The 144,179-nt window shown below is 48.6% G+C and overlaps 2 protein-coding genes across 3 annotated transcripts in view; both read right to left on the reverse strand.

Annotated features, from left to right (window-relative positions):
* Positions 1-52,422: 52,422 nt before the first annotated feature.
* On the reverse strand, positions 52,423-115,829 carry RGS9 (regulator of G protein signaling 9). Of its 2 annotated transcripts, XM_012747470.3 has the most exons (19): positions 115,605-115,829; positions 104,301-104,397; positions 100,288-100,338; positions 99,064-99,170; positions 98,699-98,750; positions 98,370-98,428; positions 97,485-97,561; positions 93,419-93,500; positions 86,179-86,241; positions 78,445-78,474; positions 77,525-77,586; positions 74,340-74,453; positions 71,603-71,718; positions 67,981-68,068; positions 65,955-66,093; positions 64,150-64,235; positions 61,776-61,893; positions 54,255-54,739; positions 52,424-52,930 (listed from the first exon to the last, which is right to left on the reverse strand). In XM_012747470.3, the coding sequence occupies exons 1-19, from the start codon at positions 115,659-115,661 to the stop codon at positions 52,780-52,782; spliced, it is 2,034 nt and encodes a 677-aa protein (XP_012602924.2). In that variant the 5' UTR covers positions 115,662-115,829; the 3' UTR covers positions 52,424-52,779. The 2 variants fall into 2 exon arrangements, with proteins under 2 accessions (XP_075850810.1, XP_012602924.2); XM_075994695.1 differs by lacking the exon at positions 64,150-64,235 and having other exon boundaries at positions 52,423-52,930.
* Positions 115,830-130,366: 14,537 nt separating this feature from the next.
* The window catches only part of LOC105861705 (uncharacterized), a 13,970-nt gene continuing 157 nt past the window's right edge, over positions 130,367-144,179 (reverse strand). Inside the window, exons 1-3 of the mRNA XM_075993981.1 lie at positions 144,039-144,179; positions 143,744-143,891; positions 130,367-130,811 (exon numbers count right to left, since the gene is read on the reverse strand). The exon at positions 144,039-144,179 is cut by the window's right edge and continues 157 nt beyond it. Coding sequence (XP_075850096.1) covers positions 130,619-130,811; positions 143,744-143,891; positions 144,039-144,179 — 482 coding nt within the window. The 3' untranslated portion in view covers positions 130,367-130,618. The remainder of the gene's footprint in view (positions 130,812-143,743; positions 143,892-144,038) is intronic.

Consider the following 144,179-nt stretch of genomic DNA (forward strand, 5'->3'; position numbering starts at 1 on the left):
GGTCCGGCCCCCTCCTCCGACACCTCCACCCCCCCCTCCAGCACCCCACACTCCACGCTGGCCCTGGCTCCTCGGGATTCAGTCAGAGCCTCCAACACATCTTTTATTAATATTAATTCTAAAAAAAATTTTTTCAGCGCTATTTACCATCTGTTTTTTCCCTTGGCTGAAAATAATTGGAGATGAAACGGCTGCTGCCTGGTCCCCCGCGCAGGCTCGGAAGGAGCGATGGCGGCAGACAGTGACTGCATTTCTTTTTCCCCAAGCAAAACGAGCTGGAGTGAGCTCTTCGTGCTGTGCTGCAGAAGTTGCACTAAATCAAGCGGGGCTCGAACCCCCGAGTTTCCTATCTGCTGCACGTTCAAAGTCCCGAGCATCTCGGGTGGAGAAAGCCTTCCTTCGTTGGGGTGGGGGTGTCTTTTATTTCTATTAGCCAAGTTCCCTAAGTTTCCTCTGTCCTAACAACATCTGGCACATTTGATGTTCCACTGAAGTTTGCACCATCTGTAAATATAAATAGCTAGGTCTTGATTCCATTAGAGGCCCGTGAATGGAACAAAAATATTCCAAACTGACTCTGCCACAAGTCCACGGGCCTGACGAGATTGGACTCCCGCTTTGCAGAAAGGAAGGATGTGCTTGGTGGTTCCTTCTTTCCCTTCCGGCAGAGCCAGACCTTTGAGCTTCCTGGCTGATGGGCTCTAAGCCTCCCTCGATCTCTTCAGAATCCTAGAAACGTATGTCACTCCTGGAAGGGACCACTTCCCCAGGAAGCAGCAGCCCGTAGATGGGGGTCCCTGGGGATTCTACAGCTCATGTCACTCAGGGGCACCAGTGGGCACTGAGCCAACATGATACTGAGCCCTCATGCTGCCAGCCTCGCCCAGCTCCTCTGTCCTGCGCCCACCAGGTGGCAGGGAGGGTCTGAGGCAGAGGGACCCGCCATCACTCCATGGGCTCAACTAAGGGTCGGGGGCTGGATTCAGTTCTTATAGGCGCTCACTGACTTTGCCTCCTTTCCACTGTACTCTTTCTCTCCTGCCTGGTCATTTTGTACCTACCCCTAGGTGTCTAGGCCGAGCTCATTTAATCTTCAGTCTCTCTCTCTACCCCCCTTCTCTCTCTCTCTCTCTCTCTCCCTTCCTTCAATCTCTCTCCAATCTCTCCCCTATCAATTTCCAAGAAAAAACTAGGATCCTTTTAACCTCGATGCTATGAACTGCATGTCTGTATACTCCCAAGATCCAGGTCGAAATTGTTGAAATCCTAACCCCCAAGGTGATATTAGTAGAAGGTGGAGCCTTCAGGAGGTGATGAGGTCAGGAGAGTAGAGCCCCCCAATGGGATTAGTACCTTCTTAAGAAGAGACCTGAGAGAGCTTGGTTCCTCTCTCTCTTTCCCATGGGAGAACACTGTGAGCAGGTGGCTGTCTGCAAACCAAGAAGAGAGTCCTCACCAGATATCAAATCTGTTGGCGCCTTGATCTTGGACTTTCCAGTCTCCAGAATTGTGAGAAATAAATGTCTGTTTAAGCTATCCAGTCTGTGGTATTTTTGTTACAGCAACCCAAACGAACTAAGGCACTAGGTCTCGTGCCCTCCTCTCAGCTTCAGGGAGAAACTGCTCTTTCTAAAGCTGCCTGAAGTTTGACCAAAGAATGGCCCTGAACTCTGTCTGTGCCCTCCCAGCTGAGCCCGGTCTCATAGCTAGTGTTTCCCGCTATCCACCAGAGCCCCAACGGCATCTGGACATGACTGAATTTTCTCTATAAACCTTAAGCTCATTAACCACTCTGCCTCCAATTCTTCACTGAGAGACTTTCCAAAATCTGGCACTATGGAAATTCACCTACACAACACAGTTATCTGTGAGTCTCTTGTCAGGCAGCATTAACACCAACTACCTTTCTGGAAGTATCTCTCTCAGAAAAACCATACTGTGGTGACACACACCAAAAGAGAATTTGCTAGAAAATAAGTTTGAGATACTAGATGTTATGGGCTCAATGTTGGCGACCCCCTCCACCACATCCATATGTTGAAGTTGTAATCCCCAGTGTGACTGTATTTGGAGATGGGGCCTCTAAGGAAGTAATTAAGGTTAAATGAGGTCACCAAGGCATGACTCTAATCCAATAAGATTAGTAGTGTGCTTATGAGAAGAGACACCAGAGTGTGTGCACGATCTCCCTCTCCCTCTCTCTCTCCCCCTCTCTCGTCACACACATATTAATTGAGGAAAGGTGATGTGAGGATACAGTGACAAAAGAACACAACCCAAGAGGACAGCCCTCACCAGACACCATCCCTGGTGGACCTTGATGTTGGATTTCCAGACTCCAGGACTATAAGAAAACAAATTTCTGCTGTCCAAGCCACCTGGTCTATTTCATCACGGCATCCGGCGCATACTAATACACTGTGTTACACCAAATGAACAGGTTTCAACACAGTCATTCATTCGTTCACTTGTTTGATCCATAAATATTTGCTGAGCTCCTACTGGAGTCCAGAGCTGGGCTGGGGACACTGTGGGGACAGCAGTCACCCTCTATTCATCTCCTACACTAATGTGCTTTGTGGTTCTCAAAGATGGGGGATGGGCCCCATTCTCATCTGACCACAGAACACTTTTGTTGAGGAGCAACAACATATCACAACTGATACTTTGAGAAACACTCAATAGTGCTGTGGTCCAATGGGGAGATGGATTCTTTAGGTTGTATTTTACCACAGCTATTATTTGGTTCCCCATAACTTGGCATTCATGCTGGGCACAGAGTGCCAGGCTGAACACCAGGAAGGTTGAACAGCAAACAGAAGGCAGTGAGTTGGGAGAAAACTGTGTGTTGGAGAGATGGAGAGAGCAGGAACCTCAGAATATGGTGGTCCTGAGTTTGAGACTTGGGTTGGCCACCACCGATTTGCGTGGCTTCTGGTTAGTCATTTGAACTCTCTGTGCTTCTGTTTCTTCCCATGTAAAATAAGAATAGTTTGAAATATTGTGAAGCCTTGACATAAAATAGATACAAATTTCTATGCACCCACAGTACCTGTCACAGGTGGTCACCATCATTGTGGGCTGCACAGACCATGCCCTGCATGCACAGAAATCAGAGAGCATTGCACCTGCCCTGGCCTAGAAACCTTGTACAAATCCCATGACCCCCTCCTGACACTACTTCCACATCCAGAAACCAGCTTCCTCCCAAGAAAGCCACATTCAGTGGTTCCTGGGTGCCTCTCGGAACTGTTCTCTCCTCCAAGTCCCATCTACCTTGACCCGGGGAGCTGAAGCTGGGCCCATGGTGTTTAATCCTCTATTTTTATTAATTTAGTGGTAACCAGGCCCCTGTGCTAAAGTAGAGGTCTAATTATGAAGGCCCAATTCCACATTTCCCCAGCATGATGACAGCCAGCAGGTTCCTCTTTGATCTGCAAGAATTTTCCTACAGTTCAAGACGGGCTGCATTTGTGTTTCCACACTCTGATCAGTTTTATTATCTCCTGCAGAGCCAGGTAAGCTTGCTCAGGCTTGCATTTTAACAGCACCTTGCCGGGCCCTTCTACCTATGCTTGTGTACCAGTCAACAGGTTGTCTGACCCCACGGTTGGCTTTGCTATTAAAGCTCTTTCCCAAAGTCTCCACATTAGGTGATAGAAAGGTCTGCCCTGGCCGAGATGCAGGATTGGAAACACAGCCTGTGTCAGTCAGGGTTTGACCTCTCAGGCCAGTGTTACCCGCCCTTTGTGTTTCTTCCTCTCCACTGTGTTCCTAAAGGGCATTGGAAGGTGCACCGGACTCAGAGTGACAAGAAAGGGATGTGACTCCATTGCTGCCACCAGCTCCCTGTATGACAGTGGGAAAGTGACTGGGACCCTCCAAGTCTCCATTTCCTCTTTTACAAAGGGAGTTACAACAGGGTATTTGAGGATTACCCAGTGCACCTGTTTTCAAGGGGCTGCATAGCAAAGCACCATTCAGACAGGGTGATTTAGACAACAGAAATGTATTGTCTCGCAGTCCTGGAGGCTGGAAGTCCAAGATCAAGGTGTCAGCAGGGTTGGTTTCCTCTGAGGCCTCTCTCCTAAGCTTAGCCAGCTGTCTTCTCCCTGTGCCTTCACATGGTCCTTCTTCCATGAGGGTACGTGTGTCACCATCTCCTTTTGTTATGAGGACACCAGTCATATTAGATTAGGACCCACCCTAATGACCCCATTTTAACTTAATTACCTCTTCAATGACTCTATCTCCAAATGTAGTCACAATCCGGGGTTCCAGAGGTCAGGACTTCAGGGTATGAATGGGGGGAGAGTGGCGCAATTCAGCTCGTAACACCCCATGTATTAATAACTCAGGGGAAGTGGCTACATCACATCGTGTAAGGTGAATTGTTGAAACCGAACACGGTGACAGCTCAAGTGCCTTTGGTCATTTAAAAGATGTCATTGTTGACCATCGTCTGCAGGTTTCATGCTGTGCGATGGGAGAGGAGGGTGGTCTTTTAGAGGACCCTTGTGAAGAGCATCTGCCGGTGGAGACACAGAGTGAAGCGACACGGGGCGGCCTAAGCTGGAGTCCCGGGACCACTCCATGGCGGAATGAACTCAGACAAGTCTCGCAAATTCTCTGTAGGGCCCCACCTTCTTCGTCTGAAAGGCAAGGACAATGGTCGCAGGACTGCAGAGATGACGAAATGAGATAACCATGCAACGAACCTAACAGCAAGCGAGAAGCGTAAGAAGCGCAGGATCGCGGTGAGCTGTCGGCTATCACTTCCGGGCTGTAGGTTATCACTTCCGGCTGTCAGTTATCACTTCCGGCTGACCCTGCGCACGAAGGCCGCGGATGGGCAGGAAAGCAGGGCTTACGTGCGGTTTGTGTGCTTCTTCTCTGAGTTTGGGTTATTCAGACTCTCCCTGGCTTTTTCCAGGAGAAATACTTCCAATTCCTTTAACCTTCCCTCACAGGGCCTCGTTTCCATCTCTTTGATCATGTCTGTGGCTCCTGCCCGGACACCCTCCAGCGTCTGCCGGCCGGTTCGGGAGGGGGTGACGCAGACTCGACTCAGCGATCTCATAAGGAGCTGACTAATGCGGGACCGAGAGGGGGATGACTTCGGGGCCGGCACGTCACGGGCCTTTTATGTGTGCGGAATCCAGGCAGCTTTGAAGGAGGCAGGCGAGGCGCTCCGCTGACTACCACCAGATGCCCCGGATTTTCCAGCACGAGCTTTTCGGAGAGGGTTCGGATTTCAAATGTTCTATTTGATTGTCCCCATAAACCAGTAAAATGTCCCAGAACTTCAAACTTTCCTGCCTCCACACTGCAGCCCCCAGAGTGCCTCTTACACTTGAACGTGACACCAGAATGTTCCCCTAGCCTGGCAGGGGACAGATGACATCCTGATGTGGTGAGGTCACACGACAGCAGTCCTAGAACGGAAAGGTTGTTCCGATTTCAGAGGGCCTTTCCTTTCGCAAACTGGAAGTCATACCTCATGTCAGACCACTTTGTTAGGATTTCACATTCTGAAAACAGGGTCCTGAGGATGATCTCACACCTTTGTCCTCAGCCTGGGGACTTTGACCCTGACCAGGTCTTTTTCTCCTAAACCCATGCCTGGTCCCCACCCTTAGCTCCGGTCCCCACCTGTACCTAGTAGGGCCTCACATGGTCGTTGCTGACTGATTGGAAGCTGCTCCTGTCTTCATCCTAAACATATGGTGGCTGCTTCTAGCCCTAAATATATCACCTTATAATTGCACTATTGGATTTCATCCGGTTTTTGTAGGGCCATGTTTCCAATTTGTCGTGGTTGTTTTGAATTTTATTCTCGGCTCTCTGAGAATAAGCCACCCCACCAAATTTAGCCTCATGTGAAGATCTGATGAACACAAGCCCCATCCTTTTGTTTTTAAGTCATTAGTAAAGACATGCCCGGCAACTCATCCCCAGAGGAGTGGCATTCTTTCAAGTAAATGCCTCAACACAGATTGTGAAATAAAGAGTCATTTTTATTGGGGGTCCTAACATAGAGGTTCATTCCAGAACATCACAAAGTGCAGATACGCATAAGAAGGAAATATAAATAATTTATAAATATAAATAAAGAAGGAAATATAAATAATTTGTAATCCTACCATCCAGACCTAAGTGCTGTCGTTCAGTGTGGATCCTTCTTGTTAAATATACGTACATTAATCAACAGGGATTAAGTGGCAGGCTTTGTACTATCACGTGCTTATTTGTGGACTTGATGATATAGTACAATCCCAGACCTAGTTTCAAAGTCTATTCCATGAATACTACCTCCACGAGATGTTCCAAGAAAGCAAGGGTAGTGTTGTTAATTGCATTGAGAAATACTTTTCACTCTACTGGCACCTAGAAAAGTCACAACGTAACAGACATAGGAAAGGCTCTGAGAAGACCTGCAGCTAAAAATCCTATGTAATTTTTTTCTAACTCAACATTCCCCAAATTCAATAATCTATAAGATCCCATTAATAGAAGCACCTATGATATTTCTGTGAAAAACATTTGGATAAAATGCTCTTATAGATTATATCTAGACATCAGGAGGAAGAATGTTAATCACTTTTAAAAGCTTAACTTTTAAAAACTTTAAAAACTGTTAACTTGACTTAAAGTGAGGAGCTCAGCTCCCCTCCTTGGCTCTTAATGAACTTATGACCTTGGATAAGTCTCTCTGGTCTGTGTCTTGGTTTAGCAAAATGGCTGGATTCCCCTTGTAGCCCCAACCTGCCATGTTTTCCCTTTAAAGCGAAGATGAATTAAGATGAACCGAGTCTGGGATGACATCGTCTTCATGACATCGTTTGGTGCTTTCCTCCTGCCTTGCAGTCACAGGCATCGTGCAGTCAGCCCTTCCGAATGCACTAACTCTCTGGGGCCTTACGACATCCTTGCGGCAGGTGAGGGGCACTGAAGGGGTTAAAGCCACTTGCCGTATAACACACCAGATCGGTTAGGATTTGAACCCCAGGGCTCCTGCTCTTCTTCCCTAAACTACACTACCCCTCTTCCCCTAGATGGTTGGTGTTTTCCCAGGAAAGGCCAAGCCTGCTGGTTATTGGCTGGTGACTCCCTCTTCTCATCCTTGGAGCCCCCCTTATCCTCTGTGATGCCACTAAAATAACTGTTCCACCCCAGTGTGCACCAGCCTCTCATGTGCGTTCCGCAAATCCTGCTGGTTTGAACAGACCTGGCTTCCAAAGTCTCCAGCTGCTGCTTTGATGGGGGCGGGAGCCTGTGAGACGTGCAGGGGCCAAGTTTCCTCCAGCCTCTCCTGATTGCCCAGTCAAATTAATAAGAAATAGCTGAAACTCATTGAGTGCTTACTAGATGCAGGCACTTTTTACGTGGACCCTCATTTAAATGGCCCCAGAGCCCCATGTAGTAGTCTATCTTCAATTACAGATGAGTGAATGGAAACAGAGAGGTTGAGTCATTTGCCTAAAACCCCACAGCTAGTTAAGACTCAGGGCTAGCATGCAAACACAGACCCAGCCTGTCCTCCAGGGCCTGTGTGCTTAACCCCTTTATAAATAATGCCCCCTCCCTTCTCCATCCTCCCCATGCTGAGCCTGCTCTAAGGGGAGTTCCTCCCCCTCCAACTCCCCCTCCACCGTCCTCCCCCTTCACCGTCCTCCCCCTCCACCCCCTTATGCCTCCCTAGTCTTCGCCCCTTTCCCAATCCCTGACGTGCCCCCTCCTGCTTCCCCCCTGGAGGGTGGTGCCTGAGGAACCCCCAGAGCCTCCATGGGCAACCTGGGTATAGGGGAGCGAGGACTCTGCATCTTTCTGCTGCCTGTCCCCAAACAGTGTGTAACAGAGACACCTACTGGCTGCTCTGAGCACAGGGGCCAGGGAAGCCCTGCAACCTGGCTCCAGCCTTCATCCCCCCATGGGCCTGGAGGATGGAGCCATTTGGTAGAGTTTTTTGTCAGCTTTTCTTCCCACTTGAGCCAGGCTGGACCAGTCCCTAAGAAGGCCTAGGAGGACCTTTGTCTTCTTCCTCCTATTCCGCCCTGAGGACAAAAGCAAAAGGGATGGGGCAACTTTGATTGCAAAGCATGAGGCTACTCACGGCTGCGGTGTGGCCCAGATGCCAGGAAGGCTGGAGGCAGAGCCCTTATTATGGGCAAATACACACAGGGTAGCTTTTCTTTAATGCAAATTGGGATCAAGTGACAGCTTGGGGCAGGTTGAGTTGATGTGGAATGTGTTATTCAGGAAGGACCACCCTCCTGGGCATGATGTCCCCTCTCCCTCCCTTTGAATCAGGGTACAGCCCCTCATCCGGGTCCCAGAACCACGTGATGCAGAAAAACTCGGCCCACGGTTCTGGTTAATTGCCATAATTTACAAGTTCCAATACTGAGCTGTAAGGTGGATGGAGAAGAGAAGATAACCATATCCCAGGAAATCACTAACCTAAATAAAAGACAGCGAAGGATATTGTTCCTCAAAAGTTCTGCCAAAGACTGGGCGCCACCATGGCCAGCAATGCCCCCATCACCCCACTCCCCTCAGGGAAGGATATCAGGGCTGGAGGGAACCATACATTGCTGGTGGACAGCTGTTCCCAAGGCTACTCAGCCTGTGCCCCCTCTGCCTGAACAATTCCCGTTTGATTTGCTCTGAATGAGGCCCTCATTCTCCATTAAACCCATCAACAAACATTAGTGAAGACACAGCTGTGCCATGTATACGGTGTAGGTTTGAGTAAATAGTAGCAGCTTAAATATGATCACCATCTCTCTCCAATGTGAGCGACCCCTAACATTAACATACCCTGTCTAATTATTCTAGTGAGTATATTCATGTAAGGCAAGTCCTTCACAAACGGGATGAGCAATATTTATAGACTCCAAGCACGTGGAAGTCCTTCACACACTCGAAGAGTAAAGAGCTAAAGACACGAAAGCTAAGGCATGATACAATCTGTTAGGAACTGTTTGATATCCATGTCCTCAAGACAATTGGATGATTATTCCCAATTAATTGGTGCAGACAGGTTCTGACAATGAGAAAGGTCACCATGGAAACCCTGAAGGCTTCTGGGAGGAGGAAGGGTTTAAAAGGGTCTTCAGGGGTGAATAGGTTTTGACAGGCGGAAATCAGGAGGGGAGAATGCCAAGTGAGGAGAGCTGTGCAAGGAATCGTAGCCGTTTGGTTGGAACAGGAAGTAAAACTCGAGGTGAGAGGCCTCCAAAAGGTGGACCATGGCCAGTTCGCAATAGGCTCTGACGATCCGACTCAAGAGTCTGGGCTTCCTCGGGTGTTTTGAGGCAGCCATTGAAGGTTCTTAAACAGGAAGATTAGGAGGCTCATAGCAATGCATCTGGGAGGTCACAGAAGGAAGAGACAAGAGTCGGGAAGAGGGATTAAGAAACCAATGAAATGGTTCTAGGGTAGCACAGATTGCAGGACAGCATGACCAGCTGACACAAATGCAGATGCCCAGGGGCGGGGCCCTGCCTGACCAGTCATTATGGAAGCTTGTGGGATCCTTCCTCCTGTGTCTCTTCACAGGGCACAGTTTCAAGCATGGGACATATTTAAAGGGGCCACCGTCAGACCTGGGCGTGGTCTTAGGGGTCTCAGGTGCAGCAGAAGTTTCCCCAGGAGTGGGGGAGGGGCAGGGTCGGATAAGACAAAGGCAGACCCACTAGCCTGATGTCACCATGTTGCCTAAAGGACTGAATGCAAGTGGGGACAAACTAACTCAGCACTGTCCAGGGGAAATATAATTCAAGACAGTTTTGTAATTTTAAGCCTTCTAGGGGCCACATTTTAAAAAGAGGCCAGGCACAGTGGCTCACACCTACAATCCTGGCACTTTGGGGAGTGGAGGTGGGGGAATTGCTTAAGGCCAGGAGTCCAAGACCAGCTTGAGCAATATAGCAAGACCTTATGAATGCAAAAAATAAAAAAAATTAGCTGGGCGTGGTGGCAGGCACCTGTAGTCCTAGCTACTCAGGAGGCTGAAGCAGGAGGATCACATGAGCCCAGGAGTTTGAGGTCACTATGAGTGAGACCCTGTCTCTAAACAATAGAAAAAGAAAAAGTAAAAAGAAACAAGTGAAATTAATGTTACAATGTATTTTAATTAATCCAACCTGTCTAAAATATTATCATTTTAACATGTAATGCTTAGAAATTATTATCGAGGGTTTTCTTGGACTAACTCTTTGAAATCTAGTGTATATTTTATACCTAGAGAACATCTCAATTTGGACTAGACACACTTTGAGTGTTCAAGAGTCATGTGTGGCTGGTGGCTACTGTATTAGACAACACTGAGCTAACTGCTAGAGTATTGCTTGTCAACCCCAGGGACATTTGGCAATGTCTAGGGACAGTTTTAGTTGTCACGATTTAGGGTGAGGGGTGCTACTGGCAACTTGTGGGTAGAGACCAAGGATGCTGCTAAACATCCTATTAACACAATGCACAGGACAGCCCCCCACAACAAGGAACGATCCAACCCCAAACGTCAACAGACACTGGAGGAAGTGGGTGCCCAGTGCCATGTTGTCAGGGAGATGCCACTTAGGAACCCAGGCCTCGCCTCAGACGGGGCAGCTTTCCAGGCGCCAGTGTCAGGACTTCCTGGTGCTTTGTGATATGGCCTGGACTACACCCTGAGCCATTCAGATAAGCCAGACTGTGTTTGTAATGATTTTAGCCCTGCAATTACCTTCGCTCCACCCCACCCAACCCTCAGCATTATGATTGCTATACAGTGTAATTCCATGCAGGGCAACTGTTCAATGGAGAATGATGCAAGCAGCACCCCCTACAGTTGTGCAGTGCACGACCTATGCAACTGTCCATGGCAGCTCCGCTCCCAGAAGCCAGGGATCTGTGCCTCATCGCAGCAGCCTTTTCTAGTTTTATTCTTGGCAATACCCACATTAAGAAGCCATAATGATGTAGAAAAATTGATATCCACGCATGTTCTAGAAAAAGGCTCTTGCTTTCAACTTGGGGGCCATAACCAGGAATTGGAAATGTCACCGAATTTCTATCCAGGTTTCTTCTCTTAACACAGGGACCCTAGTCTTTTTATAAGAGCAATCTTTCCTTCTTTCTCTCTTTCCTGCCCTTCTTACAAGTGTTTATTGTGGTGCAAAATTGTGAGCTATAAGGGGGTTGGGCCTCTGAGCAGATAAGGGCAGAAAGATCACTGCTGGTTGCACAGACATCTTTGCAAGAAACCAAGGTAAACTTAGCGCTGTTTTCAACAGAACCAGCTCGGTTGATGTTAACAGGTGATACAATTAAAAACAATTCATCAAAAAAATAAGAGCAACTCTGAGATACGACAAAGCATTTATATAGCATGGTAGTCACAGCCTTCGCGCTGGAGCCAGGCTTCCTGGATTAGAAGTCAGGCTTCTCTACTTGTTAACTGTATGACAAGTTGCCTAAATGCTCTATGCCTCAGTTTCCCTGCTTGTGGGATGTGATAATTCCTACTACAGAAGGTTATAGTGGGAATTTTAAAAAACTAATATGTGTAAAGTGCTTAGAATCATGTTTGCCATAGAGTAAGTGTGCAATAAATGTTAGCTTGTAGGTAAAACAGGTGTTTGGGGGTTCCCCCCCATTGCAGAACTTCTCAGAGCCTTGACAAGCTTCCACACACTGTGACCCTCCTTCTAAGTGGGGAGGGACAAACCTGTATTATTTCCTAATCTTATCTTACCACTGTTTGGGACTGGGCCCTCTAGAAAGCGAAGCCTAAAGAAAAGATGGAAGTGCTGACACTTTATTTGTAAAGCCCAGGGCAGTGCAGGGGAAGAAAGGGACAGGAAAGCGAAGAGACATGGGTCGTTGTGCCACAGTGACGCCTGTGCCCGGCAGGTGCGCTTGCTGGCCCTACGGGATTGCTCCAGAATAGGCATAAGGAAGAAACACATGCCAGAAGAGTCCCCCAAAGAGAGAAAGAGGGAGAATGTATGTGCCCAGCTCCCTCCCATGGCCCATTGGTCAAATTTCCCTCCAGGAGGAGCTGGCCCCACCTGGTCGTGTCATCTGGTCCCTCTGCAGCCACTCCAGGTCCCACAGCCAGAGGGCGAGCTTCCTCTGAAGTCTGGAAGAGGAGGAGTGGCCCGGCAAGTTGGCACACCGACCCAGGGGGAGGAAGAGGGCAATCTGAGAGGGTGCACGGGCTCACGTGTCATATGACCACGGCGCCATTCGGGGGAAATACTCCCTTACTTAGTAGACGCCCTGCTGAATACGCTAAGTGAGATCTACCTGGATGACCTCAGAGAGCCACCGTCCTGAGCCCTCAGCTTTAAGGAGCTTGCATTTGGGGGTGGTGGTGAGGGGAACAGAGGGCCAGCAAGCAGAAAACTGCTACAGCGTGGAAAAAATGTCATGTGTTTTGGGAGAGCTTTGGGGGGAGGCCAGGAAGCGAGGTCTGATGTGGTGAGGCCGGAGGATCCGCAGGACGGCGCCGTCGAGGGAAGCCAGAGTGCACGTGGGATCGGGCAGGGGGGAGCTGCTGTCCCTGGCAGGGGCCACGGTCTTACTCCACTGGTTTAGTGTGAGTGTCTAGGGCTGCCATAACACAGTACCTCGTGCAAACCGGCTGGCTTAAAACAAGAGAGATGTTTTCATTCTCAGGTCTGGAGGTTAGAAGTCCAAAGTCAAGGTATCTGCAGGGCCACGCTTTCTCTGAAGGCTCCAGGGGAGGAGACCTCGTGGCCTCATCCTCAGTTCTCATGGTTGTGGCCCATCCTTGGCTTTCCTTGGCTGTGGCTGCGTCATTCCAATCTCCGCCTCCACCTTACATGGCATCTTCTCCCCTCCCCTCCCCCCGTGTCTCCGTGTCTCTTCTTATAAGGACACTCGTCGTATTGCATCAAAGGCCAACCCTACTCCAGCGTGGCCTCATCTTAACTACTTCTATCTGCAGTGACTATTTTAAAATAAAATTCTTAATATAGCCTGAGTTTCTGGGAAGGACATGAATTTTGGGGGACACTATTGAACCTAGTACATAGCATGGGTGGCACGAGCAAAGGCCTGGAAGAAGGAGAAAACAGGACCAAAACAGAGGGTCAGGGTGGCTGGAGTGTCTCCTGAGGGCAGAAGCAGCGAAAATGGGGCAGGAGAGGAAGCGAGGATGGTCCCCAAGAGCTTTGAGTGCTGCTGGATCTTTTAGAGCAGGGGCGCGCTCTTGCCAGGCTGTGCGTTAGAGACACCTTGGCCGCCATGTGGAGTACAGTTTGGAGGAGGCTGACTTGGCCAAACTCAGCCAGGGCGGCTGCAGGATAGATTTGAGGTCTGAGTTAGGTCCTGACCAGGCACCAGGTTGGCAGGGAAAGTGGCACGGGCGTTCCAAGTGGGCGTGAGGGTCGGAGCCAGGAGCAGGTTGCATGTTGGCTCCACAAACACTTTCAACGTGGTTGTCATGGAGGCGCCACGTGGTGGGGCAGGGACAATGCAAGACGGACTCAGGGATCCAGTATGGGGCGTCCTTCGTCCTTGTCTGAGCACAGACCACCCACGGGGGCAAGACGACTCCGTTGGCCTGTGGGGTGGGCCAGTTGCCCCTGACGTCAGAGCTAGCATGGACTGAGCCACAGTCCCCAGGCTCCTGACTCTAGACATCCCTCCAAGGGCCCCAACATCTCATGGCAGCTTCTGGAAGCTTCCTAGAGATTTTTTTTTTTTTTTTTTTGAGAAAAAGCCACAGAGGCACTGCCACTCCCTGTCCCTGGCGAGTGGCTGAGCCTTCCCGTCCATCTGGCCCCCTCCTCCTTCTCTGGGGCTCCCTTAACACAGAGGTGGGGACGCAGAAGGAAGCTCTTGGCTGGAGAATGCTGGGGTCAGGAACTCCGGGAAGGAATGTCAAATATGAGAGGGTTCTGCTGACACGATTTAAGATGTGGGTGGTTGGAAGCTGCAGGGGATTTTAGATTAAAAGAGTTTCCAAAGACACTTCTTCAAGGTCAGTGACAGAAGGGTCCAGGCACATCTTGTGCCTCCTGCCAAGAATTCCAGAGGCCAGGACCCTCTTCTGGGAGCCGAGGTTGGAGAATTTCCCATGGAGCCCCCTGATGAGGGCAAATTCCATCTTTACCCATATTTTCCTCCTCTAGAATTCAAAGCGAGGGAGACCCGCGCTTGGGGTGGTGGAAAACAGGCAGACACAGGGTTGAATTCCAGCTCCCCCCTTATGAGCTGCGTGATCTTGGGCAACGGACTTGACCTCTCGGAGCCTGTTTCTTCACTTACAAAGCAGATGTGAAGATGAACGGAGGCCTGTGCAGTGTGTGGCACGTAGGATAGATGCTCACGGTCATTTCTCCTGTGGTCTCAGGGGCCAGGGCGTCCAGCAAAGCTGCCCTCTGCTGTGGTTCTGTCTCACTGACCACTGTCGAGCCACTTCTTCGAAACATGGCTAATGGGGCAGGATTATAGATTATGGACCTCTCTACTAATGGGGACAGACATGGATTTCATTTCATCATTCAGTCATTCACGTAACACATAGTGATTGGAAACTACCTGCCAACAACCGTCACGGGCACTAGGGATTCAACAATAAGCCAAACAGAAGAGACACCTGGAAAGAGAAGGGTGGCATGTTAAACAGGGATGCCGGAATGTTCTCGAGTCAGATATCTTTAAAGAGAGTCCAGAACAAAGCAGGTAGTAAGCCAGACAGAAGTGCAGGGAAGAGCAGGCCATGCAGAAAAATCTACAAGCACAAAGGCCTAGGGCCGAAGCAGGGAACAGCCACCAGGTCAGGGCAGCTGAGAGGCAGAGAATAGACAGACGGTTTAGAGTAGGACGTAAGATTAGAAAGATCTGGGCCCACGGGTGGAAGGTCCTGTTGACCATAGCAAAGACTTTGTTGTACTCACAGTGAGATGGGAGCCATCCCACCAATCCTATTTTTTTTTTTTTTACCTATCTGATACTAATTGGGTTCTTCCCAGGTGCCAGGCATTGGGCTAAGCCCTTGACATACATTTAGCTCTCACAGGAACCTATAAGGAGTGAACCATTGCTGTCCCCGTCTTACAGGTGAGAAGCCCAAGTGCAGAACCAGAGCTGATGACCCAGGACCCAGCCCAGAAGCCCCTGACTCTAAAGCTTCCTTCCAACTTAGGGCACCTTCCTACAGAGCTCTAGCAGTCCCACTCATTTCATTGCTCTCAGAAGAAGGCCATGTAGAGACCAGGGAAGACAGGGGCAGAGACTGGACTAATGATGCATCTACAGCAGCCAACAAACACCAAGGATTTCCAGCAGCCACCAGAAGCTTGGAGACAGGCATGGAACGGCCTCTCCCTCGGAGACTCCAGGAGGGACCCACCCTGCCAGCACCTTGATGTTGGACGTCTGGCCTCCAGACTGTGAGAGAATAAATTCCTGTTGTTTTAAGCCACCGACTTTGTGGTAATTTGTTATGGCTGCCCTAGGAAACTAGTACAGATCTGTGTAGAGTAATGGAATCAGGCCTGTATTTAGAGCCAGACAACCCAAACTGGAGCCCTGGTTCTACGCCTCTACACCCCTGGCTAGCCACGTGTCCTTGCACAACTTCTTTACCTTCCCCCAGGCCTCAGTGTCTCTGTCTGTAGGATGGGTGCAGGATCGCCTGGCTCCCAGGGTGCTAGTGAAAAGGAAATGAAGTCTCGGATGTCGCAGGTGAAGCGCCTGGCAGAGTTGGCAGAGCTCCTGCTAGGCAGAGGCTGGTGCAAGTTTTGGGGGGACAAGACGAGGGGATAGAATCCCTAGTGCTCGGGACAGCACTCAGGACAGAGGTTGGAAGTAGCAATCCCTGGGCATTTGCTTCCAAAGGCTCCAGTGTGTTTTTGGCAAAGTGGTGTCTCCCTGACATCATCTCCTGAACAGGGAGCGCCCCGCTCCTGGGCCAGGCAGAAGTAACCGTTTGGAGAGTGAGTCAAGGAGCCCTGGCACTTGGATACTCAGTCATTCCTTCCTGCCAGGAGCCTGGGCGTGTGTGTGGGAGGGAGCCCTGTGCCAAGGGAGTCTTTAGGCTTCAAAGCCAAAGAAAAGGCAATTAAGTTTATGGTGGAATTAGTCAGGAAACTGTAAACCTAGGACATTGCCCCTGTACAGTAGATTCTTTTAGCACCATCTCAGAGCACACTGAACAGTCTGGGCCTTGGTTCCAAAATTGTCTCTTAAAAATCTATTTAGAGTCTAGATAAGGTCACCATGTCCTCCCTGCCACCCCTGGGACTTCATATGTCACCAGGCTGGGGTACGTGCCCAGTGATAAACCAAGATATTTCAAGTTGTGGACCCCTAACCCCAATCCTACCCCACCCTGGATCTAGCTTTCATTAAACCTCTGCCAGTGGGGAGACGTAGGAAGGAAACTAGATCTGGTGTGGTCCACGGCCCATCAGAGTGGGCCAGGCATGCGTGTGGCTTGGCCTCCCACAGTGCATTGGACTCACCTGGGGCCACACAGTCTTAATAGGTGAAACTAAAGCAACCAGAATGTTGCTTTGTAGGCCACGGACCAGGCATAAAGAAGATCATTTCATAATGATAATGGGATCAACTAATCAAGAGGACATAACAATCCTAAACATTTATGCTCCTAACAACAGAGCTTCAAAATACATGGAGCAAGATCTGATAGAAGGAGAAATAGACAAATTACAACTGTAGTCAGAGACTCCAATACTCCTTTCTCAATAATTGATAAATCAGACAGGAAATCAGAAAAGACAGACTTGAACAACACTGTCAACCTATCTTGACCCAGTTAACTGGAAATAACCCAAATTGCCATCAACAGACGAAAGAATAAACAAATGTGGTATATGCAAACAGCAGAATACTATTCAGTAATAAAAAAGAATAAACTATTGATCACTCAATGATGTGGGTAAACCTCAAAATGCTTCAGTGAGAGTAGTGAACCAAAAAAAGAGTACATACTGTATGAATCTACATATATAAAACTTTAGAAATTGCAAACTAATCTATCACAATGTAAAGCAGATCAGTGGTTACCTGGGAGAAGGGATAGGGAGGGATTACCAAGGAACATGAGGAAACTTTGGGAGAAATGGATATGTGCATAATTTTGCTTGTAGTGATGGTTTTATGGATATATACATATGTTGAAATTTGTCAAATTATACACTGTATGTGCAGCTTATTATATGTCAATTATACCTCAATGAAGCTGGTTTTTTTTTTTTTTAATGTCTTAAGCCTGTCCAGAAGGCAAGGGAGAAAATCTCCACTTGGAAACCTTGTTTTGGAGGTTGTATGATCTGCCCGGTGCCCAAGGTCATGTATTTTGCTGCTGAGATATTGGTAGAAGGTATCAACCAGCTTGGCATTCTCAGTTTGGAGTCAGCATTTCTGGGAGCCCAGTGTAAAGTGCCAAGTGTCCCAGGTAAAAATCTCTTCCATCCAAGAAGGGACTATGAAAATAGACACTTGGCTAACAACTACAAAGATTTTGCTGGGGACTAGGCACAGTGGCTCATGTCTATAATCCTAGCACTTTGGAAGGTCAAGGCAGGAGGATCACTTGAGGCCAGGGCTTTGAGACTGGTCTGGGCAATATAGCAAGATCCCATCTCTACAAAAAATGATCTTAAAAATTAGCCAGGTGTGGGTGGCACACACCTGTAGTTCCAACTATTCAAGGGTCTCAGGCAGGAGGATCACTTGAGCCCAGGAGTTAAAGGCTGCAATGAGCTATGATTGTGTCACTCCAGCTTAGGGCAACAGAGTGAGACCCTATCTCAAAAAAAAAAAAAAAAAAATATTTTACTGAGTCAGAGTCACATACAGTTCTTTTATGGGCCAAGACTGGGCTTCAGGTACTCTTAACACCTGGAGTTGCAATACTCAATTCCCCAAGTGTGTCCATCCATCTGGGTCTTCATAGGGACTGAGGACCTTCTAGGGAGAAAGCTTCTTGTATACAACCACCATTCAGTCATTTGCAGGCATATTTGGCAAACGTTGGGTGGCTGTGCTGGAAATAACATTGGAAGGAATCAGTCACATTGGCCAGTGGGGGTCAGACTCAGCCACAGGACCTGAAGATCAGGAACGAGGGGAGTTTTGGGCAGAGTATGCTGATCAGACACCCTGATGCATAATGTGAACCCTGGGGAAGAAAAATGTTTTTTGTGTGAACTGAAAAAAAATCATCCCTCCGACACCAAAGCCTATGCTCTTAATGATATAACGTATTGACTTCCCAGACCAGGGATCTGCAAACCACCGACCACAGGCCAAATCTGGCTTACTGCCTGTTTTTATAAATAAAGTTTTATTAGAACACAGTCCCACCCATTCATTTACATGTAGCCCATGGCAGCTTTAGTGCTACAACAGCGGACTTTCATAGTTGTTCGATTGCAACAGAGACTGTATTGGCCTGTAAAGCCTAAAATATTTACTACGTGGCCCTATAAGGAAATGTGTGCTGGTGCCTGGCCCTACATGCCAGGCCTTATTATAGTGCGAATAATCCTTTTAACTAGTAAGTAGCTTAAGACATTTTATTTAAAAGAAACAGATACAGACCAACAGATAAAGGAAATGTGGTAGAGAGAGTACAACAGAACACTGCTCGGCCTTAGGAAGGAAGGACATTCTGACACAGGCTGCAGCATGATAAACCTGGAGACTGTTATGCTAAGTGAAAGAAGCTACTTCCCAAATACTGTCTGATTCCACTCATGGGAGGTACTTACAACAGTCAAACTCACAGAGACAGAGAGTAGAATTGTGTCACCAGGGGTTGGGGAGTTGGGAGTGGGGAGTTAATGTCTAATAGGTACAGAGTCTCAGTCTGCAACATGAAAGGAGTTCTGTGGACAGTTGGTGGTGAGGGTCGCACAACAACGTGAGTGTACTTAATACCACTGAACTGTACACCTAAAAATGGTTAAGGCGGCAACTTTTATGGCATGTATATTCTACTACAATGTTTAAAAAGGGAAGAAAAAAATGAAACAGATATGTGGTGAGGCAGAATGTAATTTTCTGTGAAATGTTTTAGATGAAATATAACATTTCAAAATTAGCCGGGCAGGGTGGTGGGCACCTGCAGTCCCAGCTACTCAGGAGGCTGAGGAAGGAGGATCGCTTGAAGACAGGAATTCAAGACCAGCATATGCAACATAGTGAGACCCTGTCTCTAAAAAAAAAAGAAAGAAAGAAAGAAAGAAAATGAAAAATTTAATTAGCCAAGCATAGTGGCCCTTGCCTGTAGTCCCAGCTACTTGGAGGCTGAGGCAAGAGGATTGCTTGAGCCCAGGAGTAAGAGGCTACAGTGGGCTATGATTGCGCCACTGCACTCCAGCCTGGGCATAAGAGTGAGACCCCATCTCTAAAAAAAAAAAAAAAAAATACGTATATACACATATACATATATATACATATTAATATTATACATATATACTTCAAAGAATTTGTAGACCTCTTTCCTACCCCTGCTGTTGAGGACAAGCAGGTGGAAGCTGTCAAGAAGCCCTGTGACTCCAGCTTTTCCAGGTGCTCTGAGGAAGTCATTCAGCTGCATTCCCCTTAGGTACAGGTGAGTCCCATTGGTTCACGGTGCAAATAAAGGCCATTAAGCGCAGGAGGGTTGGGTGGGAGGATGGTGGCTGCCTGCAAACTGCCCGACCCAGTTGGTGGGGTTCCTTGGGGGCGACATCAGCTCCAGGCCTGGCATCTCCCCCAACCACCCCAGCAGGGCTCTGTTGGGAGAAGCAAGAAAGATAACAAAGGCGGATATGAAAGGCTTTTAAAGGTTTAAAGCACGCGACGATGGCTGGCTATTTCTTCAGCCTCCGAGGGGCCCATCTGTTTTTGCAGGTGGTGCGGTGGTAGGAGCCGAGCGTGGGCGAAGCACTCAGGGGGCCTCCCATCAGGCCCCGGCTGGCTCCGCGACCTACCGCCCTTGTGACCTTTGGCAAAGCACATCTTCGATCTGAGCCTGTTTCCTCCTGTGTCCCTGGGCACACTAACGCCTCTCGGGGTGGCCACGACAAATCGGTGCAGTGCTGCGTGACAGTGCCCAAGCGCTCTGCCGAGGCAGCACCTGAGTCACAGTGCTCCAGCGTGGGCCCAAGTCCCCGAGACCAGCCAGCCGGTGGGCGACAGGCAGCTAGCAGACCCCGCTGAAAGCCACTCTGGAGACTGGCCTCTCCCGTGCCTCCAACCCGAGGGGGGCTCGTTTCTGCAAGGGTGGTCTGAGGGAGGTGACCAGACACCTGCTCAGGGTGCCAGAGAGGCGAGCATCTGTGTAAACTGCCCCCGCCCTGCGCCCTCAGGCCTGCCGGCGTGTTGAATGAAGCCGTCGCAAGAGATCCCACTGTTCAGCCAGCTTCTAAGTGAAACAGAGCCGGGTGGCTTGGCCAGGGGCGGCATTGATTATTGTGACAAGCCGATCTGCATTTGTCAGGATGGAGCCTTCTGCGCTAAGGGGGCCCTGGGCCCAGAATCGAGACTTCTGCAGCACAAGACACCCTCCTCCTGGCCTCTCCAGGGACTGCACCCATGGCAGCCGCTCCAGGGCTCCCTGTCGGGCGGTGGCCTGGAGCCGGTGACTCTGCAGGGAGTGTGCTCACAGCTGCTTGGGGCAAAAAGCAGAGGCAGCTGCAATGTCCTAGAGCTAACGGGACACTGCCACAGACAAAATCGAGACCCGGGCGATCTGGGAGTTCAGAGCCCCTTCCTGTTGGAGCTGGGGTGAGAGAACTACGGGGTGCTGGGTTGGACGGGGCAGGTGGAGACAGACAGGAAACCCGACTGGGCTTCATGGATAGGCAGACTCCTCGGTCTTCTTTATGAAGCCTCATGTTGACCCTTTTAATCAAAACAGAAGTTAAAACCTAGAAATGAAAACAATAGTGTTTCTGTGGAGGTTTTTAAAAATTAAATAAAGAGTGAAAGCAAAAGATAAAATAAAGTCGATGGCTCTGGGCTAAGTCTTCTCATCTGACTCTCAACCCAGTCGGCACGTTTCTGAGAGGACATTCACTCTTCTCCTCTCTCTGAATGCGGTTGAATTGTCAAATGACACTTTGTTGAAAATATTAAAACCTAGAGGTCACGCCGAACCCAGCTTGAAAGCAAGGAGACATTCTTTCGTCTTAGCACGAGTGCATATTTGGAATTGTAAATGCAAATTCTTTGGAGACAGACTTGCCTTCCTGGCCGGCAAGTACAGACAGAACATTTGAAAGCAGGTCTCGCTTTAATTTTTGACAAGTGTTAGGAAGAGGTACTCTTCGCAGCTTGAGAGCGAGGGGGAACAAAAGCCAGCTCCGGGTCAGTGTGCAGAGGGAGGCGGAGGGAGGGGGACTGGCTTCTGGAGAAGTATCTGACTCAGTTTCCACCCCTGCTGAGGGCTCCCTCTGATGATACAGACGGGGTGGCAGGGAGGTCACTAGGGGAAGTCGGGTGTCACTTTGCAATGGTCCAGGTACCTAGGAGTCTGGCAAGCGATCCACATTATTCTAGGGGAGGTGAGGAAGCAGCAGAGCCTTGGGTACCTGGAAACACATCGTAGTTCTCTGGCTTGGGACATTCATCCAGCTCCAAATCTTAGGGTTCAATGGCATTCTTATAGGGCTCATGGGAAATTGCCCTTTGGAAAAATCTAGACCTGCGAGATGTGGCTGTGATCAGATTCCTTTCCTGTTATGGAGCTTGAGTAAGGGAGGGTAGGGGTGCAATTTGCCCTTCAACCAGGCTTCCCCTATTCATGCTCACTCACGTGTAAACACTGAGCTCTCGCCATCCTGGGAAGACAGGGAGAAGGGAAAAGCAGGACACTAGCATCGTGTACCGCGTGCCTAGATCTTGACATTGAGTCCTCCCACCAAGCTAGGTTATAGATGAGGAAATCGAGGTTCAGGAGGGCCAGGTTACTTGCCCAAGGTTTCCCAATGAGCAAAGGGCAGGACCAAAATTCAGTACAACACTGCCTGCCTCTGAAATTCAAGTTCTCTCTTCTGTACAGAGCTACTTACATGTATGAGAGAATATAAGGAGATGCCCATTGACCAGATTAAAGTTACCCAGCAAGAGCCAGGCATGGTGGCTCACACCTGTGATCCCAGAACTTTGGGAGGTCGAGGCAGGAGGATCACTTGGGGCCTGGAGGTCGAGACCAGCCTGAGTAACATAGTAAGACCCCGTCTCTACAAAAAAATTAAAAGAAAATTAGCCGGGTGTGGTTGTGTGTGCCTGTAGTCCCAGCTACTTGGAAGGCTGAGGCAGGAGGATCATTTGAGTCCAGGAGTTTGAGGTTTGCAATGAGCTGTGACTATGGCATTGCACTCTAGCCCAGGCAACAGAGCTAGATCCTGTCTTCAAACAAACAAACAAACAACAACAACAACAAAAAGACCCACACAAAAACATAATAAAATTACCCAATAAGGAAAGAAATGAGACCAGTTTGGGCCAATGACACTATGGACAAGTGACCTCTTGGATATACCACTTACATGTGATGATTAAGGAAAATCCCAGGGTGACTAGGAGAAATTAGTCTCCATGCTTCCTAAGCTCTCATTTGCCCCCGTTAGCACTCTTAACTTTATCCTCCAAATTCACCTCCATGGTTTTCTCTAAAAAATGAGGTATAACTCACATACCATCAAATGTATCCATTAAAAGTTTACAAGTCTGTGATTTTTCATATATTCACAAAGTTGTACAACCAGCACCACTACATAACTTCAGAATAATTTTATTACCCATTAGCAGGCACCCCCTACCCCATCTCCAAACTTTAGTCCCTGGAAATCATTGATATACTTTCTGTTTCTATGGATTCACCTATTCTGGACTTTTCCTATAAATGGAATCATATAATAAGCAGCCTGTTGTGTTTGGCTTCCCCAACCTCATATAACATTTTCAAGGTTCATCCATGTTGTAATACGCATCAGTACTTCATTTCTTAGTTATGAATGGAAAACATCCCATAGTATGATATACCACATTTTGTTTATTCATTGGCTGATGGACATTTGGGTTGCTTCCATCTTTTTGCCGTTAGGCTATGAACATTAGTGTACAAGTTTTTGTGTGGACATTTGTTTTCCATTCTCTTGGGTATATGCCTAAGAGTAAAATTGCTGTCTTATAGAAACTCTATGTTTGAATTTTTGAGGAATTGACAAACTGTTTTCCAAAGTGCACCATTTTATATGCCCACCAGCAATTTAGGAGAATTTCAATTCTCCACTTCTTTGCCAATACATGTTATTATCTGTCTTTTGATTATAATCATCCTAGTGGGTGTGAAGAGGTATCTCATTGTGGTTTTTATTTAAGTTTCTCTAATGACTAATGATATTGAGCCTCTTTTCATGTGCTTATTGGCATCTTCTTTGCATATCTTCTTTGGAGAAATATCTATTCACATACTTTGCCCAGTTAAATTGGATTTTTATCTTTTTGAGTTGCAAGAGTTCTAGATACTAGACTCTTATAAGATATTGATATTTTCTTCAATGCTGTGGGCTGTTTTTCACTTTCTTGATGTCCTTTGGAAGCACTTAATTTTGATGAAGTCCAATTTATCTTTTTTTGATTGCTTGTACCTTTGGTGTCAAATCTAAGAAACCATCACCTTATACAAGTTTTAGCTCTTGCATTTAGGTCTTTGATTCATTCTGAGTTAATTTTTGTATATGGTATAAGAGTCGTCTTCGTTCTTTTGCATATGGATGGCCAGCTGACACAGCAGCATTTGTTGAAAAGACTGTTTTTCCCCCCACTGAATGGTCTTTGTCTAAAATTAATTGATCATGAATGTTTGGGTTTATTTCTGGATGCTCTATTCTATTCCATTGACCCATAGGCCTATCTGTCTGCCAGTACCACACAGTCTTGATTACTATAGCTTTGTAGTACATTTTGAAATGGTGAAAGTGTGAGTCCTCCAACTTTTTTTTTTTTTTTCAAGATTGTTTTAGCTATTCTGGGTCCCTTGCATTTCCAAATGAATTCTAGGACCAGGTGGTCAATTCCTGCAAAAAGCAAAGCTGGGATTTTGACTCTGTGACATTTTATCTCTGAAAAGGGAAGAGAAGAAAAGCTGAAGGCAGGTAAGGGAAAAGATAGCAAATATGTGGAATATATGCCTCCACTTTCCCAGCACACTGATAATGGGAACAAGACAACATCCTCCACACCAATTGTCTCATACAGGCTGATAAAAGCTGATATGGCTGTGACTTACCCTGACAACTGAATGACATGGGTTTTCTATCAAAGTCAACACAATAGGGGAGCATTTTATATTAGTCTACCCATTATTCCATGGCCACTTGCAAAGAAATGAACTGAGTTCCATCAAATTTCATCTATGACTAAGAGTGTCAAGGTGTACAATAAATGTGATTTGGGGCTAAGCAAGCCATCTTGAAATTAAATGACATTATCTTTGGTGATTTTAACCAAAGTCACTGAAAATTGACCAAAGATATGAAAGTATGATTGTGTTAGATTAGATCACTAATTAATGCAATAGTTAAATTATGTATGAATACTCTTAGATGTGGGCCTCAGTTTCCCTATCTGTAAATAGAGATGATTCTTTGATCTCTTATAGCTCTGAAGGTCTGCGGTTTCAGTAATTAGCCGAGTTATGGGGAATGAATGGCTCCTTCCCATCTCCAGCATTTTCTCAGCACGTGAACCATCACCTCCCTTTGGGGCTCCTTGTAAATGAGACTCCTCCAAGCTGCTTCTTGGCTGAACACAACAACAATGAGACAGGACTTGCCTTGCTTGCCCACCTCCTGCTTTTCTGTGAGGTTCTCTAAGACAAAAGAGTAAACATCTCTAAAGAAGGGGAAGAGCTCCCCACTAGAGACTCCTGGGCTACCCTTCTCATACATCTTTAGGTTATTTCAATTCAGGAGAGATTCTTATTGTAGGATCACCAATATTCAGCTTCCTCAGGGATTCGAAAGTCCTAAGTCACCAGCCTGATTAATCCAAGTCCATGTGCATCCTTCTCAAGGTCTAGAAGTCTTTAGAATGATGCCAAGCAAGCAACCTCCCCCTCTAGAAACATGCAGTCTACACCAGAGGAAAGAACTGAGTTTTCTCCTGTACTAACTTCCATAGATTGGTAGTGGCTTCTTAGGGTACTGTGTTGAGAAGGATTCTGAGCTGGAGTTTTAGGCTCAGCAGGAAAAAAGGTGTCACGATGGAATAGGCAAAGGATAAGGGCCTGGAGGCATACATTCCACATATTTGCTAACCTTTCTTTAAATCCAGTAGCAAATCCCCAAATTTTGTGAACTCTGGAGTAACTGTGAAAACTATCAATTTGTCTTTCTACTAAGCATTATTTGTAGAATGAATAAGTAATGTCTTGCACATATACGTGCAATGATTTTTCAAATATAAGTGGATACAGTAACAAAATGCAAACTTACTTCAAAAATTATTTAAAAATTCAGAATGGATTGCTTTCATTATGTATTGCCTTTGTTCGCAGATAGGTCCAGCTACCAATCTATGGGGATCCATTTGATACCTAAAAAGTATTCTCATCCTGGGAAAGGTGGGGAACCACTGCTTCACAGCCTTCCCATGAGCAAAGGCTGAGAGACAAACAAAGGCATAAGGCATAAACATGTCACAATGATTTGGCGTGAATCAAAATGCTGAATGAGTTGTTTATATCGTGTCCTGACATCAACATGGTTTTCCCAACGGGCACGGAAGCCTATCTTACCTGTCTTGGAAGGGAGACCCTAACACAGTAAGTTAACTCTATCCCATGAGGATGGGTCCCCAGGGGTGAGGGAATGACCTTTACTCCGAACTCTTCCCAGTTTTGATCTCATAAAATATCAGAACCATGCGTGCTTTGAAATATCTCTTGCAGTGGTTCTCAAATAATGCTGTTAATAACAGATTTCTTTTGGCCACAGAATTTCATCCAGAACTACAAAATATAAAACAGATAAGAGAGTCATCATTGGGGTTGAGTGGAGGAGCAGGTATTAGACTCCTCCTTGTTGCGCACTCCCAGGGTACGCCTGGCGATGCCTGCACGTTCCCAGGACTGGGCACCAACAGCATCTCAAACCCCTGACCTCATGTCCACCTCTAGCACATGGGGTAAGGAAACCTAGACCCACATCCTCAGCCCCAAACCTCAACCCGAATCCTATCCGACTGCCCCGAGAAAGCCCAGACAAGCCAAACATTGTTCTCCCTTTTCCAAATCGGTAAGCTAAAAACAGCTGTGCATGGTGCATTCACGTTGGAACTGTCGTGACACCAAAGAGGGCAATGGCCAAAATCCTGAAGCCTGAGCCTCTCAGTGATCCTGACTCTTTTCAGCTTTGAATTTGTCTCTGTCTTTAAAAAAAATAATAACATAAAAGCCAGATGCCAAAATGCAGGCGTCTACTGTCTCATCTTTATCTTGTATGTTCAGTGTGAAAACTGCCCAGAGACTCCGCCTCTGCCTCCTTCCCTTCCTTCCTCTCTCTCTCTCTCTCTCTTGCCTCTTTTCCCACCACTTTGTTTTTCCCTGGAGCTGGGTTTGAGCCGGCCTGGCCCCTGTGGTCTGGGCCTGCAGCAGCCGGAGGAGCAGTGAGGCCCCCCGACTCCATTCCATGCCACCCCCTGGGCAGTTCCTTGGCAGAGATTTGAAACGTTTCTATTTAAATGACATTTGAACAAACGCGGAGGGGCTCAGTTGCACTTCAATCAAATTCCGTGGGATCCAGTTGGGAGCCGGGTCCCCGTGGACAGCGTGCACGGAGTTCCCTCTGTTTTCTGATTTGAATTGCTTTGTTCACGTTCCAGGAAGGGGGAAGGAGGGGGATGCATTTGGCCTAAAATGAAACATTTCCCTTTTAAGTCAAAAACTTGAACATGGCTTGGAGGAGAGAGTTTAAGCTCCATAATCCCCGGTCCTGAGCAGAGCAGTAGCATGCCTGCAATTTCGTTTTTGGAAGAGAAAAGTCAAGGAAACAGCCATTGGGCAGAGCGGGCTGGCGCCCTCTGTGAGCCTGCTCGGAGCAGGCGTTTCACATGCTCCTGGGGCCACTGCTCAGAAGTGGCGTCCTGCAAGGCAGCTGGGCCTGTTTTCTTTCGAAGTCCATGTTGATATGTGCTGTGTTTCAACTGTTGAGAAAAGAAAGAAAGAGAACCACGGGGAAGCTTTTCTCTGCACGCACGCACACACACTTCTCCACTTTCAATGCCTGGGTGGAGCCAGCCCACTGAGCCAGCCACCAGCTACTTCTGCCTTAACTGGACCTGCTGCCCCATAACCTGTGTGTTCTGCCCGCAGCCTCTTTTCTGTCCTCGCCCAACGGTCATCACAGTGTCTTCAATGGATGGAGTCACCAGGAGAGTAAAGCAGACGTCAGGTCTTTGTACAAATCCCCCAAGCTCCCCAAGTTTAGACTTTCTCATCCCAGAAATGAGAAAATTGGAGCAGATAATACTCTAAGATCATCCAGTCATCAAATCATAGCACTGGAAGAAATTCCAGCAGGTATCTAAGTTAGATTTTCTTGTTTTGCAAATGAGAAAGAGGGTATCTAGCTGAGCCCTGGCTTCCAGGCGGGAAAGTATCTTGCTAGTTTGACCTTGACCTAGTGATTCAAACCCTTTTCCTTAATGGACTTGTGTGATCATTTATTTGAACTCAACAGATATTTGTTTAATTAATGGGCAAACAGAGATGGATGGATGGATAGATGGGTGGATGGATGAAAGGTTGGATGGACGGAAGGATAGCAACTCTATCAGGCTAACAAATGTTTTATGACCTGCCCAGGGTTTCATATTAGTTTATAATCTGGATGTTTATGTCCCCTCAAAATGCATTTGTTGAAACCCAATCACTGATATGTATTAGTAGTGGGAGGTGATTGGATCATGGGAGGTGATTGGATCATGAGGCAGACCCCTCATGAATGTGATTAGTGGCTCTAGAGACCTCTTATTAAAGAGGCTCTAAAGACCTGCCTTTCCCTTTTCACCATGTAAGGACACAGCTAGAAGGTGGCATCTATGAACCAGAAATTAGGCCCTCACTAGACATAGAATCTATTGATGCCTTGATCTTGGACTTCCCAGCCTCCAGAACTATGAGAAATAAATGATTTATAAGCTACCTACTTCGTGGTATTTTGTTATAGCAACCTAAATGGACTAAGACACTATTATAATAAAAACTACCAGAAACAAGTGTCACAGCAGAACCAATGTGATGTGTCTCATCTTTCCATAGCCATTCAAGTGTCACTTAGCCATACATCCATCTTTTTCAGGCCCAGCCTCTCTTCAGATTTGTTCATTCTGAAGGAGGAGGAGATATTTTACATGGTGATTTTATGTCCTTGGAACATGGAAATTTTTTCCCAAGGAGAACATTGAAAACTTCTGATTCAATTTCTCCATGCTAATATTTGTGGAGGAAGCTCACTACATCAATCAGAAGATTTTAGATTGCGAGTGTAAGAAACTAACTCAACCTGGCTTAAGTCACCCAGGGAATGTATTGGCATATATGCACCAAAAAATCCAGAGGTAATTTTGCCTCTGTGTTTAGTTGAAATCAGGTCCATAAACCATGTGGTCAGAAACCTTACTCTCTCTTCAATATGCAGTTTAGTTTTCCTCAGTTTTGGCTTCATTGTCAAGCAGGTTCTTGAACATGGAGCCTTAAAAAGATGCTACACACCAAGTAGCTCCTTACAGCTAATTATCATATTGAAAAGAAGAAAATCCTTTCCCAGTAAGTCTAGCTAAAATCCCAGGGCTAACTCTTATAGGCCTATCTTGAGGCAAGTGACTATTCCTGAAACCATCACTGTGACTGGAAAAATTGGAATAAATATTTTGATCAGTCATGCCAGGTTTGTGGTGGTGGCTAACTGAGAATGAGCAAGGAGTAGTTCCAAAATTAAAAGGAAGTGTCCTATGTCCGGAAGGAGAGATATAGACTATGTAAAGATGCCAGCCAGCCACTACCCTGACTTACCCTGTCCTGCCACAGGCCACAGCAATGTTTTCTCCACTTCTCCCTTGAACATATTTACCTTCATAAAAGATGTTAATATTCAGGAATAAATTTAACCAAAGAGGTGAAAGATCTGTATGCTTAAAAGTATAAAACATGGACGAAATAAGTTGAAAGAGACACAAATAAATGGGAAAATATTCAACAAAATGGAAGACTTAATATTGTTAAAATGTCCATAATACCCAACGTGATCTACAGATTCAATGTAATTACTATCAAAACCTCAATGACATTTTTCATAGAAATATAAAAACAATCCTAAAATTTTTGTGGAACCACAAAAGACCCTGAATAGCCAAAGCAGCCTTGGGCAAAAAGAACAAAGCTGGAGGCATCATACTACTTGATTTCAAAATCTACTACAAAGCTATAATAATCAAAACAACATGATACTGGCATAAAAACAGACAAAGGAATAAAATGAGAATCCAAAATAAATCCATGCATAAATGGTCAATTGATTTTTGACAAAGTTGCCAAGAACACACAATGGGTAAAGGATAGTCTCTTCAATAAACAGCGTTGGGAAAACTGGGTGTCCACATGCAGAAGAATGAAATTAGACCCTTATCTTACACCATATATAAAAATCAACTCAAAAAGGACTAAAAACTTAAACAAAAGACCTAGAAACTACAAAACTACTAGAAGAAAACATAAAGGGAAAGGTTCGTAACATTGGTCTAGGCAATGACTTTTGAATATGACCCCAAAACTATAGGCAACAAAAGCAAAAATAGAAAAATAAGATTATATCAAATTAAAAAGCTTCTGTACAGCAAAGGCAATAATCAACAGAGTGAAGAGATAGACTACAGAATGGGAGAAAATATTTGCAAATAATATATATGGTTAATATCCAAAATATGAAAGGAACTCAACTCAATAGCAAGGAAACAAATAACCTGACTAAAAAAAAATGGACAGAGGACCTGAATAGGCATCTCTCAAAACAAGACGTACAAATGGCCAACAGGTATATGAAAAAGTGCTCAACATCACTAGTCATCAAAAATACAAAAGATAACAAGTGTTGGTGAATCTGTGGAGAAAAGGGAACTAATGTAAATTAGTAGTCATTATGGAAAACAGCATGAAATTTCCTCAAGAAATTAAAAATAGAACGACTATACTATATATGATCCAGCAATCTCCCTACTGGATATATATGCAAAGGCAATCAAATCAGTATGTTGAAGAGATATCTTCATTCTCTTGTTCATTGAAGCATTATTCACAATAGCCAAGATATGGAATCAACTGAAGTGTCCATGAACAGATGAATAGATAAAGAAAAGGTGGTATACACACAATAGAATACTATTTAGACTTAAAAAAAAGAAGGAAATTCTGCCATTTGCAATATGGATGAACCTGGAGGACACTATGCTTAGTGAAATAAGCCAGACATAAAAAGACAAATAGCACATGATCTCATGTATATATGGAATTTTAAAAAGTCAAACTCATAGAAGGAATGGGTAGAATGATGAGTCTGGTGGGCTGAGTATGACAGGGAACTGGGGTGATATTGGTCAAAGGATACAAAATCTCAGTTAGGCAGAAGGGATAAGTTGGAGACATCTATTGTACAAAATGATGAGTATAATTAATAACAATGTATGGTATACTTGCAAATTGCTAAGAGAGTAGATTTTACTCACCCCCCCAAAAAAAGTATAATCAATATGTTAATTAGCTTGATTTACTCATTCCACAATGTATATATACTTCTAAACATCCTCTGTACACCACAAATATATATACAATTTTTATTTGTCAAAAAAAAGATAAAAAGTATTTACAGCATGAATGAATAAATAACTATGATAGGGATGAGTCCAAATCCCAGCTCTACCATGTATAGAATGTAAACTACACAAGCCACTGAAATGTTCTGGTGTTCAATCTCCTCCTCTCTAAAATGAAAATAAAATACTGTTTCCCTCTTGCAATTGTTATTAGAAATGAGATAAATTTGTCAGCTGATCTAACTGATTAAAATAGGTGTTTGTACCTAATGATGACTTGGCCTGCTGGGTAGGTGACTCTGGGCCTCTGAGCTTGTCCGACGTCCACTACCCCTTCCAAACAAAGTGGCCAGAAATGGTCTCTGTGTCTTGTAGCACATTGTCTTAGTCCATTTAGTATTTCTGTAAAAGAATACCTGAGGCTGGGCAATTAGTAAAGAGAAAAGGTTTATTTGACTCACAATTCTGCTGGCTAAAAAGCTCACAACTGGGCACCTGCATGTTGAGGGCCCCAGGCTGCTTCTGTTCATGGCGGAAGGGGAGGGGAGCTGGCATGTGCAGAGATCGCATGGCGAGGGCAGAAGCAAGTGAGGGGGGACAGGGGCCGGGCTCTTTTTAACAACCAGCTCTTGAGGAAACAGAGAACTCACTCACCACCCCCTCATGGAGAGAGCATTCCCCTCTCCAAAGGGACCACCCCATGACCCAAACTCCTCCCATTTGGCCCCGCCTTCAGCGGGGTGTTTGGAGGGGACAAACGTCCAGCCCATAGCACCTGTGATGCTGACACAGCCGACTGACATGAGGCAGCCATTGTGGCTGGCCCGTGGTCCTTGAAGTGGTTTGGTGCAAGAGCTCTGTTCGCAGAGTGGCCTACAAGGGCTGTGCAATCAAACCTCTCTCACTGCAAAAGTGAGGCCTGCAGAGAAAGGGACAGATGCGATTACTGGGGTGGGCAAAGCCGTGGAAAGACGCATGGAGAAAAGATATTACACACAGAAGCCACGCAAACTCTGAGACTGTGGAAGCCTTACTGTGGCAGAATCCAGGAAGTGGGAAGAATCTAGTACGACTTTGTCAATAGCAGCAGCAGTCTGCTAGCCAAGCGTCTGATGCCTTTTATTGGGTGACTGAAGTAGCTGCTAAAACACCAGGACTCCCTATGGTATGGGATGTTCCAGTTCATTGTGGGGGTTGGCTATGGGACTGCTGAGACATTTCCTGTCCCCATAGATTGCCTGTGTACCCATATTATAAGCCCCACTAACCACAGTAACCCAAACATGCCCCTTTTCCACACATCTTAAAAGAACCTATTATGCACACTACACTCTATCTCTAATGTGCATTTTTAGCTAGCTAATATCTTAATGCAATAGAAACTATGACATAGACATTTGTGCATCAGTATAAAGTCTGGTGGGTGCATGTACTTTTGAGCAAGGAAACATCATAAACCACACCACACAGACCACAGTTCCAATTAAACCAAGAGTACATATCAGAATTCTACCATCTACAAAGAACTATAGTAATTATTCTTAAAATAGTACGCTCTAGAAAACATTTTAACAGGACTTCACAAAAAAGAATATCCAAATGGCCAATAAACACATAAAAGGGTATTCAGGTGCTCCATTTCATTAAGACAATGACATACCCAACAAAACAGAAAATACCAAGTGTTGGCAAAGAAGTAAGCAAGCAGTGACTCTTACAATCCTCGTGGGTGACTGTTGATACAACCCACTTGATACAACCACTTTGGAAAGCTTTTTGATGGTATCTACCAAAGCAGAATATACTCATATCCTATGACTGAGCAATTCTGCTCCTAGGTGTATGCCCAAAAGAAATGCAAGCATATGTTCACCAAACAACATGGAAAAATAAAAAGAAACAATGGAATGCCCAACAGCAGGAGAATGGGTAAATTCTACTGTATATACTCACATATAATACATGTATTCACTCAACAGAATACTATATGTTGCTAAGCATGAATAAACTTTATATAAACATCATTCGTAAATCTCATTAACACACTATATGGTCCATTTATGTGATGTTCAAAAAGTTCCGTCTATATAAAGTTTAAAAACAGGCAAAACTAATTTAAGGTGTTAGAAGTCAGAATAGTTGTTACCTTTATTGAGAAGTATCAATTAATTGGTTGAGAGCATGAGGAAGCATCCGGTTTTCTTGGAGTGTCTATTTCTTGATCTAGGTGTGAGTTACATGGCTGTGTTCACTTTGTGAAAATTCACCAAGCTGTACCCTAGGTCACTGTGCGAACCCCTCTATTTATGTTAAACTTCCATGAAAAATGCACCTTAAAAAAAAACTGCCTAGTTCAAAAATGATACTGAGTAGATCCATGTTGATGGGATTCACATGCCTTTGTCTTTTAATAGCAGTTCAGTTCTTTCAGAAAACCATCCTTTCATTGTTGCATCACTATAATCCATCATGGCAAGTTTTCCTTTCGCCCTGTACAGATAGTTGTGTCTGCGGGCCCCACGCTGGCCAGCCCTTTGGGGGGCTCTTCCGCTCACTGACTGGCAAGGCCAGCTCTTCTCAGCACCTGCGCACATCTGCAGCGTCTAACCTAGACGCTTCGGCTAATTGTGCGTTTAGTGGGAAAGGTTTCCCTGATGGACATCGGGGTGAGTTATAAAGAGCATAGCATTTGAAGTTAAATAGACCTGGACTGCTACCGTATCTCGGATGCTTCAGATGAATTGCTGAACTTCTCCTAGCCTGAGGAAGGAATGGGATAATACGAAGTGGCCAGCCCAACGCTTGACACATTAAGCGTCCTTAATAAACACAAGCTAGCATTGCTGTCATTGTTGGTGGAGAAAGAGGTGGTGGAGAAAGATTTTAAATAATGCTTTTTTTTTCTAATTTCAAAATTGATGTTTTATTGCAAAAAAGATAAACATGAAATGCACAGGAAAGCACCAAGAAGGAAACAGAAATCACTCAAGGATAATCGCTGAATCATAATTTTGTGATAGGTCCTTTTACTCTTTTCCTATGCACAGGGAGCGGGCCTAAATCCCAGTCCACAGCTCCAGGTTGGCAAGAAACAGATCTTTATTTCCTCCAGCCCAACTCCACTTCTGTTTTGAGCCCACAATCCACTGCGGGCAGGACTCCAGTCGCCCTGGCTGAGTATCCCTTGTTGGTAGAGGACGGGAGGAGTTAGGGGTTTGGGGATCTGGCCCTGGATGGGTACCTAGATCCACAGCACCTTGCCCCCAACACCTCCCCTCTGCTTTCTCCTCCTCCATTTCCAGTGCTTTCTATTCCATTTCCCTTCCCTGAGGCAAAAAGCACCAAAGAGCTGAACCTTAATACAGAGGATGGGGGTAGGGAGGAGAGTCAGCAAACAGTAAAAGGAAATGCAGACACAAAAATATTCCTTAATGCTTTAAAAATATCGTCTACACACATACTCCCACCCACACCAGTATAATGTAGCTTGGTGGCCTAATTTTTCCACTTAGCAAGGTATTGCAGACCCATCCCTGTATCGTTGCAGCATTTTTATTGTCCACACACTATGCCATTCTATAGAGCTACAGTAATTTACCTTACTATGCCCAGTGTTGGGGAAATGGATTATTTCCATTCATTGCCGCAAGTAACATTGCAACGAGCATCTCCTGAACATGCCACTCGCAAGCTATGGGTTCAAAGACCAGGGTAATAACCGCTCTAAGCCTCAGTTTCTTGACTTACAAAATATATGCAATACTTCATAGAATGGTTGAAAGAATTAAAGGAGACAATACATGTGAAGCGTTCTGTAAATACAAGTCCAACTAAGGACGACAGTGATGATTTTGATGACAACGACGACAACACAACTTCTTACAAGTCCACGATATATTTTTTTAGGATAAAAATCGAAAAGCAAAACTGCTGGATTAAGCAACAAACACATTCTCTAAAGTCTTCCGGTAAATAATTTGATTTACCCCCCCATAGTACCCTGCCCAGAGCCCCTTGGCCGGGATGACGCCTCTCTCTCTCTCGGCTGCTGTGTGTTGGCTGCCAACGGCTCCTAGCTGTCACCTGAAGGCTACCTGCCCTTGGCCTGTGACAGGAGCCGCCTAGGTGGGGAGTGTCTGGAGTATCAGCCCGCCCCCCAGAGGCAGCCGCAGCCCATGGCTGACTGGCACTGGGTACAAAGGCCAGCCCCTTGTGGTCTGGGGATTGGGGGTGGCGCTCCCCTGCAGTGTCCTTCGTTCAGTGGAACGGCCCCATGAGATCAGGCTGAGACCAGACCTCAGGTGAGCCATGGGATCAGGCTGAGACCAGACCTCAGGTGAGCCGCATCTTTGCTTGGCTTCCTCCTGTTGTCTACCCTGCTTCCTTCGCTTCCTTATAGGCTGTTCCCCCAAGAGCCTCCCTCAGTAAATCACTTGCGTGAGAATCCCTGCTTCTGGCTGATCTGTCCCATGTCAGTGTGCGAGGGTGGCCAGGAGGATAACTTTATGTGGTGTTGCTCTTTAAAGCTGGTGGAATGGGGTTGCAGTCCCACCGCACCCCTGCTCAAAATGGCTGCATCTCCCCCTCGTCCTGCAAGCCAGGGGACTCTCCAGGCCGGGCCGGGCCAGGCCGGTGCTGAGAGAGCGGGTGACGCGGAAGCCACGAAAACAGAACCCGGGAGGCCAGGGCTGGCGACGGGGGGTGGGACGACTGAAGGCAAACACCAAAGCAGTCAAGACCAAGTTCAGAGTGGGGCCAAGGTGAAAAGTGAACAGCCTGACCTGGTCCTCGCACATCCGTTTAACAAGGGCCCGAGTTGCTGAGCAAACCACCTGATGCTTGCAGAGGAGAAAAAATAATAATAAAACACCTGGTACTGCCTTTGGGTTGATAAGCCAATATCTTTAATCTTTCTCTTTCTCTCTCTCTCTCTCTCTCTTTTTTCCTTGATGACTGAAGTACCCTTTCTGTGCGGCCTTCTGCTCAATCCACACTGGTAATAGTGACAAGACTTTGATGTCCTCCTCCTTCAACAGAATGTTGTTTAGTTCAAAGTGAAGAACAGAGGCAACTCTTTGCTTTTAAATTATTAGCTCCCTAAGTCTTCTGTAATGATATAGTTTGACTGAAGTGTGCAGTTTATTAACTACATAAAGACGACATTATCAGAGCAGAGAAAGGCCGCTGTGAGTTTTGCCTTTCAGCCTAGCAGCAGGGGTTCCTGATACTTTGATCTCAATCAATGCTAAATGTCTTTGTGAGACAGAGAGCGAGCTGAAATTATCTTTGGCATGGCGGCAGCATCAATTATTCAAGCCCTTCTCCTTATGAATTAAAGTGTTCTTCAACTTCCACCCCACTTGTGGGTTTGGGGTTTTTTTTTTTTTCTTTCTTTCTTTCTTTCATTCTTTTATTGTTGTTTTTCCAGCCAGGAAAGGCACTCGGAATAAGTCTCCAAGAGTCCGCTAATCAGACTCTGCCTGACCTTTCAAAACCCACATCCACTTACTCTCCTCCCCCTTCCTAATTGCTCTCTCCACCCTCCATTCCCCGCCCTGGTCTCCTCTGGGGTGACCCGAAGGACTGTTCGGAGAAAAGGGGAACATTGTTTCCTTTGGGCTTCATGCCAAAGTGGTCAGCAAAGACCAACGGAGCAGCCCCTCGACGAGAAGCGTCAGTTCGAGATTCAGTGACATGAAGGCATCTACAAAACCCTCCCAGCTGACCTCTGCTGCCCGCGGTGCCTGCCACGGAGCAATCCGACTATCAAATTATGCTCATGGTCAATACCCACTTCTCCTTACTACGCCCAGCCTCTGGGATGATGATTTTCCAACTACAAGCTGACACCCTTGAGTGGGTGATCAAACCAGTTTAGTAGGTCGTGTCCGGCAGAAGAGAAGAGTGCATTTGATGTATTCGTCGAAGCTTCTATTTCAGACATGAGTGGGCCGGATCACTAGACATCATCACTGCCTCCCTTGACCCCAAAGAGACCCTGAGACAAAGATTTCAGGGCAAGTAGTTGATTAGGGGGGAGGCGATTCCAGAAATTGCTGTGTGTGCGGGAGTGGAGGAAAGTCAGTCATGTGTTGATGACTGGGCCACCACTTGGGGCCACTGGAGCTCAGGCCCACTGAAGACCCTTGGAGAGACCCATGGGACATGCCTCAGAGCTGACCTGCCACAGGTGAGGAAGCTGAAGCGTTGGTCCCCAAATGCCACCCCTGCATTGGTCAGGGCCTCGCCTGGGCCTGAGCCCCCTAGCACTTTTAGGATGTCCCTCATATAGACCAAGTACTCACTCATGGCCAGAGAACACCCTCAGGCAGAGAGACAGGACATCTGTCAGGGTGTACAGCGACCTCGGGGTAGGCCGAGGGGATACCCGTGGGGCACCAACAGCATCGGCTCTGTCGCGCAAAACGTATTTCTTACCTGGTTTGATCACCCACTCGTGGGTCTCCGCTTGTAGTTGGAAAATCGTCATCCCAGAGGGTGGGCGTACATAGTAAGGAGACCTGGGTCTTGATCATGAGCATAATTTGATATTATGGCAATAGGGGTGGACGACTGAAGGCGAACATCAAAGCTTCAAGACCAAGTTCAGAATGGGGCCAAGGTGAAAAGTGAACAGCCTGACCTGGTCCTCGCACATCCGTTTAACAAGGATCCGCGTGGAAGTGTGGAAGGATCCTAAGCAGGGTATTAGGATGCTCAGATCTGTCTTCTTAAAAACTCATGCTGGGGGTAGTGTGGAGAGTGGGTTGGGAGGGTTGAAGGCAGGGAGTCCAGAGAGTAGGAGGTGGGCTCTGGCAGATGATGGCCATGACGAAAACTGTAGCAGCTGGGGTAAACAGAGGGTGCTTCTTAAACTGTAATGCCCAGAGGTGAAATGGGAACTCTTACATTCTGCTGATAGTATTCTCCTGGAAGGCAATGACCAACAGGTATCAAGAGCCTTACCAACTTTCTCCCCGTTTGCCCAACCAATCCTACCCCTAGAAACCTTTTGTAAGAAACACCTATAAATGTAAATAATTAGAAATACCCCATGTAGCCAACAAAATGGGATCGGCTAAATAAATTCTGCTGTACCTCTACAACTGAATACAATCCCATTGTTAAAAATGACATCGAGATGAAAATTCATTGGCGTGGGGAAGTGTTCAAGACAAGTGGGGGGAAAAAAGCAGGTATTAAACTGGGTGAGAGGTTTCTAACCACCAGCACCTGGGACTCTTTGAAGGCCTGCTCTCAGATTACTGGAACTACTTTGTCCAAATGTGCAGAGAGGTGGAAGTGCTGGGCTCACAACCGTGAGGCGAACCTCACACTGCAGAGTTGCCCTGTGAGCGGAGACTGAAGGTGCCATTCGTGGTACGGAGAACCCACCTTGCTTGGCTGCTCCCTTCCCTGTCCTGCATCCTTCGCCTCCCGACTGCTTTCTCCTGGAAGCACCTCTCTGATAAATCACCTGCACGTGGGTCCTCATCTCAGGATCTACTTTTGGGAAAGCACCCAAGACATGGCTATTGACGTTTTAATGCATCTCCTTCCATTCTTTTTTTTTTTTTAATACATGTTGTGTGGCTCCGAGACACAGTACTTTACGGGAGATTTGGCTCTGATCTTCCCAGCAGCTGGAGCTGAGAGGGAGTCATGAGTGGCCACATGATTCATTGCCTCCCTGGGATTAAAAGAACAAAAGTCCTGGCTGAGGAGCAACAGGGGTATTTGGGGGCACTGAGAAAAAAAGAAAAATTTGTCCTGTACATCATAGAGAACCACATCCTCAACAACTTCCTGTAATAATCACAGAAACTAATTCCATAAGATGGTGGCAAGGAGCCAAAGCAGTGTGGTTGAGGGAAAGAGTTCTCTTGTGCCCTGGTGTGATCCCAGGATTAAATTCAGTGTTTAATCAGGGATCGTACAAGCAAATGCCTACAGGGGACAAAACAGCCGTATGATGCAAATGAGGCACCATGTAAGGAAAAAATAAGTTGAGGGCACATATCCTGTGCAAGGGAGCCACTACCCAGCTTCAGTCAGGAGTTGCCATGTAGGAACATTGTCAGATCTTCCAATTTTCAAGAGGACCTGGGAATCAGAGTTTATATGGAAAATGTCTCAATTTTAAAATATTAGAAACAAATTCTTACTATTTTTTAAACACTGGGCCAAAGAAATATGACCATGAGCCAAATTTAAACCATGACTGACAATTTGCAACCAAAGTTCTACAGGGGAAAATAATGGATGCTGTTCAGATAAGCTACCAAAAGAGCTACCTCTACGTTACTCAAGTACCATGATTCACTTAACTGTTCTCCATGTTTGATAACTTAAAAAGTGTTGGTGTTTTATGCATTAGTAAATAATATAGCATTTCAGCTGAAAATGGCTGAAACCAGTCCAAACTGGCTGAAATCAAGCCAAACTAGCTGAAGCCAGTTCACATTGGCTCAAACCAGACAAGACCAGCTGACACTAGTTCAAATCAGCTAGAATCAGAACAAACTAACTGAAACTGGCTGAAACTAGAACAAATCAATCCAAACTGGTGCGAGCCAGCTAAAACTAACCAGACTAGTCAAATCTGGCTGAAACCAGCTGAAACTGGACCAAATCAGCTAAAACCAGACCAAACCAGTCGAGACCTATTGAAACTGGGCCAGATGGTGTAGAATCAGCTGAAACCAGTTGAAACTGGTCCAGAGTGCCCTAAACTAGTCAAAACCAGCTGAAATTGTCTGGAACTGATTGAAACCAGCTGAGACCAGTATAAAATGGCTGAAACCTGTTGAAACCAATTGAAACAGGCTCTAACTGGTTGAACCCTGTCTAGACCTACTGAAATCAGCTTGAACTGATCAAAACTGGTTGAAGCCTATTGTAACTGGTTGAAACTGGCTCTGACTAGCTAAAACCAAAGTCAGCAGAAACCTGTTGACACTCATTCTATTCCATTTATAATAGCTACAAAAAATATACCTAGCAAGGAATAAATTTAACCAAGAATTGAAAGATGCCTACAAGGAAACTTATAAAATACTAATGAAAGTGGCCAGGTGTGGTGGCTCATGACTGTAATCCCAGTATTTTGAGAGGCCAAGGTGGGCAGAACATTTGAGGCCAAAAATTCAAGACCAGCCTGGGCAACATAGCAAGACCCCATTTCCACAGACAACTTTTTTCAAAGTGCCTGTAGCCCCTGTTACTCAGGAGGCTGAAGCAGGAGGATCACTTGAACCCAGGAGCTTCAGGTTGCAGTGAGCTATGATTGTACCACTGCACTCCAGCCTGTGACAGAGCCAGACCCTGTCTCTTTAAAAAAATTTTTAAAACTAATGAAATTAAAGAGGACACAAAAAAGTGGTGTGATATCTCACACTCATGGATTGGAAAAATAAATATTGTTAAAATGTCTATACTACCCAGAGCGATCTACGGATTCAGTGCAATCTCTATCAAAATACCAATGACATTCATCACAAAAATAGGAAAAAAAATCCTAAAATTCACATGAAATCACAAAAGACTCTAAGTAGCTAAGGCAATCCTGAATAAAAAGAACAAAATTGAGGTGATCAATGTCACAATTACCCTGATTTGACCATTGCATATTGTATATGTGTATCAAAATATCATGTGTCATGTGTATCCCCAAAATACATACAATTATGATGTATCAATAAAAATACAACAAATTAAAAAAAACATAATGGGAAAGATTGACATTGGATCATACTGATTCTATTAAAATTAAGAACTTTTGTTTATCAAAAGACATTATTAAGAGACAGGAAACAGAATAGGAGAAGATATTTGCAACATATATAACTGACAAACATCAAATCAACAAGAGAAAGACAAACTACCCACAAGAAAAATGGGCAAGAGACTCGAACAGGCACCTCACAAAACAGAATATCCAAATGGCCAAGCACGGGAGATAACTCCATTCCTATCACATCAAGGCCATGAACAAGGGCTTCAGAGGAGGGCAGATCTGGGTTCTAGGCCCACCTCTGTGGTCTGTGACCGTGGGCAAGTTTCTTAATTTCTCTAAGCCTCAGTTTCCTCACCTGCAATATGGGATTTGTTGTAGGAGGCATTGTGTCTCCCTTCAAATTCATATGTTGAAGCCCTGACATCTAGTTCCTTAGAATGTGACTGTATTTGGGAGATAGGGCTTTCAAAGTGGTGATAAGGTTCATCCAACTGATGGACATTGAGGTTGCCTCCACTTTTCAGCTATTAGCAATCACGCTGCTATGAGCATGCATGTGACAGTCTTTTGTAGATGTGTTTTTAGTTTATTTGTGGGTTATATAATAACTCTAGATGGCCTACCCATTCTAAGAGAATAAAACCACAAAATACCTTCCCTTGACCCTGCTAGCATCTCCTATTAAAATATTTAATCATTCTCTTTACTGCCAAATTTCTTAGGCCTATACCCTTCATTCCTTAACTCTTGAATTTGGGTTCCAGGAATGAGTGGCTTTTTCTCAGTCTTCAATCCCCTGGAATTCTCTGCTGGAAGTGACTATATATGCAGCAAGTGCTTAGCACATGCCAGATGCTTCTTGAACCTTCTCCGTGTGCTTCCACCATGTGGCTGTCCTTCCTCACCATGGTCTTCTCTTCTGAAGGCCAACTTCTTTTCCTCCAGATTCTTTTATGCTTCTTCTCTTCCTCTCCTCTTTCCTTCAATACCTTCTATTCCAGGACGTCAATATTTTTATTATGTCTACAACGATATCACCAAAGGCCGTATCTCAACCCTGTCTTCTTTCCTGGGGCCAGTTCAGCAATTTCAAACTCAACGTGGTCAATGCATTTTCCCCTAAACCACTTCCTCCTCCTGATTTCCTAGTCCCATGCGGTGGCGGTGCCTTTTCTAACGCACTGGGTTTCATGGGCTCAGCCACCATCACCTTCACCTCTCCTTTCCCCGGGGGTCGCATTGTGCTGTTCATCCCCTTCTGACTGTTCTTCCCTCTCTCGACCCAGGACTGTCATGTCACCTAACACAGTCCCCTTACCTCTTCAGTCCTATGGAGATTCCAAAACCTCACCGTCACTTTGCTCCTCAGTCTGTCACACACCTGCCCCCAGATTCATTTTCTAGAGCATGCCCCAAATCAGGCACTGTCAGGCTCAAAAGCCTCCTGTGGCTCCCTATTGCCTATCACATTAAGTCTAAACTCCTCCACTCAGCTCTGGATCAAACCAACTTTACAACATTATCTCCTACCATCCCTTTAATACACTGGACTTTTAATAACCTGTGGTTCTTGCATGCCACCCCCGCTCACCACACTGTTGTTCTCACTGCATCTTCAACTAGGTGCTTCCCTTTCCTCTCCCTATCATTTAAGGTTTAACACAAATTCATCCATGCATATGGCATCGGTGGGGTGATTCTCTCTCTCTGAAATGCTGCCATCTCTAGGCAATTGATCACATTCTGCTTTGTATTATTTTAGTGCAGGCTTTAGTGCCCCGACAGCTCAGAAAGTCCTCAGAGCCAAAGCCACGTGAGCCACTTGCATCCCCAACATCAAGCACATAGTAAGTCCTCAATAAATGGGTGTTGAATGAATGTGCGGACTATTAACAGCGCTGAGACTTGCAGAGCCAGCCCACGCCTATTTATAAGCCACCCTCTTCCTTCGCTCTGCTACTAAACACACACACAAGCTCTTTGCGCTCTTCTCTCAAGCCGAGCAATGCACACCCATCCCCTCACGACAGCCCCGTCTGACTGCTCTCTCTTCAGACCAGATCTCTTGCCTTTAGGCTTAGACTCGAGCCACCTCCCTCAGACGGGAAGAGAATCGCAGTCTCAGGGCTTAGCCCACTTCTGAGGGCCTGGTTCTCTGTCATGCTGTCCCCAGCTTTCTGCTTCTGGGACAATACTCAGGCCCAGGAGGAGCAAAGCCGAAGCTTGGCCCCAAGGCAGTGTCCCCTTAAAAGCAGCTAAAGAGCAAAAGAAACCCTGCCTTCCCCGAGATCAAAGCTCTGTGCAGCAGGATCACCGGTGGCCTAATGCCACGCTGCCATGGCAACGTGAATTTTAAGCAGCCATCGGCAGAACCTGCCTCCTGGATTTCAACAACCCCGGAGCCGGCCTCTCCAGGGTGACACTCCCCACGGTGAGGGGCCGGGGTGTGCCTGAGGCACCTGCGTCATTTTCTGGGGTCAGGCTGACCTGCCCAGGTAGCCGACATCCTGAGGCCGGATTCGATAGGGGAGTGGGATGTCACGTTTACCTTTCCAGAGACAGAACGCAGCAGCAGCACTGGGAAAGACCTGGGGCACCCGCAGGCTCAGGGCAGAACCCCAGCGAGGAGGCCGAAGCAGCTCCCCACGTCTGCCCCCTCTGGGAACGGGCCCTTCTGTACCCAGGGGCTCGAAGGGGACTGCACAGTTCCCAATCCCCCGACTGCACAGGCTCTCAAGGAGATAAGTCACACCCTGAAACGATGCAAAGTGGATGTGACTGAGGTCACAATAAAGATTCTCTGATTCCTGCTAAGCTTTGCACTAAGACCACTGACGATGGCAGCACCAAATAAACACAAGAAGCCGCACTGAAGCTGGGGCATCTTTGGGATGCTGGGATGTCCCAGGGAACAGGCAGGGAGGCACATGCCCGGTGGTCTGTCTGGTCATCCTCACTGTCCCTGTCTTCCCAGGGTTAGGTGTCTTCAGAGGGACCAGACTCACGACACTCTTGGCTTCTGGAAGAGTAGTATGCTTAGCCCCAGGTGGTCTCACACTGCAGTAAACACTAGCCCTGACAATTCAAAAGTATTTACAGCAGTTCTAGCCAGGATGTAAGGAAATTATTACCCTCATAATGCATTGTTGGTAGCAATCTAAATTAGTATAGACTTTTAAAAAGGCAATTTGGTATGGTGGCCTGGTCTTAACATAAGCACACTCTTTAGCCCAACAACTAGTCATTTTAGTTTTTGTCCTAGGATATACTTATAGATGTGCACAGAGGAATGTGCAAGGATGTTCTTTACAACAGCATTTGTTTTCATGAAAAACTGCAAACAACTTACTGTTCATCTATAAGAGAATAATCAAACTATGGTATAATATAAGCATACTGTGTGAGTTTCCTAGTACAAAGCTAGGTGGCTTAAAACCTAGTAATAAACTGAAATTTACATTCTCACAGTTCTTGAGGCTAGAAATCTGAAATCAAGGTCTCGGCAGGGCCATGCTCCCTCTGCAGGCTCCAGGGGGTCCCCTTCCTTGCCTCTCCCAGCTTCTAGTAACTCCTGACAATCCATCATGTTCCTTGGCTTGTAGCTGCCTCATTCCAATCTCTGCCTCCATCTGCATGTGCCTTCTTCCCTCTGTGTGTTTCTGTGTCCTCTACTCTTCTTATGAGGACTCCAGTCATTGGACTTACAGCCCACCCTAACTCAGTATGACCCGTGTTTCAGCAAAATAACCTGCAGGGATTGTCTTAGTCCGTTTAGTGTTGCTATAAGGGAATACCTCAGGCCAGGCAATCTATAAAGAAAAGAGATTGATTTGGCCCATGGTTCTACAAGCTAGGCAAGCAGCATGGCACTAGCACCTGCTTCTGGTGAGGGTCTCAGGCTGCTTCCACTCACGGTGCAAGGGGAAGGGGAGCTGACGTGTGCAGAGATCACATTGCAAGAGAGGAAGCAAGAGAGAGGGGTGGGGGGGAGGGGCCAGACCCTTCTGAACAACTAGCTGTCCCAGGAACTCAGAGTGAGAACTCATTACCCTGAGGATGGGACCAAGCCATGCATGAGGGATCCACCCCCATGACCCGAACACCTCCCATTAGGCCCCGCCTCCAACATTGGGGATCAAATTTCAACATGACACCAGAGAATACTACTCAGCCATAAAAAAGAATGAAATAATGTCTTTGGAAGCAACTGATTGCTTCCAAAGGTCATTATCCTAAGAGAAGTAACTCAGGAATGAAAAAACAAACACCTCATGTTCTCACTTATAAGTGGGAGCTAAGCTATGGTACACCCGGCCGGTTGTGCAGAGTCAAATAATAGACACTGGAGACTCCAAAGGTGGGAAGGTGGGAGGGGGGTGAGGGATGAAAAATTAACTATTGGGTACAATGTAGCCTGTTTGGGTGATGGACACACTAAAACCCCATCCCTCACTGCTGTGCAATGTATCAATATATCCATGTAACAAAACTGTACTTGTTTTGATATATTGAATATATCAAATATTGAATGTATCAAATCAATATTGATATATTGATATTTGATATATTGTACTTGTTTTGATATATTTATTTCAATAAACACATTGAAATAAAAATAAATAAATAAATAAGCAAATAAATAAATAAATAACAATTTCAACATGAGATTTGGATAGGACAAATATCTAAACTACAGCAGGGATTTTTTTTTTTTTTATGACATAAAAATTCAGACCACTGTCTGCTGTGAAGTCATTGACTTTTCATCCTTTTGCCACAAGAATTCTAGACATTAGTGGGAGATGTAAATGTGAAATAGTAAAAGGTCCACTGATTTATAATATAGCCTCAATTTATAAAGGGATATATCTGGGCATTCCCTTCAACCTGAGCACTCAGATTGAAGAAGCACCATGCAGAACAGGATGAACACAAGCACAGCCAAACCTACACACCCTGCAGGGAGGCTTCAGAACACTCAAGCCAAAGACCAGTTCTTGGAGGCAAAATAAAGAAGAAAATTTATAAAGCAATGGCAACTGGACTTCGCATCAGCAGCAAGGCAGGGCAGAAGACGATGAAATAGTATTTGAAGTGCCAAGGGGAAATTACTCTCTACATTCTTTCTTTCTTTCTTTCTTTCTTTCTTTCTTTCTATCTTTTTTTTTTTTTTTTTTTTTTTTTTTTTTTTTTGAGACAGGGTCTTACTCTATTTCCCAGGCTGCAGTGCAGTGGTGCAATCATAGCTCACTGCAGCCTTGAACTCCTGGCCTCAAGCAATCTTCCTGCTTCAGCTTCCTGAGTAGCTGGGACTACAGGCACATACCACAGGCTAATTTCTCCATATTTTTGGTAGAGATAGGGTCTCACTATGTTGCCCAGGCTGATCTCCAAACTCCTGGCCTCAAGTGATCGTCACATCTCAGCCTCCCAAAGTGCTGGAATTACAGGTGTGAACCACCACACCCAGCCTGACCTATCATTCTTTATTCAGCTAAATGATCATTTAATAGTGGTGATTAAACTCATGATAGGGTAAAATAGTCATGAGGATAAAATAAAGACATTTTCGGACAAAAAGTTGAGTTTGCTTCAGGAGGCCTTGAATGAAAGAATCACTAAAGCATGTGCTTGAGAACAAAGAAAATGGGACCTGGAAGGAAGAAGTGAGATCCAAGAAGCAGTGCTGAGCAAAAGAGTCGGGTAAACTTGTAATTAAAGCTTAAAAAGCATTGACCATAATACACAGTAATAACACTCATAATGATGTATTTTGTTTAAAAATACGATAAATCTAATAACATGGAACAAAGTTCAACAAACTTTGGCCCTTGAGCTAAGTCCAGCCAGCCTTGAGCTTTGTACAGCTCACTGATAAGAATGGTTTTATGTTTTTTATTGTGGTAAAATACACATAACATAAAATTTATCATTTTAACTATCTTGAATTGCACAGCTCAGTGGTATTAAATACATTCACACTGTTGTGGAACCATCACCACCGTCTATCTTCAGAACTTTTCATCTTCCCAAACTAAAACTCTGTATCCATTAAACACTAACTCCCATTCCCTCCCACTCCCGTCCCAGCCCCTGGTAACCACCATTCCACTTTCTGTCTCTATGAATATGACTACCCAGGGTGCTTCATATAAGTGGAATTATACAGTATTTGTCCTTTGGCATCTAGCTTATTTCACATAGTATGAGGCCTCCAAGGTTCTTTCACGTTGCAGCATATGTCAGAATTTCCTTCCTTTTTAAGGCTGAATACTATTCCATTGTACGTGTGTACCACATTTTGTTTATACATTCCTCCATCAGTGGACATTTGAGTTACTTCCATCTTTTAGCTATTGTGAGTAATGCTGCCATGAACACAGGCATACAAATCCATGTTCAAGTCCTTGCTCTCAATTCCTTTGGGTTTATACTCAGAATTGTTGGATCACATGGTAATTCTGTTTTTAATTTTTTAAGGAACCACCATACTATTTTTCACTATTTTACATTCCTACCAGCAATGCCCAAGGGTTCCAATTTCTTTTTTTTTTCTTTTTTTTTTTTTTTTTGAGACAGAGTCTCGCTTTGTTGCCCAGGCTAGAGTGAGTGCCGTGGCGTCAGCCTAGCTCACAGCAACCTCAAACTCCTGGGCTCGAGTGATCCTTCTGCCTCAGCCTCCCGGGTAGCTGGGACTACAGGCATGCGCCACCATGCCCGGCTAATTTTTTATATATATATCAGTTGGCCAATTAATTTCTTTCTATTTATAGTAGAGACGGGGTCTCGCTCTTGCTCAGGCTGGTTTCGAACTCCTGACCTTGAGCAATCCGCCCGCCTCGGCCTCCCAAGAGCTAGGATTACAGGCGTGAGCCACAGCGCCCGGCCAGGGTTCCAATTTCTTTATATCCTCGCTAACATATGTTATTTTCTGTTTTGTTTTGTTTTGTTTTTGTAATAGCTGTCCTAGTTGGTATGAAGTGTTATCTCACTGTGGTTTTGATTTGCATTTCCCCCGTGAATAGCGATGCTAAGCATCTTTTCTTGTGCTTGTTGGTCATTTCTTTGGAGAAATGTCTATACAAGTCGTTTGCCCATTTTCCAATCAGGTTGTTTGTTTTTGTTGTTTTGGGGTTGGAGGAATTCCTTATATATTCTGGATATTAATACCTTATCAGATATATGATAGATTTTACATTTTTTTAATCGTGGGAAGAAAATGAAGGAGACGAAGGAGGAGGAGGATGATTTGAAGGCTGTGTTGGTGAGGAGACAGAGACCCATTGTGGCCTGCAAGGTGTAAAATATTTACTAACCGATCAGTTACTGAGAAAGTTTGCTGTCATATAAGATGGGAGTGAAGGTGGATGAAGGAGGAAAATGAAGATATTGTTTTCTACTTTTTTTAAGATTTAGAAGTTATTAGGGCAAAATGTTGACATTACCCAATTCTAAGTAATGTGCTATGGATATTTGTCATAGTATTCAAAATGTAACATATAGAGAATATATGTAATGGAATATATTATGTATGTATATACAGAGAGAGAGGGAGAGGAGAAAGTGCGTTAGGCTTCAGTTGGAGTGTTTCTACCACTTATAAGCAGGGAAGTCACATTTGCAAGATGAGGACAGTCCCTCTCCTCTCTTCTCCAACGTGGGTCTCTGAATTCTTACTGGTCAATCCCAGCCGCCTCTCTTTGGGGATCTGTGAGCCTGGGACTCCCTCTTCTGGTGAGGTGTGACAGCGCCCAGAGCGGAGGGCGGGACCCCGGAGGCCAAGGTGCTCCAGGTCCCCTGTTCCCTGACCTGAACCTAGTTCATCTTCGGGGCCCCCAGGCACCTCTCGGGTCCTTGCCCCTACACTCTAGTGACCCTCTTCGTTTCTTTCCAAGCGCATAAGCAGCACCGCCTGCTGTCAGGCTCAGTGAAGCCACAGCCCTAATGGGCCACCAAGGGTCCCCTCCCCCGAGGGCAAAGGGGCAACCAACCACCATAGGGACCCTGGAGAAACCTGCTCTGTTTGTAGATCCTCAAGAGAAGGAAAATAACTGCGTCCTGGAACTCTGACCAATGTAATGGGATGTGACAACGGGATTCTCTGTTTCCATGTCTGCTGGGCCCCCAAAAGCTGAGAATAAATAGTAAGTGACAACTACCTGCTCCACACTGAATGGGGTGCAGGGCCCTCGCACAGGCTCTGGTCTGAAAGTCACTCTGGCAAACCCACCCGCTGGGAAGGGGGAGCTTTGCCCTCTCTTAAGCGAAGGGAGGGGGGTTCACGGGGCCACTCAGGGGACTTGGAGTGAAGAAGAAAGCTGAGGCCAGGAGAGAAAGAGGACATGGCTACCCTGGAGGGGCAAGAGATGCACAGAAGGGAGCGGCCTGCAGCATTTGAATCTTGCTCCAGACGGCCAGGATGTGACCACAGGCGTGGTGTGGACCACGGGCTGCGTGAGACCCTCGTTCAGCGGCTGAAGGAGAGAGCCGTGGCCTGGCTGGCCAAGGAGGCTGCGGCCGGGCCCCACCAATCTGGGAAAAGCCCACCTCAGTACGAGCCAGCAGGGGGTCCAAGGGCACCATGCTGAACGGAGTCTGTATTGGTCAACTGAGCATGTCCGTGCTCTCCCGCCCCACCCCTCCCTCTCCCGCAGCCCCCAGATGCCAGTCCCGGCCGGAACAGCCCAGGCTGGAGGAGGGAAGGAGCTTTACCTGCAGATGAAATTCTGGGTTTTGCTTATTTCGCTCATTTTCGAACTGCATACAGAGCTCAATTGAGACTGCTCTTGTCACTGATAGTGCCTGGAGGATTTTTATTATCTGAAAGTGCCCAGAAAAGTGATGGGACTCCTCGGAGCTTTCATCCAGGGGTAGGCAAAGAAACGACTCACAGCATAGCTTTAAACGAAGCATTACATGGAAAAAAATAAAATTGTTTTCTTCTTGCACCATATAAACTTCTTAACAGGCAATAAAGTTATATGTCATCTCAGTCTACATGTTTCCAAATAGCCCTGTGATGAGGGTCATATTGTCACCCCCAGCTCACAGATGAGGAATCGCGAGCTGAAAGGGGGCAGGGCAGGACTCTCACACCTGCAGCCTGGCTACACCTGTGGCTCGAAGATCCAACCTCCCTGGCTGGCTTCAGAGCAACAACAGCAGCTCCATGGGGGAATCAGCTTCACCTCAGCACCATGCTTGGTGTTGACACCCCACAGGCATTCAGTCTGAGCGAGTGAAAAGCCACCTAACCGCAGCACAGAGCCTAGCTGCGTTTTATAGGCATTTATCAAACGTTTGGCTAAACAAAAACTAAGCAGCCACTCCTGTCTCCTTTTGCCCCACCTCCACCATACTTTCCATTGCCCCCAAGACTGTGTGTAATGGCTCCACTGTGGGAGATACCCCCGATATCCATCCTCCCCATCTTCCTTCCTAGTATTCGAAACTCCAGCTACTCACACATCGGCCTAACTGGAGACTCCATTTCCCGGCTCCTTTGCAGCTAGGTGTGGCCATGTGACCAAGCACAGACCAATGGGTGTGAGTAGAAATGGCACATGCTACTTCCTGATTGAGAACTTAAGAAGCAGCTGCCTTCCCACCACTTCCTTTTTTCCCATTAGCTCCCTGGGCATGGACTTGGGCATGAGTGGTGAACCAGCTTCAATCACTACCTCGGGGCAGTGCTTCCCGACCTCAGCGGGACATTGGAATCACCTGGGAAAGGGTGTGTAAAAAACTCCTGATGCTGAGCCTCTACCCCCCAGAGATTCTGACATGATTGGATTCCGTGTGCCTTGGACATGAGGATCTTTCAATTTCCCCCAGTGGATTCTAATGTCCAGACAAGACAGAGAATCATCAGACCTGTGACTAGGACTTGGATGGAGCAACAAGATAAGATAAAAAACTATCGGTCCCTGGATTTCTTCTCTTCCCTGGACTCCATGCTCCCTGAGCTGCCCTCATGCCTTTGGGCAACTATGTGACAGAGACAGACACTGCTTCACATCTGAACCACTTCCTTCCCTCTGCGGTCTGTTTATTACTGAACTGTAGCCTGGACTTTATCCAACCTGTGGATCCTGGAGCCTTGTCAGTTAGGCGAGGGAACCATGTGGGCTTAGGTTCTCTTTAGGACCCTGGGGGCTTAGGAGTGGAGCCCCATAGACACCAGTATCCATATCTAGGGTTGAGATTTTTCCTTATTTCTCGACACACTGGCTGGTCATCGACTTAGGGTATGGACTGCTTCACCTTTAATCTCGTTTTTGACCAGCTTTGCAAATAAAGGCATCAAATTAATCAGCCCATTCACCTTCCAAGAAAGACCCAGACCACTTCACTTACTTTCTGGGAGAAGAGTTTCCTCAACCCTTGAGGAGTGATTCCTCGGTGAGCCTGAGGGAGCAGACGTCTTAGACTCTGAAAAGAGCAATGCTCTGTGAGTATTAAAGCGTTTGTGGTTTCCCTGCAGGGATCAGCAAGTCCAGGCTTCAGCCAGGAACCTACCCAAGATTTATTTCTAGAAGTGCACAGAGAGATGATTCAGCAGCCCCGGTATTTATGGGCCAAATAAGATAAATTGTCAGAGGTTAAAAGCAAGTCAGGGGCTCTTATCTACTAATTGAATTCTGATGAAGATAGGGGTTCAAGGGGAGGAATGTAATGGGTGGTTTGGCAAACCACTTCATTGTTTTCTCCTGTGGGACCTTCTGTGCAACTTTTAAGAATTGTTTCATTACCATGTAGCCCTTAACCTCAACCCACTGTCCAATCCAATTATCATCCCAGCAGGACCTGCTGGTGCTCCAGGGCTTGGGCGGAAACCAAAGACAAGGGTGTGGTCTGTAGCTTCTGGTTCAGGGTTTCAAGACAGTGGCCCCACTGATATTTTGGACCCACAATCTTCTGTTCTGTGGATTGGAAGATGTTCATCAGCATCCCCGGAATTTACCCACTAGATGCCATAGCACCCCCCGCTGGCTGCCCCAGTCCTGACAACCAAAAATATCTCCAGACACTGCCCAATGTCTCAGGAGGGGTGGGGGTAGGGTGCAAAATTGACCTGCTGGAGAACCACTGCTCTGGATGAATTCCTTGAGGCAAGGAGTTCTACTCACAGCTACATCCCCAGGGCCTAGCACAGTGCCTGGCACTTTGTAGGGACTCAATAAATACTTGTTGAATAAATAGCTAAGGGAAGAGGTTGGTGGGGGGCGAATCTCTGGAAGTGCCTGCTGGCCTGGTACGGTGTTCGTGGAAATGAGTGCTCTGAGCCCCTCCTGCAGGGAGCACGTGGGCTGATGTCCCAGCTGCTGCAGCTCAGGACCCACCAGTGTGTGCCCGCCACAGCCAGGCTTCCTTCCCACGGGGCTCCCGGCAGTGACGGTGCATGGTGGGGGTGCAATGCAGGACCCCTCCAACCATGATTTTGGCTTAGGGGCACCCCAGTGACCTGGCCAAAACTTTCTTGGAACCATGATGCCATTGGAGACTCTCCCTGCCCACTCCTCATTCCCAGAGATCACTCCTGCACTGCACAGTCCAGACCCCCAACCCCCAGCTCCTCCAGCTCGGGCCCTGATAGTACCTTCCCCAACAAATCTCTGGTCCATCAGATCCCATCTTGGTGTCTGCTTCTTGGAGAATCTGAATGAACACGCCTGGCGTTCTAGGAGCGTGCCTTCCCCAGCCCTCCCCACCCCCCGGGGCAGCCCTGGGGTGCCTAGCTGACGAAGCCTCACATACAAGCCAGTGTAGACAGCAAGGAAGCTCTTGGAAGTGACTCGATGACATCCATTTTCCAGAAAACTGAAGGAGACGTGAGTTTAACTCATAAATAATCGCTCATAAATAAAATAATTGCTCATAAATAAAACCAGACACACTAACATTCCAATCCGAGAAAACTCTTACAAGTTAACCTTTTATCGGTTTTAAGGCAGCAAGGAAAGTCTTCTGGTCCACATGCCTTTTTTTCTGCTCAAGGGAGGGAAAGTCAGGAGGAGGAGGAGGAGTTGGCCACACCGGGAGCCAGCCAGAGCGTCCTTTGCCACAATCCACCCCACCTTGTCCCTCCAGTCCTGGGACATCACCCTAACGCGCTTTGGTTCTCCAGCAAACGTGTCCTGTGGCGCCCCCGTGTGGCGCCTGCCGGGAGCGTCCTCCTGGTCCAAGGCCCTGGCTCAGCCTGCTTTCCCCGCGGCCTGGCTCTCCCAGGGGCAGATGACCTCCTTCTCTATGGCCCGGTCACCCGCCTCTCCTGTCGCGGTGTCCTCCGAGTCCATGAGGCAGAGCCCGCTCTCCGTGGGCACGTCCATTTTGATCTGGAAAAAGCTTCAGGGGCAAGAGGAAGGCAAGTCATGTAGGGGCGGGAGGGACGGCAAATCCCCGGATTATCCTGACAGCCCTGAAGATTGGGGTCCAGGTGCGCAGCGATTGGCTTCCTGGATCCCTTTTATTGAGGGCTCATATTTGTCTGTTGAATTAAGGATAATCCTGAAGATACTTTATTTTCATTTCCAAGGGGCTTGAATGTTTATGGTTTTTGATGAATTCAGGATGTCCCTGCAGGACATGGTAGTCCTTTAAACTGCCCTCTGAGAAAGTGGGGACCCCGGGAAGAGAGTCCCGCGAAAGCCAGGTGTGAGGCATAGCAGTAGCCGCAGAGCTAGAACGTTCCCTCGGCAGGGCGAGTTGGGAAAAATCAATAGACACACCCTGGATCCTGACCCTCTCCTGAGGCACCCAGAGTCACCCGCCCTCCCCCTCCGCCAGCAACACGGGCAGGTGCAAGTGACAACCTCCACCCGGCTGGCCGTGCATACTGTGGGCAGAAGCCACTCTCCTTGGATAGTCATGGCAACCTAAGACTCTGCATGGCGCTCCCTTCTCCAAGCCCAGGCAGGGCCAAACCAGGAGCGTGGTGATTGGTGCAGGGCTGCACCTGACCGCCTCCCCCAAAACCCAGTAAAGGGGGGGGGGGCTGGTTCTCTGACTTGCATTGTTTGCAACTTTTCTTCCTGGCACTGGTCCAGGCATTGTCAAGCACTCAGAGCCTCAGTTCGGCACCCTGTGCACTGCCTCGGGGCACCTGGGGCTCTCAGAGGTCAGCCTTGCAGGACTGCCACAAACAGAATTTAGAGGGGCCACTGCTCAGGCAGAAGTTGGGCACTTTCATCTTCACAGACACAGCTGCTGGAACAAGGATCCCCACAAGCCCCTCTGAGAGACGGTGTGGGTGGGTGCAGGAGGGGGGGGGAGGGGACCAAGGCACTTAGGTGGGGGAGGGGCAGAGTCCCTGGACCATGCCCTGGGCATCCTGCCACCTGAGGGTTTCACTGCTGCCCCCAATCTTCCCTGCTGTTTACAAACACAATGGATTATTAGACTAATAGTTTTGGGATGGGGCAGGGTGAGCAAAAGAGCTTAGAAGGGGGAAAAGATGGAAAAGAAAGATGCTTGCTCCTTCTCCGCCTTCTTGGGAAGAGAGAGGAGGACAAACTGAGTTTCTGGAGACCTTCTGGGGGCCCAGGGATCTGAGCGGCCCATCTAGGTGTCTGCTCTCCACACCTTCCCACCCGGCCCCACCTCAGCCGCCAGCTCCAGGGCACGGTGGGGCCCGGTGCACACACGGCACACCCCACTCCCTGGTTCTTACTTGGCCACTCTCTTGGATTTCAGCCGTGGCAGCTGCTGGCCCACGTCCCCCAGGGGCTGCACCTTCCCGTGGGACACCGCGGGGCACTTGGGTGACAGCCTGGCGAAGACGGGCGAGGCCAGACAGCCCCGTCGCAGAAACCTGCTGAAGGACAGAGCCATGCGGGCCTTGGGGGGCGCCCTGGGGCGGCTGCGGGGCCAGGCGCCGTCCACGGAGGCCTCGCTGCCCTCGGTGTCGGAGGGCCCGTGGGGGGCCCTGGACCCGCCGGGCTCCCCCTTCTGCTCCACGCCCGAGGAGCTCTCCAAGGCCACTCTGATGGGCGAGGGGCAGATGGTGCTGCTGGGCCGCCGGATGAAGCGGCCGGGCGAGGGGAAGGGCCTCCTGGGGGACCGGCAGGCAGAGGCGAAGGGGCTGGAAGGAGAGGGGGGCACACAGGTCCCAGTGTACACCGCCAGGTGCGGGCTGGGGGCCAAGTGCTGGCCCGGCTGTAGGGAAGGAAAGGAAAACGCTCAGCGGTGGCTCGTGTGGCCAGCACTCGAGCAGGGCCCCGGGCTTCCCTGCGACAACTAGCCCCCTTCCAATGGGGAGAGCACAGGCCTAGCCTGGCTACCCTGCAGGGAGGTGGGAAGGGAGCCCAAAGCCACCTATGACAATGGCACAGCCACATGGAGCCTCCTGCCCAGGGACCTGCCTGTCCCCTAGCCCTGGCCACCGTCCCTGGTGCCAGCGAGTTGTATCCCAGGGCACAAGCTGACCTTCCTCCAAGCCTGGCATGCTGGGCCATGGCCAGGCCGAATTCCCAATCACCCCTCCACTCCTGTCCCCACAAGAGCAATGCTTAGGACCTGCCACAACCCTTGGCATGCTTTCCCCATCCTTGGTCTCCAACCTCAGGCCTGGAGGCACTTAAAACACCATTAGCAGAGCCATGGAGGTGCCGGAAGGCCCAGCTCACGCCTCCCTGACTCCTCCAGGCCTGAAGCCACACCGTGCCTTGGGCCCAGACTGGTGTCCACACTGACAACCCCTTTGGGCAGCTGATCCCCAAACCAGGCGGTGCAGGTGAGATGGAAACAGAACACAGGGTGAGGAGGTATTCATCGGAGAAAGGGGAAGTGCTTCAACCTTCCTGGGCCACCAAGGCCCAAGCCCCAGAGCATGTGGGCAGGAGGGGTGGGTCTGGTGTCTTCAACCCAAGGAGCCTGCAAGAGCTTTGTCTGAGCTGACAAACGGAAATTAAAATTGAAATTTTCAGGGGTGCTCTCTGCTATTACCTCCCTTCCCTTGGCAGAACACATGGGACACGTGGGCTGTGCCCCCTCCCAAAGGCCTGCTGTGGCCCTGTGCCAAGTCAAATCCCAGCGTGAACAGAGCTGGGGACGTGCTGGTTCTGGGAGAAGGGGCTGGGGGCTCCGCGACAGTCAGCCCAGCACCGCCTCCAAGAGGGAACTGAAAGTGACTCCAGTAAAGAACAAATCCTCTTTTAAAGTGCCACAGCCACTTGGGGGTCTTGCTCAGAGGCATCCTCCTGCCCCTTGGGCCCGGGCACTGCCCTGGGCAGAAGGAGGTGGCCCTAAGGCCTAGCAGGAGGCTGCTTGCTCCTGCAGGGGGCAGCCCCTTTCCAGATCACCTACAGAGGGGAGCGCAGGTGCACCCACAAACAGCCTTTCCGAGGAAGGGAAAGGGCAGAGGGCCACAGAGGGCTAGTCTGGGGTCTCCATTCCTTCCCATTCACTCCCTGAAGTTCAAACGAGATTCTGTTCTAAAACTGCAGCTCGGAGCCCCAGATTCCCACAGGCCACCTTGTGGCATTGGGCTATGACACTAATAATGATGTTAATTCACAGCCAGGACTCAGCAAAGGTGAGACCCTGGGCCAGGCACTTTGCTCAGCAATCGTGGATTATTGCACTTGCTCCATCCAGAGAGCCCCTCAGTGAAGCAACTAACTGTTACTATCCCCATTTTACAGATGGGGAAACTGATGCTGTGAGATGCCAACCCACTCCCCCAGGGACGCCCCTCTGCGCACAGTGGGGCAGGCTTCGAAATCCGGCTTGCTGGCTGCAAAGCCTGTGTAGTGACCGCCAGCTGCATGCCTGGGTGTGGCAGGCAGATCACCCAGGGTGCTCCTTACAAACGCAGAACCAGGCTCAGCCCAGACGCACTGAAGGAGAATCTCAGCGAGGTGCTCCTCGGGGGAAGCATTTTCAAACCGACACCTGGGCTTGTTCTGCTCAAAGAGCTCTGCACCAAGCCTCTAGCCACTCCCCTTCTGCAGGGGGTGCGTCTCCACTCGGGACACCTTCTGCAAAGAATGATAATAACAACGGGGGAAAGCTTGGCCCTGAGTAAGGGTTTGGGGGACAACTGTTAGGTGAAAATTATGGCCCTGAAATAGATCAAGCAGCTACTCCATGCTAGGCACTCGGCTCATCTATCAGTATAACCACCGCATTTTAGAGAACAGAAAATGGAGGTGCAGACAGCTTCACTGCCCTCCCCAGCTCTCATCACTGGGCAGTAAGATGGTCCCAAGATGCCCTCTGCCCTTGAGTGCGAGCGTGAGCTGTAAGTGCCATGGGACGGTCACTCCTGCGGCCAGGCTCTGTGATGAGGCAGAGCCGGGTGTGTCCAGGTGTCCTTTCAATCTGAGTCAAGACCAGGTGCAGGGGTCAGAGAGCGTCAAAGCATGACCGGGATTCAACCAGGGGCAAAAGTCTCCACTGCTGGCTTTAAGGCTGGAGAGGCCACACGGCAAGGAACGTGCGCGGCCCCTGCAAGCCGACAGCAGCCCCCGCTGACGGCCAGCAAGGGAACGGGACCCTCGGTCCCAAAACAAGGAACCGAATCCTGCCAACGGCCCGAATGAGTTTGGAAGCAGATTCTTCCCAAGAGGCTCCAGGTAACAGCCCAGTCAGCCTGGCCGTCACCGGGGGCGTGAGACCCTGAGCAGGGAACCTGGCTGCTAGAGGCCAAGGTTTGTGTCCCCCCACAAAATTCATATGTTGAAGTCCTTGCCCCCAAGGTGATGGCCTTTGGGAGGTCATTGGGTCATGAGGGCAGACCCCAGAGAGCTAGCTCGGCCCCTCCACCTCGTAAGGACGCAGCACAAGGTGCCATCCGTGAACCAGAGAGCAGCCCTCCCTCGCCGGACACCAGATCTGCCGCAGTCACGGACGTCCCAGCCTCCAGGGATGGCACCATGGGAAATGTCTGTGGTTTATAGCCGCCCTGTTTATGTCATGTCGTTATAGCAGCCTGGACAGACAGAGACACCCGCCAAGCCTCACTTGCCAACTGTAAGCTAATAAATGTCTGTTGCTTGTGGTCTGTTCTTATACAGCAAGAGAAAACTGAAGCGATGACTAAATGAGACTCGGAGCCCAGGTCTGTGTGACCCAAAAGCCCCTGTTTTTTCTACTGACCCATAACACCATCCTACCGCCTATAGGATTCAGATAGGACTTGGGGTCCTGGAGAATGGGCCCAAAATACCAAAACTAAAAAAACAGACTTTGTCAAAATAGAGAGGTATCAAAATGGGGCCTTCTGAGTTCATTACATTGAATCCTACTTCCTTAGAATTTGTAATAAACTCCTGTTATGATCCCACTTTACAGATAAGAAAACCAAGGCTCGTGGAGGTGATGCAACTGGACCAAGATCACAAAACTTATGACGGGACTAGCCTCTCCATATAGCCCCAGTTCTGTGCCCTCCTCCCTCCTCCTTCCTCTCTCTCTGTCCCTCTTCTCCCCACCCCACGCCTCCCCTGGCATCTTCTCTTTTCCAGGATGAATGACAGACAGGTGAGGAAGGTGGCCACTTACCTGGCCTGAGACGGTCCTTTCTTCTGGGCAAATGGCCATTAGCATTGCCGGGCCTGGACACTCTAAGCAGGATGCCTTCCCCACCTCTCCCACCAGGGACCCACAAACCCGCCCCCCAGCCTGTGCCCCACCTACCTGTGGCGTGAGGCAGCAAAGCAGCGGCATGCAGGACACACGGCAAAGAACGTGACGCGACAGAGACAGTGAAGGAGAGCTTGGTGCGGCTTTGCTGTGTGCCGCTTTTTTATTGTGCAAGGGAGCCCAGGGTGGGGAAGAGCAGGAAATGGCGCGGGCACGTTAACACGAGGACACAACCACAGGCTTGTCAATGGACGGCCAAGCGGATGGTGCACAGAGATGTCATTCGTGTTCTGTCTGGGTGAGAGTTTGATGGAGAGCTTGTGGCCACCTGGAGTCCCACTTGTGGGGAGCAGGGAGGTGAGCAGAGGGCCACATCCGGGCACAGCATGCAGTGTGTGTCTCCCCTCCCCGTCTGCTCCGCTCCTCGCTTCTCCGCTGCCCCAGAGCAAACTAGCGAAGCTGGCCCCACGGGGAAAAGTCCGCACAGGTGAACATGTCATTCCTCCTACCGCTCATCCCCCTCAACACCGTCCAGCACCTTCCCATCAGAACTGACCCTGCTGCAGTCACGGAACTCGGGGCCACGGGACTGACCAGACCCTACACTGCTGCCCGTCAGTCCCCTCCTAGGAGCTGCAGACGGAGGACACGACACCAATGCCCCACCCTCCTCCCCTCGAACATATCCTAACGTTCCCCGGAGAGCTGGGAGGGCCACACTGCGAGATTCTGGGGGAGCAGAGAAGTGAGATGGTTTGGGACAACAGTCTTTTAAACCCCCCCCCCCCGGAAATGCCTTAAATAAGAAAGAATAATGAGCCACTGTCTCAAACAACACTGCCAGAGGGAAGAAAGCACAAGCTTGTTCTGAGACCATGAGGGTGAGGATGGTCGTGTGTTGATAGTGACAGTGAGGGCGAGGACACGATGACAGTGATGGTGACAGTGATTATGATGATGGTGGTGATGAGGAGGAGGAGGAGGATGGTGGTGGTGATGGTGGTGATGATGGCAGTGATGCCGATGATGGTAAGGAGGATGATGATGGTGGTCATGATGATGAAGGTGGTGACAGTAACAGCAGCTAGCACTTATTGAGCACTTACAATGTGCCAGGCATGTTCCTGGGCACTTGACTCATGTTTCATCCCTGGCCCTTGCATTTTCACTTAATACAACGAAAGCTGTCTTTTCTCTAAAAGTCAAGCTGGAAAATGTTCTCTAAAGGAAACCCTGGTACCTTACAGAATAATTTATATTCTAGTGTAACTTAAATTATTTAAAATATGACATTAAGGAATTAAGATGCTGTGTAAATATGTGGCATAACAGAGACTATCATAATGACTTAAATATATCATTAATATTCTCCAAATCAATACTATTTCTGATGCTACTGGAGATTCACAAGGCCCTGTGGGGCTGCCGTTCAGTGCAGGGGAACAAAGGTAGCAAGAGCAGCTGCCACCTGCCCGGCTGTAGCAGGAACTGCAGATGCTCTTGCAAGACCTCAGGCCTAGGGAGGGACCTGCAGCCCTTCACTACCAAACAGGAGACTTTCCTGGACTGGATTTAGGGTTGGTGGGCAGAGTGCTGGCAACACTTAGGTTGAGGGGATACACAATCACCTCTCATGAAGGCCAGCTCCCAAAAATTATTCACGAAAGGATGGCGAAAGGGGCTACCGTTCTTGAAGTAATGGTGATTGATGGGGAGATAATTCTTTAAAGAATGGTTATTTTAAAGGCTTTAGGACTGACTTCTTCGAAATAGCCCCTTAGCTAGGCATCCACATAGAAATCTCTGCGAGCATCATCTCAGACTGTGAGCTCATGAAACCACTCCTCTAAAAATGCTGGTGAAATGCCTCCTGGAGTCTTTGAAGATGGCGAAATAATGGTGAAATAACACTTAAAATGATGCTTTTTACAACACTGGTGCTAGCTACTCCCCGAAAAACCCAGGAGGCAAGAGTCAGAGTGGGAAAGACCTGATGCCTGGAGGTGAGCAGTGGTGAAGCCACACAAGTGTATCAAGCCCTGAGTCCCCAGGAGCTACAAGCTTCCCCATTACAGAACCACGTTCATTTCCTTCATCATCTGCTCGACAGGTTTTATCTTGTATTTGTGTCGTGAATTGCAGTGATGGCCACGATGCTTTAGCTGTCCCTGTGTCCATGTCTTTTGCCATGAGACTTTGAAATTTCTTTCACTAAAGAGATAGAGTCCATTTACCCACCCCTAGAATCCGGGCTGGCTGGAGGACTTGCTTTGGCCAATAAAATGAAGTGGAAGAGACTGTGAAGGGGCCACATGGATGACCCCACTGTACATCAATAATAGACGTGTCTTGTTGTGTGCCACTCTAGTCTTGTGGCTGGTTGTTACCCAGCAACGGCTACCTGAGAATTTGTTTAATTACTTCGTATCCATCCTAGACTATAAGCTCCATGAGTGAGGAAATATGTGTAACTTATTCACCAATGCCTTGCACACAGCAAGTGCCCAATAAATGTGTTGAGCCAGTATTCCTGCTTGGCAAGGTTGGTCTCTCACTCACCTCTGGTCTTCTCTCTTTTGCATTCCTATACAAGTGCAGGGGGCAAGCCTAACTTCAAGAATGACCTTCTAGACTTCCCAAGGTCAGAGTTCGAACTGTCTTTTCTCTCTATCCCTGCCCACCGGGCTGGCCTGGTCTACACCTACCAAGGAGAGAAGCACCAACACCTCGAAAATACCCCAGGGTGTCTTATCTTTGATCCTGACTCACCCTGAATGCCACAGACATCTACTATCCTTCTTCCCACGAATGAAGACACATCAGCACCTTTGTTGCTTAGTCAGATAAGATAGCCCACGAAGACTGCCCTAGAGGCCTACACCTTTCATTCCTGCAAGCTACTTATTTCCCCAGCACACACACGGGGCTGGGAAGACGGGAAAACGACAGCCCACCAGCCCTCAGGTAGCTGTGACGAAGAACAGGCCCAACAGGAGAGATGTTGTAGCGGGGCCTTTCCAGGCAGGTGTGACAGAGGGGCTCAGGGTAAGTGCTTCTCCAGGGGAACCCTGCAGCTCATCCCCTGGGGGATCTCAGAATGCTCTAGAAGCAAGAGTCTAAACTGGAGAGACAGGACAAAGAGCTTCATAAAGCTATTTTAACCAACTGCTCCTGGAAAAACTATGCCTTGTGGGTGGGAGAGGCCTTCTCTTAAGTTTTCCAAAGCAAATAGTGGTACACGAAGCAGCCTGTTTTCCCTGTGGTTCTCACTGCAAGAACTTGCTAAGGTAAGGCAGGCAGTCACACAGCCACTGAGTCAGGTGCCCCCCACCTACCACCATGGCCCACCCCATCCCCTGCTGAGCAGGGGGACAAGCTCTAGCTGCTGTGGCATCAGCAAGTCCACCACGAAGGAACTTAGAGGACTATGGGATGGAACTGATGACTCTACTGTACCACTCATGGGAAATGGAATCTTCTAGACTCTGGCCCTGCCTTTCTTTGTTTTGTCCCTCCCAAGTGCATGCCCCCATCCCCCGGAACCACAGATTTATTTAGGAGGCAGCTCCTTCCTGAGTTGGCTCCTACGGTCCAGCTTGCTCATGACCTGGGTGATGTCCACCGTGTTGGCAGCTTCTCGAGCCTTGGCCTCCTCCTCCAGCTGCCTCAGGATGACGGGGCTCGGGCTGGAGCGCAGGTGACGCCGCATAAATGGGAGGCTGGCACTGGAAGGAAGGACAGATTGGTGGTTGGTGGAAAATGACGCTGCTTGCCCAATGATGACAGTGTCACACCTGGTGGGAGTGGGGGCTGGGAGGCCAGAATCTGGATTTGTTCCCTCCTTTTCCCAGTGAAACTCAGGTGGGGTCCTCAGGGCCATGCCCAGCCTTGGCTCTGTCCTCCCCCTGGGAGGACGAGATCTTAGTGAGCACCAACTGCCGTCAGGTTTAGGTTGGGCTCAAGGAAGGTTCCTTGGATGGTGCAGATGACAGACAAACCTTCTGTGATGTTTAGAAATGAACTTTGTTATCTTAACTTCCTGTAAGATCTTCATGAAAGAAGGGGGCAAGAAGGGCTTGGGTGCTAGATGCCAAGGGCTCCAGCCTCAGGAGGGAGTTGGAGCATTTGTTTTTAAAAAGCCAAGACTCTGGGAGGGAAGGAAGGAGCTAGACTCTCCAAGAGCGCCAGGCCTCAGTGGACAGAAAAAGAGGGAAGGGCCCGAAGGGAATGCTGAGCTGGTGGTACCTTGCTCATGCACAATATCTTTGGCACCTGTCAAAGATGGCATGTGTCAGAAGCCAAACATGGGTTCCTGGGACCATACTCTCTCTACCATGGCCTTAGGAGCCAGGACAAAGCTCCAGGTGTCTGAGGGCTGCAGCGGGTGGTGAGCAGCTGAGACACTTGCCTTTGAGGGCTGACATAGGCTTGGAAAATATGCATTTCAGCAGCAGTGATAGACCGAAGACTACGACCTACTCCAAATTTCTGGACTACATAAGCTCCTAGAACTCTTGTATCTATCCTAGGGAAGAGGAGGGCTCCCCTACCAAGAAGTAAAGCCTCACGTTGGATCTCTCACTAGCTCTGCCAAGCAGAAGGCTTGGAGCTAGGTTTACCCTGCCCTGGGAAAATTATGTTTTAATACATTGCCTTATACCTGCAAGTCATGGAACAAATTCACACACCCACTGCAGTCCCCCCGTGGATTCAGGCCAAGCTTCGCACTTCGCAAACACATTTACACATAATTCTCACTCACAACAGTGAAGACAACATTACCCGGCTGCTGTGCCCCACACCGAAGCCAAGCACTCCACCGGCGGTCTATGCCAGCCCAGGAACTCAAAGCCCCAGCTGTGCCCCAGAAAAGACCCCAGCTGAATTCCCATGTCTGCCCCAAATTATAAAATATCTGGAGAGAGAAGTACAAAACTCCCCTTCCTTTCCCCATTACTTTCTGGCAGAACTTCTGGAACTATTACGGCCCTTTCTTCTGGCTTAAAGGAGACGCTTTTAAGTCCCCAGGGGCACTGAACTCCCTTCCTCACTCTGTAAACCTAGAAGAACAGCCCCACAAAGACCTCCTTTCTCTCCTTTTCATAACAGGGTCATTATCCTCAAGAATGAAACCAAGTTGGGTGTTTTTTCAAGCCCTTTTGATAAAGGCTCTGGTCCAGCCACCTCCGTTTTGCACTGACTGAAGATATTGGAGAAAAGCCCAGCGTGGGCTGAACGGGAACATTTACTGACCGCGGGGGGACAGGACACATGGCCGCCAGTGGGGAAACCTCTGCCAGATCCCACGACTTTGTTCAAGCTGTCATTTGGTTACTCTTTTGAATCTTCAATCCCTGTATTTTTTTTCCCCAAAAAAAGAGTTCAATCTGCCCCTCAGAACATTATTTCATCCACTGTCCCAGTGGCTCTACAAGAAGAGATGCTCCACATCGCCAATGAGGAGAGTGAGAATGAACGAGTTAAGCACTTCCAAAAGGCAGTCCCCCAGAGCAGAAAGAATACTCAGGATGTTACCGTTGGCTTCCTCCCAGTCTAGCATTTTCTCTTGGGGTGCCATATGCTATTCTCTCTAAAGTCCTGGAATGATTTAAATATGAGGGTGTAGCTAAATTAATCCCCATACATCAGTTTGAGGGTGGAGAAGTATAGCTGTGCCTAATATAAAACCAGCGAGATGCTTCCATTTGTGATAAGGGTAATTATTGAACTGATAATCAAAACTTTTTCAAACCAGCATTAAAGGAAACAAATTCGCTGGTGGGAATTACTACAGAAATCTTGCTAGAGTGATTTCACAGCATGCTGAAGCAAAGGAGGCACTTGTCCCCTAAGCAGTACTCCCCAGTCCCCAATATTTTCATTAGGCAACTATCTCAATAAGAGCCATTTGGCTGCAAGAGACCCTCACTCCTCTGTAAACAAACAGCGGGCAGCCAGCAATGACAGACAACTCCACGTGCCTTCTCTTGCTGGTTTCCTGAGGTTCAATAGCTTTGGCCAGCATTTCCTTATAGATGGGAGATTTTAAATAGCGAGCGTAAGAATCCTAGAGGGAGGAAGAGAAAAACAGTAATTATGAGAGAGACACAGCCAAGCCAAACAAACACGCTTGCCCCATTCCCGAGCCCTCCCTCGGCAGCAAAATGAAAACTGCAAGAGAATTTGTCTCCTTGTACAGAGAGGGTGTTTGTTTAGGTAGGTGTCGAGAGCAGGGGTTACAAGTGTGGTTCCCAGGCCAGCAGTGCCAATTTCACTGGGGAACTTGCTAGAAATGCACCTACTCTGCCCGCTCCAAGCCAAGCCGTCTGAAAAGTCCAGTCGTAACAAACACGGGACCAAGCCCACTGCCACAACCCAAAGATTGAGAATATTTTGCCTAATTTATTGAAATGGTACTGTTCTAAAGACAAAGTGGTAACTATGAAAGTTATGAGAACCAGGATAGAGTCTGGGAATAGGAATTATGGAGCCACTGGGTCATGTTGCCACAGGACGGGGCTATAGTATATGCCATCCTGTTCTTGAGTTACCTACGACTTGCCCCGTCCTGGCCAGTAGCTGGCCTCCCTGGGCATCCCCTAAAAGGCTCTATGGAAACTATATTTTTAAGAATCAAAAACATTTTAAAATATATTAAGCAGGAATATTATTAAAGAAACCCTGCTGTGAATCTTGTAGTAGCAAAAACAGAGAAACCCCACTGATAAAAAAAGACATGATAAAAAATGGCTAATCTGGCTTGGCGAAAATTCTAAATTAGTACATGTTTTCAAAGTAAAGTAAAAATATTTTTATAATGCAAATAAAAGGCTGAATAGAAGGAACATAAATTGGGGCAGCTCACAAACATTGACCACACACACAAACCCACATCCTACAACAAAGTTTATAGGGACATTTCACCATTAGAGACGTCACTGCCGCAAAGTGAAGTGGACACCCCCAAAGAGAGTCCTGTCAGGGATGACCCCAAAGAAGAACCAAACTAGACAACTCCCCTAAAGCTAACTCCTAGCCTCAAATACTAATTTCTTAAGAATGTGACTTCCAATAAAATAAAATAATGCAAAACGTCAAAAAAAAAAAGAATGTGACCGATTTTCTCTCAGGTTCCCTTTATTTATTTGTTTATTTATTTTGACAATTCTCTGAAAATTCCCACCGTGTTCACATGGGATTCCTAATTCAGAAGTCTATCTGAATTCTCACAGGGTTTAACGACGGTGACACCTAATCTGTCTCTTTTAGACACTACACCCCCTACGTGTACCCTCCGGCCAAGGCCAGCCGCTCTGCAACAGCGCTAAACTCCCGGGCTTGGCACTCAGACAGGGGGGAATGGGAATCCCAGCCCCACCTCTCGCGAGATCTTGGGGGTTGGGGCACTGGGGCCTGCAGTCGCCATGCCTCCGCGTGGGTTGGCTTCCAGCACCTGCACGTTCTAAGCGCCCGATGAACGCGGCTATCGTAACCATGCTCTCGCCACTGACGTCATCACTACCGGCCGTACTGCTGCTGCAGAGTGAGGCCCCACGAATGCACGCGCACGGCGTCTAGAGGGGGGTCCTCCCTGGCCAGCGGGCTGGGAAAGGGGTTCAAAAAGGGTGGAGGGTGGAAGAGACGGCTGACAACTCCGCATTCCCACCACTGGGATGGCAAGGTGCTATCCTCGTGTCATCTCCCTTTGTCCCACATGTAAGGAACTTTCCAGGTGCGGAGGGGAGGGCCCCCTGGCCCCCGTATCCCGGGCACAGGCGCCACCTACCTTCTTCATGAGCATGTAGATGTGGGTCTGCGCGGCGTCCAGCACGTAGCGGTGGGGGTGCCGCAGCCCCTTCACCGTGATGTCCATGGTTTTGCCGTCTATGTTGATCCAGCGCCTCGCCCCTGGGGCCAGGAACAGCCTGTAGGGGGGCAGAGGGTGGGAATGTTAGTGAAAGGAGCTGAACCAAGTCCATTAGTGAAACCCTCGCGGGCCCTTGGGAGGGAAGGGAGGCCACTCATGTTATCTAGGGTGAGAGTGGTCCCTTTTTTAAGGAGACACAAAAGAGGTTGAGCTTTTGAAGAGGTTGTTGAGCAACTTTTCCCAGAAGCAAGAAAGCAACGATGCAGTGTTGGGAATGTGAATATATCCCACTATGAATCTCCCACCTCCAGGAGAGAGGGCAAAAAGGGGCCAGGGTGTGGTAAGTCCAGGTTGGGATAGGCCCTGGCCATGAGGGTGAAGAATCCAAGCTCCAACGTCACACCTTGTGCCTCCTGACTCACTGGGGTCCCGGGGCCAATTTGGGACCAGGCAAAAACACCTCCAAACAGGCGTTCTGGGGCCCTGTGCTCTCCCCCAGCCCAATCTCAAATGCTGAGTTGGAGGCAGCCCATAAAATCCCAGCGTCCAGAGGTTGGACCCCTGGGCAGCCAGGCCAGTGGCCCCAGTGAAACCAAACTGGGCCACACTTTGTGAGTCCTGTGGGTCTACCTGTGATTTGGGGCGCACCGACCTCGCCTAATACTTCTGATTCCGAGTCATCGTGGGGTTAGAATTACTCACGTGGATATTTTCCCACCCTTCTAAGATGCACATTAAAATTTTGGAATTCAAACTTGGATTTACCTAACTGGGGAGGAAGGAAGCTGATATAGAGTTGGAGGCCGCAAGCTCCCTTGCAGCGGATTTCTGGAATTAGGATTCACCCATGTGTCATTGTGCATGAGGCAGTCAGGCGCCTGCTATTCTGGGGAAGGACATCATGGGACCTTCCTGGCCCAACAGTTCTCTCCACCCCAACCCCACCCCCTTTTCTTGGGGTGTGCAGAGCCCCTCCCTGTGGGAGGAGGTGGGCAAATTTGCAAGAGAGTAAATGTGAGAAGTGAGACCTCAAGCTCTTCCTCTCTATGTTCTTGGCGCCTCTCTGGAAATTGGGGTGGCCCAACCTGAGCCCATTTGAAGAAAGGACATCAGCGATCCCAAAGGCCAAGTTCTTAGAGGGACAGAACTGCCCGGCCTGCTGTCCAAGGCTCTGCGCACAGCCTGGTGGCCGCAAAGGGCTGGTTTCAGCCCACAGTGGTACATGGGCTTGGAGAACCATGGCTATGCATGAGTCTGAATTAAAAATGCTGGACACTTGGGGCCCAAGGCCACCGTCCACCGTGGCTAGTGCAGACAGGAGGAACCGCAGGGATAGGAGCACAGCAGGCCAGCAGCGCCCAGCAGGCTGGCGGGGGGCAGGAGCATTGCAGGGGTGGGAGTGTGGCTCTCAGCAACTTTGGTGGCCCCGTCACATGCCTCCCTGTCCTTCCACCTGGCCATTAAAAGCAGGATTGACCCCTTTAAAAGGAACCATTGGCTCCCAGGTAATTTGGATGCAAGGCCTGGAGAGGGATACATTTGTGCCGCCCACGTACCCCAAGCTGGGCTCACTGTCCCAGACACGTGGGGGGACCTCCCTTCACGGTCTTCGCATCTCTTGGGCAGCTTGCGGAAGAGTTCCCCATCTCACCTCTCTCTCTCATACACACACACATACCCTCTCTCAGGAGACCTCAGGGCTTAGTCAAAGGCAAAGCATTTTGCACTGTAATTTGGAGTTTATGCTTTTTCAGCCCCTAGCCACGTTCCCATAGGAGAGAGGAACCCAGACCTCCCAAAGCAGCAGGGAGGTGTTCACAGCACGGCAGGGCAGTGACTGCCATGCCAGCTGTGGCCACTCCCACCCTGTCTCCAGCTCCAACTCGACAGGGTGGTCAGCGGGAAGCCCGGGGGAGCCTCGCCCAACCTTCTGGCCAGTCCTCACTTGTAAATCTCCTCGGCTTTCTCCTTGACCTTGGACTGATCTCCGTACTTGAGGTCCTCACAGGCTTCCCAGAATCCCAGGTTCTCCCCTGCACCAGGAGGCGGGGTCCACGCGGGTGAGAGCCGGACAGGAAACAAGTTGGGAGAAAAAAAGAAGAAATAAGAGAAATGGGTCGACTGGGGATAGATTCGGTTCCCTGGCTCAGTGAACGTCTTTTCTTCTGCAAAACAAGCCATGGCTGTGGGGTTGCACAAGCTGTGAGGTTGCACAAAATACTCCTGCGGGGAAGGGGCCACATCTCACTTCTGGGGCCTGGGGGAAGGGGTGTATTGGGAACCTAGTACCTGCTCCATACGTGGTCTCTGAAATAAACTAGTTGGGCAGCAATGCGTCCTCACTGCGGCTGCTGTCCTTCCCTCCAGCAGTGAGGTCAGAGCTCACACTAACCCTCCTGAGGCTGTCACATTCTTTTTGCCCTAGAATTTGGCTGTAGCAAATACTGCCTGAACAGGCTCGCGTAGGCTCATCCAGTGTTGCTACAGTATGGGTTTTCTGTTTACTTCGCTGCTCTTTGACGACTGCGTGTGCAGAATGGCCACTCGAGCAGCAGTCCTGATGTGTGGGACCCTCAGGGAAGGCCTGGCCACGAGGGGGACTTCACCGAGCACCCCCTGAGCTGGAGGGAGTCCAGTCCTCTGGCCCAGAAGGAAAGCCAGCTCCCTGCGTCTCCTTCCAACCTGAAGTTCTCTAACCCTGCTCCACAGCACCCACAAGCATTGGGAATACGGTGATCCCGGGGGTGGGGGGAGCAATTTGTGCCTAGGAAAATGAAGATGACCACACCAATGGGAGAGCAAGAGCCTGTGTGTATGTGTAAATTGTGGAGTGCTGCTGTGTGGGGAAATGGACAAGAGAACCCTTCTTTTCCTGTCATTGTACAGTTGACCCTTGAGCAATGTGTGGCTTAGGGGCACTGACTCGCATGCACTCGAAAATTCACATATAACTTTGTGTTCTCTTTTTGTTTTTTTGTTGTTGTTGTTATTTTTGGTTTTTTGAGACAGGCTCAAAAGTGAGACAGACTCACTCTGTTACCCAGGCTGGAGTGCAGTGGCCCAATCACAGCTCACTGTAGCCTTGAATTCCTGGGTTCAAGTGATCCTCCTGCTTCAGTCTCCCCAGTAGCAAGGACCATAGGCACTTGCCACCACGCCTGGCTAATTTCTTACAATTTTTTTTTTTAGAGATGGGGTCTTGCTACATTGCCCAGGCTGGTCTCAAACCCCTGACCTCAAGCAATCTTCCCACCTCACCCTCCCAAAGTGCTGAGATTACAGGTGTGAATCACAGCTCCCAGGCACATATTACTAACTTTTAACTCCCCCAAAACTTAACTACAATAGCCTACTGTTGACTGGAAGCCTTACCAACAACATAAACAGGCAATTAACATTTAAATAGACCAGTATCTATTAATACATTTATTTTATGTATTCATGACATACATGTAATTTTTTTATTAATTTTTTCAATATTTCTAGGCATGCAGTTTATCTGCACATTTTTCCAAATTATGGTAAGTCTACCCCAAATTCTCCAATATATTTATTGAAAAAAATCTACATATAAGTGGACCCGTGCCATACAAACCCCATTATGTTGTTCAAGGGTCAACTGTTGTGTTTTTTTTTTTTTTTGAAAAAACTATACAGATTTGAAAAGGCTATACAATTCTAAACTAGTTGGCATTTGTCACATAACTCTACAGAGGTCCTTCCTCTTCAGCATGAACTCGAGGGTGTTCCTTGGACGGGGGTCACAGGCCAGCAACATGCTGAACTGACAGGCAACTGGTCTGACATCGAATGCAGTATAGACCACCTTGCCCATAGCAGAAGGCAGTGTATTGCTTTAGGTATTAAATAAGCAAGTATTCACAATAGCCAAAAGTTTGGGAACCACCCAAATGTTCACTGATGAGGAACAGATAAACAGAATGTGGTATACCCATACAATAAATTATGATGTGGTCATAAAAAGGAATGAAGCTCTGTCATAGGCTACAACATGGAAACATTATGCTAAGTGAAAGATGACAGAAGGTCACATGTTGTATGATTCCATTTATATGAAATGTCCAGAATAACCAAACCCACAGGCATGGAAAGTAGATTTGTGGTTGCTCAGAGCTGAGTTGGGGGCAGGGGAGCAGTGGGGAGCAGGTGGGGGAGACGGAGGCATAGGGGATGACTTCTAATGGGTAATGGGTTTCGTTTTGGGGTGGTGAAAATGATCTGGAATATATAGTGGTTATGATTGCACAATTTAGTGTATGTATTAAAAACCAGTGAATTGTACACTTTGAAAGGGTGAATTTCATAGTAGGCGAATCACATTTCAATGTAAATTTTTTTTAAAACCGCAAGACTCTCATGAGAAGATTGGCAACAGTACAGTTTAAATAATGCTGGGAAATAGTCTCACCTGTTTCTCACTTTTAAGGAAAGCATGTGAGATAAATTCAGGGTGTCGTTTGTCATTTCGCCACTAGATGGCAACATAACCACTTGTTCTCCAGCATGCCCCTTTTCCATCCACGTTTTCTGGGTTTTATTAAATCATGGCAATTAGACTTGATTAGAGAGAAGGATTTTCAACAATCCATATTATAGTGTAATGTTCTGCATCTGGCAGTCAACCAGGCTAAAGGCATGTCTAGTAGGATTAGCGTCAGGAGCAACCCGACAGATAAGTAGGTTTTAGGTAGCAGGCGGCCGAGTGTCCAGGCTCAAAAGTGAAGTTCCCCAGGGCTGGGACTTGGGACAGAAGTAAATGCATCTTATAAAAATAAACATTTCAGTGGAGGTGGTGAAGCCAACTGAACGCCTAGTGAAATTGGTTCTAATCCAGCCTCTTGGTTTTACCAGATGTGCAATATATTGAAGAACTCACAAGTGCTACCACAAGGAGACATCCAGAGATGGGCTATAGGATGTGGCCCTTCCCATTCCATTAAAATCCACACACTCCCAAGGCTCTGAAGAAATCAGGCTGGGGTTAAGGCGGTGCTCCCAGTCACCTGCACATTAGAATCCTGTGGGGAGTTTCCAAAACTTCGGAGATTCCAACCCCAACCAATAAAAGGCACTCTCTGGGGATGGAACCAGGCAAACATAGGCTTTAAAGTATCCCCAGGTGAATCACATGTGCAGCACCGCCGAGCTAAAGAAAACCAGGCTGGCAGGCAAAAAGAGGAAGACTGCCTGTCTCCATTCCCTTCTTCAAGGTTTCCCCAAAAAGCTGTGCTTTTAGGCAGGAGAAGGAAGAACCCCTTTGGGAGACGGTAAGGACAGCCAAGATGGAGCCCTCAGAAATGCGAGGGACGCTTGTGAGCAGATGTGATTTTTCCCCCACACTATGGGGCTTCTTAGAGCCTACGGAAAGAATGGGTCCCACACTCCGGTTCCATTCTTAAAGCTGTCAAAGTAAGCACCTATTTAAGGGCATAATCAAAGCTACGGAAACACCTGCCCAGAAATCCCCAAAACCCTAGGCTAGACATTAAAGGAGTGTTTCTAAAAGTAATTTTCTTAAAAAAAAAAAAAAAAAAAAAAAGACCCACCACTGAATTCTTTCTTGAGAAAGTACTGGAAGCTTTGTCGACCCTTGGGGTCTCGGATCAGTTCACTGAAGTTGATGGCCCATCGTTCCACCCGCATCTTGGTTGGGATTTCCACCCTGCAAAGACAAGGGTGTGTGAAGTCACCGACACTCCATGCGAGGCAGGGGCCGTGCCAGGAGGTGGTCTGGGAGGGGGTCAAGGGTGTCAGCTCCCCCAACGCCCTTGAGTCCCACAGCCCAGGGCTCGGCCCAGTCCTCCTCCTCCCCCAATCCCTGCGTGAACATGCAAGTAATCGCTCGCTAGGAAGATGCAGCCTCAGACAAGTCCCTGGGGCTCACGTCAAGGAGATGGCCTTCCCAGAGGGAAGGAGGGTGCCCACAGGGGACCCCATGGGGACCCTCATGCTCGCCCTGCACCCTTCACCTTCGGGGCAAAAGAACTCGAATGCCTCCTCCAATGCCTGGTGGCAGCAGCGGGTCAGGCTGCTACCCAGACCAGGAGAGAATTCTGGAGCAGCCCTGGTGACGGGTGCGACAGTCACTGCACTCGCAGGGTGCTTGTCTCCCACCCCAGCTTCTGGTGGGAGCTGGTGGTTCTTCCTGTGCCCGCCTTTAGGCCATGGGAGCCGCTGGACAGACACCCCGTGCCATCGGTGTACTCTCCCAGGGCTTCCTCTGAGCTACAAGGCCACACCACTTCCGTGTTCAGAAAGATCTCCCCTGCCCCAGGTAAGACATGGAAGCCCAGCTAGCAGAGGTCTATCATTCCGTAAAATCCAGAAAATACTGGTTTTCTCTCTTTTTCCTTATAGAATTCTCCTAAAGCCAACAGGGTCCCTTTGAAAGAGTTTCAAGTCCATCATGCCACGTTTCCCACTGAGGTAAAGCAACTGGGAACCAGGTACAAATCACGTCTATGGGGTCCAAAATAAAGTATCCAAGCCAGCTCACGCTTCTGACAGCAAGTGTAAAAACAATAAGCCCTAGTGACAGTCACAGCTACCACTTATGGGGGGCGTCACCACAGGTGAGGTACTGGGTTTTACACTCATGCTGCTGGATCCTTAAGAGAACACTATGAGTTGAGCATTATTATCCCATTTCATTGCTGAAGACTGAGGCTAAATACGTGTCTTAGCTCACATAACAACTAGAAAGAAGCAGAGCCAGGATTAAGTCAGCGATTTGCAAATGTCACCATGCATCAGAATCACCTAAAAGACTCATTGCAACAGCCTGCTGGGCCCCCAGAGCAGAGCTCCTGGTTTGCGAGGTGCAAGTGGAGCCCAGGAATGTGCATGTCTCACAGGTTCCGGCTGCTGCCGCTGCAGGTCCAGAACCCATGCCCTGGACCAATCTGACCCAGGTACTCACGAAAGCCAGCGGAGCTTTTAAAACACTCCAGTGGGGAAAAGAGAGCAACACAGACCAATTAAACAAGAGGTGCATGTCGCCTCTCTTATCGGATACACTAGAGACAGACAGAGGCTCCATAGGGAGAGGGAAGCCTCCCCAGAAGGCAGTTCTAGAGCCTTTAGCTCAGGTGACCCCAGCAGACAGGTGACCCCAAGCTCCAGACAAGTGGCTTCCAGAAGCCGTCAGCTGCTCAGAGCAGGCCACGTGGAATAGGTACAACAACCGCTTCAAGAGCAGAATCAGCCCTGCCCCCAAGGCCATACCTGCTTCCCTGGCTGGGGGTCGTTGTTACCTGTGGGTTCCTGACGCCTCAGGAGGTGACAGCCTGGGCGCTGACCCCTGCAGCAGCGCATACTTGGGCTCCTGTCACCCTGCCTCCCTCATTCACTCACGCATCCCTTCTCCTGCCCCCAGCTTCTGGAGTTGACCGGAAGACCCTTTTCCTCCTCCCTCGGTTGGCCCAGACTCTCCTCCTGCAGTCCCGCCCTCGCCCCGTCTTCCAGGCTGCACGTTTGTGCTGCTACAGTTGCAACAGGTGTTCAAGATTCACAAACAGAGCAAAAGGAAAGGAGTCCCAGCCAGGGCAAGCTTAGGGCCCTGCCTTCCTGGAACTTACGTTTACTCTAATTAGATATCAGACGTGCAAAGCCATAAAGACAATCTTTTTCATCTTCAAAAGTAATATATTGGTCAACACAGTCATCATTTGACTCAGCAATTCCACTCCTAGTATATACCCAAGAGAAATGAAAACAAAAACCTGTACGTGAATGCTCGTTGCAGCATCATTCGTGACAGCTAGAACGCAGGGACAACCCAAATGTCCACCAACAGATGAAAGGATAAACAAAACGTGGTTTATCCACGTCATGAATATTATTCACCCATACACAGGGGTGAAATAAGTCTTGAAATAATTATGCTAAGTGAAAAAAGCTAGTCACAAAAGACAACTTAATATATGCTTCCCTTTATACAAAATGTGCAGAACAGGCAAATCCATAGAGACAGAACAGAGATCCATGGTTGCCTAAGGCCAGAGGGGGGTAAGGAATTTCTTTCTTGGGTGATTAAAATGTTTTAAAATCAATCGTAGGGATGATGGCACTGCTCTATGAATATAATAAATAGCACTGAGTTGAACAGTGTAAATAGATGAACTTGCATGGCATGTGAATTAAAACTCAAAAAGCTGTTTTAAAAAAAAAAATTCTACACATGTTCCTGGCCAAAAAAAATAAATAAATAAAAATAAATAAAATAAAATAAAATAAAAACTATATATATATATATATATATATATATATATATAAAATACATACAATTTGGCATTTAAATCCCAGAACTGGGTATCGTCTGTTATCCAAGGGTTGCTGGGGAGGCAGCCCGACATGATGGCATCGTTGGACGAGAACTGCTCGCTGTATTTGACAATCCTGAAAAGCAAATGGAAAACAGTTTCCTAGAAGCTCAACACCCAAGAGACGAAATCGATACTCAGGTTGATTGACCAGCCTGTCCGCCTTTTCCTGTATTGATTTAGTTACACACGTGTTCCTGTCTTCTCAGATAAATGCTTTAATAGCCCTTGGGATTGGCAGGTATTTGACAGGATCTGTCCCTATTCTACTTGCGAAACAAAATGTCATCTCCCAATCCCGTTCCTTTGCCATTTCTCTGTGCCTATTTCATTAAAATTTGGCTTCCTTACATTTTATCAGTTTTTTTAGACTCAAAGCCAACTCAGTTGGCCCTTGTTCAAACAGGCATCTCCACACCTGTCTTGGAAGCAGGAGGTTGTCACAGTCTGGGGTCTAATTGAGGCATGAACCACAAATGAACTGTTTGAGGAAAGAGCTAATTCCCTCTCCTCTAGCTATTTGCAAATATATTTCATTGTTAACTATAGTTATCCTACAGTGGTATCAAACACTAGAACTTATTCCTCCTATCTAGCTGTCATTTTGTATCTTTTAACAAATCTCTCCCTCTTTCTCCCTTCTTCTGTTAAATGTCCACTGTTAAACCTTGATTTAAAATCCAGTTAGGAGAAATTGGAAATTTATGTTTGATTTATTGAACTTTCAGGCTACCTTGATCCAGCCCCCCCCCCCAAGGGACATAATCTGGGAGTCAGAAAAGGGTTTGGTGGCTCCCCAGTGCAAGCAGCTATCCTTTTGAAATGTGCAATGTGGAATTCATTTCAGGGCCATTCCCCCTACCCTTCCTACCTACCCTTCCTAAACTCTAGTATCCTTGGTCTTACTTTCTATGTATTTTCAAATAGCTAGAAGAGAGAATATTGAATGTTCTCAACCCAAGGAAATGTTACATGTTTGAGACAATGGGTATGTTAATTACCCTGATCTGATCACTATACATTATAAGTATCAAAACATCACTGTGAGCCGGGCACAGTGGCTCACACCTGTAATCCCAGGGACTCAGGAGGCTGAGACAGGAGGATCAATTGGTTGAGAGCAGAAATTTGGGACCAGCCTGGGCAACACAGTGTGACAGCCCTACACGTACCCTGTCTCTAAAAACAAATTTAAAAAATTAGCCAGGCATGGTGGCGCACGCCTGTAGTCCCAGCTACTTGGTAGACTGAGGCAGGAGGATCACTTGTGCCCAGGAGTATAAGGCTGCAGTGAGCTAGGATTGTGCCATTGCACTCCAGCCTGGGTGATAAAATGAGATCCTGTCTCTTAAAAAAAATCACAATGTACCCCATAAATATGTACAATTATTATGTGTCAATTTAAAAAAAACAAAAAACCAGAGTTAATTGCATTGAGATGAGTCAGATCTTCTGAGTCAAAACATTCCTGGTGGCCAGGAAGTGTGGAGAAACCTGCTGTCCCTTCTTCCCACCAGTGGGGAATTGGGCCCATAGTGGATACATAAGGCACCTACTGTCTACCCATGCCATTTTTTTATGGTGAGTTCATTAATTTATTTTTTAATTAAAAAAAATTTTTTAAGTGATAAATAATAATTGTACATATTCATGGGACACATTGTGATGTTTCAATACATATAATGAAAATATACTGATCAAATCAGAGTAATTAGCATATCCATCATCTCCAACATTTATTATTTCTCAGTGGTGGGAACATTCAGTATCTTCCTTCTACCTATTTTAAACTATGTCATATATTACTGGGATTTTGATAGAACAAGATCCGTGCCCTCGAGATAAACTACAGCAGTACATTTGCAAGTCTATGCAGAACTCAAGCCCTTGGATTCATTTCTCCCAAGACTCTCTTATTCTTTAATAAGACATTTACCAGTCAAGCAGCTGAAGGGGGGAAAAAAAAGCTGGTCCATAAGTGGAAACACTAACGGTGTCAAAATTATTGTAATGAGCCCCTGAGATAAGTAAAAATTGGGAAGTGGGTCTAAGAAGTACCCTTGACCCTTCTTCAATTTTCTATCTGTTTGGTTTCATGAAACTGGGTTTCTGGAACATCAGAGTAAAAAGCTTTGACTTCATCACAGAACAGTGATTATCATTATAAACCAAAGTGAGCACCTCCTGAGTACACAGGTGCATTCCTGCTCTGGGAGGAGGTCTCAGCAGCAGAGAGAGTCGCTGAAAAATGTAGGTGGGGTCAGGGTACCTTTTCTTGGGCAGGTGACAGTTTTGAAAACTAGAGATTTGAGGAGATAGAAAAGATTTTTACAAGATTCCCTAGCAACCAGACTTAGGGGAAAAAATATTTTTACAAGAGTCCAACCTCTAACTATATTTGAAGGAAGACACAGCACAAAACTGAATTCTTCGGTCTCAATTAGTACAATGACCTGAGTCTTACACGGTCTGAATAAACGATTAGGCACATTGTGCTTCCCCAGAAATAAGCCAAGTTCATTTTCATGTATATAGGAAAACCTCAGAGTTAGCAATGTGGTACTGAAATGCATTCCACATTGCACATTTCAAAAGGATAACTGCTTGCAATGGGGAGGGACCAAACCCTTTTGTGGCCCCCAGATTATGTCCTGTGGGGGACTGGATCAAGGTTGCCTGAAAGTTCAATAAATCAAACATAAATTTCCAATTTATCCTCACTGGATTTTAAATCAAGGTTTAACAGTGGATATTTAACAGCACATTGAACCAGTAAATCTCACCCACACGTTCCTAATCAATTTGATTAGTAATGACAGGAACACAGGCTATACCCACAGGGTCACAGGTTTCCAAGTCTTCCCACCCTCCCTACCCACACATTAGTGGATTCCAAGAAACATGACAGACTTTTGTGGGACCTCACCCACCCTTGATTTTGTCTAACCCAAGATGAGACCTGGAGACTTAGATTCCCAGTGAAGAACTAGGAACTAAACCCCCCAAGAGACTGGTTCTGTCTCTCCTGGTTTGTCAGGATCTTAAATCAGTCAGCCCATGACCTGCCAAGCTTGCCTTAAAACAGAAGCTCTCCTCTAGCCTGTCTACTGCTCACACATCAGCAAGACCAACAAATTGGGGACATACCCTCCAAGGGACACTGAAGACTTCACTGTAGACCTCATTAGGGCCTGTTGGTAATACATGATCTGGAAGAGACACAGTAGTTAGAAGATGTCCCACTTCCTCACGCTTGAGTGTTGCTAACACCAACACATATGGCCTCCAAAACCAGAAGCCATATGTCCATAACACCACCTCACCCTGTTCCCTCAAGCCAGCTACCTCTGGACCAACGGGACTCAGGCTTACGCGGTAGATGGCCCACCCAAAACTCCAAACGAGTGGCCTCCTTAACCCATCATGTGCTGGTCTGGAAAAAGAGACACCAGCAGAAAAAATAAAATGTCCTAAAGAACATTAAACCGAGACACGAGGAGAGATGCTTGGATTTTCCCCTTGTGTTCCTCTGGCTGGAGGAAGCAGAGGGTGGTCCCCACCACAGGTGACAGCCTTAATCCCCCTGTTCTGCTTCAGCAGAAGCAAGCCATCCCCTCCTCAGACACCTGCTTCCCTGTTCAGATATTGATGGACACGTCCCGCCTCAATGGCCAATGCCTCCCAGGGCTCTGTGTTGGGTCCTGGATTCAAGATTTGCCACAATAGGCAATTTGCCACTCTGGGTAGATTCTGAACGCCCTGTAATTATAGCAGCAGGGGCCTGGGTTGAGGATATAGACACTGCAGCATCCGTTCCCACTGTCCTCTCTGGCCATAGCCTCCTCTCTGTGCCTTTGAGGGGTGTTTCACATCCTGAGTCTCCACCAGCCCCACTCAGATCTTACAGAGGATGCTTTGTCATTCTCTGGTGTCCATTAACTTGGAAACAATTGAACATTACACATGGTTTTCATTTCATTACTGAGTGCAGAGCAGACAGCCAAAGTACACACAATTTATTGGAAGATTTCAAAATCAAACTTCGCTGGAAGTGGAAGACTAATTACCTCTTTTTTGACAGCAGTGATTGTTTGTTTCTGTAAAACAAAGAAGCAAAACCATTAAACAGATGCCATGAAATCCTTACAGGATTTTCAATTTGAAAAATAAAAATCACTCCCCATGAGAAAACTGCCCATCTTTTCTTATTTAAAAGGTAGGATTTTCCATTACCACTGCCTCCACCCTATTCTATGTAACCACTGGAGAATAACAGCAACTAAGAGATTTGGTAAGGGAAGTAGTATAATTTACCACTGTACCTTTACATTGTTCTCCTAAAAGCCAAGGTGAATTAAACACTAAGTTTGGGGTTGGTTCCAATCTAGCATGGCGCTTACAGAATGATCTGCAGAGCAAGAAATAAAGATTCCCATCTGAGATACGGAATGAGAGAAAAAGATGAAGAAACTAGCATGGAGCTGGGGTGTTTCTTTTCTCATGGGGAAGAGCTCTGAAAGAATGATGAGATGCATTCCTCAGGTATTCACAACAACTTGATCAATACCACAAGTTGAAAAAAAAAAAAGCCATGTCACCAAAGATAAAGGACACAATTAAAAGGCTTGAGACCAGCATCCTCTGCAAGCTGGGTCCCAGCGTTGAGCTGCAATGTGGAAGATCACATCGTGCCTATCCCCTGGCTGAAGCTTCCGGATCAAGTTCACACTAGGGATGAGCTTCAAGATGTCTTCTCTCTGGCCTTTTTGAGTTACAGCAGAGAATGGATGGCTCCAAAAGGGCCTCCTTGTTGAGGCTCTTAGAAGCTCCTGAGAACCACTGAGATCTGTCTCCAGCTAAAATACATAGATCTTCTACAAAGTGAGAGGAGCATGCTTCCTCGGTACCACATTTCTGCACCATGTGACTCTTCCAGGTTGGCCACAGTGGTGATTCCAGTCTCAGTTTCAGGGGCTGGCTGGTGCCGACTCTTATACTTCAAGCTGAGCCTCCTGATTCCTGGCTGCCAATATCCATGCTGCTTAACCCAGCCAAGTCTTCACTTGGAAATGAGTCATAAGTCCAAGGAGGTCACTTACTTCCTTTTAGCCAGTTAGCAAAATAAACACTGGCCCATGAGCCCACTGACAAGGAATGCAGCTGAGTCCAGTGTGGAATGTCATATACTCCCTCTCCTTTCTAATCCATGTGGGGTTTCATTTTTGCTTCCCCGGATTACTTTTATATAATTTATTTCCCCTCATGGAGTAGGAAGAGTTATCTCAGAAAGGTAAAACCCAGGTAGGTCCCTATGTTTTAGACCCTCACACAACCTGACTTTCTCCTTTGTAGCACTTATCACAAGTTTAATTATATATTTATCAGTGTGACTCCTTGTTTAATGTATGAATCAACATTAAGGCACCATTAAGAGCAGGGACAACATATCTGTCTTCCCTAGTATAATGTCTGATGCAGAGTAGATGCTCAATAAATATCAAGGAAATGATGACTTCAGGGTGTTTGGAGGCCTACAAAAATGAAGACTTTTTCTAAGCTTAATAGAATTTTTTCCACTTAAACAATTGAAAGCCCTACGCAAATGATCTTGGCAACCACACTTGTTATCTGTTCCCATTCTCTCCCAACAGTAAGCCGCTGTTTTAAGAAGACACACATTTTAGATAGAAAAAGACCCTGGGGCCGGAGTGGATTTGCATTCAAATCTAATACTGTATAATCACTTCCTTCTGTTAGAATCTTGCTGGAGTGGATTACTCAGAATAGTATCTACGGGTCTATGCCCTGTGCTCAAAGAGGAAGTTGGACTTTTGCATAATAATCGCTGCCTAGCACCTACCACAAAGCAATGTACACCTCTTTGACCCTCAACAAAGCTTAAGGGAGGGAGATTTTATTATACTGATTTTCAGCTGAGGAAACCAAGGCTCTGAGAGGCTGAGGGTCACTTTCTCAGTATCCGGACAGTAATTGGTGGAGCCAGGATTCAATCCCAGCTCTGCCCTTTGCACAGCTGAGGAGTGATCCAAGAGAAACAGAAAACCATTGAACCTCTTCACCTTCTCCAACCTAGCCTGCCCTCCTCCCATTCTTCCCTTGCCCGGAGCCGGAGAATGCTGCAGGGTGGAATGACTCTGTCCAGTCATTTAATTCAAAATTAAAACAAAAAGAGAGCTAGAGCCCCAATGATGTCAAGAAACTCAAACACAGGAAACATTATCTCAGGAACACCCATGATGGTGAAGATGGAAATTGTGCTGGGCCCCTGCTCAGCAGCCAGTGCCAAAAACACCTGCAAAGTGTCCAAGCCCCATGACCAAACTTCCTGTCGGCCACCTTTCTGTGACCAGCACCTGGAGGCCCAAGTCTCCCGAGTGACCAAACGCAGGTGTAAGGAGCAAGATCCCAGCTGTCCTGGTGTTCTCTGGGCCCTGCAAGGAGCTATACTTGCCAGCCAGTCTTGCACACTCACTCCTACCTCCGCCCCTCTTCCTTTGACCTAGCATGTTTGCTTCTGGGACCGTTATCTCAGTCTTCGGGGTTTTACCATGTTTATATTTGTATTCACTTCATTTGATTTTATAACCTTTTTAGGGCCCTGCCTGTGTGCTGTAGTCTGCTGCTTGTTTTCGGATTCCCAGAATTACCAGTTATCTTCTGGGAATCCGCAGTGTGCGCCCTAATAATAGGATTCGGTTGAATCTGAGGCTCCCCGCCTCTAGCTGGGATTGTCTGCATGAATTTTAGCTTTTACTTCTAGCTTTAAAAATAGCTGTCTTGGCTGGGTGCGGTGGCCCACGCCTGTACTCCTAGCACTCTGAGAGGCTGAGGCAGGAGGATCGCTTGAGCCCAGGAGTTTGAGACTGCTGTGAGCTATGGTGATGTCACTGAACTCTAGCCCGGGCAAGTCTCAAAAAAAAAAAAAAAGCTGTTCATGGGATTGGCTTCCTCTAGACTGACATACAGGTATCTCTGCCCTTCTAGAGGTGTGTGTACTGGGGCAATGAGGGGAAAGGGGTCTAGACTTTTCTAAAAGGAAGAGACAATTTGCTCTCTGTCAGGGGGAATGGTTAAAATCCTGGTTCTACCACTTACTGGCTATGTGACCTTGGCTGAGTCCCTTAGTACCTCAGAGCCCCCGATTTCTCATTTGTAAAAGGAGAATAGAAGAAAGGGGATTAAAAGAGATGGCAGAAAAACCAGCAACAGTGGCTACTAAGTAGGATCAATACACCACTGCAGAGCGCATGCACGGTGCGATTTTAGCACTCATTACAGGATCAACTACAGGATGCCCAGGCAATATTTGGGACATACTTAGAGGGAGAAGAAATTATTCATTGCCTATCTGAAATGCAAATATAACTGAGAATTCTGTATTTTTTATTTGCTAGATCTCACAAACCTACTATCAATATGACAATTCCTTAGCCAAAGGCCATAAGAAACATTAAAGTTAAGTGAAGCTCTTCAAAGATATACCTAATTGTAAGCAATTCAAAGAAAACCATCTCATGCTAAAAAGAGAAGACATAAACTTTTTTTTCCACCCTGGAACTCGCACACAAATTGCTTCCTTTCTCAGCAGTGGGCCCTCCTGGAGCGAAGCCATTTCTTTTTATTCTTCATCCTGGTGACACACTTTGCTGCAGGAGGAATATTCTGCCTAAGGAATCTTTGAATGCTCTGCATTCTTGGAATTCTAACAACTTCTTATTTATCCCTTGCAGAGTTGCCCAAATAGGGACACAATCTAGGCTTGTTTGTTTACACAGCTCTAAGGCCAGCTGGTCGGAACCTCCACGGAAGATGCGGACAGTTGTCACAGGGCCACCCCCAGGCAGGAGCATAGGAGCCCAGGGAGGGGACAAGCAGGGACCTTAGGACAGGGCAGCCAAGCCGGAGTCTGCAAAGAAATGCAAGGTGGAGGGTTGGGCAAGCCGTGGAGAGAAAGTGAGAATCTGGTAGCACAGCCATTCAGAGAGGAGAGGGGGCCCGAGGAGATCAGAAACCCGGAGATCAGAAACTGAGGCGGTAAATGCAAAGCAGGCAAGAAAGGAGAGGGAGGCAGCTGTCCAGGAGGACAAGGATTCGAGGTTGTGATCCTCTGCGGGAAATATCTGTCCCACCAGGTACTTCCCAATCAGGCAGAGGAGGCAGCTGATAGGTTACAATTTGCAGGGCTCAGTGCAAAATGAAAATGCCGGGACCCTGTCCAGAAAAGTATATAAAGAATTTCAAGATGGCAGCAGAACATTAAACCACGCAAGGGCCCTTCTGAGCATGAGGCCTTGGGCAACATACGAGCCGCCTGCCAGAGAAGCTGGCCCTGGCCACAGGACTGAGGCTGAGGTGGGGGGTGAGGTACGAGGGTAACAGGGAAAAGCATGAGCCACAGAAGTGCAGGAACTCTGAATCCCAGCCCAGCCACCTCCGACAAACGGCGATCTGCCTCTGTGTTTTGGTTTTTTCATATGAAAAAGGAAACTGATATTACCTCTCTTAACAGATTTAAGAAAATCCGGCAAAGCTTCCAAGAGCCACACAATGGATATCAGAAGACATCAGGCAGGATACAGAGTGGCCCTGCTGGCCATCGGCTGAGGTTCAAATCTGGGCTTCAGCATTTCGAGCTGTGTGTCCTTGGAGTTACCTTCCCTCCCCTACCCCTTCTCTCTCTGCCTACTCCCTCAGCTACAAATAGGGATGCTAACGCCACTATTTACCTCCTACTGCCATGAGTCCTACCTGAGCGGTTACTAGGTGGGAAGCACTTAGCCCCAGCTTGGATACAGCGACCTGTCAGTCCTTCCCCGGCCAGCCACGCCCACACAAGGGGCCACAAGGAGAAAGCAGTTTGTCCCCTACCAGTGGGAGCACATGGGGGCTGGGGGAGGGGGTGGCTTTTGTGCGCCGAGGGCTCCAGGCTAGCGCTCTGCAGAGCACAGTGTTTAATACCGTGGGGCCATATTTCTGCCGTTTGCCCGAAGGCCTGTGTACACACCAGTGTAGACGGTGCCATCTCAGCAGCTCCTGATGGGGCTAGGCTGAGAGGTTGAAATCGGTGTGTTTGTTCCTCCCTCCAACTCCAGCCGGGACACAAGTGTGAGATGGGGTGAGAATGGAAGAGGCAATTGGCTAAGGCACAGCCCCTGAAAATGGGGTCTGAGGTCTACCAGCCCCGTAAATTCTCTCTTGCTACGTGGCGACAATTATAATGATGACAGGTTTTGTTCATGGAGCGTCTGCGTGCTGATCACCGTTCTAGACACGTCACATAAATGATCCTGTGTAATCTTCTGAAGAAGGAACTATTGTGATTCCCATTTTATAGATGAGGAAACTGAGACTTCAAATGGCCCAAGAGTGTGCCCAAGATCACATGGCCAGGGAGCGGTAGAGTGGGGCGGACCGTCCTCGACTCTAAATGACAGTGGTGACCCTGTCAGAGCAGCCACCTACCCCATCTCTTCCTGGGGCAGAAGGGCTGGGGGTTTCAGAACTAAGAGAGGACACATGCCCAGGGCTTGGTGCCTGGCCCAGCATCAGTTCCTCCCAGGGCTGGGCAGCCTTGCTGAGGCTGCCATTAGCCTGAGGCAGTGGGTCACCAGGGCTCTAGGTACCCGCCAACCTAACGGCCTCCCGTCTCATGCTTGATGGGCTATTTGCCTCTAAGGAAAACAGATATCTTTTCAAGAATTCACTTGGTCTCAGAAATGCTCTCTCTCTGCAAACCAGCCCGGGCACCGTGAGTTCTCTGAACTGAGACAGAAATCCAAAACCTCTGCACTCGCAAGGCCTCGTGGAGACACTTCACATTCTCGCCGGCCCTCTCCTTCCCCCGCACAGGACAATGGGGACACTCAGACTGCGGGCAACGCTGCAGGCAGGTAAGACACGGTGGCCCGCGGGGCCTGGCCGAGGGGAGGGCCGGGGGGACCCCACGCACGAGCAGTGTCGTTCTTTGCTCTTCTTAACACTGCACAGCAGCTGTGGTATACAGGTAGGAGAAAGATAGCTGGGGGAGAGAGAGAGAGAGGTGACAGGTGAGCAGCAGCGCAGGCCCAGCCCCTGCCCAGCCCCACGCGGTCAGGACAAGCTCGTTCTCACACCCAGTGCACACACTGGGGCCAAGCTGAGGGGACCACCAGCGTCGCAGGAAAGGGGACCTGGAGCAGGAGGATGACCGCCTTCTCAGTGACAAGGGCCGTGTGGCCGCCCTCCTTGGAAGTCACCCTAACCATCACCCCTAGGATGGGACGGATCTGTGGGCTCCTCAGCTCCCCTCCCAAATTGCTGGAGTTAAGGTCCCACCCCGCCCCCAACACACACACAGCTTGGGTTGCGTCCCCACACCCCCCACGGCAGAGTGGGTGACCTGCTTTTAGCCCCCCGCCCTCCCCTCCTCCACAGGAAAGAGGTTTCCAGAGCTGCCAGTCAGCCATAACAAAAGCAAATCTTCCACCCGGGTTCAGTATTTTACTGGAGGATTCTGTTCCCATGGCAACCAAGCCTCCAGGGCCTCAGCAGTGATCTGTTATCTGACAAGGGGAACGAGGGAGAGGCTGCCGGGGAGCAGCTGGGCAGAGGCTGACAGCGCCCGCCCTGTGCATCAAAGGAAGGGACTCTTTGGCTCGCAGACAGGGGACCTAACGACCCCCCTGCCTGGGATGCTCTCTGGGGACTCGATGTCTCTCTTCGCATACCCTAGTCGGCAAAAGCAGGCACTGTCCCAGAGCTGCCAGTCTCCTGCTCTGTTCTCTGTCCCCTCCCACTTCCCTGCAGGTCCCCCCAGGGCCCCACTCACGCTGGAAGGCACTGCCAAGCCCTGTGGACAACACACTAAGCTGAACAGGTGACTGAGCTGAGCCTTGGCTGCCCAAAGACAACAGTAGACAAAAAGCAATGAAAGCGTGTTAGGACCAGTTCGCGTGGGTTTCAGGCTGGTTGACTGGGGTCAGTGGTTCTCAATTTCGACTCCCTCCCGAGGCATGTTGGGCAATGTCTCTAGACATTTTTGACCGGGGCAGGCGGAGGGCAGGGAGAGGGCTGCAGGTCCTGGCATCTAGTGGGTAAAGGCCAGCGATGCTCTTAAACATCCCACAGGCACAGGACAACCCCATCACACCACCAGCACCAAAGAATTATCTGGCCCAAAGTGCCACAGTCTCAGCAGTTCATGAACTGCGGTCTCTTTAAATTTAAAAAAAAAAAAAAAAGTCATAAGAAATCAGCCATCCATCATGAAAGGTGGCCTATTTGTAGAAAGAGTCTTTTTAAAATAAAAAGTGCTAGAGAATCTTTGCAAAGATCCCACCCCACAGGCCCTGCCGCGTGGATTAAGTTTTAAATTTGAAGTTGATTCAAGGGTTTTGCGCCTGGGCCCTGTCATCTTCTCAGGGTCTAGGAACTGGCTGAAACCGTAGGCAAAATGTCTGTCTGTGCCTCTTCCAGTGGAGTGGGTGCATAACCTTCATCAGATTTTCAAAAGAGGAAATGACTCAGAAAAGTCTGAAAACCAGCGATCTCGATCCTATCTGCTCTGCCCTGCACCCTGAGTTCTCTCGTCCCTCTCCACTTGTGATCTCTCTTTCCCAGGACCCTAGGACCCTTGCCGTGGCCTCACCTCTCCCTTGGACCTGATTCCACAGAGCCATAGTCCTCCTCTCTTTGGCATCTCAAAGGGGAGATATCGTTCCCCTAACAGACATGAACAGACACCTTCCTGGCCTCAGGACGTGACCTAGGCAAAGTGTGCGGCAGAGACGTACCTGGTTTACCTTAACTTCATTCGGATCGGTCACTCGGTCCAGGCCATAATCCAGCACGTTGTGCATTCCTGGCTGAACGGAATAATAATAATAAAAAAAAAAAGCATAAGGATCACTATAGAGTAAGTCTCCGGTTTCTGATTAAATTTGTATCTTGGCCAAGCTGCCAATTCTGAGATTGAGCCAAGAAGGTCTTGTGGCCTATCCTGCAGGGAGCCATGAGGGTGTGTAAACCGTCCAGGTGAGCTGGTGAGCTTCACGGGAGCTGCTCTGCACCTATAGCCTCCCCAGAACATAGTGAGATGGATAAATGGATGCATGGGTGGTAGGGTAGGTGGATGGACAGATGGATGGCATCCCCAGCATCATAGTGGAATGAATGAATGGATGGATGGATAGATGGGTAGATGAATGGACAGATGGATGGATGGGTAGATGAATGGATGGACAGATGGGTAGTAAGGTAGATGGATGGACAGATGGATGGCATTCCCAGCATCATAGTGGGATGGAGGGATGATTGGATGGATGGGGGGATGTGTAGGTGGGTGATGGGTGGGTGGATGGATAGATTGTAACACTCAAGCCCGTAAAGAGTTGACTGGGACTAATGCATGGGACTCCTGACTCTTCCCACAGTGCTCCTTCCCCACACTCTGTAGTTTCTGTCTCAGGATGGATGGGGAAAGAGACGTAGCAGAGCAGTGCTTTGGGAGAGTCAGGCACCTCTAGGTTCCAATCCCGGTTCTGCAGCTTCCCAGCTATGCAGAAGATCTGAGAAACCACCTCTCTCTGCTCTCCCTGACCCATCCACGAAACAGATGACGCCTCCTACCTGGCAGGTTCTTGTGAATATTTAACAAGATAGGGTGTGAAGCTCCCAGCAGAAGGCAGCTATTACTGAGCCAGGGGTTGCATTCATTTTAAGATCACGTATGTACAGGTGTGGCCCAAAGCTGGGTCTGCAATCGTTGTCAGCTCCCTTTTCCATCGGGTCAGCCAACCCTCCAGAAAATCTTTCTTGCCCTCTCTCAACTGCTTGACTCCATGTGACCAATGATTTGAGCCTTTCACTTCCCTCTGTGCAGGTTTGGTGCCAGCATCCACCTGTGCTCAGCACCTGTGGCCCACCAGGCTGACTACACGGAGGCAGAGAGTTGGGAAGTGACAGGGTGCTGGTCCTCATGAAGAGCAGACACATTTTTAGCTCAGAGGTAGGGTCACCAGATAAAATATAGAACGTCCAGTTAACTTAAGATAAACAGCATATGATTTCTGGCTCAATATTCTTCTGCTTATTGTATATTCATACTAAAATATATAAAATATATTTGAATACAAAGCATATCTTTTATAAGAATTATTTGTTGCTTAGCTGAAATGCAAATTTAAGCAGGCACCCTGTATTTTATTTGCTAAATCTAGCAACCTAGCTCAGTGGGCTCCCATGGAGGTGAACATTGGGCACACGGCCTAGGCAGGGAAGAGAAAGTGGATGGCAACAGAAAGTGGGTGGGGAGGAGGACAGGGAAAGGGAGAGCCCATCATTACCCTAGTCACAGGTGGCCCTCAATCAACAAGTCCTTACGAGGCACTTCCTGTGTGCCGGACACTGTGCTCAGCCCTGGGGAGCCGAGGCCAGCATGCCCTGAGACCACTGCTGTTGAGACGCCCCCTGCAGGCACGTGGAGGCACTGCCAGCCTCGTGGGGGAGGCAGCCACTCAGCAATTAGTCACACAAAGGATAAATTACAGGTGCCCTGAAGGGACAACACACAGGTCCAAGCCAGCCCTCCATGGATCTAACCTAGCATGGGAAGGGGCAGTGCCTTTGTCTACAGCGGGCTCCCCCCAGCGAAGCTGAAGACAGACTTCACACACACACCGTGACACTCCCACACACACACATACACACGCATGCTCACATATATGCACTCCAACCCACTGACACACACACATGGCCCACACCCCAGCGCCCCACGACCGCTATCTGCTGCTCTTCTGCAGGCATTCACTGGGGCCCCCACAGCTTCGGTGTGGCTGTCTGCTCCAGTCTTGAGTCAGTTACCCAGCTCCTTGCTCTGAACTCGCCCCATGCTCGGACATAGATTTGGCTGCCCTGGCACTCAACGGTGCACCTGTCAGTCACCAAGATTGACACCGGGGTGTCCTCAGCTGCCCAGACCACGTGGCCTTGGACTCTCAGACCTGTCGCTACCCACTGGGCTTTATTACTCTGCGTGCCTGCCCGGTTCCAGGCCCGTGACCTCTGGCTTTCCCCACCAGCCCTAGGGAACAGCTAGGCACATTCCTCCTGCCTGCCCACTGCCCGGGCTGTTGCCCTGTCCTGGCATCCCTGTGGGCAGAGGCCCCGGGAGTCTCAGTGGTTCCTAATCAAGCTGGGGTCCCATCCCCGCTGCTTTGTCTTCAGAACTCCCCCAGGGGCTGCCTTCTGCCTCTGCTGGTTTGGGAGGCTTTCAAGCCCCATTTATTCATTCATTCATCCATGCACCATGTAGTGTACAGTCTTTGACCCACTGTGATAGTCACCAGAGCCAGTTACTGATGCAGTTTCTGTGCTTGAATGAAGGCAACCCAGAGCTGACTGTCAGCGCACAGGAAATGAGGGCAGCCTCGCTGCCTGCCGAGTGTTGCCGGCAGATACGAGGCTCAAAAAAGCTTTCTGCTCCTGGTGCCACACGCAGGAAGCCCTCCAAGGGACATGCAAGCTTCCCCTCTGCAACCAGAGGAACTGCGACCACCAGGGCATGACGCCTCAACAGTGTCCCTTGGGTGTAAGTCAAAGAGGCAATTTGCAAAATGCCGCACCATTTAGGTTAGGAAGGGACCTTCTGTACTCATGACAACTGGTGACATTGCAGGAATCGGCATCCCGAGCAGGGCCAGGGTGGAGCCGACAGACATTTCTTGGTGACACTCTACCATGTCCCTCCTGCCCCTTCTCTAGTTCTGATGCGCTTCTCTCATTTTCACTCTTGTCCCTGTAGGATCAGACCCTTTTGATACATGAGACAGAAAACGATAAGAAAAACACTAACCTGGTTGATAAAACATAACAGGGGAAAGAAAGAGAGAGAAATGAAGCTGAAAAGGGGAAACAATTTTACGTTAAAGGGTTTAAGAAGTCTGCTCCAGGCAGATCCTGGCTCGATTGTCACCCTCCACAGAGAGAGAGGTGTTCCCTGACCCTCCACCTGACACAGGGCCCTGCCACCTACAAGCTCCCATGGCATTCTGTGCATGACTCATTCATGGTGTAATAAATAGTTTTAGTCTTCATCTCTCTACTGGACTGTAGAAAGAAAGCTCCTTCTTGTAATACAGACATCCCTGTTGCTTGGCATAGACTGGCCATATTCACAAAATATATGTTAAATTTCTAAAAATTTGGACCAGAGTATAACGGGGGATCCATCCTGTTTTTATGTTGTAAAATTACATGTCAGACCATTTTCCTAGGTCATGAATGGCTCTGAAAATATTTTACTAGCGTCACGACGTTCTATCATATTAGATATGCTTCAATTTATTTTGCCATTTTCCATTCTTGGACATCCAGCCCCGTCTCAACAGGAAATGGAGGGCAGAGAGCTCCTTCCCTGGCAAGTGTCTGCCGAAACAAGAGCCGTTTAGCTTAATATTCAGACAAATGACCGCTTGATTTAGAGCACACACCGCCAGAAAGCAGCCTTTGTCCACAAAACCAGGCCTGAGCAACGCACTATGTCCTCGGGAGGCATGAAGTCACAGATGGCGCGGCAAAGGTGCGGGGAAGGCCCCCGAAATGACTGTCTAAAGGAGCTGCTTCTCCTTTTGTTCATTTACAAAACTAACTGTTGTCTGCATCGTGCTCAGATCTGCACTTCGTTCCACCTGGGTGATCATTTTCCTCCGTCACAGGATGCTGAGTCACAGGAGGCATCTGAGCTCCGGATGGGAATTCGGGTCACATCCCTCCACGACCACCACCCATGTCTGATCTTGGCCTCTGCCCGCGATGACATCCCTGACACAGTATCTGTCGGACACTCCTTCCTGGCTCTGTAAATCGATTCCCACTCCCTCGCTGAGCCCCTCCCACACTTGGGTCTTGTCCCTGGAAGAGTGCTGCTCACCTGCGTCACTGTCACTGCAATTCGCATCCTGAGCTCCTTGAGCTAAGAGAGAGACCACATGTGGGTGCTCCTTGCACAGCAACAGCAAATCGGGCTTTGCCATCAGACAGATGTGGCTTCCTCGCCCAGCCCTGAACAGGCTACAGAACCTCTCCGAGCCTCGATTTCCCCACATGAATAACAGGCACGGTAACAGTCCCTACTTCACAGCACCGCTGTCAGGTGCGCTGAGACCTTAACACAGGCCCGCGGCAGTTCGCGATGCCTCCCAGCTGTTATTTCATGCCCAGCTCCTGACCCCTCACCTGGCACAGAGTCTGGGGCCAGTGAGGCTTCATGGATCAGCGAACGGACAAATGAACAAGTGAACGAGTCAGTACAGTGACAACAGGCTGTGTCGCACCAACCTACAACAGTTGGGTGCAGTCAGTCCATGGAGCGGCCATTAGGCACTGCACGGAGCCAAATGCTGTTTGCCTCGGCTGGCTCTCTTCCCACTAAACTGGCAGACTGTTCAAGTCTCCTGGAGACCGTCTGACAGGCTGTGCGCTCCTGAGCTCCCGGCCCGTCAGTTAGATTGCTCCATTTCTAGGCTGAGATGCCCTCCAGACAGAACGCTGTCTACCCTGCCCGGCCAACGAGAGACAAGGAGTGTTCTAAGAAAGTTGGAGAGAGCAGGGCCCGACGCAGTCATGCCGGATCTGACTACAGCCTGGTTTTGACTTAGGGAGCAGCTATGCGAGAGATTAGACGCGAAGAACAGTTTTGTGTTCTAGGAGTTTTAGGGCTACTCCAAGTCCATCGAAGCCTCATCCTGAACTTGGGACCCCAGGGCTGTGAAAGAGGGACCAGGCACGTTTAGACCCAGGCATATCTTTGAGCAGCAGTGACCCCGGCAAGGTTCTAGTGGCCAAGGAGGTTACAGAAGGACTGAGCTGTGTGAGACACCACGTGACATCTCATGAGAGGAGAAGGGCACAGGGGCTGAGAGGGAGGGTTCACGGTCAGCGTGGTGTGGGCTCAGACCCTCTGGCACGTATTAGCTGCGTAACTGTGGGCACATTAGCAACATCCCTGAGCCTATACTTGCTCATCAGTAAAATGGGAATAGTAACACTGCCTTCCACACAGGGCTGCAAAGACTAAATAAGACAGCGAGTGCAGAACGTCTAGCACAGCGCCCAGCATGAGTTCTCAACCCAGGTCTGCTGTGATGATGATGATGGAGATCATGACAACAGCAACAACGGCAACGGAAGTATTGGAGGTGGTGGAGAAAGTTCGGGAAATGAGAGAAGTGGTAGAGGTAGGGGCGGGGTAAGGGAGGTGATGGAGGGGGAGGTGAGATGATGGTCGTGGCAGTGGAGATGGGGAGGAGAGGATGATAGGCAAAGCGGGAGATGCCATAGAGACACGTTGTCACTGTTGTCATCTTTATGCACTTCCACATTATGCAGTAAAGAGTCACTTAGCCAGTTGCCTGGTGGGGGCTGAGAGATTGCCCCAGGAGTACTGGGGGGAACTCAGATGATCTGTGTTACATCTTCTTCCCTTTAGACCTCTTGGTTGCCAGGACAGGGGGGAGGACAGAGGCCCTGGCTGGATCGTGTGCATAGCCAGCGATGTTGCTTTGCAGGGAACGCAGTCACAGGGACATTCCCACACCACAGAGTCTCTGCACAGCATAATGGGGAAGCCATTCTCCACCTTGTCAGGAGCAGGCTTCCCTCAGTCATGCTGCCACTACTGGGCAGCAGGGCATCTGGCCAAATATGGCATATCCACCATTTTCCCTTATCTTCACCCAGGTGCTTCTTCCAGAACACATGAACCACGTGCAGCCCCCTTCTCCTACAAAGATCTCACTCCTAAGCTACCAGCAGGGAGGTGTGTGCCTGTGTCCAGGGCCCTGTGCTCTGTCACCCAGCCCCCACGACCCTGGGTCAGGGATCTGCAAACTGGTTTCCCCAGAGAAAGAACCCTAAAGCAAAGAAAAACCAAACGAGCTACTTGGGGGTCAACCCCAGGACCTTAACCTCAGCAACACAGCATCCAAACCCACGCCCTGACAGAGGGAGCCCCTTACAAGGATCTGTTTTGAATGCAGGAAGAAAATAAGCAAAACAGCCCAGGCTTGAAGTTCATAAATCTGCAAACTTTGCAACCACGCCCCACCCAGCTCACATCCTGGTTCTCAGGATTTCGGGCATGTGGCAGGCAGGGGTAACTAAAGGAAGAGGAGGAAGAATATTTACTTTGAACTCTTCAGTTTCCAGACTCTTTCACATCTCCAACCTCCCATGAGCCATAGGCATCCTACAGGCCTGACGCAGGAGGAAACTGAGGCAGCAGAGTCAGCCCCAGTGGGTGGCGGTCAGAGCCTGCTCCTCTGTGCTGGGAGCTGAGGCTACCATTCCCCAGTGATAATTGAGGACCAGTCACATCAGCTGTGACTGTGGAAGTCCCAAAGCCAGAGCCACAGTGGGCTGCAAGCAGTGAGAAGCTGAGCACACACTTATTCCTTCTCTCCTCCCAGCTCAGCTGCTGCGACTGAGGCTAGGAGGGGAGAGGAGAGGGAACAGGACGCACACAGGACAGCTTTGCACATAGCTGTGCAGTTTCCGTTCTCACAACATCCTACTTTTCTGCTTTGGAGCCTACATTCTAGCTTTTCTTCTTATATTCCTTTCCCAAAGGATAGTATGCTGGCCAAAAAAAAAAAAAAAAATTAAAAAAGAAGTCCCTTAAAAACTTTCCCTGCTTGTAAAATTAAAATAAAAAAAAGAAATAAAAAAGAAGGCAAATTAACTAATTAAAAGAAAAAAAATAAAAAATAAAACAAAAAAAATAAAAATAAAAAAGAAGTCCCAGCGCTCATAAAAGACAATTCCATCCAGGTCTCTCCTTCCCTAACAGCAACAGGAGGGCTGGGGAGCAGACCCTATCCAGACCCAGACAGCGCGTGTCCGCTTCCTGCCAAGAGTCACCTGGACACTAACCCCACACCCAGGGGCTCCTCCTGCCGAGCCGATTCCAGGCCGGGAGCCAGAGGCATTGGCAGCAGGGACGAGGAGCGCAGGAGGAGACAGAGGCCCAGGGAGGAGGATACTCACAGGGCATCGGTGCACCAGCCAATACGCCTTCTCCTGGCAGTCCAGGGCGTACCTGTCGGCCTTGTTCCGCTCCTTCCCAGCCCTGAAAAGCCAAAAGCCACGTGTAAGGCCTCCAAGACTGGGCGACTTTGATTGGTGATGGCCCCATTCCTGATGACCTAGCCCACTCCTCCCCACCTGCCCACATAATTCACGTGCACCGTGGCGACAGCAAACAGCACCACGCACTGTGCCAGGTACCGCTCTGACTACTGGTACACAGGCCAACTCCTTTAACCCAATTTAATCCTCCCAGAGACAGTTTCTCACTTCACGCTCAGGGACAAAGAGGGGCCCCGCCTGCCCTGCCAGGGCCACCCCGTCTCCAGTGGCAGAAGCGCGCCCTGCGTTGCAAGGAGGTCCTGCCAGCACGGCTGGTCCTAGGACCAACTCAGCCTCGCCAGCTTCTCCTCCGGAGCCAGCACAGGTGACCATCTGGGCCGACAGGTGACCACCCAGCTTGTTAGCTTTCCCTGCCTTGGCCAACATCGCAGTGAAGTCTGGACTGGCAGGCAGGCAGCCCTCGGGGTGACCGCCATGGGGCAGTGCTGGCCTTGGGCGCCCTCCTTCCTCCCTCCCTGTCATTCTATTGTTACACCGCGGAGTTCGTGCCATGTCGGGCCTCTTTCTGAGCCCGACTTATCGTTATAACACTGGAAAAGGTTATTTATTTTCCCTCTTATCTCCCAGCCTCCTCCTCTCTCGTTATGGATGAGAAACGCTGCCGGGCGCCCCTCCTCCGGGAGCGAGGTCACGCGAACGATCGCTCCACGGCCCACCCCGTCCCATTGCCACGGCGACCCGTGCTCATGTCACTTGTTTTCCCAGGCAGCGTGGGATGACGCAGGTGCCCTCTGCGTGACAGAGCTGGCGGGTTTATCTGCCCCTTAATGTGCTGTGAATCACAGAATAACACCCAGGGAGCCAGATGGGGGAGCAGCGCCAGTCCAGCGCCGTGCTTTGCCAGCCTCCTCTGGAAATTAAATATAAATGCCGTCGCTTGAACTTCCCTTTGCCAGCCGAACCGGATTTGCCACCGGCCCACGTCCTCAGGAGGATGGCCGGGATCTGCCTGGGGCAGACAGGAGTCACGGTGGACAGCCACGCACGGAGTCCACCTCTAATTTTCCCTAAAGGTCCTCTCTGCCTTTGCTCCTCTGCTTTTCTGTCATAGACACTATCCCAGGACAGAGATGATCAATGGCATCCAAGAGAGCCAGTAAACTAGGAATCACTTTAGTTTGTCATATTATGAATTTTTTTTTTTTTAGCAGCAGCATTTGCGTAATCACTCATTCATCCATGTATTTATGGATCTTCTACTACATTCCAAGCCCCGAGAGTCTGCTGGCGAACCACACAGACATAGTCCTTGCCTGTCAGTAGATTTTGGTCTAAACATTATACAAATAGTCAAAAAAAAATTGATATAGTATTGCAAACTGCGTTATGTGCTATCAGGAAACATTCAGGGTCCTATAATGTAGAATCAGGGATGTTCTCTGTAGTAAATTTTTTTTTTTTTTTTGAGACAGAATCTCACTTTGTTGCCCAGGCTAGAGTGAGTGCCATGGCATCAGCCTAGCTCACAGCAACCCTCAAACTCCTCAAGCGATCCTACTGCCTCAGCCTCCCGAGTAGCTGGGACTACAGGCATGCACCACCATGGCCGGTTAATTTTTTGTATATATATATATTTTTTAGTTGGTCAATTAATTTCTTCCTATTTTTAGTAGAGACGGGGTCTCACTCAGGCTGGTTTCGAACTCCTGACCTTGAGCAATCCGCCCGCCTCGGCCTCCCAGAGTGCTAGGATTACAGGCGTGAGCCACCATGCCCGGCCTGTAGAAATTTTTAAATATCGTTATAATTCTTGGACACTCCCTCCATGGACAGAGGGTCTATGTCCCCTCCCGCTGAAGCAGGTGGGGTTTTGTGACGCTTTCGCCCAACATGGGATATCAGACGTGGCGCTGTGTAATTTCTGAGGCTGGGCCATAAAAGGTGGGGCAGCTGTCACCCTCCTCACTGGACTATGTGCTCCTGAAGCCTCCAACCACCGTCACCACGCTGTGAGGAAGCTCAAGCTACACCACGGTGGGGGTGTTGGGGAGGGCAGGAGCTACAAGAGGAGAGCAAGGACTGCCAGCTGCCCCGGCTGCCCCAGGCCCCCAGCTCCAGCCCTCTGACTGCAGCTGCGCAAGAGATTCTGAGTCACAGCTGCCCAGCCATGTCCTTCCTGAACTCCTGACCTCTGGAAATAGTGACAGGTAATAAAATAATTGTTGCTGATTTGGGCCACTGAGTTTAGGATGATCTGAGTGTAGTAACAGCTCATCAGGAAAGCCTCTTTGAGGAAGTGACATTGGACTTGAACATTCTCTCTGCTAGCTGAGAGAAGGTGATCCTATTTGTGTCAAAACATGGGGCAGATTGGGAGCAGAGAGGCCAGTTAGGAGGCTACTGCCACGGTCCGGGTGACAGCGGGTTGGTGTGACCAGGGCGGGGGAAAAACGGAGGCAGACAGGAGTCATACTGAGTGGAAGGGACTTTGCCAGAGGCAGCAACAGGACCGGATGACTGGGCATTGGACACCGCTGGGGACAGAGGTGCATGGTGGCTCCTTGTACTGGCGTGGGTAACCATGGGGGAAGAGGCTGGAGAGCGAGGGAAACACACACTCGCATGTGGACAAGTGAAGTTGCAGGCGTGACATCAACATGAAACCTGAGTAGGCTGCTGACTGCCGAGTCCAGAACTCAGAAGAAAGGGCTCAGCATCACAACATGACCCCCTCATGGGCCGACCTACATGGCCAGCCTAGTTTTGTGAGACCCTAAATCTGAAATCAGAGAGAGACTTGGAGTTAAGCCTTGGAAAGCCAGCATCTCGGAAGGAGAGAACCTCTTAGGAACCGCTCATCCCAAGGCACCTAGAAGGGAATGGAGGAGATGAATGTCCCAGCAGGACACACGCAAGTCTAGACCCTCCAGGATCCAGACCCATCAGGGAGAGTGAGGCTGGGCCAGTGGGATCACTGGTGATCACTGGCGCTGGTCACCAGATATCCCTGGCTTCCCGCTTCTTGGGCACATGGTAGGACTGTAGGTCCCCACCCACTGCCTCTGAAGGTGGGCGTAACCATATGACCTGCTTGACGAATTACGAGCACAAGTGACAGGTGTCTCTCTGACCCGCACAGGCTCTCCCTCCCCCTGCTGTAGCGGTGGCCAGAGCCCCGATGGTGCTGCTTTTTCAGCGTGGGTCCCGGAGTGGGGAAAGAGTGTCAGGACACAGAGCACAAGCAGGAAATGAACCTTGTGCTTTCCCGCCCCTGAGAGTTGGGGGCTGTTCATTACGATAGCCTAACCTCACCCTGACAGAGACACTCCCCCCACCACTCACTGTCCCCCACATTTCCGTCTGGCTCTCACTGGCAAGGCAGAGCCCTCGAGGGGACATTCAGCTCCGGTTCTGATGTGGATGACGGGCAAATGCAAGCGGTGGGTGGTTTTAACGTGCAAATCTGCTTACTGTATTTCCCTCCCCTATTTAAAAATCTTCCTGTGGCTCCCTGAGGCCCTCAGCACAAAGCCTTCTCAGGATCTGCTCTTGCTAACACCTCCAGTTAACACCTTGCTAACCTCTGCCAGTTCCACGCTTTGCACTCTCTGCTGTGGCCACAGGGACTGCTTGCAGCGGGCACTGTCCTCGCTCCCGGCTCAGGTTCTGTCTGCTTAGAACACCCTTTCTCCTGCCCCACCTCTCCTCTCCATCCATCCACCACCCCATCCCTCACCTGGACATCCCCGTGCAGCCGCCAAGTTCAATGCCTTCTGCAACTCCTCATGTCACGGCAGCATCACGACCTGTTCACACATCTGCCTGACCCATGAGACTGTTTCTTTTTTATTTCCTGTGCCCAGCCCAGTGTTTGGCACATACACACCCAAGAAAGGTTTATTTTAGCAAAAGGAAACAAAGAAGGGAGGGTACCAGAGAACGAGAGTGATAGTCGTTCACTTACTTGTACTGCTCCTTGGCCTGCATAATGACGAAGTCCCACTTGTAGTTCATTTTTTGGTTCAAGAAATTGTAATTTTCCTACGGAAGGAGAATAAAATAAGATCAGTGGGCCCCAACGCATAGGCCACATGCTGCAGGGCACAAAGCCCTGAGTCATCGAGGGCACACCCGGCTCATGGCAACTGCAGACCCAGCCCAGCAGTGGGCCCCACTCAAGGAGCAGCACTGAATCCTCAAACAGCTTTCACAATACGTCTTACTTTTCTTGATTTTGCTTGTTTTAAATAAATGTATCACAAATCCGATCAGGAAGAGAGGATTGGGGATGAGGAAGAATGTGGAAATTCAATATTCAACAACAGAGCATCACAAACCCACAAAGATAAGCCCTAACGCTGACGTGATGCTCTGGCTCTTCAAAAACATGCCTGTGAAGAAGAAAAACACAGCAAGATTGCTGCCCTCTGCCCAGAAATGCTAGCCTTTTGAGGGTTGGGGTGTGTTCTTTGGGAAACCTGATTTACCCAGCCTAAAACAAAAGTTTGAACAGTGCTATTGTTTTCCCATCATAAGGTCAAGTTCAAATCTGTTAACCAAGCGTGGACCATTATTATGTACATTGAGTCATATTGTTTTGGGACAGCAAAAGGAGGGGGGTGACCACTGTGCACCCCAGTAGCCACTGAGGCAAGCGCTTAAATTATAGCAGGAGAAACTCAAGTTAGACATGGGGAAGAGTTTACTGCCTCGAGCTGCTTCTAATAAATAAGTGGGTGGGTGGATGGGAAAGATGCAGATGATGTAGTTAGGTGGGGAAGAGGGAAAAATAGCTCAAGACTATATTCCATTCAGCTATAACAACCTCTGCTTGAAAACACCCCTGTACCTTTTCATATTCTTCCAAAATCCCTTTCTTCTTGATATTTCGCTTGGCCAGGTAGATGGCTGGAAAAGAAAGCAGTGGCATTTCCATTGTCATCACATTACAACGCCCGATCTGCAGCCTCCCTGTGCTTGGAGCCCCTGTGCTCAGAGGGGTGGGGAGAACACCCAGCACCCCCGGTCCTTTCCCCCACGAACACGCCCAGCGCAGATGTGAGCTGACATAAAGGTCACGACGACAGCAAGACAAATGTCACCGAAATGCAGCAAGCAAATAAGCAGCATGTTAAGCAATACCGAAGGCATAGGTTGGGGGGCGGGGGCGGTACTTACCATAATCTGTATCTTCAGCCGGCCACTGCTGCGTGGGCCAGAAGTACGGCGTCTGCAAAAGAAATCCGGGAAACTGCGCTTTAATACTGGGTTGTGACTCCATGGACCACCCCCACCCTGCCAGCCCTATGACTAAAGAAATAAAACTATTCTAGTCCCCTCCTCTATTTCTGGAGTCCTGATCTATGAAGATATGAAGCCAACCAATTATATATTTTTTTCTTTTCCAAGACGGGGGTCTCACTCTGTCACCCAGGCTGGAGGGCAGTGGTGTGACCATGGCTCACTGCAGCCTCCAACGCCTGGTCTCAAGCCTCCTTTCACGTGAGATCAACCCCACAGTGGCACCCAAGGCCAAGACTCACCTGAAAGCGGTAGAGGCTGTTGTCAGGCTTGAGAATGAGGTTCTTGGGGTCTTGCAGGGGGTAAATGTAGCCGTACTTGACAATGAAGTTGCCCAAGTTCTGTGCCTCTGGGGAGAAGCGGTTCAGAAGTGGACGTCAAAGCAGGGCCAAGGGCAGAAGCTCAGTGTCTTGTGCCCACACAGCACCCCAAACTCAGGGAGAGGTGCCCCATCCTAACAGCGCTGCATCTGGGGAGTGAGGGCAGCGGCTCCTGAACTTGGCTGTGGACAAGCATCAGCCGGGGCGAGTGCCAGAAGGAAGACTTCCGTTGCACCAGCAACGATGGCTCAGCAAGTCTGGATGGGAGCCAGTGAAGCCGAATGCTAACAGGTCCCACAGGTGGCCTGCTGCACATGGTTTTGGGGTGACAGTTGAGGAAGCCCTGGAGAAGCTTCTCTAATCCCTGTGGGCCTGGGAAATGTCACAGGGTCAACTTCTACCCCAAGCCTCCTTTCTGCCTGCACCCCACGCCCAGGTCCCTCCTCTCCTTCCCACTGTGCTTGAATTCCAACCCCCCTCGGTGTATTTGGAAGCACAGCCTTGTTTCTGAATTTGCTTCGATTAAAGGAAAACGTTCCTGGTTCTGTCTCAGAAGCTCCCACGAAAGCAGGTCTCTCTCCATCCTCTGGAGGGGACCCTGTCCCTCCAGGCCTGCAGGGATCCCCTTCCCAGGGACACAACCTGCATCCCACCCAGAGCTCGGCCTCCGTCCCAGGTGTGGGAAGACTTCCTCTCTGGCCCTCCCTCTTCATGTGGGAGGCTGAAGCCATGACCCCCGATGTCCCCTCTGTGCCCCTCCATGTCCCCTCCATTCCACCCCGACACCATCGCTCATGCCAGTCTCCCTCCAGGGAGATCCTCGGAGCTTCCGTCACCGTTTCACAAGCATCAGTCACATCTTTCCAGAGCAGGTGTACACAGCACCCCTCCAGCACGTCTTTCTCAACTAGGTCCTCCCCGATTACCCCTGATATTTACATGCTCTCGATAATTTGTATAAAATAACCCTTTTGTCCCCAAATTCTCCTGCCCTTGCTTTTGATTCTGGTGGTTTTATGCATGAAAGCTGTGCCTCTCCAATTAAAATGTGAATTTCTCAGTGAGGCAGGCTGAGCGTCTATTCAGTCCCTCCCATGGCGCTGTACACACAGCCGCCCTCGGTGACAGCGCGGGACGGGCTCTCACCCAGGTTGGAGATCCAGAGCCGCTCCACGATCCACTGCAGAACATCACTTCCTGCAACACAGAGAAGTCTTTGATCGTTGTCATGGCTCCTGACACAGCCCCAGGCCTCCCACTGTGCCTGCCTGGTGTCCTCCCTGCTCAGCTGTGATCTTGTCCCTCTTCTGCCCAAAACCTCCAGGGACGCCCCGTCGACAGCCATTATGTTCAGTTCCAACTCTGCAGCCTGAGATTCGGGCCGTCCAGGCTCCCGCTCCGGCAGGTCTGCGGCTTTCCCGCCCCTGCGCACAGCCGGTCTCCACTTCCCTGGTTGTGCTCATTATCTTCCACGTCACAGTAATTTGTGTGTGGACTGTCATTCATCAACGAGACAGTAAACAGACGGAGTCTGAACACTGAAAACAAAACCAGACCCGAGGCCAGCTGTCTGTGGGCTCTGGCTGGAGCTTGGACACGTGGGAGCGAAACAGAGCCAGGCAGGGGAGGAGCAGGAGAGTCCGAGGGCGGGGGCGGCTCCCACCCCCTAGGCGCCAGGCAAAACTCCTGGGAGTCGGAAAATCCTCATTGTAAAGATGCTTCTGTCTAAATAGGAGGACGGGACCTATTTTAGTAACACTTTGTAGGTTGATTTATAACTTTGGACGATGGAATAATGTGGGTACCATTTGTGCTCTTGCCCAGGCCCTGCAAATCTTAGAGGCTGGCCTGAGAATGACAAAGAGTGAGGCTGGCGTGAAAGAAAGAGGGAAGGCAGGCAGGGCCAAGGTCAGGAGAGAGCCAGCACCCCTCCAAACCTCCTGCAAGGATTCAGGTTATCTAAAGGCCAAGACAAGCCACGTTCCACCAACAAGTCCAGAGCTGCTGCAGGACCCCACGGCAGCTGGGAGCCCCCTCCTCCACCCGGGCCCTCTGGCCTCATAAGCAGATGTGCCTTGCAGGAGAAGAGTAGCAGCATCTCAGAAGAAAGACACGGTGCCCCTGAGCCAAGCACCCCAACTCAGATGCCATCTTGCTAAACGCCAGCGACCACATTTTCTAGCAACTTCGGCCGGCTTTCTGAAGGCCAAGCTGGGCCCTGCCTGCAGAACTGGCCCACAATGCACGCCAGGGAAGGGGGTCAGGGCTTGAGACCCCACTGCCTGTGTCCTTACGGCCAGACAGTAGAAAATGATCCTTCCTTCCCTGTAGGTAATGTAGGGACATTTCTTCTGGTGCCCTCCAGGGAGGGCTCCCATGGCCCCCTCACACACTCTCGGCCTAAGTACCCACCCACAGCTATGGCTGCGTGTGGACAACCTATAAGTCCTCCCTTCATGTCCCACACCCTGGGGCACAAACGTCCAGCCGTTGTCTCTGTAAGCGCCCACATGCACACAGTATTGCTTTCAGTGGGTTCCCCTTCTGCTGCTCTTAGCGCAATTCACCCCTGGCTGGCTGCTCAGAGGCAGAATTCTTCATCTAAAATCCTACTTAAAATCCTAGGACTGGGTACTGAGACTTTCCATGCCAAGTCTCTCTTCAAACGATACCCAGCGGCGTGTGGACAGAGAGACAGACCCGGACAGACGCCAGACTGATCAGCTCTCTCCACCAAGGAGCCCAGGGCTTTCTCATCCACTCGACCGCTTCCCGAAATAGACTAAATGAGATTACGGCGCCACCAGCAACTGCCCCACGTGGTCTGTGCTGACAGCAAGGCGGGCTGCTCGGGCTCCCACATCAGCCACCTTTAACTCCAGGAAGCCCTGGGTCCCCTGCCATCCGAGACCTTGGTTGGCGATTTGCTTTTATCGGTGCTTATGTTGCAGAACCAGTGCGTCTCCCTGTGTTCTGTTTCTACAGCAGCTGGAATTCAGCCGTGCAGGAGAAATAAGGGGAAACATGGCAGGCTAGGCGGCCCGCCCAAACCCAGGAACCAAGTGCACTCCTGTGCAAGGAAGGAAAGTAGCTCGCATACACTGATGGTGGATAAGAGGTCTGAGGATAAGAGGTGGATAAGGACTCTGAAGTCACCTCTCTGGGCTCAAATCCAAGCTCACTCATGAATGAGCTTAGTGACATGAGGACAAGCTGCTGCACCTTTTTGCCTCTGCATGGCCCATCTGCAAAACCGGGATGGTCACGTCGACCCTTAACTTTACCGTGGGTGTTAACAGGCCCAGCGTGGGAAGGTGCTGGCTATGGCCACCCGTCCTCAGTGGCTGCACGCTGAGCGATAGCACAGCACGGTCTCATTTACTTCCTTCAATCATTCTCTTACACGATGATTGCAATTCCTGCTTTAAAAATGAGAAAACTGAGAATAGGGCTACACTGCTAGAAAAAGGCACCTGAGGCCCAGCACAGTGGCTCGCACCTGTAATCCCAGCACTTTGGGAGGGTAAGATGGGAAGATCGCTTGAGGCCAGGAGTTCAAGACTGGCCTAGGCAACAAAGTGAAAACCCTTCTCTACAAAAAATAAGAAAAATTAGCTGGGTTTGGTGGTATACACCTGGAGTCCCAGCTACTCGAGAGGCTGAGGCAGGAGGATCACTTGAGCTCAGGAGTTCAAGGTTGTAGTGAGCTATAATTGAGCCACTGTACTCTAGTCTGGGCAACAGAGTAAGACCCGATCAAGAAATGAAAAGAAAAAAAAAAAGAAAAGAAAAGAGGAAAGCAGAAAGAAAGAGGCACCTGAAGAATTCAATCCAATGTTCTTTGCACTATGCTAGACTAGGACTGATGCGTGCATTCAATAAATTTTTATTACCCATCCCTAAGAACACAGCTATGTTAAGCATTGGGATTACCCAGATAAGCAAGACAAGATATCTCCCCTTGAAGGGCCTCCCAGTCCACTATAGAATTCAGGCCAGAATTAATGACAATCAGAGGCAGGGAGGGGGCAGGGGGCAGGGATGCCTTCAGGAAGAATTGCTACAGCTGCATCCTAAGTGATGCAAGGGGCAGAGGCACCCTGAATAATCTACCTATCAGTCCTGCTCCTGGGGTGCCCACAGCTACTCTGGTTCCCAGCTTTTCCCAGGTCTGGCTCATCAGTGTTTCCTTTTCTTCCGTGAGCTGCCCTGTAGCATTCCAATTAATTCCCCTTCTGCTCCAACAAGCCAGAGTTGGTCTTCCGTTGCTTGCATGAAAGGAAACCCACACATGGCTGGTGGGGCTCCCTCTCTTGCAAGCAGTCAGAAAGGGGAAGGGGAGCCAGGTGGGCCAGCTCATCTCTGCAAAGACTAGGGCACCTGAGAGAAAAATGAACAGGGTGGGATGAGCTAGGGCGGGAGGGGAGGCTCACAACAAGCACAGCACAGCGGTGAGGCCCTGCCTTGTGCTGTCTGCTTGTGCAAGCCATACGCCTCGGTACAAAACATACACTTTGCTGCAAAATCAAGCCATAAAACAAGCATAACACATTAACCGAAATGCATTCCTCTTTGTTGTCCAGCCCCTCCTGCCAACATCCCCAAGCAGTGCTCTGCAGACACTCTGCCCGGCAGGGACAGGAGGCAGTGGCGCCATCCCCTCAGGTGGGTAAGGAGGGCCCGAATATGAATTGGAAGGTAGAGAGAGGTGGGACAAGACAAAGGCCAACTTTTTATGACAAATAGTTTTTTTTTCTGCTACTTGATTTCGTTAAAGCAAAACAAACAAGCAACAACAAAAAAAACACTTCCAAAGTGACCTCCTGGGAGGAATAGCACCAAGAAGTGACCTATTGAGTCCCTTTCTCCTTCCTTTCTGATCCCTTCATCATTGTAGTCCAGGAATCAGCAAAGCTACTCTGCAAAGGGCTAAATAGTACGTATTTCAGCTTTGTGGGCCATACGACAGTCTCTGCACAGCTATACAGGGCGACTCTGCCGTTAGTTATGGTGTAAAAGCCACAGACGACAAGTAAATGAGTGGACGTGGCTGTGTTCCGATAAAACCTCCTCTGCAAACACAGGCTGTGACACCCAAGTGTGCCAGCCCCCTTTGTGGTGTCTGCTCCAGGCCAAGGCTAAGCCATGAGATACGTCACCTGTCATGGCGTGAGGGACGCTGGTGACCAGGACCCTCTGGTTCTGCATTCGGACCCCCGTGTCCGGGTTCTGCATGTCCTTCACGAGCGCTTCAATCTGCAAGACAGAGCGGGAAAAGCTGGCTGACTGGAACCGTCTCAGAAGCTGGGCGAGGCCCTTTCTGCGAGGGACCCAAAGGCGCAAAGGTGGGTGCAGGGGCTCCCGGCCTGGGGAGGAGCCTGAGGGGTCTGGACTCGCCACGATGCAACCAGAACCCAACATGCCCGTAGACACGGACACCCTCCCTGTGTCTGGGGCTCTGGGGGATTCCTCCTCACTGGGAGATTTGGGGGAGGCTTTTAAGAGAAGATAGAGCTTAACAAAAAAGGATTGTGCTGGACAGAAAGTGAGAGAACAACAGGAGCAAAGGCATGGGCGGGACAGCAAACGGCGGGAGACGAAGCTGGAACAGCGGGTGGGCGCCGGACTACAGTGGGCCCTGAAAGCCGTTCCTGGAGGGTGGATTTTCCAGTGGCTATTCCTGGAGAGGAGTTTGGAGGTAGATAAAACAGTGGGGTGATCCACTCACAGCTATTGCAACAGGACAGGGCTCCCCGCTCCCTGCATTCTCAGCGGAGCAGCTGGGGGAGGCTTTCCATTATTTTGTAATATTAATATACCACTGCTCTGCTTGGCCATTCACTGCAAGGGCCCTTTCACCCAGAGTAAGTGACAAAGTACCCCTACTTTGGCTGGGGCCTCCCTCCCCTCTGACTTCTCTCCTACCACTCCTCACTGTCCCCCTCTGATCCAGCCACGCTGGCCACTTTGCTGCTCCCGACCGTGGCCAGCGTGCGCCCAGCCTGCCCCAGGGCCTTTGCTCTGGCTGTTTCCTCTTCCTGGACCCGTCCTCCCACGAGATCTCCGTGGCTCTCCTCCTCCTGACAGTCTCGGGAGCCACCCCCTGCCCCACTGACCATCCGGCTTAAAGCTGCAACCTGAAGTCCACCCTTTGCACTCCTGACACCCTGCTCGCTTTTTCTAGAGCACTCACCTCCTAGCATACAAAACAGTTTCCCTATTTATTAAATAGTTTATTGCTCCGAGAAAGTAAGCTCTTCAAGGGCAGGTCTTTTGCCTGTGGCTCGCTGTTGCACTCCCAGGGCCTAGGAAAGAGCCTAGCACGGAGGCGGAAATCAATAAACAGCTGGTGAGTGAATTACTAAATAAACGAAGGCAGTGGCCAGGAAGGCGGTAAGAAGGCATGGCCTTCAGCGCCCCAGAAGAGCAAAATGTAACTGAACTTGCAAGTGACCGGGTAGCTCGGTGAGGGTGGCACAGAGCAATGCCGAAGTTTATAACTTCTATGACCAGCCTTGCCGGTTGCCAAAGTAGAAAATCCAAGACAAGGAGCACCTTCGCACAGGCTTCCGCTTTGCAATGTTGACTGCAAAGGGCTGCTGAGATTTTCAGTGTCAGCAGGTGACTGGAAACGACTGCCCCACGTTCAGAAGAGATAAGGGTCAGAAACATGAATTACAGAGTCAGGATCAAAGAACTGACGGAGGAAGGCTGAGCTGCAGGACGACAGCCACAGGACAGCCCCGATTGCATGTACGGTTGTTTTTATTTGTATTATTAAAAAAAAAGAATTTTCCACCTGGAAAAAGGTTAAATGGAAATCAAAACAACTGAAGCCTATTTTAAAACAAACTGGATGTCTGACACCATTCAAAAGATAATCCAGGTGTTCCTCTTGTCGTTTGGTGTTTGCCATTGACGCTGACAAATCCTCACGTTCCCCAGGAAAGGCCCCACTCGTGGGGGGACTGTCCCCGCCTTCTGCCCCAGATGAGCTTGTCGACAACAGTCAGTCAGTCATTCAACAACCAGGTACAGCCGTGGTCAACTCCGGGAAACCAAAGAGAAGACATTGTGGCCCCTGAGCCCAAGGAGCTCACTGCCTAGTGCAAGGATATTCTAGGTCACTGTGTCATATCACGGTGTGGACACGACGCGCCCGCCAGGAGGGCAGGACTCCTGAGATGAATGTTACGAACGTGAGTGGGAATTAGGCAGTGGAGAGAGCAGAGGTGGGTCGGTGAGGGTGCTCCAGGCTGAAGAGCCGCAGGAGCAGAAGCCCAGAATGTGAACCGGCAGGTAGGACAAAGCCCTTTCCTGCCTTCGCCGGCCCAAAGTTCTCTCCCGAGGCCCAGGCCGCCGTGTGCAGCTGGACATGCCGCTGGGAGGGCTGCGCCTCCCATCCAGCCTGTCCACGTCCCAGCCATTACCCAGAGTAAAACAGCCCGCTGATATTCCTGCCTCTCCTCCAGGTAACTACCTTGGCTACGCCATCATTATTCTCCCATCATTTAATAAAACAACACCCCCCAACTTTGCAATTTACAAAGTCCTTTTACAATTTGAAGGTGCTTGTGGGCCAAAGAAAAAGAACCCCAAGTACTCACAGGCTCCACAGGATTTCCATTCTTTACTAAGTGTAGAATCTTGGGCCACTCACTTACCCTCTCTGAATCTCCTTCTGCCACCATAAAATAGGGACCCTTGATAGTATGTGCACTACTAATTGATATGGTTTTGTAATGTCTTAGAATCTAATTAAGTGATTGTGTCCAAATGTTCCACAAGGAGAATTTTAGGTTATATATGCATAAAGATTTATAAGCATAAAGATATATGCTTTATAAGGAGAGGCATGTTAGTTGTTAGGGTTAGAATCATTATATTAATGATTAGCATTCATACAATTAATGCATTTTTGTAATTTTGCGTGCAGGGCTGTGTTTAGATGTCTAGAAACAGAAATCCAGCTCAATGAATTGAACAAATATAGATATTTACTGAGCACACAACAAATGCCCAGCACTGCAAGGATTCAACAAGGTAAAAGACATATTCCCAGTCCTCAGAGAGTTGAGGAGACAATTATGTGCAAATAAAAAGTGCACTAATATAAAAGCTAGGGATCTGGGTGCAGAGAAAGCTCAATTCAAATCCCTTCTCCAATTTAGAAGCTGAAGACCTTAGGTGTATTGCTAAATTTCACTAAGACTCATTTCTCTGTAAAACAGAGATCACAGTAGCATCTACATCGTCGCAGGGATGTTGCTGGGACTAAATGAGATTAAGGAGATAAAGCACTTAGCACTGTGCTGTGCACCAAGTCTTCATGAACTAGCATCTGCAGACTGGCTGAGAGGAGCCCAAGAGGGTGTGCAAGGCTGAGCAGGATTTCCCCAGGTGGTGGGGACCAGGCTGCTCTGCTGGGGAGGGGTGGTGTGAGAAGGACCCAAGCTTCTCGGTGCAGGAAAGTGAAGCGATTGAAATTGGAACCCTTGTGCAATGTTGGCACAAATGCAAGATGGTGCAGCGCTACGGAAAACAGTATGGAGGTTCATCCAAAAAAAATTAAAAATAGAACTACCATATGATCCAACAATACCACTTCTGGGTATATGTCCAGAAGAGTCGAAATCAGGATCTGGAAGAGATCTATGCACCTCCATGTTGATCGCAGCACTATTCACATTAGCCAAGATGTGGAAACAACCTAAGTCTGTCCGTAGAAGAACAGATTAAGAAGATGCAGTGTATGCATGCAATGGAATAGTCTTTGGCCCTTAAAAAGAAGGAAATTCTGCCATATGCAACAACGTGGATGAACCTGAGTAAGACAGCATGCTAAGTGAAATAAGCCACATTTCTTCATATGCACGATATATCTAAAATAGGCATAGAATCAAACAGCGGAATGGTGGTTGCCAAGGTTTGGCGGGGAAGGGGAAATGGGGAGTTGCTAATCAATGGGTATAAAGTTTCAGTTAAGCAGATGCATCTAGAGATCTGCTCTATAATATTGTACCTAAAGTTAACAGTACTGTATTGTGCACTTAAACTTTCATTCAAACAGTAGATCTCATGTTGAATGTTCTTACCACAATAAAATAATTTTTTTTAGAAAAAAAAGAAAGAGAGACTGACCCAGCTGCATTGGAGGTGAAGGATCATTCAAGGGAGCCCTGATTTGGAAAAATTCCACCTACTACCTCCCACCCAGGCAGCCTGCTCCAGAATCTAGAAGGATCCCACCTCCCCAAGGAATGTAGAACAATGTCCTGATTCAACACTGAGGGGTGGGATCTCCTCTTTCAATCTTTGCTGCTAAACCAGCATTTGCAGCTGGACCACAGTCTCGAGAAACGGGCTGAGGTCAGGCGCACGGTCAAGGCCGCTCCGGGCACGGTGCCATCGGCTCAGCCAGCGTGCAAGACCCAGGCGGCACCAGGTGCTCGCTGTGCAAGACTGACTGCGAGCTTCCTGCTTTCTCAGCTCACAGAATAGCTTTGGAACAGAAACTATTCATGGAGGCTGCATTCGGGACCTGCAGTCCTTGGCCTTCTGCAGTGGCAGGACCTGGCAGTGTCTCAGGTCACCGGGTCAGCCTTGGGGCCTGCAGCAGAGAGGAGAGCGAAAAGACAACCCCAGGAGAGTGTTGAGGCAGGGGGCTGGGAGGTGGCCTCCCTACTCTTGCGGATGGCCAGGGGACCTAGGAGCCCTGGACAAGCTCTTTCCAGAGTTGTCAACTAACCATGAGCCTCTGATCTATATGATACCCCAAGAAGTGCCTGATTTTCTGATGTTAGGGCCCAAGACTCCCCTTTCCCACATTAGCTGCCAGATAAAAGGCTCCATTCATTCAAAAAAAAATTTTTTTTTGAGACAGGGTCTCACTGTGTTGCCCCGGCTGGAGTGTAGTGGCACCCTCATAGCTCACTGCAACCTCCAACTCCTGGGCTCAAGCAATCCTCCTGCCTCACCCTCCCAAGCAGCTGGGAACTACAGGCACATACCACCATGCCCAGCTAATGTTTATATTGTTGTACAGACAGGGTCTGGCTATGCTGCCCAGGCTGGTCTGGAACTCCTGGCCTTAAGCGATCCTCCCACCTTGGTCTCCCAAAGTGCTAGGATTACAGGCATGAGCCACCACACCCGGCCTCCTTCAGAATTTTTTATTAAATGAAACAATAAATAAATAGGGGGCCCCACTTAACTGGAGAAGAAATATAATCCTACTTTGAAAGTTAGAAACCTGAGTTTCTTGGATAGAAAGTTGGCAGATTTGATTCCTTGTCTTTGCATTAAAAAAAAAAAAATCTAGCTATAAAGAGTTTGAAAATTACCTTCAGAGGAGGATAATGAGAGTTATTTTAGAAACACAATGAGGGGAGTCAGATTTCTTTCTAGCAGGTGTGTCACCCTTCACAGAAAGGAAGGGCTGGGTGGGAGGACAGAACATCATGTCACATGGACCTCAGGAACCTTTTTTTTTTTTTTTTTTTTAGAGACAGGGTCTCGCTCTGTCACCCAGGCTGGAGTGCAGTGGCACCATCATCATAGCTCACTGCAGCCTCGAACTCCTGGGCTCAGGCCATCCTCCTGCCTCAGCCTCCCAGGTCGCTCGCTGGGACTACAGGCACGCGCCACCATGCCCTGCCCTGGGAACACTTTGAGGGAGTTCAGCCCATTGAGATTCCGATCGAAGCTCCTCAGGCCTTTGCCCTTTAAATTCCTCTGAGGCTTCTCATCTGTCACCCACCAAGGAAATGACAGGACTCTACCGCTTCGGGCTGAACTGTGCCCGCTCCCCACAAAGCCATATGCTGAAGTCCTAATCCCGCACTCAGAATGTGACTGCTTTTGGAGACAAGGGCTTTAAAGGGGTAAGTAAGGTAAAATGAGGTCACACGTGTGGACTGTTGTCCCATGGGACTGGTGTCTTTATGAGAAGCAATTAGGACACGGATGGGTGCAGAGGGACGGTGACATGAGGACACAGAGAGAAGATGGCCACCTACAAGCCCAGGACAGAGGCCTCAGAAGAAACCACGCCTGCCACACCTTGGTCTCAGACTTCTAGCCCCCAGAATTGTAAGAAAAGAAATTTCTGTTGCTTGTGCCCCTCGGTCTGTGCTAACCCGCTGTGGCAGCAAACCAGCACGGACCCTGGGTTCTGTCCCCGCTCAGACACACCCTTCCCCGTCACAGAGCGGAGAGAATCTGAGAGGTTTCCCAAGTCCTCCAGAGAGCGAGAAGTCCTTGCCTTTCTGCTCCAAACTGCTGCAGGCTCTCGCACCCTCCTCCTGTCCCGTGGGTGCCCCCACCCCCAGAGACGAGGGAGAACCCCGGGCCATCCCCACCCTGACACCAACGCCCCTGTTCCCAGCCCGACTCAGCTTCCCGGCTCCTCCCAAGACGAAGCATCAGCCCCACCTGGTTCCCAAGCAACACGTCCACGCCGAATAGGGTCGGGATGTCATCCCCGCCCCTCCTCCCTCAGATGCCAAAGTGCCAAGGCGTGACTGTGGGCGTGCGGGGGGGGGGCATCACAGAGGGATCAGGAACGATGGCTTTGATGGCTTCGACATCCCACCCACCACGCCCACGCCGCGCCCAGCATGAAGGAGCTGTCACTCACTGCGGGAAATCTGCGGGGCTGGAATTTTCCTTTAAGCTCTGGGGAAGACTCCCAGGGGGTCAGTAATAATCAGCACTTGTCTGTACAAAGACGGGGAAAGTGACCCAGAGCCACAGGGCTGCTTTCCTGTGCGACTGCTAATCAGCCTGGTCACGTAGAGTCCAGCCAGTCCCCCAGCGGTCTCGCCCCCTGTCCCCCAGACGCTCAGACGCTCGAGAGCACTAGGCCTGAAGCAGTGCTCGGTGTTCCTTCCCCCAAACCTGCTCTTCCCACCCTGGTCAAAAGCCCAGGAAGCATTCCAGATGACCCCAGCCAAGACGAGGCCAACTTCTGCCAATTCTGTTTGCAACACGTCTCTTATCTGCCCACTAAATCCTGCCTCAGTGGAACGTCTTCTAACCGCCCTCCCAGATTACCAGTTTGTGCCTTCTAACTGGCATCTGTCTCTAGCCTCCCGTGTGCCCTCTAGCCCAGGGGACCCCCAAGCGCTGCCCCATTGACATTTGGAGCGGGATGGTTATTTGGGGGAGTTGGGGGGTGCTCTCGTGCACTGCAAGACATTTAACAGCACCCGCAGTTGTCAGCAGCACCCCCAAAATGCATCCAGACATTGCTAAATGTCCCCAGGGGCCTCCCTCCTGGCTGCACATCCCAGCCACCTGGGAGCTTTTATAAAAACACCAATGCTGGGCCCTACCCCTAGACCGAGTAAATCAGAGCCTCTAACTACAGTGACTTGGTATCAATGTTTTTAAAAGCACAACTAGAGTGGAGAAGTACTCACACACCCTCTCACCGGAATCATCTTTCTAGCATGTAAACCAACGCATCTTATTCATCCCTGATTTTAAAACAGCTTCTCATTACACACAGAAAGCATCAGACTCCTCAGCCTGCCGTATGAGGCCCTCCAGTTCCGGGTACCTACCAGCCTTCCCGCCCATCACCTCCAAGCCCACCTGCTGCCCCCTCGGACAGCCATCGCAGCCCCCGCGGAGTCTCCAAACCGCCATGCTACTTCAGACGTCTCTGTTTTGCATTTGTCTAAAATATCACTTATCTTCCCATCCTCCTGGCCAAAAACTACTAACCTTATATTACTCGACTCAAATTGCAAGACGCTTTGTGAAACCTGTCCTGATTCCCACGCCCCTGCACCCCAGGTAGAAACGGACCACTGCCCGCTTGGTGTTGTATGTACCTCCGCCAACATCTGCCAAACCTACGTAACACCTTTTCTCTCCTTATTTATACATTCGCCTTTCTCCACCAGACTCTAAGCTCCTTAGTGTCCCCAGCACCTGGCGCAGAGCCTAGCACATAAGTGCTCGCTCGTGCGTGTGTGCTGAACGAAAGAACGACACGAGCAAGACATGCCACGCTCTGCCCGAGTGTCCTCAACATTCCTGCTTCTGCACTTCCTTTCCAAGCGACAAGAGATGCCAGAAGCCACAGGGGAAAACAAAGCTGTCTAACAGAAGGCTTCTCCAGGTGGCACCAAGAGAGTCATCCCATGTGAATCCCAAGGGTAGCGGTAATGGGTGTGGCTGGGATGGGACCACAGAGGGGGATGGGCCAGCACCAGAACAAGAGCCCATGGGTGCGGGAGCCACAGGAGGCCACCCACCTGTGCTCGCCTGCCCAGTGCGTGTCATCAGCTAATGCCCTAGCAAAGCCGTGGACAGGTGGACCCTCCTCTTCCTCCCGCCACCCCTGGAGCAAGCCCGGGCATCAGAGGTGGGCGGCAGCTTGGCGGGTGGACACGCTCGCCCGGGCTGCAGCCAGCCTGAGACGGAGGCATGGGCGTGAAAGCCATCCCCGGAGAAGGAGAAGAGCCCTTCTAACCAGCACCGCTCTCCCTGGCCCCGTGAGACACTGCCATTTCCCAGGTGGCTGGAGTGGCAGGGGACACAGGACCCCGAGGGAACTCTCTTAGCTCAGGGAAAGGAAGACATCCATCCATTCCTGCCGCTCACACCAGTGGTCTTCTTCATTTGCAAATCTGCCCTATCACTTGCCTATTCCAAATTCTGTCCTGGTTCCCTACAAAAGCCACCTTCGAAAGGTTCCAACGGCGCGTGAGGATCTCCTCTAACCTCACCCTACCTTTCCAGCCTCCCTCTCCCTCGTACTTCAAACTCCATCCGTGCAGAACAGCATGTCCACAAACCCACCAGGTTTCCCACGCCTCTGTGCCTCAGCACATGCTGTTCCCTCTGCCTGGAACACCTTTCCCTTCTTCCCTGCCTGGAGCCCACTGTGTACCCTTCAGGCCTCAGCTCTGTGTCCCCACACCCATGTAGCCAGGCCTTCCCACAGCCCCCATGCCCTGCCCCACGTCGTGGGAAAGTTCACAGCATCGCATCGCATTGGATAACAGAAGATGGCCACGCTTGTATTTTTTCCCGGTTTCACCACTCGGTGGGTGTGTGCTTAACCTCTCTGAGCCTCAGTTTCCTTCTCTGTGAATGGAGATCATAACTGCTGGCGTCTGGAACGGATGAGATAATGCACGTAAGCCCCCTACGCACTGAGTGAGCCTGATTGACCGAGGCACCCACGTCCACACTCCTTTGGTCTGGGCCCTTCTGCAGAAGGCTGGGTGCCGTGTGCCGCCGGATCCTCGTTCAGGATCCTTGGCTTCAGCTCTTGAGACCTGCTCTGCTGGCCTTTATTTTATCCCCAGCTCTAAGGAGCTCTGTGACGTGACCAAGGACCTGGGCATACACGGAGAGGGCCCTTGCCGGCCCGAGGCAAAGGGACAGAGTGACGCTAGAGGTCAGGGCAGAGTCTGCTGGGCACAAGGAGGAAGTGGCTCAGCTCGGGGGACAGGAGAAGCCGGCTTCACCGAGGAGGAGCGGTTGAGCCGGGCATGGGAGGTTGGCAGGGGAGAAGCGGGGAAAGGACTTTCCTGAGAGAGGGAAGCTGAGGCATGGAAGGGTGTGGGGTTCCTAGAAAGGCCAGGAAGTCCCTGAGTGCCTGTGGCTGCTTTGTTCTGTTTCCTGGAGGGCGGGTGTGGAAGGCGGGGAGAAGGGAAAGCCAGAGAGGCGGGCCACAGCAGGCCCCTGAGTGGCCAGGCTGAGGGTGGACTTTATCCTGGGAATGTGGGAAGCCAGCGGAGGGCTTCAGGTCAAGGAAGTCACAGTTAGTTTGAGAAAGAAAACCAGTGGATGAAGGATGTCGTGGGGGGCAGGGGGAGGATGGGTGGAGGCTGGGGCAGAGGAGGAGGGCTGGGGTGGAGGAGGGAACATTGGGGTGGAGGAGGGAAGGTCGGGGTGGGGGAGAGGGGCTGGTTGGAGGAGCGAAGGTCGGGGTGGGGGAGAGGGGCTGGGTGGAGGAGGGAAGGTCGGGGTGGGGGAGAGGGGCTGGTTGGAGGAGCGAAGGTCGGGGTGGGGGAGAGGGGCTGGGTGGAGGAGGGAAGGTCGGGGTGGGGGAGAGGGACTGGGTGGAGGAGAGAAGGTCAGGGTGGGGGAGCGGGGCGAGGGTGGAGGACATGGGAGGCTGGAGACCAAGGCACCAGGCAGAAAGCCAAGGTAAAGAAGGAGAATTTGCTAGATTGCAATCATGGTGGCAAAGAACGCTAGAGATTCAATCAGCAAACTGCACATCTGCAGACAATGACACTCTCAGCCTCCAAGCCAGAGGCGTCCTGCCCGGGAGAAGGAAGCGATCCTGGGAGCAATCCTGGGGATGACTTCAGGCTTATCAGACACCGGACTGAAGTGGTTTCTTCTGCTTCTAGGAACTAGTATCTGCCATATAGGCTCTTAGCGCTTTTTCTGACTTAGACAACATTCAGCCTCTCTGTTTCACAAACGGTCCTCACACTTCCACCACCTGGAATATGCGCTCGAGCTTCTCGAAGTAGCTGGGCTGAGTGTGACCAACCGTCCCCGTGTGCCTAGGTTTTACTTTGAAAGTCCTGGGCAGATCGGGGCAGCTGGTCACCAATTTACTGAGCTCCCTGGGCTCAGGGGAGGGCCCAGCTTGTCACAAACATTCAGCTAATTCTCCTCAATGAGATAAGCCTAAGAGGATGGACACGGTGCTCTGGGAAGTGGCCGTGGATGGGAGGAAGGGCAAACAAGCGACCTGGGACCTAATCCTCCACAGATCTCTTCTGACACCGGTCATCTCAGGAGCTCAGGACACGATGAACCACTTTGTGCCCAAACACACAGCCGGACGACTGCACCCCACCTCCCACATGCCCATCCGGGATGCACACCCTGTGCCTGGTCACTTGGTCTGAGAAAGCATTTGCGACAGACGGGAACAGGTTCCGACTTCTGCCCCAGCGCAGAGAGAGGAAGACACACAGAAACACGCGCTCAAAAGAGGGGTCTCGGGGCATTGTAAACCGGGTGGCCCTTTATCCTCCAAAAACACACCTTTTCATGGTATAGGCATACACACACGCACATTTTTAAGTAGTGCAGTTTGGGATCGGAATAAATGACAAAAAAAAAAAAATTGTTAATGAAACATCTGGGTGTCTTCTAACAATACCAGCAGGCTGTCTCAAATCTGACACAGCCTCGGCTGAACTGCCTTCCGGCACCCTCGGCTCCCGAGTAACAGGTTGTTTTCACCCTGCAGCAGACCCTCGGCGCTGGCCTCGGAGTCACCGCTATAAACAGGTGACATGGAAACCTAATTAGTACAGTCTTCAAAAGCGACACACACAGCAAATTAGTCAATTAATAAGATCAAGCAGCACAAACCGACCACAGCGACGCCCTCCACCCCTGCCCAGCATTTCCCCCGCACTTCGCAGACCTGGCCCCCCGCCCCCCGCCAGGGCCCAGGTGGGGACCAGGGTTACCTTCTGCAGAAATGCCATCCTCGGCCTGTACTGCTGGCCTTGGTGTCGGATTGTCATCCTGGACCCCGATGGATTCACAACCGGAGCACTGCTGCGAGGGGAGAGCAGGCGCCCGCAGGTGCGAAGGCCCGCGCGCCTGGGCGGGCCGGGCGTCTGCGGGGAGGCGGCGGGGCGGGCGGGGCAGGGCGCGGGCTGCCGCCTGCGGCCCCTCGACGCTCCCCGGGCGCCCGCGGACTCGGGCGGCAGCTGGAAGCCGCGCCAGCCAATGGGCGCGCGGCGCCGCGGGCTCATTAGCATGCGCTGCGCGTGCGCCCACCCGCCACCAGGGGGCGGTGTCCGACTCGGCCCGCACCCCGCGGAGCCTCAGGTGAGAGCGCAGGTGGGGGCGCGAGGGGGCCGACCTGTCGCCAGGAGCGAGCCTTCCAGCCCGGGCGGAGTTACGCGCAGAAGTGAGACGGAGTCCTCACTGACAAAGCGCGGAGGAAAACGCGGGCTTTCCCATGCCAGCTCTGCCACTAGTTAAGCTGGCAATCTTGGGCAAGTTCCTTAAAATCTCTAAAAATCAATTTCCTCGTCTGACAAGAAAAAATTTAAAAATGGGATCATAATATCCCACAGAAGGGTTGCTGTATCATCGAATGGGGAAATGTGTAACACGGTACTTGGCCCTCAATAAATGTTTAGAAAAAAAAATCAGAAATCAGTGGTGATTTGTTGACCAAATGGAAGAATTGGTAAGGTGTTGGCTTAAAAAGCAAATAAAGGAAGTGAAGAAGGAAGAGACGAAAGTTGTAGTCCCCACTGAGCCGGCTGTCTGGCCTTGGGCATATTATATTTTACGTCTTTGGTTCTTAGAGTTTTGGTGTATTTGTTTTTAATAGACTTCATTTTTAAGAGCCGTTTTAGGGTCACGGCAAAATTGAGCAGAAGGTACAGAGATTCCCCATATATCTCCTTTCCTCACACATTCAGAGCCTCCCCGATTATGCCCCCAAATGGGACATTTGTTACAACTGATGAACCTACACTGACACATGCCCATCTTCTTAGTGTTTTCATCTCTAGAAAAGTGACAGGATACAGCCCCTAAGTCATCAAAAGCCTTTCTGTTTTGTCATGTAAAGCACTGCCCCCTGTTTATACTGGCTGGCTATCAAGTGTAGGAGATAAAATGTTTTAAGTTGGGAGAAAACAAAAAGAGGTTTGCATTGAGAAGACACAGTCAACCGATGTCTCTTTAAGACAGTGGTTCTCATCCATTTTTGAGGGGGTCTTATTTACCTGTAAGAATCTGATGACCGCTGTGACACTCTCAGGAAAACATGCTCGTGTGTGTACACATGCATGCACGCACACACACACATTCACACAGCGCTGATGCAAGTTTACAGATAATTTCAAGGGGTTTTTGGCTTGAATCCCTGATTCAAAGGCTACAATTTAGAGGCCTCTGGACCCTGCAGAGGCTCACCTGTGCAGAAGAACAGAGATCATGCCAAGCAAGTTAGACCACTGAGAAGAATGTTCCTAGTGTGAGCTGAGATCCAAGGAAGGTGATGGAATACCTTGACTTTTTCTCATGAAGCATCTTTTGGGCCTAGTGTTATATAGAACATATACTAGAATATTAGAATATGCCAGAGCAGAAGTATGAAGTTTCTTCCAGCTTCAACATTCCTTAATTCTTTTTTTGCATCTTTGGTTTTTGTTTTGTTTTGTTTTGTTTTGTTTTGTTTTGTTTTCTTGAGACAGAGTCTCCCTATGTTGCCCAAGCTGGTCTTGAACTCCTGGCCTGGAGTGACCCTCCCAGCTCAACCTCCTGAGTAGCTTGGACTAGAGGCATGCACCACCAAGCCCAGCAACATTCCTTAATTCTATAAACCCTAAGAAGAAAGAAGATAAGTAGCTTTCCTAAGATGAAGGATGAGAAACAAATTATTGAGGAGCAAAGAGGTGCACAAATACAAGGAACTTTGCTCAGTAACAGGATAGAAGAGGCCTCAGAATGCCTGCCACTATCCTCCCCACCCCTTCTTCTAACAGTCCTTGCTCTCCACCCAACCTCATTTTATGAGATGCACTCTGGGCTCATTGGACCAGGAATAGTAGGTGCATGACCCAGAGGCCAGTTCCTGGCCCATGGTGTGGCCATGATGTGAATCTGAAAAACTTAGAGTAGCTTGTCAAAGTATTGCCTTTGCAAATGTCAACTTGACTCACACAAGTTAGGGCCAGAGGAAGCTGAGACCAAATGCAAGCTGACTTTATGAGGAAGCAGAAATGAAAGGTGAGCAGAGGAAGCCATCTCAGAAAAGGGAAGCAAACAAACCAAACAGGTAGAGAGCAGCAGAGGGGCCACAGGACAGACAGACAGATCCCTCTGGCTAAGCCAGGTGGGTACCTTCTCAAAGGCAAGGGTGTCTTTACTAATCCTCCCACGTATCTAAGTCTTTGTTTCTTGCAATCAAAAGGACCCAACATGTCAAGTCTCGTGTTAGTGTCCTGGGAAAAAAAATTGATTTAATTCACCTATTTATTTAAACAGTAAACATATTGTGTGCCAGGCATTGTGCTAGAGTCTGGAATTCAAAGCAGAATATGACCCCGTCCCTGCCTCAAGGAGCTCACAGTTTAAAAGGGGAGAAGAATAGTTAAATTAAAGTGTTATAAAACAAAGCGTGGTGGCTCATGCCTGTAATCCTAGCACTCTGGGAAGCCAAGGCAGGTGGATCGATCAAGGTCAGGAGTTCGAAACCAGCCTGAGCAAGAAGGAGACCCCGTCTCTACTAAAAATAGAAAGAAATTAATTGGCCGACTAAAAATATATAGAAAAAATTAGCCAAGCATGATGGTGCATGCCTGTAGTCCCAGCTACCTGGGTGGCTAAGGCAGAAGGATTGCTTGAGCCCAGGAGTTTGAGGTTGCTGTGAGTTAGGCTGATGCTACGGCACTCTAGTCCAGGCAACAAAATGAGACTCTGTCTCAAAAAAATAAATAAATAAATAAGGTGTTAGAAAACAAAATATGCGTGTGATGGAGATCCAGTCAATGCAATATAGAACTTTCTGGAAGGGAACCTCACCCAGCCTGAGTGGAAGAGAAGATCGGAGAGACTTCCTGGAGGAGGAGTCTTAAAGAAAGACAGGAAGTCAACCAGGTGAAGGGGCCAATGACGATTTCTCACAAAGACCAGCACAAGAAAATGTGCAGAGGCAAGGATTGGAGTGATTTGAGGGTGACAACAATGGGATTTTTGGACACAAGATCAAGATGGTAGCAGGGTTTGGAGGTTTTAGTTAAGGGATTGAATGGAAAGGGGCATGAGAGAACTTCCTGGAGTGATAAAAATGTTCTGCATATTGATGAGAGTGGTGGTTATACAAGTGAGTAAGTTTGTCAAAACTCATCCAACTCTATTTTTATAATTACGGCATGTCATTGTGTGTAAACTATAGCTCAATAAAAAGATTGACCAAAAAAATATTACATTGCAATATGGCAGAGGGGCACAGTATTACAATGAAATCCTCCTGTGACTCAGTCAGGTAAAGAAACATCCCAACATCATCATCATCATCAACAAAAGGCTGTGATTCAGGCCCTAAACTGGGGTCATGCTGTCCTGGATAGTATACAATGTGATCTACATAGTCCTGGACTTTGTCCCCAGTAGGAGAGAACCTCATCCAGGTACAATGATGTCATCTAAACAGCACATACAAACAGCAGTGCCCTTTAAAACCCAGGTCTAAGATCATCTCAATCAAGTGCCCCAACGCCCCTGGTCAACTCAACAATTTAGTTCAGTCCACTATGCCCAAGCTTTGTAGCTGAGGCTACAAAGCTTAAAAAAACACACTCCTACATGTGTGCCTCTCGCAGGCTGGGGGGGGAGGCAGGGCCTTAAACAGTTCATTTCAATACAGTGGCTGTATGGGACCACTTCCAGGCAGAGACTTGCGTAAAGGGGCTTCTTAGACGTGGAACCTCTAAGGGATATTGAAGCCCCCGGAGAGTAGCCACTGTGGGAAGCCCTTACCCATTGTCTAGGCACAACGGGATGGAGAGCTGGAGCCGTCCCTCTAGGACAAGAGCCACTGCCAGAGAGGAATAAATGGGGGAATGGATGCCCCTGCTCTGTCTCCTCCTGCCCTCAGTCTCCTGTCGGTGACTCTTGTCGTTCAGTCCTGACCCGAAACCAGAGGGCAACGGAGCCTGGGTGACACCATCTTTAAGGGTCAGCCTCCTGGAGCAAACGTAGAGTCAGGCAGAGGAGCACAAAGGATTTGGGGGCAGGGGAGAGACACAAGCAGGGCCCACTGCACAGAAGCAGCACAATGGGCTAAGTGTCTACGATAGTGTGAACGCCCAGAAAAGTCTCGGCGTTCATCCTGTGTCCCTGAGCAGTTTGGACAACTCAGTGACAGCATCTCCACAGCTGCATGAGCAGACATCTCCCTGACTTGGACAGAAGCAGTATCAGATTCATCCGACTCCCTGGGCCACTGCCCGTCCTCTACTGCTATTGCATTTATTGTGATTCTGTCTTGTTGGAAATTGTTAGAAGTGTATGTCACATTTGCAATTTTTTTTTTTTAAACAGAATCTCACTTTGTTGCCCAGGCTAGAGCGAGTGCCGTGGCATCAGCCTAGCTCACAGCAACCTCAAACTCCTGGGCTCAAGCGATCCTCCTGCCTCAGCCTCCTGAGTAGCTGGGACTACAGGCATGTGCCACCATGCCCGGCTAATTTTTCTATATATTTTTTAGTTGACCAATTAATTTCTTTCTATTTACAGTAGAGACAGGGTCTCGCTCTTGCTCAGGCTGGTTTCAAACTCCTGACCTGGAGCAATCTGCCTGCCTTGGCCTCCCAGAGGGCTAGGATTACAGGCGTGAGCCACCTCGCCCAGCCCACATTTGCAATTTTTTAAAAATCATAAAGAAAAAAATCCCTTAGATGCATGAGTGTTTCTTCCCAGATCCTATTTAGAGAGCCAACAGGTCATGAAAACATACTGTGGAGGGGCTCCCAGAGGGTATTATTACCCACACAGGGCATGCACTGGGCTGCCGGGCAGTTTCCATGCACCGCATGGGTTAGCCCCAGTTCAGCCACAAAGGGAAGTGAAGGTTGAACGCACCTGCCCTTCTCCCTGTACTTTCACCTTCTCCACAAAGAAGCTATTTTGGACCGCTAGAAGCCAGCCACACCTGGTGGCCCTGGGTGTTTGATCAGGGGGGATAAAAGGGAGAAAAAGAGGAGTTGGAACTTCCTGAAAGGTTTCCTGCCTCTTCCTCCCCCAGGGATGGTTCAGAAACTATTTTGACCTGTGCGGACCACCAGCTACCACTGCAACGTACAGTCCCATAACAGAAACCCCATTCCTCTTATCTTTTTTATCCTAAATTAAATTCACTGGATGCATTTAAAGAAGATACGATTCACGAGCCTGGCTGGAGATGAACGTAGGAAAAAAGAACAAAATCACACCTTGCTCTGCTCCCGCCCTGCTCCCAATTCCGTGGGGTACGCTTCTGTCCGCGGACCAGGTCGGATGGGAGCTGCGGGGCAGCATCTGCTTCGTTTTGCTAAGGGTGTTATTATTTTTCAGTATAAACCATTTGGAAATATGGAGCTTTTAAAAATGACACTATGGGAAAAGTCACTCCTACAACTTGAAATCAGCTCTGGTTTTAAGACAGTGCTGGGATTAAGGGGAAGTGTGACACCTTCAAGGCACAAAATGTGTGTTCTGGTCCTTTCTCCGCCTCTGACCGGATGGGTGGCTTTGGCGAACAGCTTTATGGAGGTATAATTAGCATATGATAAACTGCACATACTTAAAGTGCACAATTTGATAAGTTTTGATCTATGTGTGCACCCATGAAACCATCCACACACTCAAGATAGGGAACATATCCATCACCCTCAACATTCTCCTTGTCCCCCTTTCTGGTCCCTCCCCACTGCTGTCCCCACATAGCCACTGATCTCTTTTCAGTCACTATGGATAAGTGACTTTGAGCAAGTTACCTGAACCCTCAATTCTCTAGTTTATTACTAGTAAAAAGAAAGAAGCAGACTTGATGAATTTAAAAGTCCCCTCCAATTTGAAAATCCTATGATGTCAGTAGTCTGAGTAGAATAAAAAGCTCAATCAGCCCCGAAGAGTGGCAGGGTGGGATTAGTGCTCCTTATAAAGCAAGGCCCCCGGGACTTACATCAGCCACCCCAAAATGGGATTCCATGTGACAGACACTCAAAAGAACTGAGGGCTACCATCAACATACCCCAACCATTCCTGCCCCAAGTGATCGGAGATGGATGAAGGTGGGGGGTGGGGCAAGAGGGACCCACTTTAGGAAAAGAGACCCCAGGACAATGTACTGCTTGGTGGACTTCATTTGTATTCATCTTACAGAAGCCCCTTTCTTTTGTCAAACACTCCTCTCCTGCAAAGGATGTTTAAACACAATGCACACCAGCCAAGGGGCCTCCACTGACTCTGGCCCCCAAGATCCACCTGGAGGCTTGAGGCTTCCTGGGTGTTTCTGACAATCGCAGATGCACTCCATGCCCTGACAATTATGGGATGGCTTAGGTACCACAGGGGGCGATGGGGGGGTAGGGGGGGACGGGGGACCCACGGGCATCCCAGCCCCTCCTCCTGCTTCCAGCAGCCACCACTGCCCTTTGTAAGGAGCTGAGAGGGAAGTGGGGAACAAGTGTCTTTCTTATGGCTTTTCAAAGCAAGGGATTTTCCAAAGTTCCTGGCCCTTCTGCTTTTTTACCCTTGGTTTCCCCAGGAATGGAAATGTCTAGAAGTGTACAGGAAGATGATGGATCTAGGAGATGCAAAGAAAGGAGAAAACATTAACCCCTGCAAGAAATTTTTTTAAATCCACAACTTCCACTTTATTCAGATGTTGCATTTGAAGATCCACTTCCTCTATGCTCACTTCTCTTTGCTTTCACATGTGGATGTAATACTGCCGTATCTATCTACCTATCTATCTATCCATCCCTAGCTGAACCTCTCCTTACATCAGCTGAACCTTGGAAAGGCTAACTGTGCTCTTTCTCCTTTATGCTTCATCTTTGGTAGACAGCCCTGTAGACACCAAATTTGGTGTTTTGTTAAAAGTACAGATCTGTAGGAGAGGAGGGAATGGGAAGTGATTGCTAATGAGTACGTGGTCTATTATCATAATGCTCTGGAATTATTATAGATAGCAGATAGTGATTCAACCTCATGAATATACCAAAACCATTGAATTGTGTACTTGAAAAGAGTGAATTTTATAGCATATGAATTATATCTCAGTAAAAATGTGCAAACACAGAGATTAATTTTTTCCAGGCATTGCTACTGTAATGTCCCTCTGTTCCTCTCACTTGCTTCCCTAATAAAGTTCATTCTTTCATAGTCAGGCCCAATCTGATTTTCCAGCTGTGCTTTCCTTGCTCATTAACGTGAACTCTCTTTTCTAGCCAGACCTGAAACTTGCTTTTTCCCTGGCGTATGGTGGATATTCTCACCTTCAGGTCTTCTCTTGCCAGTGTTCTGCTGAAAACCCTCCCTCTTCCGTATTTTTGACATATGAAATCCTTTCTCTGCTGCCTCTGCCTCAAAATCCAGACCAAGTAGCACCATCTGAGGAGACACCTCCCTTCTCACACCTTTGGCACTGAGTTTGTGCCACACATGTGACATTTTCCACATTTTCCACAACGTTGAGTTGTAGATAATTAGCAGACATCTTACATTCCTCCTAATCAATGAGTTTCACTAAGGGTAAGGGCAGTTGGTGGCTTGTAAGCACTTGTTTCCGGGTTTTGCTTTTCATTTTGTTTCTGGCAGGGGGGTAGATCTGATTAGTGGCATTTGCCCATTTCTGTGGTGTAAATGCTTCTTCCAACGTGACCTTGATGACCACAGAGAAACAGACTGGAGTTGGGAAGAGATGCACACAGTCAGCTCTCGTGCACAGGTGCAAGCCGACTCCAGCACATCGGCCCTCCTAAACCCTCTCATTCCTACCCTACTCCACCCACTTCCCACGCGCCTATCCTCCACTGCTGTCCTTGTCCCTGCTGCTGTATCCTCAAGAGCATCTTCATAAACGTAGTCCTCTTTGTCCTCATAGAATATTCTGACAGATCTTTGTTCTAAGTGCAACTGGGCTTGTCCCTCAAGATTGCAGAGGAGGCTGCTTCACTCCTCTGTCATCACCCCTATTTCCAGGCCGGTACTGGGACTTCCCGAAGCTTCCCATTGCCACTTCTAGGCCATACCTCTTCCGCTTGTATGCTAAACCCTTCCTCCTCTGAGGCTCACACGCCTGTCTCTGCCACCCTCAGTCTTCCTTTTGCTCTTATTCGTCTTCCTCCAGATTTCCTTGGGAACTTGGGCACCTCACCCACATCCTCCTCTTATCTTCATCTTGGATGATTTCAGGGTCTTCCATGGACGGCCTGCCAAACTCCCGAGTCGCACAGACCCTTGACCTCTTTCCTCCAGTGATCTTTGCATCTTCTTCTCCTCAGCCACCTACTCCCGTGGCCATATCCTAGTTCTTACCCCTAACTGAGCCATTTGGAAAGCCTGAACTCCTCTAAGCCTGAACTCCTCTTGTCTCCAAGCCTGAACTCCTCTATCTTGCCCTCTAAGTACAGTGTCCAGTCCTGTTCAGAGTCTACATACCTGCTCATCACCATCTTGGCAATCTCCAGGCCCCAGAACCCTCTGTTTGCCCACGTGTCCTATCCCTCACGTAGGGTGTCCCTCACCTCCCTCCTCGCTCAGCTTGGATCTGCCACATGCACTGACTTCCTGAGAGCCCTTCAATCCCTTCACACTCTCTCTCTGACAGGCTTGTCCTAAAATTCCCCAGTCACGGATCAAGTCTATACCCAGGGAGACTCAGCCAGAATTTATTTCATTGAATTTATGTCACTATTACCAACCAGTTCAGGGAGGCAGAGCACTATGGTCACGGAAACGGCACAGGATTTGGAATGAAAAGACCCATGACCGAGTCTTGGTTCGGCTGTTTACTAGCATGTGTATCCCTGGGCAAAGCCTCCACTTCCTAATGATGTCTTCACTCGCTATGGGGAATCAAATTCTAATTATAAAATGATCATTGATATGATATATGACAATATTTGATAAGTTGCAGAATCTGGTGGTGGGAGAAGTTAGCTAAGTCAAGAGGTTCTTCTGTACCTGTTAGGGTCAGGCTGCAGCACCCAAGATTGCTAAAGGTTACCAAAAGCCCCCTCCACACTTTGCATTGTATGTGTGAATTTTTTTTTTTTTTTTTGAGACAGAGTCTCATTCATTTGCCCAGGCTAGAGTGAGTGCTGTGGCGTCAGCCTAGCTCACAGCAACCTCAAACTCCTGGGCTCAAGCAAACCTACTGCCTCAGCCTTCCGAGTAGCTGGGACTATAGGCATGTGCCACCATGCCCAGCTAATTTATATATATATATATATATATATTTTTTTTTTTTTTTAGTTAGCCAATTAATTTCTATTTATAGTAGAGACGGGGTCTTGCTTTTGCTCAGGCTCCTCTGGATCTTGACCTTGAGCAATCCACCAGCCTCGGCCTCCCAGAGAGTATGTGTGAATTTTTGTACATGAATATGGGTCTTGCAGGGTGGTATCGGATATCCTGAGGGTAGATTTGATCTCTCTGAAGAGATCATTTCTCTTGCCAATCCCCAAGGGAAAAGGTGAGTTCTAAGGAAGAAAAAGGAAGCAGTAATTCAGAAAGTGAGCCTCCTGTAGCAGTCTGCTCCTAGAACCCATCACATGGGAGCAAGACCAGGGCTAGGAAGAAATAGAGTCTGCAATCTCCAGGGATTAAGCCCCTTTTTGTAAGAAAATTATTCTAGCTTCATGTGATTCTATTTCCCTTTTGTTTACCCTCTAGAGTTTATTACATTTTTATTAATTGTTCCAACTTTCTCTGCCCTATGCTAGCTAATATTCAGTTTTCTTCAGGACAAAGGTGTCTTCTGGACAAACCTTTATTGAGCACCATTTCTGGGGTGACAACTGTGTTAAGCACCCAAGGTACAAATAAGGGGACTAAGATACAGTCATGCCTTTGGGTTATTTCCAGTAGAGAAGAAAGATATAAAACATGATTTCTGGGATAATGCAGTAGATGATATCGGAGTATGAGGAAAACAAAAAGGGAAAGGAAGGAAAGCTGGAAAGAGCCTGCTAGGCATAGAAAATATTGATCAGAGGCATGGAGGTAGGAAATGACAATGGCAGTAGGAAACTGGCATTATTACACCTACTTCATTCATTCAGTCCTTACTCTAAACCCATGAGATAGGTGTCCACTAGTGGTGTGCCCATCCAACAAACGAGTACACTGAGACCCAGAGAGGCTAAATCACAAGCTGACGCTCATGCACCTGTTAAGCAGCAGAGCCAGGGTGGGGACCCATTCAGCCTGGCCCCAGCCTTCATGCTTTACCCCCTGGCCATGGAGGAATGTTCTGGTTGGCCAGGCCTGGCTAATGTGCCCACCTTGGAAGTGGACAGAGACAGTAGGTTTCCCACGCGGTGGGGGTGGGGGGGAATCCTACTTTTAAAATCAGAAAAACGGACACTGAACAAAATCAACAGTTGTCTATTGTAGAATTACTTCAGAAACGCAGCTTTCCTTTTCTCTTGCATTATTTGCTTGGGATAAATTTTCACAGATGGGATCCCCTGAGTCAGAATGTCTCAATATAAAACGCATTCATAGTTTCTCAACAGTATCATACACGTTTGCCTTCTGTTTGCTCAGAATGAACTAATTTCATCACGCCCTTCTATGTGTTGGATGCTATACGTTTTTTAAACCTAGACAATTTTAATTTCACCACATTCTGCACAGTTTTCCCTTTCTCTCCCAATCGACAGATGAGCCAGCTGGGCCCCCTCATGCCCGTGGGAGGAGACGCGAGAGCAGCACGTCCAGCCCCAGCCTGGGGTTGAAGTTCAAAACGCAAATCCAACGTAAACCCCGGTTTTAAAAAGTTATCTATGTAGGGTCATCTCACCTGACTTACTGCATGAAAATTAGACATCATCTCAATTTTACAATGCGCGTGCACGCACACTAGGGGAACAAAGCTCGAAAACGGTTGAGTTCTGGGGTGCCCTGTTGCGTTCCCGCATCTTCATTTTTTTAGATCGCGATGACAACAGTCTCCGAGCCCAAGCAGGCGGTGCTGCCAGGTGCGCACGCGCAAGACGAGGTAGGAACGGGGTACGGAACAGACTGACCGGGGTTCTTCCCGGCCTGCCCGGGGCGGCCCCTCTTCTTTCTGCTCGAGGGCCGCGGGAGACCCCAGACCATAGAGGTGTGGAAACCTCCAGACGCCTAGAGGGGAAACGCAGCCTCCGGGAGGCGGGCTTCCGCCGGCGGCCCACTTCCGGCCCGGCAGGGCAACGCAGAATGTTGAGTTTGGGGGCCTCGGCCGGAGGCTTGGCTGACGTCTTCCTGACCCCCCTGCTCCGGGCTCTGTGGAGGCCTTGCCGGGAGGGCGCGGGACTCCTCCACCGGCCTCGCGCGCCGCGGAATCGGGGGCCAGGGCGGAAGGCTTCACAGGGGGCCACCTTGAAGCCCGCGGGTGGCCCCGGGGTCCCTTTTCGCGATCGGCCCCTGGGATACTCCCAAGCTGTGATCTTCATTCCCTTTTATATCCCTTCGAGGCCAACTGACTCAAAAAAAAATAATGATGACACTCCAATTTAAGTGTGTGGTTGAGGGCCCGTTGTTCGTGCATCTTGAGAGAACGACTGACTGGCCCGCTTTAAAAACTCAAGTAACCAAAACAACAACAACAAAATGTACTTTAGTATTTAATTGTGGCCAAATATGAGAGAGAAGAGTAGTTAGATCAGCAGTGAGGAATTGTGAGCCTTGAAGAAGAGTGGGGAGGAAAGGAACTGTGCAGACAGTGCGGTTGGCAGGAGGACGGGAGGGGCAGGGGTGGAAGGGGTCTTGGCAGGAGGACGGGAGGGGCAGGGGTGGAAGGGGTCTTGGCAGGAGGACGGGAGGGGCAGGGGTGGAAGGGGTCTTGGCAGGAGGACGGGAGGGGCAGGGGTGGAAGGGGTCTTGGCGGGAGGGGCAGGGGTGGAAGGGGTCTTGGCAGGAGGACGGGAGGGGCAGGGGTGGAAGGGGTCTTGGCAGGAGGACGGGAGGGGCAGGGGTGGAAGGGGTCTTGGCAGGAGGACGGGAGGGGCAGGGGTGGAAGGGGTCTTGGCAGGAGGACGGGAGGGGCAGGGGTGGAAGGGGTCTTGGCGGGAGGGGCAGGGGTGGAAGGGGTCTTGGCAGGAGGACGGGAGGGGCAGGGGTGGAAGGGGTCTTGGCAGGAGGACGGGAGGGGCAGGGGTGGATGGGGTCTTGGCAGGAGGACGGGAGGGGCAGGGGTGGAAGGGGTCGTAGCGTCCTCCCTGTGGGAAAGAAGGGTGAAGACTCAAAATCAGGAGCGCTTACTGGGGTTGAAGAGGGACTGGTGATTTTAGAGTACTGCTTGCAGAGTAGTAGCCTGGGTTCTTTCTCTGCCAGGGCAGGCCCTCACCATAGGAGCTAGCTGCCTAAACTTTTTGAACTCGAGTGTCCTCAGTTTTAAAATGAGCATAATGTCTGCCATCCTGTCCCTCTGTACGTATTTGTGCAGTGGTATATGTTCGCTTGTGAAACTGATACACCTTCTCTGGCACTAGTCTGTGAGATTGTGTTGGGGGAGTATTTCATATAAAGCAGCTTTTAACATAATTTACTACGATTCTTTCTCCCCCACCCCGCCACAACTTTGTGTGAATCTAGATACTGCGTGTTCCTGAGAAGAAAATAAATAAATTTGGGATTTGAACTATAGTCTCTTAACACAGTTAATGTAGAATATTAAATTGTAGAAGACATGTAGTAATGGGACTCAATTTTGTTTAGTCTGGTGTTTTTCAAGCATTTTGACCACAGAAACTTTTGGAAAACGCCCTATTAATATCCGTGGTTTTCCCCAGAACACATTTTGGTAAATGCCAACATAAAGAAATCATTCACCTGAGCACAGGCCTGCTTAAAAGGCATTTCAGATCTACTTCTGAGAAATCATCTGACTGGATTCCAGTAAGGATAGTTTCAGTTTTATGTACATTCCAGAAAATGGTCCTTAATCAATGAAGTACCACAAGAGATACAACAGTTGGAAAAGGAAAGGAACAAAGTCTATCCTCCTTGCCCTTTCTCCTACATACATCATGAACAGCAAGTAACATCTCAATATTACTAAGCAAACATTAATATATAATTACTTATAAGACAATAGAAATAATTATTTGGAAAAGTGTGGATTGTGCCAGGTGGAAATTCTACAATTCAGTACATTTAGGGATTCTTGATGACAAATCTAGGAAATTTGTTCATGGACTCCAAGATGGACCTACTTGGACCTAATCTATGGACCTAATCTAGGACAAGATTAATGTTTTCTCACTGTAGAAATAAAATGCAGCTAAAAACCACTTGAATGTGTTGTGTGTATGCATTAAGTGACATTCACTGGAATCGTGCTCTGACGTTGTAGAATAAAGTTTAGAACAATGCTTGTCTTGAACATCAGTCAAGATAGCTTAGTTACTGAAGTACCAATAGAAACCCTTAATAAGGTAGTTTCATGTGTTTGGCACAAACCTCCTTCAAGTAGATCTGTGAAATGACTTACCAGTATGTTACTGAACTGTTGCAGTTTCAAATAAGACCTGCCTGAGAATGACTGGGTAACAATCCTAGCAATGTCCTTGTTTCAGTGTCTGGTCCTTTACCCTATGGGGCCAAAAAGCTAGTTTCATTAGTTTACACAGAAGTTAACAGGCTCCAGAAGACACACTGATGCTAACCATGTGTCAGCAAGTATGTGTCCTAAGCCAATGGACACTTGGCTCAGGCAGGAATTTCAGGACCCCCCAGCTCTACCTATATGGCAAGAAGCAAAGATTGCTTTGAGACAAGCGTTAAAACCAAAGACTCTCAAATATCAACACAGAGAGCTCCATCCAATTGAAAAGAGGGAAGGGACACAATTCTCTAGGGTAGAGGGTTCCCCAGCCCCTGGTCATAGCACACACCTTTGATTCATTGTCATTCTGGGCTCCTCAAAGCTCTGCCTGTGTCTTTCCTTCTCCTTGTGAGGAATGCCAAGATGACCCAGACACAGATTTCCAGCAGGGTGTGAAATTTATCATTATTTCCACATCTTAACATGCTAAGTATCCTGAAATTGTGCTGCCTTTTACTCTCAAATAGCAAAAATCATACATCTTGTTTATAGTGGTATCCATCCCACTGGCCACCTGCCCCCATTTCACATTTACCTCTCAGTATTTAAAATTTTTAAATCTCTCCTTTTCTGCAGGCCACTATCATAAACCTTGTTAATGTTATTTCCTTTCCTTTTTGCAGTTTTTCGTTTGTTTTATCATGTCTATTTATATCTAAACAATATATTGTTTGGTTTTACTTTTTAAAAAAAAAACTATCAAAAGAGTGTCTTACTGTATTTTAGGATTAGCTTTTTTCACTCAACATTATGTAGCAAATATTAATCCATGTGGTTGTGTTTAGCTCTGGATCATTCATTTTCACTGCTTGTATAACATTCTGACCATCCTCATCACCCTTTCCCAATTTTACCTTATTTTAGTTCCAGACCTTTCCCTCATCCAATAAAGAACAAAAATTTCTTGGGTACTTTTGTGCTCATTTTCACTCTTTATTCATCAAAAATTTGCTAAGTAAACCACAGTGAGCAAAGGGTTAACAAAGCCCACTACTGAGTGAGAATGTGACCCTCAGCCAACTCTCATATTAGTTGTCTACTGCTGAGTAACAGATTTCCACAACACTTAGTAGCTTAATGCAACCAACACTTATCATCTCACTGTTTCTATGGGTCATGAATTTGGTAGCATCTTAGCTGGGTGGTTCTGGCTCAGGGTCTCTCGTGAGATTGTAGTTGAGATGTTGGTCTGGGCTTCTTCACCTGAAGGCTTGGATGAAGTTGGAGAATCCACTTCCATGCTGGTGCGTTCACACGGCTGGTGGCAGGAGGCCTCAGTTCCTCACCACGTGGGCCTCTGCATAGGATTGCTGGAGCGTCCTCACAGCACGGCAGCTGACTTCCCCTGGAACAACCGATTCAAGAGAGTAAGGCAAGAGCCATAATATCTTTTATGACCTCACCTCAGAAGTCATACACCATCATTTCCCCAGTGTGATTGCACAGGCTGTAATGTGAGACGGCATGAACACGGGTTGCAGGGATCACTGGGGGATGGTCTTGGAGGCTGGCCACCGTAACTCTCTCTCTCTGTTTCCTTGGTGACCTATTAAGGTGGCATGTCAATTTTCTTGCCAGATATACTGTAATACTTAAGGGAAAAGTGACCCCTGATTGGTCCACTGCATCTGGTTGGGAGAACTATAATCCCTGATAGGAAGCCACAGCTTTGGGCTTTCCTGACAGTGGTGACTCACAACTGCAGGGGCCCCAGAAGCCATGCCCATACAGCTGTTACAAGACAAAGTGGCTCCTGTGGGGAATGAGACCTCTCAGGCAGGCTGGTTTTCACATCCACCTGATTTGGATCTCGTCTCCTTGTATCTGAGCAGTCACCTGGAGAAAAGATAGTTTTCTGGACTACTGCAAAAGTTCCTTTTCCCCTAGAAAAGGAACCCTGAAGTCAGCCGCGCTGGGCATCTGCACTTCCTGTTCTACATCTTTCTGAGGCACTGGATGACACATGTGGCTTATGGGGGACTTGTGAACTTAAATGTTTAGGTGACCCACCTGGGAAAATCCTCTGGTGGGAGACAGAACTGAATCTCATGCCAACTCAGGAGTGACATGGAAGATGCAGACCCTACCTTTGTGACAGTGGGAGTGAGGGACACATAAACCAGAGCATTGACAGAAATCTATATTCAGGCATACGGCAGGTGTGTTGGGGATTCCCAAGACCACCCAAGACTCCCCAGGTTCAGTGATTTGCTTGGAGGACTCACAGGACTCAGCATACAGTCATCCTCATGGCTGTGATTTATTGCAGTGAAAGGATACAAAGCCAAATTAGGAACAGGAAATGTCACATGGGGCAAAGTCTAGAAACCACCAGTTGCAAGCAGGCTTCCAAGTCTTCTCCCAGTGGGATCACACAGGACACATTTAATTCCTCCAGCAGTGCGTAATGACAAGTATGAAATGTTGAGAACCAGAGAAGCTTAATAGAAACTCAGCATCCAGTGGTTTTGTTGGGGGCTGGCCATGTAGGCAGCCCCTGCCTGGCATGTGCCGAGATTCCAGACTCCAGAAGGAGTTCAACATAAACCGCATTGTTTGCACAAACAGTCTGGGTACAGTGAGCCACTCTTATCAGGAAATCATGGGAACTCTCCTGAAATCCAAGTTCCTAAACACCAGCCAAGGGCCAAGCTTGGAAGCAAGACTTTCTAAGGTTAGCAGTCTCAGGCCTGCAGTGGTAACTCTCCTCTGCACAGCAGAAATGGCGAACTCTGGGCTGCAGAAGCTCAGGAAAGGCTTTAGAGGGGAATGACGTTTGGGGTGACACTTGGATGCTGAATAGATCATTAACAGCTTGAAAAGAGGAGAAAGGGGGCTTCCAGCAGAGGGAAACTTGGTAGCAAAGGCAGAGAGGTGGGGACACCCTGATACCATTGGAGAAGTGTGGGTGGTTTGGGATGACTGGCACGTGGGTGTGGATGACAACCACTGACCTGATCCAAGCCGCAGTCTCCCCATCGATTCTATAAACCAGTGACAGCTGGCCTGGGTGACCTTTCCAGGGCTTCCAGGGAAAATGGTAACAGCTGAGTCACAGCATGTCAGCAGCTGAGACATGAGAAGATGCTGGACCTACAGCAAAGAGCATGAGTTAGGCTGATCCAAACCCTCTGCCATTCACTAGCTGTGTGACCTCAGGCAAGTTACTTCTCTGAGCTTCCATTTCCTTATTTTAAATGGGATAGTAATAATCCGAGAATTATTGTGAGGATTCATGAAACACTGTGTAAAGAAGTCTCAGGCAGAGAACCTGACAACAGTTGGTGCTTAATGAATGGTGACCGCTAAAATTTTAATGTTCAGTCTTCCCTCCCAAACAGTTCAAGCTCTTGTTGCTGGACCAGTCATCGCTGTCACAAGCCTTTTTAGTCCCCAGGAGGCTAAACCACAGCTAATAAATGGTGCAGTCAGAGGGAGGCCGCACTGCCATGACCAAGCCACTTCTTGGAGCAGCCATGAATGACATCAGGGCTCCAGCTCAGCTGGGAACGACAGGCAGAGAGAGGGTCATGCAGCATGGCTCCCTCCCGCAGGGAGAAGGAAGCCAGAAGGCTGATGACCTTGGCTCCTTTGCCAGACGCAGAGACAAACTGAATCGAGGCGAGCACCTTGACAAGAACAAGGAAATCAAGTCACAGATGGGACAGTCGGGGAGGTCTGATGAAGACAACCACCTGGTGCAAAGTCACACACATTTGCTCGGGAAGCCATCTGCTTGAATAGTAAGTAATGTGTTCATGAGATCCACGATTCTGCTTCTTTAAAGAGAAATTAGTGTTTTAAGATATATGTACTACATTCTGTTTGTGAAAACGTATTGATCTGCACGTGTTTTCTGAGTAAATACCATATTTCAATTAGAAATATGTACACATCTATGACATCTTAATCATAATACTATTCTACTTTGGTCTTCCTCGCCTTCATGCAGTATTCTCAATTAATGATTTTTAGGGTCTTTGTCCTCACCCCATAAGAGATATTATAGAGTTCTCCAATTTTATGTTTGAGAATGATTTGAATAAGGAAGGTGGATAAGACAAAGGACAAAGGCCATATTTGGGCCAAGTATGATTTTTCTACTAATAGCATAAAACAACAAGCAGAAATTTTTAACATAGACCCGAAGAACTCACAGTAAGTCTGCAGAATAAAAACGAATGATCCTAGTCAGAAACATGGAAATGCAGGGAAGAATGGAGAAACCAAAATGGATGAATATATGGGTAATTATTAATGAATATTAAGTGTCAACCCAACAGTTATAAAGTCTTATGGAATTTATTATAAATATATGTGTAGATATAACAAAAATATACAATAACAATACAAAACGAGGAAGGGAATAAATGAAACTAAATTTCCTAATGTTATAGAAGTTTTGGGCAACTGGTAAAAATATAATAATAATTTGTATTAGACAGAAATAAGTCAAGGTTGCATCTGGCTTTATCTCTAGGATAACAGCTAAAGGAAAAGAATGTATGACTAACACGTTTGACATAGAAAATAAAATAATAGAAAATATTTTATTAATCTAAAAGAAGACAATAAAGAATATAAACAGATGGATTCAGTAGAAAACAAATAAATAGTAAGAATAAACCCAACTTTATCCATAACAATTTACATTTAAATGGACTTAAATAATCTAAATAAGAGACTAAATTTGTCATACTGGGTAAGAAAAAACAAAATCTAACCATATGTAACCCTTCTAAGAGAGACACTTTACATGAAGACAGATGATTTAAAGTAAAAGGATGGGAAAACATAGATGATAAAATTCTAACAGCCAATCATGGCTGTAGCTCACACCTGTAATCCCAGCACTTTGGGAGGCCAAGGTGGGAGGATCATTTGAGGCCAGGAGTTTGAGACCAGCCTGGGAAACATAGTGAGACATCATCTCTAAAGAAAAAACTAAGAAAAATTAGCCATCCATGGTAATGAGCACCTATAGCTGTAGTCCCAGCTATTTGAGAGGCTGAGACAGGATTACTTAAGCCCAGGAGTTCAAGGCTGCAGTGAGCTACGATCATGCCACTGCACTCCAGCCTGGGCAACAGAGTGAGACATTAAGCCCTAACAAAAGGAAAGCAGGTATATCTATATCAGTACCAAATAAGACTTTAAGGCAAAAAGCATTACTACAAATAAAAAGGTACATATCATAATGGGTCAATCCAACAGATAGATACCAAATCATAAATCTGTATATACTGAATAATATAACTTCATAATATATAATGCAAAAATTAACTCAAAGAAGAAAGAGACAAATCCATAATCATAGTGGAAGACTATAATACACACCTTTCAATAGCTTATAAACAAGAAGATAAAAGAGCAGTAAGGATGTAGCTCTAAATAGCACAATTAACAAATTTGACTTGGTTCTAGATCAAAATCTGTACCCACAATGATAGAATTTACTTTTTAAGTGTACATGAAACATAACAAAATTGATCATGTAGTGGCCAATAAAGAAAATTTGTTTTAAAAAAATTTCAAAACATTGAAATCATTCAGAGAATATTGATTGACCAGAATGGAACTAAGTCAGAAATTAATAATAAAAAGATAAATTTCCACTTATCTAGAAATTATATTTCTAAATAATCCATAGATTAAAGAAGAAATCCAAACATATATTACAAAATATTTTGAACTGAATGTGACCAAAAAAAGACACAAGTTATTAAAACTTATCAGGGCCGGGCGCGGTGGCTCACGCCTGTAATCCTAGCACTTTGGGAGGCCGAGGCGGGCGGATCGCTCAAGGTCAGGAGTTCGAAACCAGCCTGAGCGAGACCCCGTCTCTACCAAAAATAGAAAGAAACTAATTGACCAACTAAAAATATATATACAAAAAATTAGCCGGGCATGGTGGCGCATGCCTGTAGTCCCAGCTACTCGGGAGGCTGAGGCAGTAGGATCGCTGAGCCCAGGAGATTGAGGTTGCTGTGAGCCAGGCTGATGCCACGGCACTCACTCTAGCCTGGGCAACAAAGTGAGACTCTGTCTCAAAAAAAAAAAAAAAAAAAAAAAAACTTATCAGATGCAGCTAATGTAGGGCATACAGAGAAATTTATAAACTTAAAAATGTATTTATTTAACAAAATGGAAAGGCTGAAAATCAATGATTTATTCTTCTACCTTTTTTTTTTTTTTCAGACAAGAGTCTCACTCTGTCACCCTGGGTAGAGTGCAGTAGTGTCATTGTAGCTCACTGCAACATCAAACTCCTGGGCTCAAGTTTGATCCTCTTGCCTCAGCCTCCTGAGTAGCTGGAACTATAGGCATGTGCCACGATGCCTGGCTAATTTTTCTATTTTTAGTAGAGACAGGGTCTTACTCTTGCCAAGACTGGTCTCAAACTCCTGAGTTTAAGTGATCCTCCAGCCTCGGCCTCCCGGAGTTCTAGGGTTATAGGTGTGAATCACCGCAACTGGCCTATTCTTCTATCTTAAGAACAAAAGAATAGCAAATTCTAACTAAGGAAAATAGAAGGAAGGAAGTAATAAAGATTATAAATCAACAAAATAGAAGACAAATATACAATGGAGAAAATCAAAATTTGGTTCTTTGAAAATATTGTTTAAATTGATTGACTTCAAACAATACTGATCAACAAAAACAAAACCCACAAATTTTTAGTATTAGAAAGGGATGTCACTACAGATCCTATGGGCATGGAAAAGATAAGAGAATATTAACAAAAACTGACAATTTGGATGAAATGGACAAAATGCAGTTTGAAAAATGCATTTTCCAAAGCCCACTGAAGAAAAAGAAAATCTGAATATCCAATATCTAATAAATTGAACCTATTATTTAAGAACTTCTCACAAAGAAAATTCCAAGCCCAGATGGCTTCATCAGTTAATTCTTCCAAATATTTAAAGAAGTAACACCAATCTTGCACAAACTGTAGCAAAGAATAGAAAAACAGAGTATCCTTCCCAACTCTTTTTATGTGGCCAACATAATCTTGATAGAAAAACTGGACTAGGATATTATAAGAAAGAAAAATTACAGACCAGTCTCATTTGTTGTGGTATGATTAAAAAAAAAAAATAAGTATTTGGTCTTTGTCCCCAGTTCCTGGTATTCCAGGATAAGCAACAGAGGAAGACCCTGAGACCCCATCTCTTAAAAAACAAAACAAAACAAAACAAAACAGGAGCCTGGCAAACAGGTACTACTTAATAATTAATTATGGTATCAGGTGCTCTGCTAGATACTGGGAGGCAAATATGATCAGGGGTCCTGGAAGATAAAGTAACTCATCGAAAGTCCCACTGCTGGTAAGTGGCAGAGCTGATGTGTGCACCCAATCTGGCTCCAGAATTCATGCTCTTAATTAACCATTCTGTGTCACTAACTCTATGTGTACATAACCAACCAGAATACTAAGTGTCAAATAGACACAAGTTACACACCATGTTACAAGTTAGGAAAGACTTTGATTCTGCCTGGAGGTGGGTTGGTTCTGGAAGGCTTTTAAAGAGAGAGCATTTAAGCTGAGACTTAAAAGATGAAGCCTTTAACTGGCAGAAAATGAGAGTGCATTAGTGGGATAAATTAGGTTATGCTGCAGTGACAAAGGTTTAGCACAACAAGGGTTTATTTCTCTTACGAAAATGCTAATTCAAGTTGGGCAATGTCCAGGACGCCCCTGATGTCTTGACTCAGCAGCCCAGGCTGCTGCCCTCTGGGCTTCCTCCCTCCATCACATGCGTTCAAGACCCCCGTGCAGGGGAAGAGAGAAAAACATGGAGAACTCACACCTGCCCTTCAAGGCTTCGGCCCAGAAGCCCACACATCACTTCTGCTCATGACCCCTTAGTTCTAACTTAGAGCACATGGAATATTTGGTGAGCACTTATTGCCTCTGCTTCAGAGAAAAGGAGCATTCCCGACTGAGGAACGAGCATGTGCAGAGGCATGCATGGATAAAAATGCGTGGTATGCATGGGGAAGAGCGAGAAGGCCCAGGACACAGCAGGCCTTCAGTGTCATTTCAGAGGAAACTGGGAGCTCTCGGGGAGGAGCAACATAGTCTGCCTTGCTGTACAAGGCCATAGATGGTAGCACAAAGGAAGGCATGCTGAGATGAGAGACCAGTGAGCTGGTTATAGCAACAGCCCAGGCAGAGGCAGCCAGGAGGGAAGAGAGTATGGTCGCGAGAAGCACTATAGCTGTGGACGCTCTTGTACTGGGAGATTGCATACAATTTGGTGAGGACAAGAGAACATGTTTCCAAGGTTTCCTACCCCTCTGCCAAGCAAATAGTGGTATCAGTATCCAACATAGAAATGTAGAAGCAGCAGCCTGTTTTGGAAGAGGAAAACTTCAGTTTATGCCATGCTGCTAGAACGGATGCAGAGAAATGTCTAGGAGACAAGTGGACATGTAGCCTCAAGCTCCGGTGAGTAAGGAAGGGCATTCCAGGATGAGGGAACAGCATAAGCAAAGGGATGGAGGCCAGAAATATCAGGGTATACGCAGAGAACTATAGGAGGAACAAAGATCTTTCCTCGGCCATTAACTCTGTCCTTGCTACCCTCCTCAGGGCCACTTCCTGCTGCCTGCAACTGCACCCAGAGGGACCCTCAAGTGCAACCAACTCTGGCTCCTATCAACCAAACCATCCAGATGGTTTGCTCCCTCTTGGTTTAACTGTTTCAACCTTCAATCTTCAACTGTTTCAATAGCAACTGTTTCAGTGCCTATTTTTCTGCAATTGATCATAATTCTTCGTAACATTGTGTGAGTGCTCCATTCACAAAGCCTGTTTAACATGCATGCATGTACCTGTGGTCTGAATGAGATCACTGGTTTTCCTAGACTCAGTGAAGCTGAGAAATAGAAAGTGTCAGCCGTATGACCCTGGGCCAGTCATTTGACCTCTCTGAACCTCTGTGTTTTCATCTGCTAGGGAAAGAAATTTAAGACTTGCTCCATCTACTTAAAAGGATGGATATGAATGTGAAACAGTTATATAATCTCTAAGGCAATATAGGAATGATGACAGTTGGGATGGGAGTGGTAGTCATACAGGTTATTATTATCACAATATGCCCTTTAGGTACCAGCCAGTAAAGCTATATAGGAAAAACTCAGCTAGACAATTTAATGCAATGAGAGATACTTAACTGAATGCTTCTTATGGATCCAATTCTATGATTGCTACCAATAAACAACATAATCTTTGTCTTCTAGGAGCTGGGCTGGTAAAGTATATAGACAGAGAAGAGATGACTAACATACAGCACAGAATAAAGTGTGTTCCATGTGATCCATACGTATCCTTTGCACAGGAGTTCAGAAGAGCCAACAGTCATAGGATAGTGCTATGGTTTGAATGTGTCTCCCAAAAGTCCAGGTGTTGGAAACTTCATTGAACGGTATTAACAGGTAGGACCTTGTAAGAGGCAATTAGGTCATGAGGGTGGAGCCCTCATAAATGGATTAATGCCTTTCAGGAATGAGTTAGTTCTTGAGGGAGTGAGCTGGTGCCCTGAGGTCTCTTTTACACGTGCTCACTTGCCCTTCTGATTTTCTGCCATGTTATGACACGGTAGAGAAGCAAGGGCCAGAAGCTGCCGCTGTGCTCTTGGACTTACCAGCCTCCAGAACTGTGAGCCAAATAAACAACTTTTCTTTGTAAATTACCTAGTCTCAGGGATTCTGTTATAGCAGGAAATGAACTAAGACAGATGGTCAAGGAATGCTTCCTGGAGGAAGTGGACTTTAAAGGGAACCCATGCATGATGTAGCCAGGTATAGAGGAAGGAGGTATCAACTGACCTAGCTGCATTGAAGAGCAATAATCACACAGAGGGAACTGAATCAGAAAAACTCTACCTACTACCTCGCCCTCAGCCAGCCTGCTTCTGGAAGCCTCCCACCTTCCCAAGGAGGAGAGACAATGCTTAAGCCAACACTAAGGGGTGAGATTTCCTATTTCAGTCTTTGTTGCCAAACCAGCATTTGCAGCCGAACCACAATCTCAAGAACCGGGCCAAGATCAGGTGCACAGTGAAGGCTGTGAGGACAGCCTCAGCACTCAGCGCTCTGGGCACAATGCCAGCCGCTCAGACAGCGTGCAAGACAGGCCTGGGGCTCCCTGTGCAGGACTGACTGCACGCCGTATCTGCATAGACACTTTCTTGGCTCACAGAATTGTTTTGGAAAAGAAACTATTCATTTCAGCTCTATTTGGAGCCACAGTCCTTGGCCTTCTGCAGTGTCAGTGCCTGGCAACCTCTAAGGTCACTGGGTCAGCCATGGGGTCAGCAGCAGAGAGGGGAGCAAAGAGACAACCACAGGAGGGAGTTGGGTGGCACTGGGAGGTGGCCCCACTGCTTCTAGGGATGGCCAGGGGACCTAGCAGCCATGGGCTGTGGGAGTCACTCCTTCCAGCAGCAGCCAGCTGTCCCCTCCTTCCCAGCTAGTTTCTGATGTCAGGGCTTAATGCTCCCTCATCCGTGCAGGCGTGACTTTTCAGGTTGTTTGTACCTATTGTACTTTGTGGGGTAAAACCACCAAATTCTTAGCAGGGAGGCAGAGGGAGCTGAGGATTGTGCCTGCTTTGCCAGTTAGAAATTTAAACTTCTCTAATAAAAATGTCAGCTGCTTCATTCCTTTCCCTTTGTGTTTTTTAAAAAAATCAATCTATGAAGAATTTGAAACTAACCTTCAAAGGGATTAACAAGAGCTATTATTAAAGGCATAATAAATGGGGGCCAATTGCTTTCCAGCTGGGAAGTCTCACTCTGCACAAAGGAAGGGTTTGCTGGGAAGAGGGGGACCTGTGCCATGGATGTTTTTAGAGGTCTTCCCGTTAGGGCACAAAATAGTTTTCCTCTGACCTTTTCCTATGTAAATGCACTGAAAGTTTCCCTTTAAAAATTGTAAGTCTAAAGTACATTAGTCTCAGCTACTCAGGAGGCTAAGGCAGGAGGATCGCTTTGAGCACTGGAGTTTGAGGCTGCAGTGAGCTGTGATCACACCACTGCTCTCCAGCCTGGGCAACAGAGCAAGCATTGTCTCTTAAAAATTAAAAAAAAAAAAAAAATTAAAAGAAAAAAGGAAAGAAGAGAAAGTACAAAAAATATATAACTGATTCCTTGGGTCTGGAATGGTCTCAGAGAGGTGATCTTGGCCATCTCCTTGTCGCAAGCAGAAACCCTGCCCACCTATGACAGGAGAACATCCACCTTGATTCTCAGGCTCCCTAAGTGCTGCTGTGGCCCCTCTCCAGGCCCCCTTATCTCTGTGTCCTGTGTGCATCTCTCTTGAGGGACCTTCTTTCATCAGACACAGTGAAGACCCCCAGCCCTTTCCCACAATGTCACCTCCCCACCCCGCCCTGCCCCGCCCCTGCTGACCAGACCACAGCTTCCCGATTCTCCCAGAATCCTGACTTCTCCACTATTTCCCGGGGCCTCCAACGAATGCCGCAAGCACAGGGTCAATCTTGCCCCTAGGTGACCCTGCCTCAGGCCTGGTGTTTCCCAGCTCAGATTCCAGCTGACTAAGGTATGACAGTGAGCATTTCAAAGAACCCAGACAGTCACTAAAAGCATCAGAAAGTGATGGCTTCAACATCCCATCACCCCATGCTCACAGTTTCCTCTCTTAGTGAGTGGCTGTCACTCTCCATAAGATCTCAAGGACTGGAATTTTCCTATAACCCAGAGAGGGCTCCCCGGGGAGCTATCATAATCCTGTACTTTGCTGTGCATGGTCGTAAACAGTGACCCGAACCACTGCACTCTCTGAGCGGGCGACTCGCATCCCGACTGCAGTGCTGCCAGCCACAGTTCAAAGGCCCAAGTCCAACGCCCCCCAGCTGTGCCCAGCCTCGAAAACGTCCCCCGTTTCTGTCCCATTGTTAATGACCAGTGTGATGAGTCTCTCGAGTCTTCCAGAATCCCCCTCCAGAAGCAGGACTGCCTGCTGGCCATCACCAACTGCCTCCGCCTATAAATGACATGCTCTCCCACTCCTAGACTGTAACTCACTCGAGGACAGGGACTGCGCCTCAAAGTCTGTTATCCCGGCATCTAACAATATCTGACGCATAGTAGGTGCTCAGTAAATGTCTGCTAAATGGCGAATGTAAAAATGATACAAGCAACTCTAAATTCCACCCAAGCCTCATGAAGGTCCTTAATCCTTGTGGTCCTGACCCAAGCCCAACTATTTCCTTAAGTCAAATGGGAAAGCATTTTAAAGGGCCAGAGGAATTTTTTTCCACCTCACCCCTAAATGGTCAGGGCTGCTAGAACATAGAAGGTGCTAAGCTGGACAGGAGCCTGCGGGTGCCAGAGGCCGCAGCAGGCTGCCTAGCCCTGCTCTTCGGTTCACCGTGTGGCATCCGCTGCCTCGCCCAGGGCTGCATCAACCCCATCGAGGCACAGGTGTGAAAGCCTCAGGAATCCCAAGAGAAGGACTCCTCCTCACTGTCACCGCTTGCCCTGGCCCCATGGGAAGCTGTCATTTCCCAGGAGACCAGAGTTGCAGGGGGCACAGGAGGACCCTGAGTGAGCTCTCTTAGCTCAGGGAAAGGAAGACATCCCACCCATTCCTCACAGCAGAGTCGTATTTTGAACCCAGATCTGACCACATCGCTCACCTGCTCTTTGTAAGGAAGGGGTAGGGGACCATGTGATCCACCTCTGCCTGCCTGTCCGACCTCACGCTCCCCTTGTACAACAAGCTCAGCGACGGCGAGCAACTTGCCCTCAATCACGCCAGACGCTCACACACCCCTGTGCACACGCTGCTCCTGCTGCCTGGGTCTGCCTTCGGCCGGCAGATGCTGCAGGCGGCATCCTTCGAGCCCCATGCCTGTCTCCTCCATGACGCCTCCCCTGCTCCGCACACAGACTCGGAAGCTCCTGCTCACTGCAGTCTTAACTGTGTGTTGCCACCACTGTCGTGACACCTGCTTTACTGTTCCATGCCAGCCATTCTTCTAGTGTTGGCCCTTCCCTGCCTCAGTTTCCTTACCTGTAAAATGGGGATAATAATCAAACCTATCGCCGGGGGTGGTGGCTCACGCCTATAATCCTAGCACTCTGGGAGGCCGAGGCGGGCGGATCGCTCAAGGTCAGGAGTTCAAAACCAGCCTGAGCAAGAGCAAGACCCCTGTCTCTACTGAAAATAGAAAGAAATTAATTGGCCAACTAAAAGTATATAGAAAAAATTAGCCGGGCATGGTGTCGCATGCCTGTAATCTCAGCTACTCGGGAGGCTGAGGCAGAAGGATCCCCTGAGCCCAGGAGTTTGAGGTTGCTGTGAGCTAGACTGATGCACGGCACTCTACCCTGGGCAGGCAGTGAGACTCTGTCTCAAAAAATAAATAAAAATAATCAAAGCTATCTTTTAGCTTGTCGGGGAGATTGATCCCGGGAAGTGGTAGTAGGTGTTTGGGGAAGTGGGATCAGGGAAAGTAGGGAGGGCAAGACAGGATACATTCACAAGCAGGTGACCCCAGCGGGTGGCTGGAGTTCTATCCTACTGAGAGCCTCTGGGAGAAACAGTACAGAACACCCCAGAAGGGCCCCACCAAGAGGGGAGGAAGCTTGCTATGTATCAAGCATCTCCCTTTCATTGTCAGCTGCAGGCTGACCCTAGGGGCATCTACTTTCTGGCACTGTGGCCACACATGTGCCAATCATGTTCCTATGGCCAGAAAAAAGCCCCTGGACACACAGGGTCTGGCACTTGCAGTAGAAGTCCCTGCTCTTGGGTAGGATGCCAACAGCATCCGATACTGTCTACCTCCCGCTCTGCCACTGGCAGGCTGAGTGAGCTTGGCTCATCTAGAAAGTAGGTGTATTTGACTAGGTGCCCACTGAGGTCGCTTGTGGTGGGCCCAAACCTCAGTCAGCCCACATCCCCCATGGCTGGGCACCATAAAGCTGCCAGTGGGGTCTTGGAGGGTGGGGCCTGCCGGTTCTGGCCACCGCTGTGTCCCCGATACTATTAATAGAACAGTGCTCAGCGTATGCTGAGGGGAAATGGTGCAGAGTGAGGTTATGGCACAAGGAAACCCTGACATTTAGACTCACACCCAACCAAGGGGCCCCGAGCAATGGAGACGGTGAGCACGGCCCCCGGAGCTGCGTGTGTGTTGTGGTCTGCGTGCAAGACATTTTAACTTTCAAATACCGCAGTTCAGGTCCAGAAATGGCAACGTGTAGGAGCTATGACATTAGTACGTGGGCGTCTCCTTACCTTATGTGACTCAGAGCTGGGGCGGGCCCAGCTGAACTGCAGGCCATGCCCTTCTGCTCCTGGGGACAGGCTCCCCGCCCCGTCACACTGTGCCCACGCAGCGCCGAGCCTTCAGGACCAAGAGGCGGCTTGGAAACCTGAGATGATGCTGTGTTTATCACAACCAGTCATTTAATAAGATCAAGCAGCACAAACCGACCACAGCGACGCCCTCCACCCCTGCCCAGCATTTCCCCCGCACTTCGCAGACCTGGCCCCCGCCCCCCGCCAGGGCCCAGGTGGGGACCAGGGTTACCTTCTGCAGAAATGCCATCCTCGGCCTGTACTGCTGGCCTTGGTGTCGGATTGTCATCCTGGACCCCGGATGGATTCACAACCGGAGCACTGCTGCGAGGGGAGAGCAGGCGCCCGCAGGTGCGAAGGCCCGCGCGCCTGG

The sequence above is a fragment of the Microcebus murinus genome, chromosome 18, assembly GCF_040939455.1.
Source record: "Microcebus murinus isolate Inina chromosome 18, M.murinus_Inina_mat1.0, whole genome shotgun sequence".
NCBI lineage: Eukaryota > Metazoa > Chordata > Mammalia > Primates > Cheirogaleidae > Microcebus > Microcebus murinus.

What these genes read in the sequence shown, in the direction of transcription:
- RGS9 (XM_012747470.3), bottom strand. Translation starts at nt 115,661, where the DNA reads ATGACAATCCGACACCAAGGCCAGCAGTACAGGCCGAGGATGGCATTT. An exon ending in TCTTCAGTGTCCCTTGGAGG is followed by an intron (nt 74,454 to 77,524) that starts GTATGTCCCCAA and finishes TTTGCTTTTCAG; the next exon opens with GATTGTCAAATACAGCGAGC. An exon ending in TCTCAAGAAAGAATTCAGTG is followed by an intron (nt 68,069 to 71,602) that starts GTGGGTCTTTTT and finishes CTCCTGGTGCAG; the next exon opens with GGGAGAACCTGGGATTCTGG.